A 120,491-nucleotide genomic window follows, 5' to 3' on the forward strand; every position below is an offset into this window, starting at 1 on the left:
AAGATCATACTTTTAATTGGGACTGGAGAATTGTCGCCTAGAACTACAAAAAAAAAAAAAAAAACAAAAAAAAAATATATATACAAACACCATTTAAAAATATATATCACATTATTACATAAATTTTGCTTAACACAAATTTGATTGATCATATTGTATGGTATTATAATTCATTATTTATCCATAATAATATATAAACGATATCACATAATATAACGTTATATTATAATTGAAACGATAATTCAAACAGATAAAATGATAATATAACCCTCCGCACTAATTTTAGTCGTTAGTCAGAGTGAAAATTGATATATGGCGCAAATTGTGGACACGTGTGGGGGAGGCTTTAATGGATTCACTAAGTTGGTAGACCTGACTTGTTTAATAAAGAGCTGTCACAAGCTAGCCCTTTGTATAGATTTGAAAAACAAACGAGGTTGTATATGTTACCTTGGCATTACGGAAAGAAATAAGTAAATAACGTGATGGAATCGCAGATTATATTCAATTTGGTAATTGAATGATTAAATTATTACATAAGCCGTCAATGCACCTGAATCTATAGGATCTAAGATGTTACGTCCTTTCTGTCTGATATCCTGACTAGGTCATTTATGAGACCGGAATTCCGAAATTAAAAACATATTTTAAAAGATTTTTGAGTGGTTGATGAGTATTATCTGATGAGTGGGTGGAATAAAATATATTTTGCTATGATTTGATGCTGGAACGTGAAACAAACTGCGGTACTGGTCCATAAATTTAAGATCACTCGGCGCGCTAAGAAGCGAGCTATGCGCAGTGTAATTTAAAGACACAATTTGAAATGAGATTACCAGGGGAAGAACCGAAATTACAAACATTTATTAATTATTCCTTATAGCATCGAATGTTTTTTGCCTATCCCTGATGAATTTAAAATAAATATTAAAAATTTACATAAAACCTAAGCAACGAAATATATATTTATTTTATCCTTTAAAGTTACAATTCTCAAAAAAAGATTAACTACTTCAAATGTATTCCTTTGCTTTTGTAATGATTTTATCTTTAAAAAAAAAAACCTTTTAAACTCAAATCGTAATCCGAGACGGTGACGCAAAGGACTTTCTAGTACTTATCACGTGATCTGGAAACAAGAAATTGTAAATAGTTTGTAAACAACGATAACGCTCTGACACACACGCATAAAGCGCGACATTAAAATCTTGCAACAATTACTTTAGAGTTCCTTACGCAATTGAAACAAACAAAATCAAAGTTTTGATGTTATGAAAGTAAAAAACAGTATGTATTTATGGATAAAAAAAAAAGATATATAAGATGTATGTACACACCGTTGTATAAATAGAAAAAATGTACATAGCATATAATTTTCATATTTTCAGCCTATAATTTAAGTAAAAAGCATGCTGCGTTTATCTTAAATAGTACAATCACGCTTGTGTTGTTTATTTTTAAGTTTTATCGTTATGTATTATTTTAACAACTGCTGATAGACCTGTATATATAAATAAATAACTAAACACTTACATTAATATAGATCAGGCGGGTAATAAAATAACTAAGGCTGATATACAAGTATTAAGCTGTCAAGAAAAGCATATAAACAATGAATTTAGTAATAAGTAGCAAGTTAATGTGTAGCGTGTAACTAAGCAAGCAGATTATAAATGCTTCTATTTTTCGGTTAAGTTCGTGGGCGTGGATAAAACTTGATACGTTTGGATAGGAAAGATTTAGTTAAATTTAATTTAAATTTCCAAATCTAATAACTACTTTACTAAAAACGAATTTACTTAAAGTAACTCAAATTTTAGTTAATACTTGACAACTTAATACATATCACATTACACGCGTTTGGAATTATCATTTCATAATCTGAATAGAATTTAAAACTACCCCCGGTTTCAACCGTAGCTTTACAACAAACTACTGAATTTCTCTTCGTCTGTAGTAATTTTAATATATTAATTATGTCCTCCAGACCGATTTCGGCCACAGCGGCCAACAGAGATTAGCCAACTGCGCAGGGGATATTATAGTGCACAAGTGTGTGCGCAAACACAGGTGCACTCTCTATTACCTAACTTTCATAATTCGATGGGACGGCAATCCGACACGACCGGAAAGAGTTCAAGCGCAGGACCTTTACGTGCTTTCCGAGGCACTGGAGTGTACAAACTTCCAACTTCCAGACCCCGAGCAACTACTGAGAATTTTCGGACAGAAAACCCAATAACTTTTTATTGGCCCGACCTAAGAATTGACCTCTTGGTCAGCGGCCTTAGCCACTAGACCAACGAGGCAATCAAAATTATAATACAATTGTATACAGAACCATATAAATAAATAATACACTCACACTTGAAGCATTTCTCTAAGAATAGCTAACTCGATACTAAACCGTTATCAGATGACATCGGTGCGACTATGAACACTTCGGGCGCCATTATCAACAAAACATTACGCTTGCGTATACTTTTGGAGGCTTTTATAATATGGTCTGCGCGATTCGTATATATGTATACATATCATAAGGCAACAGAAGTGGCGTATTAAAAAATAATTTTACAATTTCAAATTACCATATTAAAAATTAATGGAAAAATATAATATTTACTTGTAATTAATACTTAAAATAATTTAGCGTAATTTAGCTGAACGTCGCCCTTTCTTACTGTACTCTTTAACATTTTTATTCAGAAGTAGGTTTTACCCGCGTGTGGGTGGTGACACAGACATACAGAGTTACTTACGCATTAATATATAAGTAGTAGTAATAAATAAATAGATATAGATAGATAGAATCCGTTTAACGATTGTTCACATAAACAATGATTTACCTCTTTCTCACATCATTGATTTAACATTCGAAAGAAAGAGACAGCATTGTTAAACTAAGCAACAGCTAAACTACATTTATATAAAGTCGCTACAGATTACGCAAAGCATATTATACTTGGTTTCTTTATCAAAGACAATATTGTATTTTTTTGTTAGCATTAGCAGTTCCAGAGACAATTTTTTTTTTCGAACGACATTGAAAGTAAAAGTGGTAGGATTAAGGAATTAAAGTTTCGAATGACAGTCGGTAAGTCTCGATATACGTATGTACTTTAAATACCAATTCCATTTTTTATGTATGTAAGTTTCATCCTATATATGTATAATGACGGGCCATTGGCGTGGTTGGTAGATACTTGCCTTTCACGCTGAAGGTTGTGGGTTCGATTCCCACCGAAAACAGACATTTGTGTGCATGAACATATCTGTTTGTCTTGAATCTGGGTGTAGTTATCTATATAAGTATGTATTTACAAAAGAAAAGTAGTATATGTAGTATCAGTTGTCTGGTTTCCATAGTAGTAGTAATATTCTGCTTAGTTTGGGATCAGATGGCCGTGTGTGAATAATGTCCCAGGATATTATTATTATTAAAAGGACTATAAAATAATTTTGCGAAAATTTTATTTTTACGGGGCGCTGTAAGTTCTTCCAATCGCTCATCAAAGTTATATATATAAATATATTCATATATATATATTTTGTATTCGACAAACGTTTTTACGTTTGAAACAAACTCATATGTATTTTTAAACTTTCACGATCAAAGCGTTGTAATGTTATTATTAATTTAATAAGTTAATTATATAATTTTTGTATATAAATAAATATTCGATTCGATTGCAAGTCAAAAAAGATAAAAAATCAAAACAATTTTACTGAAATTTTATATGTAGAAACGTCGCAATCAAATTCGACCCTAAATATTGATTATTGTGGTATTCAAAGAAATCTCCCTTCAATAATATGTTATGTTGAATAATAAATATATAAAATATATAGTATTATTAACGGCCTCACTTGTGTTTTGACATTTGAAAGAAGAAGACAGCATTGTGTGACTAATTATAGCTCGCTCTTAGAATAAATAGTTCGTACAGTGTCAACACAATCTTTGCCTTCGCCTATCTAAAATAAAAAATAAAAACCCCTGACGTCACAACCAATGTTAACCACGCAATAAAAATGAAATATTCCATTACAATCGCAAGAAGAGAATTAAATATTGTAATTCTAAGGAAGTTTATCGCATTACATCACAGTGGAGTGACCGTTTTTTTCATCTAAGCCCGACAAAGACGAACTCACAATGGCGTTACGTAATGTGAAGCTTTATGGCGTTTCAGACGAGATATATCTTAAGTGGAACTTCACTTATTATGATTAATTTACTGGTAATTATTGGTAGTAGGATACGGTGTAGCTCACCGGGTTACCAACCGCTCATAAATTTATCTTTTAAGGCTATGGTTGTGGCGGTAGCGTTATGTAGATCCACTGTACTGCCCCCATTGGGTAAATAAACTTTTACTAAACGTAATATAAAATCTTTTGTTTTATTATTTGTTAAAGTAAATATTATACATAAAATGCTAAATATAGCATGAAATAATTTTTTTCATTTATTCTTATTCAGTAAGAAAAAAATATAAAATAATATCAAACAACAAATATATCCGTGTTAAACGTCCTTAAAAGCTTTAAAATCTCAATGCGATTATTATAGGGATTATGCCATACGACCGACACTTACCTTCGGACAACAATACAACAGTGCTCAACAATGAGCGCTCATACGAGTAAGTACTTATAAACTCATTCAAGTGTTAATCGTGGTCACTATTGACTATAATGCAACACTCAGAATTAGCTAATATTTGTGATCACCGCTATCAATATATTTATAAAAAAAAAATCTTGAGATTTGAGCGAACGTACGATCGAGCTTATTTTACTACGCCTGTCTGAATTACCATTATATGCATACCGCCAAAAGAAAAATCTGTGTTGCAATAATTAAATATGTAGCAATGGTTTTTTTATACTTAATAGGCAATTGTTTGACCGTTGACTTGCCTGATGTTAAGCATCGACACGGTCTAAGATGTAGCACGCTTGCCTAAAACCTGTTCACTCTGGATTTAAAGACACCAACGTTGTACCTATCAGGCAAAGCATTCCACAGTTTCTTTAGTTCAGTTAGTTTTTTCCACAGTGCGAATGATGAATGTGGATTCGAAGCGCTTCGTACGTAGGCGGGAAATTTCCACTTTGTACCTATTGCGCTTTGGTCGCGTTTGCCTAGCCGTTCGATAGTAAAAAGATGTTACGGTGTGTCAGGCACTAGCATAAAGACACTAGAGCTATTCTGTTAGAACAAACTCGAAACTCATCGCAGATAACCGAGAAATTGCAGAAAGTGATATGCGATATTGACCATAATAATCATAACATTTCAAGGATACAAGCGTCAAAATAGTATATCACCAATTCGGTTGTCAATATTTCACTGGTGAGTAATGAAGTGAATTCTTACAGAATAGCGTTGTTGGGGGAAAACCTCCTCTCCTCTCATAGTGGGTTGGGCACCTGCAAGTTTCCTCACGATGTTTTCTTCATTACGATATGAATTATAGTGGCTTGAGCCAGCAATCTGATCGTTTCATCAGGCCGCTGATAAGGCAATGACAAATACCACCTATACCATACGCGGGTCATACTATATTGCAAGTGTAAGCGCAAACACAATTGCACTCTCTATACCCTCTTTATCACAATGCGAATGATTGTTGTGGCTACTTTAAAAAGCTTCACATGTTAGCTATTTTCACTAAATTGTTTTACATTTGTCATTAAAACATGTAGTAGCTACTAGTGGTCCTTAAAATAAATAAATAAAATAAAATAAAATAAACAATCCTATGGGATGTCAAATCCAACCAGAAAGAGTTCAGGCGAAGGACAACTCTCTTTTTGTGCTTTCCCTATTCACTGTAGTGTATAAGAACAGCCTGTCATTGTCTCACTGCTGAGTTAAGGCTTCTACTTTTAAGGATAAGGTTTAGAGCTAATTCCACCACAATGCCACTTCCAAAGGTCAAAAAGTCAAAGTCAAAAATATTTTTTCAATATTACAATATTGAAATTACACTTACAATAACTTACATTTACATAACATAGCGTTACAATAACTTAGCAATTGTACAACAAATTAAAATCTAGTACTGCTTGCTCGGGTTTGTACTCGATATCATCGGTTAAGATTCACGTCCTGTAACCACTATCACGGTAGTGAAAGCAATATCAACTGTCAATCCTATAGGCCCATTGACTTTTTATAGGCCCGTTCTGGGATCCTCAGAATATATATGTATATATTGATATACAAGCCACTTATATTTACGGCAGTTACGATAGAATCAGTCTGTTACAAATAACAAAAATATAGGATTATTTTGTTATGCTTCATTAAAATAAAAATCTAAATTAATAAAAAATAAAATATTTTATTATGTATAATAAAATATCTGGTGGTTCTAGAGTTTGATATGTATTTATGAGACAAAGGCATAAAAGGCCTCAATCAATTACAGGACGCGAGTAAAAAGACCCAGAAAAGGAATATGATATAAGTAGAGTAATCACGGTTATTACTGAATTGAATTTCCCTTCAACTAACACATATGTCTGGACTCAGCTTTACTTGCCATTATTACAATATTACCGACGCAATTCTAGATGCAGCATGCGTGTTAAGTTCGTTGTCAGTTAATCGTTAATAAGAATAAGGGCTCTCCCAGCCGGTTCCCGCTTCCTTCTAGTCATGAAATATCGGGACGGAAATGAAAGGTGTTCGATATTGGAATTTTAATTTAAAAATCGAACTAAAACTTTTTACGTTCTTTTTACTACCACGTCTACTCTTTAAAATATTTTATATATATACATTGCATTATTGCAGTTTTCTTTAATAATCATTGAATTTTATGGAACATTTTTTTAAATGCAATACGGGCCACGTGATAGTAAGTGGTCACCAACGCCCATAGTCATTGGCATTGTAAAAAATGTTAACCATTGCTTACATCGCTAATGCGCCACCAACCTTGGCAACTAAGATGTTATGTCTCTTGTGCCTGTAATTACACTGGCTCACTCACCCTTCAAACCGGAACGCAACAATATGTACTGCTGTTTTGCGGTAGAATATCTGATAAGTGGGTGGTACCTACCCAGACGAGCTAGCACAAAGCTGTACCACCAGTAAAAACCAAAAAGTGTCTGTTTCCAGATCAACATTGACTTTTCATATGCTCATAATTCATCTCGTGGTCAGCGGTGACTGTGACCATCGAGATAATATATCGGTTACATTTATTCTTCATGCTTATCATCCATTAAGAAACAGAACAGCGCCCTAGAACAGCGTGGTTCATAGCTCCTTAAGCCTATGCAGCAAATAAAAGTCTTTTCGACTAAATTGCCGCAGACGCCAATGACAATAGTTAACCAAGTGTGTACCAAATAAAAATGTGCACCCAATTAATTTTCCTGCCTAAAAAGATGTTTCTGAAGGGATCACTGGAAATGATTTGCAAACTATACTACCTGTTCTTTTATATAATGTTTGTAAATTGTGTGCATTAAAGTCTTAATAAATATATAAATATATACTTTTTGCTATAAATTAATACAAGCAACTAATTGGAAGTCAATTAGCGTGATAAATGAAAGCAAATGGCGGAAAATAACTTAATACTATTCTAACGTAATAAAACAGAATAGTAACATAAAGACAGGTCGACTTAGCTTTTATATATATAACCTCCAAGCGGATTTCTTAAGGTTGAGTTGCGCTGTCAGCGACGTGAGAGGTATAGCCGGGATGTATCACTGTGGTGTGGGGAGGAATGTTGGATGAGTATGGAGATGGCTTTTTTAAACTAGAATTGTGATTATGTTATATGTCCTAAGCTATGACTTTCTCATCTGTTAAAGGCTTGGATTCCACAGCATTGTTCAAATCCTGGTTTGTGGATAAACATTCGACATAAAATCGTGCTTAATGTTTTCATTACGCACACAAGAGAAATACAATTATAAATATCAGTTAGACACGAAATTTACGAATAGATTTTTTCTTAACATTTATTTTCATATAACATTTTTTTTTCATCTGCGAAGCATACAATGTAGAACAAAGAAAAAAGACAAATATAATAATTAAGTGATAGAGGTGAAGATCAACGCGTATATACTTTATTTATAACTATTAAGTAATGTAATTGTAGTGTATTGTTTTTTGAAAACATAAAATTTTAAATAAAATATATTTTTATTTTTTATCTTTAATAGCTCTTCAGCGTTCTTTTGCGAGATGTTCAAATGATAATCGTAAGCACGATTTTTGCTAATTGGTGTTACTAAACATTCGGTCAAAATCGACGCCAATACACCGAATCAATCAAATTCACTCAGAAATATAAAAAAACAATATCACATTGACAAAGGTCTCTGCTCTTTAGTAGAAAGCTTGGAGCTCACTCCGCTCTGCTTCAAAACTTGTGCAAGCATATGTGAAAAATTTACAGACACACACATTTCCTTATCTCCAGGTAATCCTGCAATCGTTTAAAATTCACACGTAACTTGACCAACAAAATAATACCATTAACTCATGTAAATGCTAACAAAAATCAACACAAATAGCACTTGACAACGTAATTGTATGTTCGAAGCACACAAACTTTGCGCCAAAAAGTAATATAATTATATTAAGAGAAGTTTAATAATATTCATCTTCTGTGAGGGGCGATGACGCGCCATTCTTTTTTAATAATTTATATAATGTCCTCCAGATTTATGTCCTCCGATTTCAGCCATGGTGACCAATCTCAAGAGAGATTAGTGTATGCGTAAACACAGGTGCCCTCTCTATTCTCTAACTCTCATAATCTGATGGGACGGCAATCCGACACGACCGGAAAGAGTTCAGGCGCAGGACCAACGGCTTCCCGTGCTTTCCGAGGCACGGGAGTGTACACGCTTCCTACTGCCAGACGCTGGGCTGCTACTGAGAATTTTCTGACAGAAAAACCCAATAACTTCTTATTGGCCCGACCTGGGAATTGAACCTAGGACCTCCGGCCTTACATCAAGCCCAACGAGGCAGTCAAAGACAATAATAATTAGATACTAAGCCTCTTCCACAGTCAGCGAGCCCCTCGTCACATCATCCCGTCCATATTTCACGCAAACAAATATAATAAAAGCCTCAGACTGAAGTATTTCATATTATATTATGTTATATGTTTTCATCTCGTCGCCTCACTGAAGGCAATTTTAAAAGAAAATATTATATAAATGATTTCAGTCGACTTTCATGTTACCTTACCGCACCTATTACCTTTATATAATAAGCTTTTAGCGCCTATTGTGAAATATACTAGGTAAGTATGATATGAATGTAAATATGAGTTCGTTTAATTATTAATTTGTTAAAGCTTTCAAGCTTTAACTAATCAAACGAACGAACGTTATGAAAATTTGCATACACATAGTAAATAAATAAACATCCTGGGACATTATTCACACACGGCCATCTGATCCCAAACTAAGCAGAGTTCGTACTATGTGAACCAGACAACTGATACTACATATACTACTTTTCTTTTGTAAATACATACTTATATAGATAATTAAACCCAGTTCATGCACACAAATGTCTGTCCTGGGTGGGAATCGAACCTACAACCTTCGGCTTGAAAAGCAAGTATATACCAACCACGCCAACCGGACGAATTATATTATATACCTATATATACTAATATACTTACTTATGTAGAAAAAATATAAATCGTTACTAAAAAGACAGTTATTTTTAATACAATATAAGTTGTGTTTTACAAAAAAAAAAATATTTTGCATAACGTTCTTATTATATAAAAGGAAACATAATCTATATATAGAGTTGTCGGCGTTTTTGTTTAAGTACATAGTAAAAAAACTATAAATTGTCACTAAGAATGACCTTTTTTTTATATATTATAAATTATATGTATTACTAACAAAAAAAAAAACAATAAAACAACTATTGTTATTGTCGCAAGCGGTTATTTTACATAACGTTTTTTTATATAAAAGGCCACATAATCTATATATAGGTTTGTCGGCGTGTTTGAATAACAACGCGTATTGTCAATGCGAATTTATAATAACTTCAATAGTTTATACTCGGCTCAATCAACCATCAAACTAGAACACAACAAAACTAAGGCCCGTATTACAGAACGGCGTAAATCTAGTTTTAAAACTAATTGTAAATATAATTACATTCATGACATTGTTTAATTTAAATTTATTTTTGATTTAATTTAATGTAATTTAATTTTATGTGATTTAATTTAGTCTGATTTAATATAATTTAATGTGATTGGTTTGTTTTGATTAGTTTGAATTTGAATTGATTTGATTTAATTAAAATTTTATTTTGATTCAATTAATTTAAATTTGATTTAAATAATTTTAATTTAATTTGGTATTATAATTTAATTCGAATTAATTTAATATGTAAAATCTGTAAAATATTATTATTTTAATTCTTGTCTTTTTACTATTTATTGCCTTGTATTTATGATCCCTGTTTGGTCGAAATAAATGATTTTATTATTATTATTAAATATCGTTTTTATTCTAGAATGAGTTTAAATCGGGATACATTAATCAGCACTCAGCTGAGTAGTTTCTAATTTTTGAACCACCCTCGATATGAGATCATGACTTGAGGAACGATTTGATCAGGGTTTACGTAAAAGCTGTCAACAGCACTCTTGAGAACAGATTACAGAAAATGACTTTTAATGTCTAACGCTAAAATGAATATTTGAGTATTATATATATGAATATATTATTATTTTGTATGAGTTTTTATCTGTAAGTAAAATTAGTTTTGGGTGATTAGTTTAAACGCGACTTGAGTCACTTTCTGTAATACGGGCCTAAGTATTGCTGTTTGGCCATAGAATATCTGATGAGTGCTTGTTACCTACCCAGATGGGCTTGCACAAAGCCCTACCACCAGGAGGTCCCTGTGTTTGCAGTTGGCACGCACACTTGCGCATTATAAAAACTACTACGCAACCAATTATCTGTTGAAATTGGTCACCGGAAAGGACATTATCAACAAATTCAATTTCTTTATTTATTATAGAAGCTTACTTATTGGTTGTCAAATTGGAAAATACCCTGACAACCGGCGATAGAATCTAAGCGGGGTTTTTTACAGATCTTGTAATAGTTTACAAATTTTAAATAAAACAAAGGAAAAAATAACCAGGAGGCGATCGTTTACCAAACTGTGCTGCCATCCATAAACTAACTTATTTTTTTTTAATTTAACAAAACAGAGGCATTTTGAACACTTTCTTGGATTGTGTAGTAAAACCGTATACAGAGAAGAAAACGAGTTACTACTACAGTCTAGAAACAGAAGTCGCAAATATATAGGACACTCAGTTTATTTATATGTGGATTTAAGCAATATAATACAATTTTCGGATATTCTCATCCTTACGAAAAACATAAAGCGTCTGCCGAAACGAATCAACGCGATCGGATTACAGATCTAAGTGCACTCGCCATAGTTAAGGTAGCTACGACTCATTGACTCTCAAGTCCTTTATAAAAACTATAATAACGAAACACAACTTTATTATAATGACATACAGTTCAATTCACAACAGCAATGATTAAGTCGGAATCAGTGTTACTAAATAATTGTTTGTTGTATTGCGCCACCCGCGGCGTTTGTTTGAATATCGACGTTTTTTTCGAACACCCCTCCACTATTGTTGTTATTTTTTGCTTTACATTATTAAATAAACTAAATACCGAATATAATGAGTGTAAAAATTGGATAATCCATTGTTGTTTTGTTAGTGTCGTGTGTTTATTTAAGCGTTACGTAATACATATGACCATGTAAGGGATTTAACTTTGTTAAGTTATATTTTGTAATGTGATGTTTTATATGTTTAATTTTTTTTTAAATATAAAATGTATATTAATTTAGTAGTAGTAACAGTCTATAAATACCCCACTGGTGGGCTAAGGCACGAACTTTTTAGGAGAAAGTTTAGAGCTCATTCCACCACGCTGGTCCAATAAACACAAATTAAGCACATGAATATTCAGTGCTGCTTGCTTTCGAACTCGGAATCATCGGTTTTATGCCACTGGGCCATCACGGCTCGGCTATTATAATTTATATATAATAAAATATAATTCTATTCGTTTGTCCGTTTATTCGCTAAATATTCGTGTTGAATTTTAATGCCGTTTTTTAATATTATTATTATTTCATCGGTTTAGGCTTATTCCAAAAGAGAGTTGTCGACTGCGCAGTTTATTAAAGTGCTCGTGAGCAAACTGCAAACACAGGTGCATCTTTTATTTTGATAGGTTGGCGATCGTGGTGAGGCTACTTGGTGGTACGTCTTTGTTGCCCGTCTGGGTATATACAACCTACTCACCAGATAATCCACCGCCATACAGCAATAGTTGGTATTGTCATGTTCGGGTTGGATGGGTGAGTGAGCCAGTGTAACCGGCACAAGGGACAACATTAGTTCTCAAGGTTAGTGGTGCATTGGCAACGTAATGAATGTTTAATATATCTAACAGCGACAGTGACTATGCGTTGCGGTGGTAACCACATCCCATCAGGTGGGCCCTTTGTCCGTCCACCTTATTAATAATAAATAATAATAATATAAAGTCGATAATGTAAGTCAAAGATGTTATATGGTTTCTGTTTTTCGCGCCATTTTCATTAAAGAGCACTAAAATTTTTTATGAATTCAATATCTTATAGATGAGCTTAGATATGACATAAGCGACATCTATTAATGAATAGCTGAACCAAATATGAGTAAAAAAAATCAACACTAGTGACATCTATGGTTAAATAGTAAAATGACGTCTCTTGAAAGCGTGTCCTTATGTGATAGATGGCGCTTATAAAAATAATACATTTAGATATACTAGTTTTGAAATTAAAATCAACTTATAAAGTTATAAAGAGTTATTTATTTGTCTTTACTAAATAAACAAACACATAAAACAAAAGAGTTTTATTTTATAAAACAAATGATCATAATTCCACTTTTACATATTTTTTCCTTTTCGTTATAGAAATATTCAGATTGTCTGGCTTCCAATTCTCCTCCACTATTCGTTCTTCTATAATTCTTTTATAAACTAGTGCTGATAATCTTGCTTTTCTTGTTTTTTCCTTAGAATCGAAGTTCACTTCATATAATCCGAAACGTTCGCTGCAAAATTGCATAAATTATATGATTTGTTATGCTAAAATACAACTAGTGACGTAGCTAGCATAAGTCAATATGTTACGGTACACCAGGACCCCTGAGGCTGAGGAGGACCCTAGGGGCAACGTATTAATAATAAGAGAATTGATAAGAATTATTTATTAATGGATTATATTGGCATAATAGCAATGACATGTACCAAACTAAGTATTGTATAATATTTTACGCTCGTAGATACAGAAAAAAGCAGAAAAGAAACAAAAACGACAACGTCACACCGGGGCCTTTATCCGCCTAGTTACACCAATAAATGAAAAGTCACTAAAAATCAGCTTACATAAGTAACTTCACGTAGATATTATTTAATTAACGAATAAGTATATGTTGTAACTAACATTATTTTGAGTTTAAATTGTAACGTGTTTATATATGTATGTGTATCTTCATGTACATATGGAATTTTAATGAACCTCTTTTAAATAGTCTTTAGTCAATTTAATTAGATGTTGATCTTACAAGTTGCAAATGTCAAGTGAGTTATACATAATGAATGTTATATAAAAAGTGTTACGTCTGATGGCAAACGTCAAGTAAATACACACATTCTACGTCTTGCTTGAGTTTTGGTACTTGGCGTTTACAGTATGTGTATTTGTTTTATGATAGATAGAAATTATGTCAAAAAATGGCACTACGAAGTTGACGAAAGAGAGCTAAATACATTTATTCCTATGTCCGCCCAATAAAAAGATATATTAAAACTCCCTAATCTTATGTATTATTTCTATTTTATTATTAATGATGACCTGTTCTCAATTTTTACAAATATATATTTGTTACGCTATCGTTCTATGACACTTAGTGTTGGGATCTTTTTTTTATAGTATATGGGGCAGCTGATGGTAAGTGTTCATTAACGCTCATAGACATTGGCATTGTAAGAAATGTTAACCATCGCTTACATCGCCAATGCGCCACGAACCTTAAGAACTAAGATGTTATGTTCCTTGTGCCTGTAATTACACTGGCTCGGTCACCCTTCAAACCGGAACACAACAATACCAAGTACTGCTGTTTTGCGGTAGAATATCTGATGAGTGGGTGGTACCTACCCAGACGAGCTTGCACAATGCCCTACGACCAGTAAATTGATGTATGGAATGTATTCCCTGCGAATGGATCAGTCGAATGAAAAAATAGCTTCTACTAAGTGGGTAGAAGCTATTTTACTTTTTTACCATATCTGCTGTACAATAAAGTGTGTCATTATTATTATTACCTGGAACCAGCCGTCCACTCGATATTGTCCATCAAACTCCATGCCGTGTAACCCTTCACATCAGTTCCGTCTTCAATGGCGAAGAGGAGGGCGTTGAAATAGTCCCTCAAGATTTTAACTCTAGAGGAATCCTTCAGACCCCTCATTGTAGACCAGCCGTGTTCCGTGATGAACACAGGCGGGTAGTCGTAGACTTTGTTGATGTGGATACTCATCTTGTAAAGCCCGTAGGGCGCGCTCTGTAAAACCATAATCATATTTATCTTGCATTAAATGTTTTTTTTTGTAAATTTTGCCAATTAAACTTGAATATGCATACAGTATTGACTTACTGATTGTTTGAACCTTGGTTGCACATAAAAATAATAAAATTAACAATATTTTGTTTATAAAGGCCCTAAAAAGGCTTTCTTAAAGTCCCCAGTAGAGATGGCCCAGTGGTAAGAGCGCGTGAATCTTAACCGATGATCGTAGGTTCAAACCCGGGCAAGAACCACTGAAATTTCATGTGATTATAATTCATCTCGTGCTTGACGGTGAAGAAAAACCTGCATGTGTCTAATTTCACTGAAATTCTGCCACATATGTATTCCATCTAACCGAATTGGAGCAGCATGGTGGAATAAGCTCCAAAACCTTCTCCTCAAAAAGGGGAAGAGGCCTTAGCCCAGCAGTGGGACATTTACAGGCTGTCACTGTCAGTCCCCAGTAAATTATCTACATAACACTATTGTCACGTATGAACTGAGTGATTCAGGCAGGTTCTAGATATATATAGGAAAATCGTAAAGCTTAAAGTAACTTTACCCTTAACCAACTCGATTGAGAAGTTTTCCATTCCGATCTTTGGCTGAGTTCAACGCCCATGTCGTCATCGATAGAGGGAGATGGAAAACGTTTCTCTGCTTTCTTCACCAATGTCGTCGTGTAATGGTTCGCTCCCAAGAAATCTGCTGAACCTGTTGTTGAGAAGTTTGAATATTTGATGAATTCTTGCAACTTAAAGAACGGCCTCTTGTTGTGTAATGAAAGTCTTACCCTTTAAAAGAATTATCTCATCTGAACTAAATTCAGGCAGCCTAGACTTACGGTAACCCTGTTCAAGACTTCTTTGTAAAACTCTCTTTTTCACTACAGCTGGAAAATCCCCTTCTTTCGACCAAATCGGATTCATGTATAAGCCGATCTGTAAAGCAATAAATTCGTTCAGTAAGCGAATAGTTCAAAATGTATCAAGTAAATTATGATTGAATGAAGTTGTTGTATTAACCATTCCTAACATTGCCAATGCGCCACCAAGCTTAGGAACGAAGATGTTATGTCCATTGTGCCTCTAGTTATACTGGCTCATTCACGGAACGCAACAATATAAGTATTGCTGTTTAGCGGTAGAATATCTGATGAGTGGGTGCTACCAGACGGGCTTGCACAAAGCCCTACCACCTAGGATGCTATCAAAGCCCTATTAAGATCTACAGACATTGTAGCTAATGCAACTCACGATGGGTCAAGGTGAGTAGGGCTGTGATTAGAAAGTCGGAGTCTCGACCATGATCTCCTTGATTTCTTAATTAATCAAAGTACAAGCAGAATTTTTGGATTGAATACAGTTGTTTTAAGTTACTTTGTAGATTTATTTATTCATTACTTATAGCACAACATATAAATAACATAACAGAAATAGGAAACAATTAAACAACAAATGGCGCGCAAAGACGGTCTTCTCGCTTATATCTCTCACAGGCAGCATTTGGTGTAAGATGAAATTTTATTGCTGATAAATGCTATTGTTATAATTGAATTGCTATTAATAGAAAACACCATTTAAAATAATATTTTGGTTTCACGTTTTACATAATAATATTAAAAACAAACATATTTTCTTATAATATTAACTTTTTCTGATGGTAGGGCTTTGTGCAAGCTCCTCTGGGTAGGTACCACCGACTCATCAGATATTCGACGGAAAAACAGCAGTACTTGGTATTGTTGTGTTCCGGTTTGAAGGGTGAGAGAGCCAGTGTAATTACGGGCACAAGGGACACAACATCTTAGTTCCCAAGGTTGGTGGCGCATTGGCGATCTAAGCAATAGTTAAGTTTTTCTTGTAATGACAATGTCTATAGGCGTTGGTGACCACTTACCATCAGGTGGCATATGTCCTACCTATGCTATAAAAATAGTAATAATATGATAATCAATACTACTCTAATAATTACACTAAAACAAAATAACTATAGATTTTTTTATTATTAAATCCGATTACATTTATCTCTGCTGATATAAAAATATCGTAAAGTATTTCAAGCGTTAATTTAATCTGTTATTATATTAAAAGATAACTCACCGTGAACTCTCTGTATAAATCAGTCGATTCAATATTTTCAGTTTTATTATCGTATGAGTCAGCCCAGTTTACCGATAGAGATATCCCCACGGAACCTAAATAAAACGTAATGACGAATTCATATTAACATAAAAATTTCATTGTTACAACTATATTTAAGACCAATATTTTTTTTATGAAATGTTATTTTTTTTTCTTTTCATATGCAGACTTGCCAACTAAAGCTATAAAGGTAAGCCTAAAGACAATTATAATAATAATAATGTCCTCCAGACCGATTTCGATCACGGCGGCCAATGTCATGAGTATGCGTAGTTGACTAATCTAGTCAACTACGCAGGAGATATTATAGTGCACAAGTGTGTAAGCAACTTTCCTTACTCTCATAATCCGATAGGACGGCAATCCGACACGAACGGAAAGAGTTCAGGCGCAGGACGAACGGCTTTACGTGCTTTCCGAGGCACGGGAGTGTACACCATTCCTACTTCCAGACTCCGGGCTGCTACTGAGAATTTTCTGACAGAAAAACCCAATAACTTCTATTTGACTTATTGAATAGTGTTTTTAATATACAAATAAATAAAATGGAAGTATATGTCTATAATTTCAAATCACTTCCTTTATTTAAGTTATTGTTTTTATTTTTCTGTCTATCGTTCTGTCTGTCTGTTTGTTCGGGGCAATTTTCAGAACGTCTAAAGATACAAATGTAAATAGGTTATTGGAGTATTAAAGGTAGTATTTATTCCCTGGGTCTACCTACCATTTAGTCCCAATTTCATAAAAAAATTATCAAAGGTAAAAGAAACTTACATTACATACCCTATTTATTTGTTAACCGCCATTGTAAGGATAATAGCACAATTATAATCATAGGAAACATTTTTACAATGTTTCGAAATACAAATTTAAAGCGGGTAAAACCGCGTGGCATACCTAGTTAATAATATAATAGTAATATTGACATACCTTTATATTTAGCTTTATATTCCTCCTCATACAGTCGATACGCTTTCGCATGCGCCAACAGAACATTCTTAATACACAAATAATCCCCAACACCACTGGATCCAACCGCGGGAGCAAATTCGATCCCACCATAACCATCCACACATATGGAGTTGGGTTGGTTAATCGTTATCCAATATTTGACCTTGGCGCCAAACTTTTCGAATACAACCCTAGCGTAATCTTCGAACCATTCGACGGAGAGAGGGTTGGCCCAACCACCCAAATCTTGGAGGGTTTGCGGCAAATCGAAGTGAAATAACGTGATCATTGGTTTTATATCGTATTTCAGGAGTTCGTCTATTAAATTGTCGTAATATTCCAAACCTTTTTCATTAATTTCGTTCGAGAAACCTAGAATATACAATAAACATAAGACACGCGTAAAAACATTCATACAAAATACAATACAAGTAACATTTACAAAACGTCAAGGTGAAGCCAACATTTGGAAATAGTTTTTCTCGGTAATGATTGCAAAGTGGCTCTTATATATTAATTTGAGTTTATACAAGTAAGTGAGTGAAGTCATCATGGCGTAGATGTACCAATGCAACCGAGACGTTTGCACAGGGCCCCCGATTCATGGGAGCCTTAGCAAGCCACATACTTTTTCGAAAAGGGCCCTCATAGATGCTTAAAAAATACTTCACATCCAACGTTTGACTTGAAATAAAAGCAATAAGAGTACATAAAGACATACATAATTAACTGATAAATTAGCAAAGCCTTATTTAAATATATAAATACATATTTACCAGTCGGCAGAATTCTGCTCCATGATATGGAAAATCTATAATGATCAACTCCCAATTCCCGCAACATCTCCACGTCCCTCTGGTACTTGTGGTAGGAGTCACAGGCAACATCACCATTCCTACCGTCCGCTACCACACCCGGGTGCTCGTGTAGGAATCTGTCCCATATATTTTCGCCTTTGTCTGTTTATACGTAAATTTTTGTTAATAATAATCATTGCTGAACACTGAATTTTGGTGTATACATAGAAATTCGAATATTTTTTTATATATATTGAGCAAATTGGATAAGTATCAAGTTTATAATTACTTGTATGTATAATTATAGTATTAGTACATACAAACGTGTTATTAGAAGTAGTTATTTAATTATTATTATATTTTAATTTCAGACTTAGAACTATATACAAATACTTGGAAAAAACAGGAGTAAAAAAAACTTTCAAAAAAACTTCACAATAGTAAGCAGCTCATGACATAGTTATATGCAGCCGGATCTTTGATAACTAAAAGGAATGATCATATGAACACAGCTAAACAATTTTTCAAAGATCTCTACGCTAAACTACAACCCCAGAATGACACGATCTCAGGTCACATGACAGGCAATGAGGACCCAGTATTGCCTTTTTTGGAATGCGAGATAGAACTATCTATTAAGAGATTAAAAACCGATAAAAGTCCAGGTCCAGATGGCATGACAAATGACTTGATTATCGCCGGTAAAGACCACTCAATACGACAACTTACTACGCTGTTCAATCTTATATTAGAAAAGAAAATTATTCCAAAACAGTGGTCGTGTTTAGAAATATTACTTATATTCAAAAAGTAGACCCTAAATTAATTACTAATTATTGCCCTGTCGCTATAAATTATTTAGTTCGACATTGCTCCGGAGAATCTCAGCGTTAATCGATGAGAACTATCTAACTCACCTTAGATGTGCAGACGATATAGTTGTGTTATCGGAAGATCCTATGCAATTACAACACATGCTACAATCACTCAGATATCAGCTATCTCGCTTTAAGGTGGGTTTCGAGATAAACCAAGAAAAAACTAAGCTTATGACCAACAGAAACAAGATCTCTATTTCGTTTGAATCAGTTCCTACAGAATATGTGGACGACTACATCTACCTATTAGTCGTATAAGTAGGAGGCCTTAGCCCAGCAGTGGGACATTAACAGGCTGTTACTGTACTGTTACTGTACATCTACCTTGGCCACTTGGTATCATTTAAAGAGTGCACCAGTAAAAAGTTAGACAGAAGAATACAAAGCACATGGAATAAATACTGGGCTATGAAGGGGATATTCAAAGGAAAGTTACCAACAAGATCAACAGTACAGTAACAGCCTGTTAATGTCCCACTGCTGGGCTAAGGCCTCCTCTCCCTTTTAAGGAGAAGGTTTGGAGCTTATTCCACCACGCTGCTCCAATGCGGGTTGGTAGAATACACATGTGGCATTATTTCAATGAAATTAGACACATGCAGGTTTCCTCACGATGTTTTCCTTCACCGTCAAGCACGAGATGAATTATAAACACAAATTAAGCACATGAAAATTCAGTGGTGCTTGCCCGGGTTTGAACCCACGATCATCGGTTAAGATTCACGCGTTCTAACCACTAGGCCATCTCGGCTTTTTCAAGATCAAATCAGATCAAAAACCAAAGCAATGAACATATACTTAATGCCTTGTCTCAAATACGCCTATCAGACATGGCCGCTAACCAGAGATATAACATGAAAAAAATTAGGATCTACCAGCGCGCCATATAACGAAGCTTTATGAACATAAAATTAAGAGATAGAATAGAGAATAAGAAAATAAGGAAAATTACCAAAGCAAGAGATGTCATAAAACAAATACTAGAACTCAAATGGAAATGGGCAGGACATTTACAAAGACTGGACTCTAACAGATGGACTCAAGTGGCGACCAACTAGACACCCAGAGATAAAAACGAAGGAGAGGTAGGCCCCTGAAAAGATGGAATGATGACATCATCAAAATAGCTGGAAATCTTTGGCCTAGGATAACAAATCAGAGTAAGAGATGGAAGGAGTTGGAAGGCTTTTACCGCAAACGGTGGTCATTACACCGACGAGGAGTAAATAACATTACTAATATAGGATATAAGTACAATAATACTAACCAACTAACAAAACTTCAATTATTGTTATTTAAATAGTCAGTGTTTGGAACAAATAAAAGCTTTTTTATTTTATTTTTATATTTTAATTTACTTATGTGGGAAAAGCGTTTTACAAAATGACCGCTTCTCAAGTATAGGCACTTACAAGTGACTGCGTATGTGTATGTAATCACAACTACACTTAGCCAATCAAAATAAAATATCTTGAATCTTTATATTTTTAATTCCATATCATTATTATCAATTATACTTTAATTTGAATTAAAAAAATAAATAAACTGATTATAGAAATGAAATAGTAGTAAATATTTCGCCAATCAAAGACAAAACGTTGTCTATATTGATAAATGTGTGTAGTTCATGAAAAATTTTTTCAAACTGTACAGTACAGTAACAGCCTGTTAATGTCCCATTGCTGAGCTAAGGCCTCCTCTTCCTTTTGAGGGGAAGGTTTGAAGCTTATTCCACCATGCTGCTCCAATGAGGGTTGGTAGAATACACATATGGCATAATTTCAATGAAATTAGACACATGCAGGTTTCCTCACGATGTTTTCCGTCACCGTCAAGCACGAGATGAATTATAAACATAAATTAATCACATGAAAATTCAGTGGTGCTTGCCCGGGTCTGAACCCACCATCATCGGTTAAGATTCACGCGCTTTTACCACTGAACCATCTCTGCTGGGGACTTTAAGAAAGGCTATCTCGGCTATGATTTTCAAAAGTCTTGCCAATTAACATTTTACAAATATTCCGCCTCACTTATAAACGTTATTTGGCAGGCTATTAGTTAAACAGTGCTGTGTCTTCTTCTTTCAAATGTCAAATCAATAATGAGAGAAAGTGCCAAATCGGTTTTAACTTGGCAATGTTTATAAGTTAGGCTAATTATTTTAAAATGATTTTTCTTTTCTATCTAAAGTTCAACATCTCACCGTCAACATCCCAGCCTCCCTCCACTTGATACGCAGACGTCGCTGCACCAAATAAGAAGTTATCTCGAAATCTCCTCACTTTCGTGTCTGTCCAGCCATTTATACCTGAAACACTGCCATGTACTGCTCAGAAAAGGTGTCTGGTATAAAAAAGGTAGATAGGTAGTATTTATCCTTCCTTAGGGTTCAAGCTTGCTTCACGCCAAATTTCACCAGAATTGGTTCAGTGGTTTAACCGTGAAAGCGTTACTGGCAGCAAAGTATAAATTTAGTTTGACTCAACAGGCTCGAGGAATATAATATAATCTCGTTCGAATGCGTGCTTTTGCGCCAAACGTTTAAGACTTATTTTTATGGCACTCGAGTGAGTTCGCTAAGGTATTTTTAGTACGTACGTATAATAATTCGTGTATTGTATTTATATGTTCTATGTTAAAATATCTTAGTTTTAACTATGTATAAGGCCACTCTGTCACTTTGAGTAACTTGTAACGATAGACATGATATTTTAATAAATAAATGAATAATAATTAAATGTTTTTCCGTCACCACCAAATTTAAGATAAGCTACTAATTTAGACCTTTATACCAATAGACCACATTAGCTTTAAGGTATGCATTATGTAATACATAATATATGGAATATTTCTATAGTACTTGAAGGGCCGTAGGAGTGGTAAACAGCTTAATTTGTGTTTAAAATTCATCTCATTTTCGGCGCGAATGAAAACATCGAGAGGATACCTGGATTTTGTTTGGTAGCGATTAACGAACTTGAATGTTATCAATAATAGGAATAGATTGTTTAATCGAAATAAAAAGGAGAAGGAATACATATGTGTTTTTTTGTTAATATATTTGCTGCAATCGTACACACTTACTCAGCATAAAGTTTAACTGGTAGAGAATTCCTAGATGACGTTAGTAACACCGTCTATACCACGGAATAGTTTGCCTACAGAAAATTATATAATATAATAAGCAAACGAACAAATTAAATTGACTACGGTACCCAAAAAATTAACATAAGTTTAATTAATTTAATTTAACTTAATTAATAGTATAATTATAAAAAGATAAAAACATGTTTCATTACAAGAAACAGGTGACGATAAAACGAATAATTAATATATATAAAAAGTACATTGAATGTAAAAAAACTCCAATAATATTCTAAGCCTTCATAAAAACAAGGAGCCGACATGGCTCAGTGGTAAGAACAAGCAAACCGAAGGTGATTCATCACGTGTTCGACGGTAAAGGAAAACATGGTGAGGAAACCTGAATGTGTCGAGTGAAAAATTTACCGCATGTGTATCCACCAATCTGCATTGGAATAGCATGATGGAATAAACTACAATCCTTCCCTAAGAACAAGAGGCCCAGCAGACGGACATTTACAGACTATCAAAACATGACCCGACAATCAATTGTTATTCATAAATTATTAAATAATATATAATAACTCACCTCATTAAAACTAAAACCGCTGTAAACATTATGTCACGTCTATAATCCAGCTGTGAATGCAGAAACAGGTGATACATGTACGTAGATAATAATTAACTGATAATGATAGCGACACAGTGTAGCTATGAAGACACGAACGTATATGACATAAAATGACTGTGGACTGTTGCTATAAGGGCCGATATCAAACTTACTTATAATAACAAGAATAGAATCAATGAAAATATATAGGTTGTTTTTATTTTACTGTTGCTATAAAACTATTGTGTTGTTTATTTAATTTTTCACTATTTTCGTGTCAATTGTCAGATTTATCCGTTATAAAAACACACGTAGTTTTGTCGGGTACTGTCAGATCTAATCAAAGATATCAGGATGACAACATAGACATTTTAGTACTTCTTAATGAATTGACATATTCCTAACAGCTTTATATAACATATTATGTTAAGCGTAATTTTAGCACTAATATTGATTTGTAAAATAGCAATATGGGGCTTACTACAATCAAAAATGGGTTTTGGGTCATTTAGCACCAGCAATGCTATTCAGTAAGAACTCACTTCATTAAGCGCCCGTGAAATGCTAACAACCGACGTATGGTGATATACTATTCTGATGCGTAGTGTTATTATTATTATGGTCAATGTCGCATATCACTTTCTGACATTTCGACCGTTTTCTGCGTTGAGTTTCGAGTTTGTTCTTACAGAATAGTACTGGACACCGATATAACATTGCTATATTTAACAGCGTTCAACGTATGATTATATTAAGTATCGAAATATTAAAAAAAAGTTGGACTTAACAAGTTTAAGATATTTGGGTAACAGTACAGTGGTACTGCCTGCACAATGAGCTGAAATTCATTCTTAAATTTACAAAGAATAATTAAGGTACAAAATTTTGTAACGTGAAAAAAAAATGAAAATAATAAAATACATAATAGATAGAAAACTCATTGAAATGAGATCACACACCGAGCGGGCGTATAAGCAGTCTAGTAGGTCATGGTTATCTGATAGTAAGTCCAATTTATAAGCGAAATCACTGAAATAAGCGTTAATACTGTTACGTTTGTAAGTAACGTTATTTACTGGTGGTAGGGCTTTGTGCAAGCTCGTCTGGGTAGGTACCGCAAAACACCGGTTTGAAGGGTGAGTGAGCCAGTGTAATTACAGGCACAAGGGACATGACATCTTAGTTCCCAAGGTTGGTGGCGCATTGGCTATAAGCGATGGTTGACATTTCTTACAATGCCAATGTCTAAGGGCGTTTGGTGACCACTTACCATCAGGTGGCCCATATGCTCGTCCACCTTCCTATTCTATAAAAAAATAAATAATAATAATGGGTGCGATTAATTCCACTGGCTCACTCACCTTTCAAACGGGGACACATCATGGAAGTGCCACATGCACCGATGGCGTACATAGCCAAGGAGCGATGTCAAAAGTAATGTTTTAGCCTTAATAATTATGATAACGGAGACCAAAAAAACCCTGCATCATATAATAGCAATCACGCCGGTTAAGGAGTGTTTAGAATGTAAATAAAAAAAACGTAATATTTGTTATATAACATATTTTTAATTTTATAACTATAAACAATTAAGCGTCAATAGAGCAATGGTTTACGTGCTGCCTAGCGATGTAAAAGTCTCAGGTTCGATCCTGATTCTTGACCCCTTGGGCTATTGTCGTCTCCACTCCTAACACAAGCTTTACGCTTAATTGAAGGGGTAAATATACATTTTAGTAATATCCTTAAATATATATATGTATTATTTAATAAATAAAAATAAATATTTCATTATTTGTAGTGATAATCAAAGGTCATCTTGAGTCACTTCATTCGCGTAATTTTATCACATAACTGACGCCGGGTTAGAGCCGTGACGGCTTAGTGACTTGATAATTTGTATGCATCATATTTGCATAATCAAGTATTTCTGTTTGAATGCAATATTTATTGACGAATGCTGACATGGAAAGACGAACGAGTCCTTGATGAGTTTTCGACGCATCCGTTATGATGAACCTTAGAGTTCCCAAAATATGTTAACGACAACGAGGTAGATACATATTTATATATAAATTATATATCTACCTCGTTGGTCTAGTGGTTAGCTTAAAATGTTGCAAGTCTCGAGGTTGCAAGCTTAAGCCCGGATCGGCAGGCCCGGATTTACAAATCCGATCCAGGGTCCCTAGGCACTTAGACATTTGAGGCCTCCTGATACCAAAGCGGATAAAGTAAAATGACCGGATAATAACTAGGCCGGAGCCTCGTAGGCCTAGGCATAAATCCGAGGCTGCTGATTGGAGTAAAACAGTTATTGTTTAATTACTCATAATCTGATGGGACGGCAATCAGACAGGACCAACGGCTTTACGTGCAACGTGCTTTCCAAGGCACGGGAGTGTACACTTCCAACTTCTAGACTCCGAGATGCTACTGAGAATCTTACATTGAAAAACCCAAAAACTTTTTATTTGCCCGACCTGGGGTTTGTTCACCATAATGTCTCCTATGCAGACTCTAGTCAGGAAGACGGCAACACAAACATATATTATTTGTACTAAGATATTCTATGGTTCTATCTTGGGAATATTTTCTTAGCGACCTAATTTATTATTTTTTATATTTAATCTGACTTATTACAAGGTAATGTTTCTAAAAAGAAAAATATTTTATACACTTATAATAATTTATTTACATGATTAATTGTTGGCATAAATATAATCAGTCTAATGTCCTTCATCGATCCACATGGTGAGGGTAGCGGGTTCATAGTTGGGGTCGATAACACGCGTCTTCAGGATTTGCTTGTAAATGAACGCTGATTTTCTTGGAGTTCGCGTCCTAGCCGGGTCTTCGAAGTTGACATGGTATAAACCAAAACGCTCTCTGGAATGTTTGATTAATTTAATGGTGAAATTTGATATTGTATCAAATACATACGCTCTTTATAATGGAAGTTTTCAAGCTTTTGTTGAAATACCATGAGATGCAAAGTAAATTAATCGACACATAAGGTATTTAGTTACTAGAGATTAAAGAGAACAACGTTGTAAAAGTTCACTATCGTTTTCTTATCTGCTTCCACGCCAATCGTTCCGTAACGAATATACTCAATTATTTTGGAAGGTCGTTGGATATCTATGTTTTTGAAATTAGATGGATTCTATTCGATACTCACTTGTATCCTTCCATCCATTCGAAGTTGTCCATCAGACTCCACGCCATGTAGCCTTTCACATCAACACCAGCCTCCATTGCATCTAACAAGGTGTTCAACGCCGTTCTATAGTACAAAACCCTATCATCGTCTATTAATCCACTATCTGGTGTTGTAGACCAACCATTCTCAGTTATATAGAACTTTACATTTCTGTATTTGTTATGGAGATGCGTCAGACTGTTGTATAAACTATTTGGTGATAGCTGAAAGTAGATAAATACAATATTTAATCAAAAATATCCATAAATAATGCTTTATTGCAGAACTACTTACATTAAAATCTTAAACATATACGAATCATCAGATATTCTACAGCAAAACAGCAGTACTTTGTATTATTGTGTTTCAGTTTAAAGGGTGAGTGAGCTAGTGTAATTACAGGCACAAGGGACATAACATCTTAGTTCTCAAGGTTGGTGGCGCATTGGTGATGTTAGCGATAGTTAACTTTTCTTACAATGCCAGTCTATTTGGTGACCACTTATGGGCGTTGGTGAGCACTTGCCATCAGGTGGCCCATATGCTCGTCCGCCTTCCTAACTATAAAAAAAAGAATGAAAATTAAAAATAGTTACTGTACAAATCGTGGCTGCCTGAATGGTGGCAAGAATGCTAGGTGAAAAATGAACCAGCCCTCCTGTCACCAGTAGAGCCAATAAGACGAGTTGTTATATTTTTATTAATTTATAATTAACGTCATTAGAATTGAAGCCGAAAATAAAACGTTCCATAACTTACTTTTAACCAAGTAGAAGCAGATGAGAGCCATTCTGGTGGTACGTAACTGCCAACATCGATGTCAGCAAGCAGTGATGGTGTTATATAATTTCCCTTATTGTCTTCAGCGGATACATAAGCACCAGTGTAATGGTTCACTCCGAAGAAGTCGGAACTTCCTCGAATGTATTTCTTCTCTTCGTCGGATAATTCTGGCATTCGTGACTTTTTGTAGCCCTGCTCAAGGCTTTTCTTTGCGACGACCTCTGATAATTCCTTGGGGAAGCTACCATCTTCAGAAAATATTGGATTTGCGTATAGTCCCCACTTTAAAAAAAAATAAAGGTTTCGTTATTGTAAATATTGTAAATTATTAATATAATATTTAAGACAAACTTACCTCAGCTTGCCTTTTTAATTCAGCTGCGTATTCATCGTCTGCACTATCAGTTAAAGGACCAAACCAGTTTACGCTAATAGTAATACCGCACTCGCCATTTTGAGTGGCCTTAAAGTCATTAACATAGGCTTTATATGCACTTGCATGGGCCAGAAGCAAATATTTGGCACAATAGTAAGTACCTATACCAGTAGCATTCAGGAGAGGAGCTTTAGTAGTCCAACCATAACCTTCGTAACAAATTTCTCTGGGCTCGTTAAACGTGATCCAGTGTTTGACTCTATCGCCAAAATTCTCGTAAGCCACGCGAGCATAATCCTCGAACCATTCAGGGAAGAGTGGATTAATAAAACCTCCCAAATCTTGCAATTTCTGTGGTAAATCCCAATGGTAGAGCGTAACTATCGGCGTGATGTTATATTTAAGCATTTCATTAATGTAATTGTTGTAGAAGGTGACTCCAGCCTCGTTGATCTTGTATGATAAGCCATTTGGCAGAATTCTTGACCAGGACAAAGAGAACCGGTACGCATCCAAGCCCAATTCCCTCATCATCTCGACATCACGTTTATAGTTATTGTAGGAATCAGCAGCGATGTCTCCATTACTATAATCCTTGATGACGTGAGGCTGAGTGTGAGTCATACGATCCCAAATATTTTCACCTTTACCTGTAATACACCATTACAATGATTAATAAACGAACATTTGTTACATAAATTCCTCAAACCCGCACTGCAGCAGTGTGGTCTAATAAGCACCAAACCTTCTCCTCAAAAAATGAGAAGAGGTTTTAGCCCAGCAGTGGGACATTCGTAGCTATTACTTACTTGTAACATCGACTATCAGCTGTTATGAATTTAAGTCCTGTGACTTCAATATCACGCTACAATAATTAATTAATACATCAACGATGTATGATAGGCCTATACATTTTTTTAAAAATACGTAATGCGCGTTAAATACTTTAAAAGTTTTTTTATATCACCGAAAATATAAAAAAACTTTTAAAGTATTTAAGATATATAAAACTGCAAAACTGCTATAACATCATATATATAATCACGTCACCACCGAGTAAGAGCATTAAACACAAGTTGAGCGAATGAAAATATGTGGTGTTTGCGCTGGTTTACACCAAATGCGTTTGCACGATTTACGCTCAATATCAACGTATCCTAGACGTGCTATTTCGGTTGATTTTATGGGCATTTCTCTGAAGTCTCCAATGTAATATTTGGGTCCTAGCACATACTTGCAATCAATGTACGGTACCATTTTTTCTTTAGTAATACTATATTATATTTAGATAAATACCGTCAGCGTTCCATCCCCCCTCAATTTGGTAAGATGCTGTGGCTGTACCAAAGATGAAATCATCCGGGAAACGCCTTTCTTGCTTCTGCTGAGCATTGCAGCCTGCTATTATTAAACTGTAAAAAATTACTATTAATACAGAAATCATAATTCACTATACCCTATACAATTGTAGAAATGATAGTCCAACTTCAAATGTTTGACCCATCTTTTACGTTTTAATGTATGTCGATAATATTACATCACATTAAGTGTACTCTAAATGTTTGGTCAGTTAAAGTCAGAAGTGGATTTACCTTATTACAAGCCAATACATAAAAAAATCTCAATAAACATCGAAAAACGAAAAAAGAAAGACGGATCTTTGGAGATTTGATCAGACAGAAGACGTAAAACGAAGGTCTTATGATTTACTATGACGGATTAAGGGCTTTATCTGGTGTAATCATAACGTTGACAATAATCATAACTTAAAAATTATAATGTCACTTTCATTACATAAGATATTTAAATTTAGAACATACTTAGTTAAGCTATATTATACATACAAAATTAAAAATATTGCGTTCTTAAGACCGCAGGAAATGGTCGCTCGGATCACACAATAAAGGTATAAAAATATATGTTTAAACTATTACGTACTGCTATTATAACATTTTTATTCAGAATGTATATGGCTGTTGGCCCTAGTGGCCTGAACAGCGTCAACGGGCGGAATGGGTGAGTTGAACTCAAGCCGGAGCTATTTAACAAAGGAAGAAAGGAAGATCATTCATAATAAAAATCTCCTGAAATTGATACTCCTTAAATTTTATTTGTTGAAGATCACTAGCTATCTCGATATATCAGACGTGTCACTGACATAAGACATTGTTTTTCAGATATAGTTATCTTGCTATAAATATAATCCATCTACATTTTTCGAAAATTATCAGTAGTTGCTCTATTGTAATTCATTATCACGATAAATATGTCATATTGGTAATAGACCCCCCATGACATGTCAAGGTGCGATTTTTTTTTAATGTTTTGTCGTGTCCACAGATGTGTTTTCCGTGCTTGTGGTGTATCCTTCTCTTGTTGTTCCTGCATGTTTAAATTTCAAGATGGCATAAATATAAAATATTTGGAAAGGTCATATTTTACACAAAAATAATTTGCAAATGACAGTTATAACCATCAATCACTATTCGTGTTCCATATGATGATCAAATATTTTAATTTCGCTTACGAGATTGGTGCCGTGTGGATTTTTTGAATTAACGATCATTCGTCATCTCAATTGATGGAGTAATAGCGAAGTGGATGAAGGGCCGGATGTATAGTGAGGATTTGTCTGGAATCTTAACCACCGGAAACCTTAGCAAATTTCGGTAATTGATAGATTACCTTTTTTATATTTTATAGTTTTAAAAATGACACAAGCGTAATAAAAGACAATTATTGTTTTAAGTATACAAATTTCAATTGAGGAAAATAATTTCAACACTTTATATGCAATTATCTTAAGGTTTTTCCTGGTACTTAACACATATGGAGTCGATATCAATGTCAGGAGGAGTAACGATTAATAAACAACATTGACCTTGAAATAATGTGACGTTATTGGTCGAGAGAAAGAGTTGAGGCGCAGGACCAACGGCTTTACGTGGTTTTCGAGGCACGGGAGTGTACACACTTCCAACTTTTTTTTTTATAATCTGGGTTGGCAAATGACTCTACTCCACCTGATGGTAAGTGGTAGTAGAGTCCAAACGCGACGACGGCTAGTACAGTTGGGAAGAATGTTCTGCACTAGCCGCCCCCGCCTTGCTGGCCCGCAAGATGCTTCTTCACGCCTCGTTTGAAGGAACCCGGGTTGCAACTTCCAGACTCCGGGCTGCTACTGAGAATTTTCTGAGAGAAAAACCCAATAACTTTTTACTGGCCCGACCTGGGAATTGAACCCCGGATCTGCGGCTTTACATCATGGCTAGACCAACGAGGCAGTCAAAATATATAATACAGCAGAACTATTAGCAAATCGCATTGAATATGTAAATCTACTTCACCAGCGATTGGAATATTATGTAGATAACTTATAAATAAGCCTATTTACATACTCATTTATATACAATGATATCATAGTATTGACGTAGTATTTATAAAAAACAAGTCATTTCAGTTTAGTCATGTACAATATTAATTACTTTTTGCCTTTTAAAATGATCAATGAAAATGATACTTTTTTTTAATATAATAAAGCTGAAGCATTTGATTGATTTCAAGACCTACCGGTCCCATTTATTTATGACTATTTATCATCACGCTACGATGCCAGTGGTGTGCGTTAAGCGTGGTTGAACATTTAATGCGGTTGAAATCAAGCGTAGAAACTAGTTTATATTATTGGTCAAGCTCAATTTAAAACATATAAGTCCGAGGCATGTATATTGGGGAAATCCGGTGTGTATTTACGCAGTGGCGGATTTAACAGCAGACTGGATAGGCTATAGGCTTATTCTGTGTGCACTGTCTCTGTCACACACTGTCTCTATGTACACAGGTGCAATCATAAGCCGTGAAAACTCAACAGACTACAGTAAATGTATACAGTAAGTACTAGTTTACATACGTCATTCTTCCATCAACTTAAAAACATGAATTGAAAATTGCTTAATATCATCATAATCATAATATTATTGTGTCATGACACCTTCCAATTATGACTTTAATTATTCGCAAAACAATAAACTAATATCCAGTGAATTGATTTTAGTATAGCTTAACGGTTTATCGACATCCTGACCAATTAATTGTTGTCAGTTCAATTCTATTCCTTGAGTCATTCATATATAACTACTTTAAGGTAAAGCTTTAAACGTTTAATAACAAAAATAGAAATATTTAAATACTTTAAAAACATAATAATTTTTAGATAACTATTATGTTAAATAAAACATATGCAACTATGCACCTACATATTTATACATCAAAAAGGTTCCCATCACATGTTACATAGAAATTTTACATTCAAATTCCATCTCAAAAACGCTCAATGTACTATTAAAAAAACTAATATATTTTTCGCCACAATATAACACATTACGCAAAACTACATACTACGTATAAAAATAAAATAAAACATTTCAATTTGATCGTTTCAATAAAATACCAACATTTAAATAAGGCAGTATAAATTTTATATTACAATTCCCTTTGTCACGATTATTTATACATATTTTATAGATTACAATAAATTAAAATATATAAGAGAATAATTGTATACTTACCCTATATACAATAAGAATCTCATCTTCGATGGAGACTGTGCTAGTGACATATACAAACTTGGCGGTCTTAGTATCAGCTTATATAGCGGCCGTCATGAACGAACCACTCCAGCGTACTAATCTTGTAATCAGATAATTTTCATGACTGACATCCTCGTATAATATACAATAGAGTGTCCATGAAACACAGTAAAGTGAGTCCAATTTCCAAATCAATACTTCAGCACTCTGCAGTTATACCTTCCATCTCTTTAATAAATAATAAAAAAAAAAACAAACGATAGTATATTTTGTCACATATAAGTTACTATACAAGTGCAAAATAATAATTTGATTATGCAAAGGGTCGATCAATGGGGGCATTGACCAATGTTGATGTAGATATCGTTAAAAATATTTTTCAGGTCTGGATAGAGATAATAAATGATTTGGGAACATATTGTTATTTATTTAAGGGCTTTAATTGCGTGCACCGAAACATTAATCAGCAAGCTAAGTCTCAATATTCGAATTTCGTACGAGAACAAACGAATTAAAAAAAAAATTTAATAGAAATAAATCTCGTGAAATAAGTCCCTCGGGGGTCTATTCATTTCACAAAAGTTTTCACCCTAACTTGAAAAATGAACGATTTGTTCTAAAAACTCAGTATGGTTGGTGATCCTAATACAGAATGACGTGAGATTAATTTTCAATTGTTTTTTTTTTGTTGTTCCTTAAACTTTAAATTCGCTCAATCTACATCTTTAACTATGTAAGGCAATTTAAAAGTAAAATGATGGCGGGAATTATACTTCTAAAACGTTTAGATTGTTTATTGACATTATTACTGCAATAAATTTTCTTTAAGTGTATTTTGTTTTTATAGTGTCGGGTTAAGATTACTTCATATAAAATTTAGTATTATTTACTTTTTGTCAGAAAGTACACGTCACAGATATATATATATATACCTACATGTTATGAAAAGACATATGTGCAAAACTTAAGCTTAAAATGTAACAATTTATAATACAAACTTTCAATTGAGGAAAATAATTCCAACACATATATATGCAATAAATAAATAAATAAATAAATAATCCTTTATTCAGACACATTTTTGCTACATTTTACATTACTGAAATTATCACTCTGGTGAAGTGATATCGACAACTTAATCTGTTAGCCACATTTGGCAAAAGCCTCCTCCATTCCTTTCCATTCTATTTTATTTAGTGCGGTCCTGGTCCATGTATTCCCTGCTGTTGCTTTAATTTCATATTCTCACCTTCGAAACGGTCTTCCGCGTTTCCTTTTAGCGTTTCTGGGATACCAGAAAACCAAAGTTTTGTTCCATTTCTCAGTACCTCTTATTATATGACCTGCACAATTCCACATTGAGTTTCCGAATTCTAGTTATTACGTCGTCTACTTTCGTGCGCGGTTCTGTTTTGTATTCTGTCGCTTTTCCTGATATTCAGCATGCTCCTCTCCATCGCTATGTGTCATGTCTTAATTTTTTCATTTTGCGCTTTGGTGAATGCCCAAGTTTGACAGCCATAAGTGAGTACTGCATAATAAGGCAGCACACAGGTATTATATAGCTTCTCCTTAACAAACATTTTAGTTTCTTTATTTTTCATAACTTCTTTTAGTCTCCAATAACTTTTCCATGCGTTACCAATTCTTGTATTTTAAACCATAGTGGTCCCATTTGACTTTGCGAATGACGTTTTCTAAAACGGCAGTAAATAATTTGGAAGATAAGGGTGTCCTTGGCGTACGCCTCTGTTAATTTTTATTTCTTTTCCCTGTTTTTCTAACTTTATTTTAGCTACTGTACTGTTTGCGTATATATTTTTCAAAATTTTTATGTATTTATGTTCAACTCCTTGGTTTTTTAGGCTTAGCCAGATGGTTTCAGTCTTTTGCATAGAATCTTGATCTTTCTTTTTGGGTATCCAGTTTGTTTTATCCTTTAACAGCTTAACTTAAGCTCTCTTGATGCCTTCAGTCTTGATGATATGTTTCTCAAAAACCATACGTCTAAGGCGTTCTCTGTCTTTCTTAATTTGTGTTTTTATTTCTTTACTCACTTTTCTTATTTCTTTCCTGATACTTTTTGTTTTGTTTGTACTATTAATCAATTTCAACCTTTTTTCCAGAAGTTCATTTGTTTTATGAGACAAGTTTTGTTGAGTGTTTAGGTATTGAATAGGTGTTTCCTGCAGAGAGTTAAGTTTTTTTGTAATCGGTGCTGATATGCAATTATCTTAAGGTTTTTGCTGGTACTTTAGACATGAGTAGTCGATATCAATGACAGGAGGAGTAACGATAAATAAACAACATTGACCTTGAAATAATGTGACGTTATTGGTCGAGATCTGAAATAAGCTGTGGTAGGTAATCATTGCGGTTATAAAAAATGGATTCGTGAAAGATTACGTTTTGAATATCGGCGAAGTTGTTATCAGAGCTTTGAAAGTAACATTATTGTAAATATAACTAGTTAAGTCATAGTATTATCGTATACATAAATATATATCTATCAACAACTGTTTAAAATATAATAATGATAATGTTCTCCAGACCGATTTCGGCCACGGCGGCCAATCTCAAGAGAGATTAGCCAACTACGCAGGAGATATTATAGTGCACAAGTGTGTGCGCAAACACAGGTGCACTCTCTATTGCCTAACTCTCATAATCCGATGGGACGGCAATCCGACACGACCGGAAAGAGTTCAGGCGCAAGACCAACGGCTTTACGTTTGATGGCGCATTGGCGATGTGGGCGAGGATAAACATTTCTTACAATGCCAATGTCTATGGGCGTTGGTGATCACTTACCTACTTACATAAGGTAATACTATAAAAAAAACTATCATTACATATTATAAAACAAAGTCTCGCCAACGTGTCTGTCAGTCTGACTGAACACGATAATCACAAAATCTACCGACGATTTTCATACGGTTTTCACCAATGGACAGAGTAATTCAAGAAGAACGAAAATTTACTGAAATATAACTACGTCTACGTAAAAGTTCCGCTGTAAGGTAGTAATTTCATCGTGGTTGCAACATCTCTCGTACTTTGAAATAGAAGACTTACTCTGTTCTCCCTAATTATAAAAATCGGATCTATTGCTTTTAAAACAACAAACACATATGTACGCACACACACACATACCGATGATATGTATACAATATTATATTCCTTACTATTATTTAATATTTCAATTATATTTATTTTTTAATATTTTGTATAATTCGATGAATGATATAATGTATAATTCGTATATTTTAATTTAGTTAATAGTAATTATAACCACTGTACCGTATCCGTGCGACTGGGAGCCTGTAAAACAGTTAAACTAGTATGGATACCAGTTTCTCACAATGCAATATGCACTTTGTTAAATGGTTTTATATTGAGTAATTAACTTACCTGTACTTTTTCCTTTTTGTTGTGAGAAATAAATATCATTCCATTTCACTTAATTTAACCGTACAAAGCTGGGACGGGTAACCAGTTATTGAAAGTAGTCACACGTCTTATAATATAACTTAACCCCGAGCATGAGTTTCTTGAAACTTTTTGGAAGCGGTTAAAAATGTGGACAGCCAGTCCATATGAACGTTTTCTCCTCACTTAAGATAATTTTTGAGCTTACTTTTCTCACATTGCTCAAATGTTGGATATGTACACATGTGACAGAATATATTCTGACACATGGGCGTTTTAACCTCGCGATGATTTCCTTCCTGCAAATTCAGCACATGAAAATTCAGTTGTGCATGCCCGGCTTAAATCCTCGTTTTCATCAACAGGTCCTATCTACTGGGTCATTGGATATTTCTAATATTTTCTACTTTTAGATATTTTTTTACTATTACAAAGTATACTTGATTGAACTATGTTGCATTGCATCACGAATGTTCTTGAAAATACTTTTCAGATAATATAAGAATTTTGTTACAGTAAGCGAAATAAGTATCTTCAAAAAAAAGTATCTTAAAATCACTTCATTACAGCCTCCTGGGACTCTCGCTAGTGCGTATGGCAGTACGAGGCCACCCGGCTGGCATCCTCCTCAAGGCCGTCTGATATAGCACTCGTGAGCCCCCCACCCCCATCACGCGTCAACAGCCAGCAAGCTCTTTGCGTATCCCAGCCCAAACTCAATCCGCACAAAGTTCGACCAACAGTTTATTTATATAATATTAAACAATTTATTTTTAATAAAATATTTGAAGAATATAAGAAAACATTTTGAGTGAAGTAAATATATAAAAACAATTGTATATCTTGTTTGTGTATATTTGTATAGACTTATGTAATATTATGCGTTTAATAAATCCATAATATGACAATGACATATTTAGATACTTTCCATCAATCTTATCACATACTTGAAATATATAATCTATTTGTTTTATAACAAAAAAAAACATAGTTTTCATTGAACATCAAATGACCACTTGACGAATGGTTTTTTTAAAAAAAACATGTTAAGAGATTACGTTAAAAAAAGAAATTAACTAAAAACTTCTTGCTTTAATAGCCCATTTATTGGGAAAAGTTGCACTGAGATCACGCTACGACCTATAATTGGTCGGAGCAATAATAACGTTTAACGGGGGAGAAGCCACGAGCAGCTTAAGTTATATTATAAAACAGACTTAGTAGAGATCATAATATATTGGTACTTGGTTTATTGTCCAATATTTCCAAATCTGGCATACTTGTAACTTTGATTTTCTAAAAACTTCTTCTCAGTGTTATTCAAGCTCCCTTAAAATAACGTATTTCGCTTTTTTGCAGTAAAACTTCAATTATTGCTTCGGTATTTTGGAAGTTTTTAGTCTCAGTGACGAAATATAAATTATATAAAAAGGGGAGCGAATAAAACATTATGATATGAATTTGATAAGCCCCAATTTTCAATCTGAAGGTACCAGGGCACGAGGGTCCACAATATTAAATCTAGAAATAAGTCTTGAGGCATCCCTACATATAAAGTAAAAAATACATTACAAGTTCGCTTGAAACTAATTAAAACTAAACAAAACTCGAAACTTATTTATTCATAATTTATTTATTTTTTAATTACTTACGTTAAGTTTAACTTTTTTATAATTATTAATAAATACGATACTAACTGATCTTCAAATATTCAAAATATTTTAAATAAAAAACAATAAAATTAACGTTTAAATCTTAATGAAAATATATAACCAATCCTCCAGACCCGCTAATTTTTATATCAATCGGCACAGATAATAAATAGCATATGAAGAAATCGTGATATTCGCGACAAATAAGGCAGAAATCTTTGTTTTGTAATATTAAGGAGATTTTACCTATGAACTATACATAATAGCAGCGTTTTACCTGAAATAAAACGCTTATTAATTTACTTACCTTATTCGAAGCTTTATTAAATGAGATAGGCACTTGGTTTCCCGCTTGTCATTTTGACTTATTTTCTTCCTTTTACCTCTCCTTCCTTTTTACGTCACTTCCACATGGCAGTATCGGCGGTCTTTGGGATATCGCCGATTATGACACTCATTGCGTTTTATTAAGCACCAGGCAGCGATTAATCGCAAGCTTCGAATAAGGTAAGTAAATTAATAAGCGTTTTATTTCAGGTAAAACGCTGCTATTAATTTGACTGTCCTTTATTCGAAGCTTTATTAAAGGAGACATGTTTATTATCGCCTGGTGGAAGTGATATACGCCAATGTGATGGTTTAAAGAATCAAACAAAAAATATATATTTGTTCTAATATTAAAATGTAAGTGTATTAATTAGATAATGCATATATTAAATTTCAGAAAAGAAATAATGTAAGAAAAAGTAATTTAATTATTATAAAAAAAATATATTAAAATCAATATCATATAATATAAAAGAGACAATTATGTTGTCGTTTAAAATTCATATTTGCGAAAATATTTATTTATACAATAAAATCAGTTTTAAATTAATGATCATTACCACGTCTGTAATCACAACAAATAATATAATCTTATGTATTAAAGAAAAATACAAAATCAAATAACAGGCTCAAAAAATTGTGTATCAGATACTTTATTATGAATCGGCTTAATTAATCTCATATAATACTTTGTAAAAGTATTTTGTGAACGCCAATTTCCTCTAGCCAGAATTTCGTCAAGCGATCGATTATTAAGCCAATTTTTAGAGGCAACAGCAGATCTAATACTACCGGGAGCAGCTAATATACCAGCATCCACCAACAAAGACTTGATCCAACCAGCCATTAATGTTCGCGATGCAGCTCTAGGCTCTCCTCTTATGTTAATGAAAAGGTTTAATGATTTAGCTAAGCTTCTTCGACCTTTAAGAAGAGACTACGTCAATTTAATCCAATGAACGGGATCTACTTTCTCCTTTTCATTATTAGCTAAAAACTTCCAACCTGACTGCCTGTAGTCAATGGAGTCAGTTTTTGAACCAAATGCTGGCCAAAATATTACAGAGTCATCTTCGAAAATGCAGCTATCGGAATCAACCTTAAGCAGGGTCAATTCATGGATTCTTCTTCCCGAACAAAGCAATAGAAGTGCAGCTGTATGCCTTTGCACTTGGAATACAATATTTCTATCTATACTATAGCTCTCCAAATGAGAGACAAAATCGTAAATATCCCAAACTGAGTCCGTTACATGCCTAATAGGATTACGTAAAGCTATTGATTTCAAAATGTGTTTTATTAGTACATGGGAGCCAAGCTGACCAGACAAATCTGGATCGCACAAGGTAGAAATCACTGATTTTTGCAACAATACAGAACTATACGATAATTTGTAAACTAAATGGAGGTCTGATAAAAACCTAAAATCGCTAGCTCTTGGTCTAGATTGATTTATTTTGTGTGATACACACCACGAAATCCATCTTTTCCATGCAATACTGTAAACTTTACGGGTTGACGGGCGCCAGGATTCTTGTAGCAGTTCTAATTGGTTAGTATTCCATCCTTTCAATGTCCTAGACCACCCCCACATTTCCAGACCTCTAGAGTCATTTCGAATACCTTTGGGGGAGGCAATCCCGTGGTCATGTCTACGAGAAATTCGTTCAGGCGATGAATTGTGAATGGGCTCGCTAGTGCACGCGCCTTGATATCCGGACGCCAAAATACTCGGTTCCATCGTGGAACTACAATAAGATAGACTCCATGAGCCCGGTTGAGATGACAAAGTACCTTGGAGATCAGAAATGGTGGTGGAAAAACCCAAGCTAGGCTGAACGTCCAAGATCGGGAGAACGCGTCGTGAAACAATGCTTGTTCGTCGTTTTGATCCAACGATACATAATTCGTCACCACATGAGCTCGACTTGAGGCGAACAGGTCTATAAATGGAATTCCCCATTTGGCAAAAATCTTGTTCGTGCAATCCCGTGTCAGGTGCCACTCGGGACTCGCTCGAAGCCTCGACATTTGGCCGGTATGACTGTTGCAGATTCCGGGAATGTGAAACACTTTCACTTGTATTTGATGAAAATCTAAAGGAAACATCTGAAAGGTAAACAGGTCATCTCCAGGAGTTCGTTGTGATAATAGAGACGCAAAAATCGTCTGTAGCTGCAAGATATGGGTATATGGAAGTAGGCCTGCGACAGGTCTATTTTGTACAGTCAATCTTTTGGCTGCAGAAAATCTGGTATACGCTGAACGTTTATCAGCTTGAAATGGTGAGCTAAGACATACCGGTTTAATGCTTTCAAACTGAATATTGGACGGTACGAGCCATCGTTTTTGGGGACCAGTAACATCGAAGAAAGGAAACTTGGAGAAGTTACTGCCCGTTTTAATACAGCCTGTTCTTTCATTTTGTTGATAATTATTGTCATATTGGTAGACTCTGCCACATGTAATTTTGTTTCGAAGACACTGGGATATATGAGAGGTGGTTTTCGGCTGAAGGGTATGTGATACCCTGTTATTATTTTTAGAATGAAAGCTGGAGCTCCTAAGCTTTTCCACTGATCCTGATACCCAAACGGCCCGCTTTGAATCGACCGTCCTTTATTCTCTCTATTTTGAGGGGACGGTGGCAAGATTCGTTTTCGTCCAGCGTTATTTTGAACGAGCTGTTTCGATTTCTGGTGAAAGGAATTTCCCTTAAAGTTACTTTAAAAATAACGATTATTCGGTGCGGCCGAATTTTATTGAGGCATATGGCCTGGATAATAACCACTTTGCGGCGGTGGGTTATATATGAGAGTAAAAAGTATGTGGGTAATTGCGGTTATACACACTTGAAAAGCCCATGTGAGGGCTTATTTCGTGGAATGAGCCCCTGCGAGGGGCCGTATGACTTTTTTATTTCTGCCTGCGAGGCAGAAGTCATATTTGCTTTCTGGGCGGGCCAAAACCATTTCTTTACACCACCAACTCGTTCTAAAATTGCAGTAAACTTTTCTTGATTAAAAAGGTTGGTGACGGTTGCACTTTGCGGAGATTAGATTGCATTTATTTCGTCATTAACTTCAAGGTCAGTAAAACCCGGCGAGAAATTGCACATTTTCTGAGCTTCCGCATATCTGACATCAGACCAGTTATTTTTATCTAAATGTTGATGGTCACTAAGCATTTGTAAAAAGGCAACCGACGCTTTAGGAATCGACGGTTCTTTTAATTTTGTTTCAAACGAAAGGGTAAAATCGTAATCACACGATTTTTCAGATTTGTCATCAAGAACCTCTTCCTATAAACGGTTACTTTCACTTGCCATAAGTGACATGACATCATCGTTATTAAAATTTGTACTTACATGACATTGTTCTTCCTGGCTTGCAACCTTTCCGCGAAGCCAACGGACTTCTTCAGCCAGTTTTTTGTTCATACGTGCCAACCGTTTGCCGCTCTTTTTCTTTTTACGATGTTTACGCCTTGGAGCACTCGATAACGAGCTACTGCTACTCGATGAACTACTACTCGAACCTGAACTCGGCGACTCTTCTCGCCGTTTATTTGGCGTGGATGAGGGACCAGGCGCTTCAGAGAGCACGATATTATCCAAACTAAACATAAAAAACTTTATCTTAAAATAATAAACCCAAAATCATTTGAACATATAGACAATCTGTGTAATTTTAATATATAAATCAATATTTTAAATATGTGGGTAGTATGATAATATTCAAAATAAAAGTATAAAAACATTTATCGAACGTAAAACGTTAATACAAATTATGTTGGTAGTTTGCAAATTATAACGTTTCTAAATGTTACGATTTAAAAACTTAGCAAAGCTACCAAATCAAATAATTATAAAGTCAAAAATATAAATATTTTAAGAAATAATGAGTACTCACATAAACAATCTTCTAGCTTAGCGTTAAGCTCGAACTTACAAATGATATAGGAGTCGGAATAGCAACTTGGACGCGTCGGAATCTAAAACGCCAGTAAGTATCGAAATCGGCGACATCCCAAAGACCGCCGATAATGCCAAGTGGAAGTGACGTAAAAAGGAAGGAGAGGTAAAAGGAAGAAAATAAGTCAAAATGACAAGCGGGAAACCAAGTACCTATCTCATATAATAAAGTTTCGAATAAGGGACAGTCAAATTAATCATATTTACTTGTACGTAAATCTGTAACGTGTTATTTACTTCAAAACAAAAATACGAATTAGATGATTATAAAGATAATATTATAAAATTTTGTTAACGTTCTATTTTATTTCATTGAATTTTTAAATTATAATAATTGTAATTGAAAAATAATTTTCACTCAAGCCAGCATTAAAAATTAGTAAATCAAACATGTATGGACTATGGAGTTTAGAAGTAAGCATTCATATAACCTATATTAACCCGAAAAAGTATCTAATAAAATGTATGATAAAAGGGTTCTATAAATTATCAGAGTGGCGCTACTGCGGCTATACGGTAGAATTAGCTGCAACATCTTCTAGCTATAACACCGACATCTAAATTTCATACATTTTCACGTTTTATACTCAAAGATATATTTTTTTCAAGCTTTCATTCATTAATAATCTTTGATTTGGTAATATTTTGTTGGATGTGTACAGACTATAGTCATATTGTGTAGTATGGCCCACTACATAATATGACTATAGTCTATACGTATAATTTCATGTCTGTATTCTGTAGAAACGTAGTGATTATCTACTCTGTGCTTTGTAGTCTATGTTCTGAATTGACGGACGACGGACGATCGGTTCAGGACGGGTTTTGTATATTACTCATCGTTGATTTATGCTGTGTTTTTAAATATCAAAAAATATAAAACGATTTGACAAAGAAAGTAAATATCAATATTTATTATTGTTGTTTATATAAAAGGCAGGATGCATCGGCGGCGAGGTCCTAATTTCACCTACGTTAGTGGCTGTGTGAAATATATGATTTTTGTTTTGAATTTTATTTTTTGGGTAAGCACCATATTCATTAATATTACTAAGTTTCCCATATGGAAGAAGAATGAAAGTCTGTTTGTTGTATTTGTAGTTTGATTCTATTGTGTGAATGTTTTAATTTTAATTTATTGTTCAGCCTCAGTGTGTGAATCACAATCATTGTTTGAAGCGATAATGTGGGAAGATTACGTTTATGAACAACATATACATATAAAAAAGTAGATGTCTGTCTAGCCGTTTCCGCTAACGAAATTACTAAATTGTTCAATTCGGTTTCAACAAGTTACGATAAAAATTAAGCCAAAAAATACAAATTAAATTGTCGTGAATATAATAATTACGTATTTATCGAATGCGCTTTGTATTTTTATTTAGATTATACATATTTTTGTTTTTATGACTTTAATGTGTTAGAGTTTTTAATTACCTTTCATAATACACATTAATATCATTGTATAAAATAAAGACTTATTGAAAATAAAAATGAATAAATGTCTATATTTTTTTTTAAATCCTGTTCGATAATAATAATTTAATACAAATTATACAGTGTTGTTTAACCTTTGGAAAAATGAAAGTAACTAAGATAATAAGCAATAATTATATTTTAGCTTATCAAAATTTTCATAGCATGTTTATATAATATATCTAATTTTATCTACAAGAGTTTATTTATGTATTTATACCCAGTAAGAATAAACTGTTAACACATTTTGCCAATGTTTGGTCATTTTTTGATGATTTTATTTTTATGGTAAGATAAGTCCTCAATATATAACAATATTTTTCAAAAATCGTATATTAAATATTTACTTTGCTCTTATTGTATTGCCTCGACTTTGTCAATATTAACAATAAATCTGAATATCTAAAATTAATTTTGAAATCAATTACAATTTTCACATATATAATTATCGTGTGTTGAGGAAATACACGAAAATTAGTCATTTTATCACTTATTATTGTCAAATATTAAAAATAGTGAAATATGGTATATCCTGGTTTTGTTCACCGCAGAGCAAATACACAAATTAAGCTCCAAAGAACCAACAATCTCCGGATAAGATTCAGCTGTTCTAACAATTGGGCCATCTCAAATGTGTTTGATGAAAATCTGGTACAAAGTGTATCCACCCATACATTCATATTTATACGCTTAAAAGCTTGCCTTAAAGTTCAAAGTTATTTGTAAAATAATGGAACATTTGCATGACTCATTTATAAAAGTAACTTACACATGGGGTGAGATGGCCCAGCGGTAAGAAAGCCTAACCGATGAATTTGTGTTCAAACCCAGGCAAGTCACTGAATTTTATGTGTATATGTTATATATATTATTATATTTCATGTTCTCAATTTGTGTTTATAATTCATCTCATGCTCGGCAGTGAAAGAAAAAAATTGATGAAAGCTACATGTGTCTAATTTCACTAAAATTCTGCCACAAATGCATCCATCAACCTGTATTGGAGCAGCATGGTGAAATGAGCTCTAAACCTTCTCCTCAAAAATATAGGAGGCATTAGCCCAGTAGTGGGAAATTTACAAGCTTTTAACTTTATTTTTTGTAACTTATTTATTGTCAAAGTAAAAACTACTTTCTTTTCAAATTCAAATTACTGCTTTAGTGTACAACCAATAAACTTGGCATAAATTACATACAATATATATGTATAAGAGTCCTCTTTAAAAAAAACTAAGCTAAACAGTTATCTTTTCCAAACAACCTTAAGATAGAGGAAAGAAACAGAAGAAAGAAAGATAGTGTAGGCATATAACATAAATAAACATAATATATAAATACATTAAATTAAGTAACAATAACTTTAAAATAAATTTATACATAGATACACACACTCATTCATATATGTATTATAATTAGATACAATTTATGTATTAAATTAAATTTATTATATTACATTAACTCGATAGCTGAGTCAGCTATTAATACAACATTAACTCTCATATTCTAATTCTTTTGGATTAAAGACTAACTCTTGCCCAGCTCAAGGTTAAGGCCATAAGTGGTTCATAAATATTCCACATACAATACTTGAAATAAATATAAAAAGTTGTTCAGAGTCTTAAATGATTCTCTTTCATAAAATAAAATTTTTGGAAGTATTTGTTTGTGAAATTCTAAACAAAAATTACGAATAAATTTTTTATATATATATATATAGACATTGATTTAATCTGATAATGACCTGTTAGGCATGAAATTTGAAATGACTTTTTATGTTCCTTTTTAATAAAGTATTGCTGTAGAACAATAATTAATAGTTTGATATGCAGGTTTCTCTCAAAGTACCTCTACGAGTCAAATTTATGAATTCTAAAATATCATGACAAGTAAATACCTCGTTGGTATTGTGTTCCTATGGTTGGACTAGAAAGAAGTTAATGGATTTTTATTTCTAGAAATAACTAGCAGATTCATAGTTGCCACTGATATCCTTTGGAAAACTCTTGAAGCAGACCTGCACAATCTTGGAGAGATCTTGCTGAAATGCCATCTAACTCAGATTGAGAGAATAAAGAGTGAACCTATGCTACCATACACTTGTGCATTATGTACCGACCAGAAATTTGACGTTGAGAGATTTGAATTTGAGTTTTAAAAATGATAATAATTTTTCAGCTGTTCGGTGGTTTACTGATTGGTGTTGGACTGTACGCATTTATCGACAAATGGCAGGCGACAGGTCTTATAAAGGTAAACAATTATGTTATACTAGATTAAAAAGCACAATTCAAAATAGTATAAATATTTCTTAATTATTACATTATTATAATATTCTATCAATTATTAATATAATATAATAGGTTTGGTAACAGTTGATGTCACTTAATTAGTGGGTCACCCCACTAATTAAGTGACATCAACTGGGGGGAGGAGGCAGTTACAAGTGCTAAGTATGAAACAAGGATAAAATCCGTTCTTAGGGTTCAACCTTGCTTCATACCAAATTTCATCGAAATCGGTTTGTGGTTTAGCCGCAAAAGCGTAAAATAGTATGAAAACAGCGTGTATTTATTTTCGATGATGTCAAGCAAGCCGTTTAGTGGTGTGCAAAACGGAAATATAAATATAATCGTTTTGAAATTCTAAATTTAAAGCTAGCTTGAGTGTAAACACGATTTTATGTTATATTAGTATTTACAAAAGCATACCTACATATACGTTATTAATTATTAGATCATTGTATGTACGTATGTATATATATATATATATATAAATTGTTTACGAGTAATGTGCAAATCTGAATTGAACGTTCAGAAAAGTAATAGGTACCCAATATTCCGAGTCAATGAAGTATTTAAGCATGAATAGCGTTATGGCTTAAGGGCCGCCCAAGCATGTAAAAAGCGCAGTCTATATCCTGACCTCGTGGGTACTATCGTCCCCACACCTTAATTGGAGGGATAAATGGAAATATTGGTTATTAAAAAAAGTCTTGTAGAGTCCAATGCAAACTTATGAAATTATTAGAAATGCGAAAGTGATTATTTTTATTTGATTGTTACGCATTCACTTCTTAACTACTTAATCGATCATCATGATTTTTTGCACAGAAGTTGTCACGGGTACAGGGAAAGACAGGGCCTAACACGCGTGTGTAATCGCGGACGGAATCTAGTAATCCTATAATTTAGTTTGTGGTGTAGCCTGGAAATTAAAAAAAAATGAGGCACAGGAAAATAATGTAATTCCAAATAATAAAAAATATACAACAAGCACGGACACGCCTGTGGAGATATGGTTAATAGAAATAAAAAGTAAATCGTGAGTTTTGTACCGATGTGGCGCAATTTATCATTTTTATATTTTTAACGTCACGAAATACACCTATTAATAATAATATCGTTTATAAACACATTTGTATGTATGTGTGAATGTGTATTCCATATTCAAATAAAATTTAACTGTACAAAGGCCTAATCGTCTTAAAGGTCTTATCGCTAAAAATCTCTTCAAAAGTAAAGCAGTAAAAGTAAAAGCAAGTTGTAAAAGCAGCGGTTTGGAAGTGTACATACTAAGAAAATATTGAATTAATTAATATAATATACTTAGTCTGATATAAAATACATATTATATCAATAAATACTACTTATGTTACCGTACCCAGTCCCAGATTTATGCTCGCTAGCCGGGGGCTTCGGGAGTAAGCGGGCATAAAAATATTTTACTCTTACCGCTTCGGAATGGCGGGTCTAAATGCCAGAGTGCTAGGAACTCTAATCACAGGGATCTCTAAGTCAGAGAATATCTCGTCTCATAATTAATTATTATTTTTACAGCTGGATACGGTGTACGATGTTATGCTTAACATAAGCCTGCTGATCGCGTTGCTCGGCGGCGTGGTGTTCATCGTGAGCTTCGCTGGCTGCATTGGGGCGTTGCGGGAGAACACGTGCCTCTTGAAATTTGTAGGTTAACATTTCGTTCTTATAAAATTAGCTTAGATAATTTCTACTGTTTAATATCACTGTAATCATTGCTGTGTTCTTAGTATATAAAGATAAATAATCAGATTCGAGAGCATCTAGACGCGGTAGCGTATCAAGCCAAGTTCAAGCTAACAGAACTGGCGAGCAGTACCGTAATATTACACGAACCATTGGGAGCCACTTTTGACCCTCTCATAACTCAAAAACTATTTCACATAAATATGTCAAATTTAGCTCATATATTGAAACTTGCGAGATACATATGAGCTCCAAATTTCATAAACTCACTTCAAACGGTTATATAGGTATTAACGTCCAAAAAACGGCATTTTTATCACTGACTGACCCATAGATCAAAACTCTAACCCAGTTCGAGATTTTTTTTTTTATATTCGCCGGGAGGGCAAATGACTCTACTCCACCTGATGGTAAGTGGTAGTAGAGTCCAAACGCGACGACGGCCAGTACAGATGGGAAAAACGTTCTGCACTAGCCGCCTTCGCCTTGCCGGCCCGCAAGATGCCTCTTCACGCCTCGTTTGAAGGAACCCGGGTTGTAAGAGGAGGGGAACACGTGAGCTGGTAAGGAATTCCATTTTTTGGAAGTGCGACAAAGAAAGGAGTTGCCAAATTTCTTTGTTCGCGATGGAATTGATGTCACAGTTAGGCGGTGACATCGAGAACCAGCTCGCGTGGACTTAAGAAGGAAGGGGGAAGCAGGAATTAGAGAGAATAATTCCTCAGAGCACTCGCCGTGATACAGTCGATAGAAAGCGCTCAGTGCTGCTATCTCACGACGCAATTGTAAAGGTTCAAGGGTGTTTGTGACCTTTACGTCGCCAATAATGCGTACGGCACGTCGCTGCAACCGGTCCAAGGCCTCAAGTAGGTACTTAGCGGAGCCATCCCAAAGGTGCGAGCAATATTCCACGCAAGACCGTACCTGTGTTTTGTACAGCAGGCACAGTTGTTGTGGCGTGAAAAAGCGCCGCACCTTGTTCAGAACTCCGAGTTTCCGTGAAGCTGTTTTTATAACAGCCTCGATGTAATCCCTTGGACTAAGGTCGCAGCGAACGTCAATCCCCAGCATGGCGATTTTGCTTTGCATCACCAGCGGAGTACCACAGAGGGAGGGAAGAGGGGAAAATGTTGACTTTTTCGCCGTGAGAGCGCATACCTGTGTTTTCTTGGCATTAAACTCAACAAGATTATCAGATCCCCATTTGGCGATGAGCTCTAACGTCCTATCGAGTTCAATGACAAGATTCTCCCGCCTCTCCTCAGTTTCCGCCCGCCCAGCCACTGCGCGTCCGTGGTATCCACCATGCACTGTACTATCATCTGCATAGCAATGTATGTTTCCAAGGGAGAGCATATCATTGATATGCAAAAGAAAGAATGTGGGAGATAGCACAGATCCCTGGGGGACTCCAGCATTCACTACATAGAATTGTGAAGCGCAACCATCTACTAAAACACGAAGGCTACGCTTGTGTAGGAAGCTGGCAATCCAGGTGCATAGCTGAGCAGGCAGACCATATGCCGGTAGCTTGGAGAGAAGACTTCTGTGCCAGACCCTGTCGAAAGCCTTGGAGATATCGAGGCTGACAGCCAACGATTCTCCATGCTTGTCGATAGCTTCACCCCAGAGGTGTGTTACGTACGCTAGAAGATCACCTGTGGACCGTTTTGGTCGAAACCCGTACTGACGATCATTAATCAGACAGTGATCTTCTAGGTAATGGATCAGTTGGTTGTTTAAAATCCGTTCCATCACCTTACAAAGTACTGAGGTGATAGCTATTGGCCGATAATTTGCCGGGTCAGACCGATCCCCTTTTTTGGGAACCGTTTGCACATTAGCTCTTCTCCAAGCCTCCGGCACACTTCCCGAAGAGAGAGAAAGTTGGAACAGGCGCGTTAACACAGGAGACAGCTCCGCTGCGCACTTCTTCAGCACTATGGCTGGTATTCCATCGGGACCGCTAGCTTTCCGTACATCAAGTGATTGCAGCTCCGCACGCACATCACGTTGCCTGATTTTAATGTCAGGCATCGTATGACCACGTGTAGGTGGCAGTGCACTACAATCATCGATGACGGAATTGTCGGCAAAGAGTTTAGCCAGGAGATCAGCTTGCTCTTGCGGACTGTGAGCTAGCGATCCGTCCGGATTTCTGAGCGGTGGCAGCGAAGGTTGGCAGAAATTGTTTTGCACAGACTTGGTCAGACGCCAGAAGCTACGGGAGCCCCTAGGATGCGAAACAAGGTCATGACCAATCTGTACAATGCGCTGTGCATCCGCTCTCGTGTATGCCTTTCTACAGGACTTGGAATTTTTATTATAGTTTGCTTTCAGTGAGTCAATGTTAGATGCCCCGCTAACGCAGCCGTTGATCCACTTGCGATATGCCGCCTGCTTAGCTGATACAGCATCGGCACATTCACGAGTGAACCAACGGTTACGCGTACTCCTACTGACGAGATCTGAGCTAGGAATGTAGTATTCCATTCCCAGCATGATCTCGCCAGCAACAGCAGCGGCACTAGCTGTCGGGTCATTCCCACTGAAGCAACGTTCCTTCCAAGGGACCGACGCATAGTAATCGCGCATACCGTCCCAATCCGCCGACTTATAGTGCCAAACGCCACGTTTGCATACCGCTAGTGGCGGCAGCTTGGCCTGTGGCACTCTGGTAGAAATAAGGCTGTGATCCGAAGAGCCAAGAGGAGCCTGGACCACAACCTGATATTCCACCGGGTGAGAAGTCAGCAGAAGGTCCAGTAGAGAAGGTGCTTGCCCATCAATGTCTGGGATCCTGGTGGGCTGATCAACCAGTTGGGTCAAGTCATGTGTGAGAGCAAAAGCATGAGCAGTCCTTCCAGCATGGTCAGTTTTGAGGGATTTCAACCAGGATTCGTGGTGAGCATTAAAATCCCCCAAAAACACCAATTCCGCGTTAGGAAATTACTCTTGCGCAGCATCTGCCACCCGACTAAGATGGTCAAATAATCGGCTTGTCTCCAAGTCACCATTGTGGGATCTGTAGAGGCACACGTAGACTCGGCTCTGACGAACCAGGTCCACACGTACCACCAACATGGAGAAGGAGAGGTCCTCCAAGCAGCGCAGTCGGTGACAGCAAACATCCGTCCTGACGAACAAGCATACTCCGGCTTTCGCTTTGAAGGATTCTTCAAGCGTGTAGCCGGGATAATTAAGGTAGCTGGTATCGGCAGGACGGAGTATTTGTGTCTCCGTGAGAAACAACATTGCTGGCCGTGCTGTCTCGAGATGGTGGTGGACAGCGTTGAGGTTAGTGTGGAGTCCTCGTATGTTAGAGAACTCGACCTCAAACAGCGAGGGTATGGTGGGGGTGTGCACCGCTGTACGACCGTTATTTCTTTTTTGTTGCGCCATTTGGGAAAAAAAATGACCTAGAAAGTTCAAATTTTGTATCCAGATAGGTGGTTGGATGAATACAAAGGAATAAATCAGAAACTAGTAATTTTTTATCATTTTATTATTATTTTTCAATTATTTGATTCTACTACATACCATAACTACATTTGTTCATATAAACGGGAGTGGAGGCCTGGTGTCTTGTAGAACAGTTTATCTATTGCAAGTACCAGTCTTCACATTAATTAGCTGTTATGTAAATGTTACATTTTACTTTGTAAGCTTTTTGTGAAGAAAATAAATAAATATATTATTATTATTATTACTAGGAAAACTTACTTAGTGCCTGTAATGTAAGAATCAGCAATCGAAATTGATGACAGCCAGTATTTATGTGAATTTTAAGGTGCCACCCTTAATTTTTTTTTATCCAAACATCAGTTTTAGTACTTATAACTAAGAGTATAGTCAACTTTCGTATTTATCACGTTATTAACTGAGATTTAGTATTAATTATTATTTCAATATTTAGCGCACATCAATATTGTAAGATGATTACTTATAAATAATTATTGATTTATAAATAAAAATACTAGATAATTTCTTTACAAAAAGTAATGATATCCCATCAAAAATATAAATACGAAATGAGAGCCAAGCTCAATGTTATGATATATGCCTTGGTTGTCGACTTCAACGACAAAAGAAGTCAGATCTAAATGGGTGCCAAGTTCAATGGTCAGTCCTGAAATTTATTTATAAATACATAAAATATTTTATAACAACTAAAAAATATTATTTCTTCTTATGACTTAGGCATAATATATTGAAGCCTAAGGTCTGACTGGTCTGTTTTTGATGGGATTTATGTGTAATGTAACAAATAATAAAATATGGTTGATGTACTTTTTTATTTGTACAAATTATGCAAAGACACAAAAGCAAAATAATTCTCCTAAATTTAACAGAGAGTGTATGATGAAAATAATACGAAATAAATAACAATAACGAGTAAATACGAAAAAAATATACATAATATATCCTGTATATATTAAGTATACTTACTTATTATATATATAACTGGTGGTAGAGCTTTGTGCATGCTCGTCTGGGTAGGTACCATCCACTCATCAGATATTCTACCGCAAAACAGCAGTACTTGGTATTTTTCTGTTCCGGTTTGAAGGGTGAGTGAGCATATATAAGGACATAACATTTTAGTTCCCAAGGTTGGTGGTGCACTAGTGATGTAAGCGATGGTTAACATTTCTTACAATACCAATGCAATGGCGTTGGTACCATCAGGTGGCCCATATGCTCTTCCGCCTTCCTATTCTATAAAAAAGTAGAATTATTATAAAGTTATATATGTAGTTAAATGGTATAATGTTCTATCATAAATAAAGGTAATATATTAATCAAGAACTGTTTGTAGTGTATAATATAGCAGGAATATTAGCAAATCGCATGCAATATGTAAATTAACCAAACCAAATAGACAAACCTTAGGTTTGTTTATCTTTACTCCTTCGATTGAAATAATCTAAATTTGTATTGTTCACACACTGTTCCTGATATATGAATGAGCTCGTTAACCAACCTTGCCAAACCTCACACTTAACAATTCATAGGCAACCAAGTCAATTGTCATGGATGGTCGAGAAAGCGATTACATACTTTATTTATACTACCTACAGGGGTCGATGGAATATTCAATCGAAAAAAATTCTTCAGAAACCCATCTAATTTTCCTAAGTAATAAAATTTTTTGATAACGTCAATAAGGAAATGCAGACATATTGCTCTCGTTTTATCTCTGTCGCGGTGATTGCCATAAAAACTTACTAAAATGCTAAAACATAAGAATGCTTACATATAACTATTTACGGCCTAAATATTTACTTAATTTTATGATGAATGAAACGCTATCTCAAAATAATTTTATTAGTTTTCATTGAAACACAAAAATTGATGTAACTATGTAAATGGAGGTTAAAACCTGGATACATTTATCTGGTGGTAGTAGGGCTTTGTGCAGGCCCATCTGGGTACCACCCACTCATCAGATATTCTGCCGCTAAGCAGCAATACTTAATATTGATGCGTTCCGGTTTGAAGGGTGAGCGAAAGTCTTACTACAGGCACAAGGGAAATTCCCAGGATCAATAACATAAAAAAATACATCCTATACGTTTAATTAATTATATGCGTCTTCATACTTTTCAGTACTAGACGAACAAAAATTGACATTAGGTCTACCAAACTTGGTTAGTTGCAGAAGCAAAATTTCGGAGACACTATGGATGTTTATACCAAACGATAGCGCGATTTAAAGTACGACTAGCGCCATCTACATATTGACTGTTGAAATAATTTGCGTATGTCCTTAAATTATATTTCTTTCGTTTTGGTTGAGATCTTAGTAAAATAATTCAAATGAATGATTTAATTTTAGTAAAAAAATATTATTGCGTTAAGTAATAAAGAAATTAAACATGGCGACAAAGATTTCGATTTTCTGTGAGTTTGTGTTCGACTGTAAATTTTTGTATTGTTTTTTTTTGGTTATGAGAATTTATATGTTCAACATCAGAAAGATTACAGACGGGGGGAGGGGAGTACTGCGGGTGACTAAGGGGACAAAGGAGGCGAGGAATTATTAAAGAGTTCATACTATAGTAAATAAATTATCATATAATATCTAATTAGTAAATTAATTATTGTTGTGTTTCGGGTTGAAGGGCGGGTGAGCCAGTGTAATGATAGGCAAAAGGGACTCAATAAAATTTAAAATCCCAAGGTTCGTGGCATATTTGCGATGTAAGGGATGATTAATATGTTTTACAGTGTATATGGGCGGTGAACCATCAGGTGGACTATTTGCCAGTCATGTTTAGTGGTGAATGGAAACATTGGCAGGAAACCTGACACACGTGTATCCACCATGGCATTGGAACAGCGAAGCGAACATAAAATATGAATTATTTATATTAATAAAATAAATATATTTATTAATTTTCCAGTATTCCCTCTGTCTGCTCATACTATTCCTGGTGGAAATGGGTGGGGCGGTCTGCGGTTTTGTCTTCCCCCGTTCGTTACATGGTCTCCTCGAGCTCAGCTTCACTGAACGCGTAGTCCATGCGTATAGAGATGACCCGGACTTGCAGAACTTCATAGATTTCGCCCAGAGTGATGTAAGTATATATATATATATAAAACTCTAGGATATATAATCCTCCTCCTCCTCGCGCATGTTGCGTGGCAGTTCCCCAGATAAACTGCGCAAACAAGGGTGCGGAGCATAGGGCAGCCCTCCGCCACGCTGCAGTCCTGTGTAGAAACGGACCCCTGAAGTCGAGATGGCCCAGTGGTAAGAACGCGTGAATCTTAACCGATGAACGTGGGTTCAAACCCGGGCAAGCACCTCTGAATTTTCATGTGCTTAATATCTGTTATAATTCATCTCGTGCTTTTCGGTGAAGGAAAACATCGTGAGGAAACCTGCATGTGTCTAATTTCATCGAAATTCTGCCACATGTGTATTCCACCAACCCGCATTGGAGCAGCGCGGTGGAATAAGCTCCAAACCTTCTCCTCAAAAAAGGGAGAGGAGGCCTTAGCCCAGCAGTGGGACATTAACAGGCTGTTACTGTACTGTATATATATATAATGTCCTCCAGACCGATTTCGGCCACGGCGTCAAGAGAGATTAGCCAACTACGCAGAAGATATTATAGGGCACAATGGTGTGCGCAAACACAGGTGCCCTCTCTATTTCCTAACTCTCATAATCCGATGGGACGGCAATCCGACATAATCGGAACGGGTTCAGGTGCAGGACCAACAACTTTACGTGCTTTCCGAGGTACGGGAGTGTACACATCCAACTTCCAGACTCCCGGCTGCCACTGAGAATTTTCGACAGAAACACCCAATAACTTTTAATTGGCCCGACCTGGGAATTGAACCCAGGACCTCCGGGTCTGCGGCCTTACATCGAGCCACTAAAGTTATGTACCGTTTGAATGATTATTATGAAAATTGTCATATATAAATAAATACATGGAGTAAGTAAATAGACAACTTTGACATTGAATTGCAGCGATGTCATTGGTCGAGATCTTGAATTGTCTATTATTTTCATTAAGGAGTCGCGATATAATAGCGTTTTGAATGGCAGCGAAATTGTTATCGAAACTTTGGAAGTAAAATTAAAGTGTAATCAACTAGTTAAGTTGAATAGTGTTGTAATATTAATGAATTTCTCGACGAGCCGGTTGGGGTGGTTGGTAGATACTTTCCTTTCACTGGGTTCGATTTCCACCCAGAACAGATATTTGTGTGCACGAACATGTCCGTTTGTCTTGAGTGGAGGTGTAATTATCTATATAAGTGTGTATTTACAAAAGAAAAATAGTATATGCAGTATATCAGTTGACTGGTTTCCATAGTACAAGCTTTGTACAAGCTTAATTTGAGATCAGATGGCTGTGTGAAAAATGTCGAAATGTCAGGAATTTATATGAATCAAGAACTGTTTTTAGTTCATTATACGGCAGAACTATTAGTAAATCACATGCAATATTATGTAGATCTAAGGTTTGGAATAAGCTATATACTAATATTATAAATGCGAAAGTTACTCTGTCTGTGTGTCACGTTTTAACGGCTGAGCCTCTGAACCGATTCTAATGAAATTTGGTTTGAAGCAAGCTTGAACCCTAAGGAAGGACGTCAGGTACTTATTTATACCAGAATACCTCCCACGCCCTCCTAACACGCTGGCGCATCCGCGACCGAAAATTAGTGTGTAATATGTATATTGTCATTGCGTTCTTATACTTTTAACTTTCTTGTTACTCGCTGGCGTTACTGCACATCAACTTATACACTGTGCCTGTCGCCTAAACTATTTTTAATCTCTCAGTTGTCAGCGACCATAATAATAGTTATTGGAAATTCGAGAAAAACTTAAATGTAGAAGAAATTGCAGTAAATTGTTTTTTCTTTGGCTTTTTTTTATATAAGTATCAATCAATCAATGTAAGTCTGTAATAATTAAAATCTTTTTTTAACAAAAACGAAGAAAAAAAAACACCTATTGTACAATCAAGACTGCAAGGCATGGTTGGAAGAATGTAAGCAGCGCATCCCGTAATTAATTCATACATGTATTATCTTTCAGTTTCACTGCTGTGGCCTCACGTCAGACGGTTACATGGACTGGTCCAAGAACGAGTACTTCAACTGCTCATCACCGTCCGTGGAGCGTTGCGGAGTGCCATTCTCCTGTTGCATCAACGCCACAGATATTAGTTCGGGTCTCGTGAATATAATGTGTGGTTACGGCGTACAAAACTTTCCCGTGAGTTGAAAAAGGATAGCTATATGTTTAATGTGTTCTACTCAATTAATGAATCCGGTGTAAGAGGACTGGTCCTGATCGTTTTTGAATGTCTAATCCAAGCACGTAACGATACTATTTGTCATGTTTCATGTATCAAAAGTCTAAAGACAAGTATTAAAGTGATGTTTAAGTAAATTAAACACGTCACAGAAGTGAAACGTTTTTGTATCGTCATCAAGAGCCGAGATGGCCCAGTGGTAAAAATGCGTAAATCTTAACCGATGATCGTGGGTTCAAACCTGGGCAAGCACCACTGTATTTACATGTGCTTAATTTGTGATTATAGTTCTACCCGTTCTATACGGTGAAGGAAAACATCGTGAGAAAACCTGCGTGTGTCTAATTTCACTAAAATTCTGCCACATGTGTATTCCACCAACCCGCATTGGAGCAGCGTGGTGGAATAAGCTCCAAGCCTTCTCCTCAAAAGGGAGAGGAGGCCTTAGCCCAGCAGTGGGACATTAACAGGCTGTTACTGTACTGTATCGTCATCGTCATCTTTAAATTCAATCAAATTGCGCCCGAAGAAGTTTCACTTCGATAGAACAAAATGTAAATGTCAAAAATGACCTACTGACCAAAAAACACATAATTAAATTTATAATATTAAGTGCATAAATGTATAGTGGTAATAGTAGTAAATAGATTTTTAATTAATCATAAATAATTAAGTTACTTGTTTGACAGTTTAAAAAATTTTAACAATGAATGTTTGATAATTTCAGGTCGCCGAAGCGAGTAAACGCGTTTGGACGAGTGGGTGTATAGAAATCGTCCGATCATGGGCGGAAAGGAACCTGTATACCATCGCTTCTGCAGCACTAGGAGTCGCTCTCTCGCAGCTCTTCGTCATTTACCTCGCTAAGACTCTAGAGGGACAGATTGAATTGCAGAAAGCCAGGTACGAAAACGTAGCTAAGTGCACCCCGCAGCATCATCGACATAGATAATTAATTCTAAGTATTAACTTAACTGTCATTTTTAAATTTATCTGTAAAGACCTTGTAAAATTTTATACTAAAATTTTTCCTGTACTTTGCTTACTTTGATTGTTAACCAAAGCTATTAATTATTCGGAAATGATTATTATTAAGAAGAAACAACATGACAATCATATATTAACTTGCTATTTTTTTAATATATGCATTAAATAAATAAAAAAATAGCATTTTAGCAGCTTTCTCACGAACAGTTTTCTTTCTTACGTCTGTATAACTATATAATATAATTAATTAAATATTAATTTAATGTATAAAATCCGGCTCGAAGGACCATTTATCGTAAATATCTTTGTGCAATATTTAAAAATAAAAGAAAATTGGAAATTTGCGTAAAAAATACATATCGCTAAATGATATATTTTGTATAAAAAATTTGAAAGTATAAGTAAAATGTATTGCTAAGACTGAATAGCCAAAACTTTCTAAGATCTATGCATATAAAATATATCGAAATTCGTATATAATAAATTAAATCACCCAGTTCATGAACGATAAGTAAATGATTCCTAAAAAATAATATTAGTTCATTGAATTTTGTCAATCGTCTTCATTTCTTATATTTTAATTATAATATATACATATATAACTTCACTGGGCAAATTTTCTTGTTTGCCTTACAAAAATAAATTAAAAAAAAAATTTTGTATATTAACTCTGTGCGAATCGTTCTTGAATCAAAACAAAAAAATGTTGCTTTAAATATTCGTTTATGAACACAGATGTGATCTGTTCTAAATATTTTAAAGACATTGTCTGACCGCTGATGGAATGCGTTCCCGACGGCAGCCAGCTGCTCAACAACACCCTACAAAAATAAACAGTTGATATAACCTTGTAACAGCGTAGTATTCATAATTACAGCATTTATAGTAAATTTCCATCAAGGATAGGATAGGAACGCTTTCCTTCAGAGATCATATATCCTGTAACGCTATTGTCGGTGGCTGTTCCCCCCACAGGTGAGGGGATTTATTCTAGTATATAATTGTAATATTACATTATAATTTAGTAAATAATTAAGTCTTATGTGTAATCAAAAATCATTGTATATTGTAACCAACGTCTGCAATCTACATAGTAATGCTTATATACAAGTATATAGTTGATTTCAAAAGATTTGTAATAATTTATAGCTAAACTGTTCAAATTTTTCTTTATAAACAGAAAATGAAAACTGGCAGTGTACTCCCATGCCTCAGTGAGCACGTAGACTCTCATGCCTTTTTGGGTTGCATTGATTGTATCATTGGATTATGAGATTTTTTTTATATATATAGAATAGGAAGGCGGACGATATGGGCCACTTGATGGTAAAACAGCAGTACTTGTTATTGTTGTGTTCCGGTTTGAATGGTGAGTGAGCCAGTGTAATTATAGGCACAAGGGACATAACATCTAAGTTCCCAAGGTTGGTGGCGCATTGGCTATGTAAGCGATGGTTTACATTTCTTACAATACCAATGTCTATGGGCGTTAGTGACCACTTAACATCAGGTTGCCCATATGCTCGTCCGCCTTCCTATCAAAAAAAATTATATATATAAATATCGATACAATGACTGATTTACTTAGTATAAAAAGCGTAGAAAATATAAATTGCATATGTCATTGGAACATTTTATTATGTATTACGATGATAATTATGTAATTACAATGTATATAATGGAAATAGTTTTAAGCTAATTTTAACGCGGCTATAATGATTTTATAGAGATGAAATATTGATAAGTTATTTTTAGGAGTGGTTATGGGTAGATTATTATTTTTTACTGACATGATTACGTTTCCATTCGTTCGGTAAGTTCCATTCGTTCAATGAACAAATGGAAGTCATTTCAGTAAAGATACCAAAAAAAGAAATTCCTAATTACAATTAAAAAAAAAAAAAAACGAAATAGGTAATTTTTTTTTCTAGGTGGCAAACATGAAATAGGGGTGCAGCGGGCGCTTATAGAGACGAGTGTCGGCGCGCGCTGCTGTAGCCGGGACTCGAACCCGCACCGCCCCGCACTGTGCCCGCTGTGTCGGTACACATATAGACTTGTTAGACGGGCGGACGAGCAGTGCCATTATAAAACTATCCGGTGATTTTAAAACTAATCAGTGTTGAATAAACCAGTGTGGTGTTATCGAGCGTTACACGAGTAAAATTTGTATATTAAAAACTTCTACGGCTTAAAAAATGTCGCTAGCGAAGCTAAACAATGCTATCTCTTTCTATCGTATGTCAAATCGTTGATGATAGAAAGAGATGGATTTTTATAAAAAGGTGACTTTGTCTAAAGTAAAAGTGTTTTATAAGTGTTATTATTATTTAAATTTAATTATAAATAATCGCTTGATAAACACTATTTATAAGGTTGGTGCGCTGTCCAGATATAATACTCGATGGCTCAATATTAACGTTGCATTATAAACCTTACACGGTCGAAATAAGGCTTAAAATAGTTTGTATTTTAGCGGCATTGATCGTGTGCCATTGTATTTAAGACTGAAGCGATTATAGATTAGATTATACCTTTATTGGATATAGTTCCAAAAAATCATCAGTTATTATAATTTATAATAATAAGTTCAAATTAAGAACTTTGTCGCATTTATACGATCTGAATGTTTTATTAATTTTAATTCGTCGTATTTTTCATTATTGAAATTACATAAATTTTAAATGTAATAACAAACATATATATAGGATAGATAATAACGTTTATTCATTGGTTAGTTCAAATTGATTTCTGTAAATCGACTCTCCCATTGGTCGTTTACAATGACGTGATAAAAAAAAATTAAATTAATTAATGCCTCAAAAAATATTAGTGACTTCCACACTCTTACTTCCTCTATTAAATAATTTATATTGCATTTCTTTCAATTACAAAGTATAATACATAAGTATTCTACACAAATTTAATTATGTTATCTAAATATATATATATATATATATATATAATAATAATAATAATAATCACTCAAATAGTTGCTCTAAAGATCAGTTAATAAACGATTCGTTTTGCTTACGCATAGTAAGTTTGTCTATTTGACGTTTAATTTTTTTTTTTTTATAAACATTAATATTGGTTATGTTTATATATTTACTATTTGTATAAGTAATGGTTCGCCTCTGATCAGCCTCGTAGCCAATTCCATTATACGTAGGCGAAAAGTAACTTGGCTAAATTCAACCCTGAAATTTTACCATCTTATCCCAAACATTAAAAACACAATCGAAGAAGGAATTAATCTACGAAATTAATAGAAATACATAAAAAAATCAGTATAAATATATAAATAATTTATCATATTATATAATACTCGATGACCACTGCCATATAACTTTTAAAATGTTAACTTTTCTATATAAAAAAAAAAATTGAAGTACACGTGACAGAAAATTTCCCGCCTTTTTGCGTTCAAGATAAGAATTAAAATTCGATGTTTTTTTTTTTGTAAAATGTTATATCTGATAGTTGAGGTTTTTAAGTTTACCAACCATTCCATTATTATATTTAATGTCTCGTTCTCGCCCATTTAGTTATCCTCGATTGTCGATACAAAACAATAAATAGCTGAACTGATTATATTTGATCCTTTATGTTCATAACCATTACCAAGACCACTGCCATTTAGTATTAAAATATTATTCACGAAAAATGTCGTAAGTGTGATGTAATGTTTGTTCTGATCTCAGAAATACATTCAAAAGTTACGTTTAGCGTTATAGAATTTATAGTTCAAGAATTATACAAATATAAGTTTCTCAACAACAAATAAAAGAGATTTGTTCGATAAAAAAAAAGTAACAGTATTTTTTTTTTTTTAATATTAATTTATCTGGATGCAGTCCTTTAGATCTTTCATAAAGTATTTTGTAACATTCCTTTAACAACTTGCCAGTGATAAAATTATATTAAAAAAACCTATCTTAGATTTATTAGTCTTATATAGTATTTATTGTATAACTATATATATGATGTGTTAAATATGAATGGAAACCATCGTGGAACCATCGAGGTCCTTGAAAATTATTTGAAATATTATTTCAAATGATATCAGAAGAAGCAGTTGTCTTATTTCTTAAGAAGTAACTCTCTTGAATCGTTCTTCTTTCTTACTGCTAAAACTCAAGCGTTTCTCACTTTATATAACGTGAGTGCAGCCCTAGCACTATCTATAGTGCTGTAGTCCGTATGGAAACCTAGCTTTAGAAAAATGCTCAAAACGCTAACCAAATAATTTTTTATCATAATTAAAACATAAAATAAATATAAAATTGTGTGCAAATTTGCAACAGATTCGAACATTTTATTGTAAAATAATGTTATGATTCTATTTTTAAATTAAAAAAAAAAATATTGGAATGCGAATTATTTAATTTAAAATATCAATATTTATTTTATAAAAAAGAACAAGTGCAATATTGTGATGATATATAATTTTCAAACGAAATTCGATGAATTTGAATCGTATTCCAATAAAACAAGGTGCATTTTCGATGCATTTATTTTCAACATTTAAAATATTAAAACATTTAGTCTTACCTATAAATGCTGTTTAGCGGAGTGATTGGTTACACAATGCTGTCTTCTTCTTTTGTATTTCAAATCAATGATGACAGAAAGAGATAAATCAGTGTTTAACAAAACAGCCGCTAAACAACGCTCATAAGTAAGGCCATCCAGGTATTGTATTCAATATTAAATATTTAGTATTAATTAGTATAGTTTTATTTGATATTATTATGTATATTAACGCCGCAATATGTAATTAAATTACATAAAAGTGTTCGTATGTTTGTGTTTATATTATATATAATGTAATTACTGGTTACTCGATCGCAACCAAATTATTTGTATATAGATTTAAGTATTTTTTACATAATAAGATAAACCATTTCTGCTTTTATTATTCAAATTAGGAATTCGAATTATATTTTATAATATAAGAATAATTGCTACATTCTCTTTTTTTTTACAATTTATCGGGCCTCATCCGTTTGCATATAATTTTATAATGAAATATCTGAAAATGAAGTTGTCTGCGATTGGATGTAAGGCAATATAAATATTATAACAATACGATATACAACTATGAAGAAGTTTTTGTTTTTGTTTCGAATGATTATTCAATTTTATTTATAAAAAGTATATTAGTAACGACAGCATAGAACTGAATTTTTTGGTTGATTATAATGTTTGTGGTTATATTAATTCTGAATTATATATAACATAATAACATTATTGATTTGTTCAAAGAATGATTTAAGTAATTATTAAAAAAATTACCTTTCTTTATTTAGGGATAAAGCTATTTTAAAGCTACCTGTCTTCCTTATATATATATATATATATATATATATATATATATATATATATATATATATATATATATATATGTCCATTCAATTCTTTATGTCGATGAGAATTAAAAAAAAAAATCTAATTTCCCCCTAAACCTGGGCAAAAGCTTCCTCTCTTTTTTGAGGTTTGGCGGTTTTCATCGCGCTGCACGATGATTCAGCGGTGCGTGCCTGGGTTTGAACACGTAGTTATCAGTTAAGATTCACGTGTCCAAACCTCTTGAAAATCTCGGGTCTTTTGGAAATATAAATTATCAATTATATATATTATTTTCAATATAAGTTGCCCAAAATGTATTTCATAGTTTTAATATATTGTAAATAAATCTCTTATAAGCGTGAGGATAGTCGCCATTATTAATCTCATGGCATAATAGTAATTTATAAGTATTAATGTAATTTAATTTAGGTTCAATATCTCGTCATAATATTTAAGATTATTAATCAGAATTCAATTTTAAACCAAACGCGATATCATAGTTTTGTCTCGCTTTATCATTGGATAAAAAACCTTTGTATGTTTTTTCGTTTCATTCGTTTTGTTTTTATTACTTAATGTTCATTATTGTAAAATTAACACAAAAAAAAATATTATTTTGCTGACCGTATTTCTTTTTGAATACTTTTCAATCATATTATATCATTTTTTTTTAATTGTATACTCGCGTACAAAGTGTTTTAAATTAAATTTTATTTAATGTGATAAATGAATATTCCAATATCTTTATGATTATTAGAAGTAGGTTTTAATTATCCGATAGTATAAGTTTGTAGCGTCAGAAGAAAAAGTGTAACGCTGTTGATTCTGATTTGTACACGTTCGGCACAATTCCATTATCTGGTATAAACGAAGATGTTATTCTTATACATTGTATATGGTGTCGTTGAAAAGATAGTCAATAAAACAATTTATAATCATGTTTTTATTTTATTTTAATTCCTATATAATGTTTATGTAATTAATTAAACAGCCAATACTGTTTTAAATAACGTACTTGTTCGAATTTCGAAGCGATTCGAATTTCAAATACGAACAATCAAATTATTATTTATGTTTATATACGTAATTAAATGTACGACAAATTAAAAAAAATATTTTAGCCTATCAGTTAATATGTACCTACTGAACGCCCAGTACGAAATTTACTCTGTCGTTTAATATTATTGGTTCATTTTTTCCCCTTTCCCTTCCCTTTTCCTTTCACCTCTGGTTCTGGTTCCGGTTGTGGCTCCGGCGGTGGCGGTGGCCAGTATTTGTCGAAGAATTCCTCGTCCGCCGCGAAGGCTAGTGGTAGGATGTGAGAGCGGCGATTCCAGTCTTCACGGTCTTTGTCTTCCAATTCTTCGAGTTCGCGTTCGTCTTTAGCTTTAAGCTTAGTAAGAAAAATAATCATAAAAAAATATTAACAACTATTATGACAATATTATATTATTTATACGGCTGTCTAGTGGCTAGATATAAGGCCGCAGACCTCGAGTTCCTGGGTTCAGATCCCGGTCCAATAAAAAGTTAGTGGGTTTGTCTGTCGAAAATTCTCAGTAGCAGCCCGGAGTCTGGAAGTGTGTACACTCCCGTGCCTCGGAAAGCACGTAAAGCCGTTGGTCCTGCGCCTGAACTCTTTCCGGTCGTGTAGGATTGTCGTCCGTCATTACGAGAGTTAGGGAATAGAGAGTGCACCCGTGTTTGAGCACACACTTGTGCACATATGTCCTGCGTGGTTGGCTAATCTCTCTTGAGATTTGTTGCCGGTGCTGTTATGATGATCATTTATTTAAATATAATCCAATATTAACATAGCAGAGCGAATTTAATTCGCGTATTTTTAGGGGTAGAGGAATAAGTGCAAGCACGTTTGGGTAGCTACCACTCATTAGTTTATTTACCGTCACACAGCAATACTTTGTATTGTTATCGCTGTTTTATTCGAACGAATCAGCAAATTTACAACGCACAAGGAAAGTTATATCTTGGGTCCAATATTCGGCGTCTGCATGATTCATGTAAGTAATGGCTTATATAAAATATTTAAATCATAGTAGACAGACAACTAAATAAAAATGACGTTGAATTGACGTGATATCTTTGGTTCTTAAAATTATTTATGATTTTTATTATGGATGCGTGATAAAATGGCGTTACGAATGTTGGCGAAGTTGTTATCGGAACATTGATAGTAAAATAAATAAATAGTTAAGGCTATTTATCTTGCGTTATATTATAAATAATGATATATTATTCAAGAACTGCTTGTAGCTCATTATATAGCCGAGCTACTAGCAAATCAAACAATATGTAAATCTAAGGGTTGTTTATCTGTACTCTCTCTTCTCTGTACTGTATCTCTGTGAGTGAGCCAGTGTAATTAAAGGTACAAGGGACATAGCATCTTAGTTCTCAAGGTTGGTCGCGCATTGGCGGTATAAGCGATGGTTAACATTTCTTACATTGCCAATGTCTACGGGCGTTGGTAACCACTTACCATCAGGTGGTATACTCGTTCGCCTACCTATATTATATAAAAAAACTCCTTTGCTCGGAATAGACTAAATAGGTATATAAATATATAATGACTAGGTAGGGGTGAACATATGCTATTCCGGTTAAGAATTAAAACAAAAAACCGATGTTTAACTGAAGTGGATTATTCGGTTGTCTGTACCCACATCACGTAAAACAAATTGAATGAATATCAATGAGACATCGGATCGTGAATACGTAGTAGTAGAAGATTGTCCAGAAATGTTCAGAAACGATATTTCGTTATAATATAAGACTTAGATAACTACATATACATCTTTACTAATATTATAAAAAGATAAAATTTGATTTTTTATATGATTGCTTGTAATGGACAAACTAACTTCTAAAAACTATTTAAAAAAATCTTTCATTTATAGACAACTTCATTATCAGCGAGAATATGCTGTATTTTTTTTTAAATAATTAGAGATCCCTACGACAATTGCAATAATGTAACCCAAGGTATCAAAATTTATCCTATAAAATATCTATTACGATAGATAATAATTGTTCAAACCGGACGAACCGGGGTGGCCCGCTAGTATATCAATATAGCCAAATCCAGGCAGGCACGAATTAATTTTCAAGTGCTTAACATGTTTCTGTTGGTTTTAATATTCATCTCGTACTAGGCAGAGTCGGGAGAGGCCACGGATACGTGCCGAGGACGGCCATCGCAGTGGCATCGCATGGGAGCTGGGTACCTTTCTGAAAGTATCTACTGCGTGTGACATCGTGAGGAAAGCCGCATGTTTTAGATGAAAATCTGCCACGTGCGTATCCACCAGCCTGTATCAGAAGCATCTTTAAGGAACAAGCTTAACTTCTACCTAACAAGCTAAACCTACTCGTGGAAACGCAAAACAAGCGAGAAGTTGTTTACAACAAAGTCGTGCTCACTCACCTCCATAAGAGCCAAATATTCCTCCGTGTCAATATCCTTCTTCTTTCCTTTCGGCGGCGGCTTCTCCTTCTTCGGAGACTTTTCTTTCTTCGCCCTGGGCTTTAGTGGTGCGAACAGTTTCTTAGGATTTTGCATTTGAAACGGTGCATCAAGTATATTATATTCTGGTGTGAACGTGAAGACGGAACGGACGAGATCGTATTGGTAATCCGTACTGAATCTGTACCACGTGATATATTTTTCATTGTTATTATGGGTAGGAAGACTGATAGTGTAATATCCCAGATATTTAAGTTCCATTGTAATTTGTAACCATATGAAACAGTGTTCTACCCTCACAAAGGGCTGATAATTGAGCTTAATTAGCTGTAATTAATTGAACCAGTTGGCGTGGTTGATGGATGCTTGCCTTTCACGCCGAAGGTTGTGGGTTCGATTCCTAACCAGGACAGATATTTGTGTGCATGAACATGTCTGTTTGTCCTGAGTCTGGGTGTAATTATCTTTATAAGTATGTATTTACAAAAGAAAAATAGTATATGTAGTATATCAGTTGTCTGGTTTCCATAGTACAAGCTCTGCACCAGCTTAATTTGGGATCAGACGGCCGTATGTGAAAAATGTCCCAGGATATTATTATTATTATAATAAACTTTGATTGTTAATTATTTGTACTTACAAGTCAAATATATAATGTATTATGTTGGTTAGATCTCTCAAAGAGCATTCGTATGCAGCTCCCTGGAATGTGACCGAGTGGGTTGCCTCCGGCGCTGCTGGTTCAGTAGTTTTCTCATTTGCGTCTGCTTTATAGAACACCCCAGCCTCCTGTGGTGTTGGGAGACGTTCTGCTTGTGCTACAAATCGTGCTGCTGACAGCATGTTCTCCTGAATTTATAAAGAACAGTAGAACAAAGGGAACAGTAGAACCCACCCAGATGATAAAAAGCTCTACATTTACATGTACTTATAAAGAATTTATTGCATTGATTATTTACAGAGCTAAATAATTATTATAATTTTTAAATTCTTATCTCTTTTATAACAAATAACATACAAAGTTGTAAGTAATTAAATTGGGCATAATATATGATATCCTGAATCACTAAATAACTAGGATAAAAAAATAACGGCAATAGGATAGAAAATTTAAAATAAATTTAGATATGTAAAATTAACTAAATATAAATAATATGTAAACCAATTTACCCGAAACCGTCTCAATGTTCGTTGACGATCAGCCGCGTCGAAGTTTTGTATCTCTTTCATCCACTCGCAAAACCAAAGTATTAATACTACTTGTGACGCTACAAACGGCAAAAACATTTAATAAGACCAAAGCATATGTACTGGATAAACTCCAAAGTTTTTTTCCTGAGAAAAATAAAATTGAGAACGAAAGAAAGATTTGCTTTTCCCCAAGAGGAGATGAGGCCATAACGCTTAAATTAGAGTAACTATGTATAAATCATTAACTAAATATAATGTATTATATCACTCTACAAACATCTGTCCATTTCGTCTTCCTGCGCTCGTCTCAGTAAGTTGGCTAATGTATCCAAAAACCAAAATTCAGCTAAACTATTTTTATACTGCGTACAGCCTGTAATCGTTCCCAAAATATCGATACATTTTTGCTGCGGTGTCATGTCTATTCTAGGTATAGCTGCTGGATCGATGTCAGTTTTGAACTCATTTGGTAGAACATGAATTCTATTATATCCCTCTATTTCTCGTACCCTTTCGGGTAGGATTTTCCTCAGCGATGGTGTTGGGAATATTGCTGCTTGCTCTTCTCGGACTTCTTCAGCCCACGATACTGGTGCTTCTTCTTCAATTAATTCTTCTTTTACTTCTTCTTCCTCTTCTATTAAAGGAGCTGTAACAAATGCTTGGATTACTATTTTCATCGGATACAAGATTAATTATTTGGCACTGTTCATGTTGCCAGAATTGCCAGAAAAAATGGACTATTTAATTACACAGTTGGTTAACTGTGTACTCTTTGTGTGTGTGACCTGCCTGTTCGTTCTATTAAGAAATCTTTCGGTACTTATTTATTTTAAGCCTCTACTGCTTAAACTAAACATATTAAAAAAAGACAAGTTTTATATATTTTCATCTATATGCATACAACACATGGGATGCATGCATGCAATGCATCTAACGTATGATATTTCCGAGTTTAGTGATCAGCATGTTCTGTGGCCTCTTACCTTCTTCCAGGTGTTTCCATTATTAATATCTCTTAAATAAATAATGTATATTATAACCTTCTTCATCCTCTCCAGATTCTGAAGACGACACCAATGTTTCTGGTGCTGATCTCACGCACTCTAACCCCGAGTCTGAGAGTAGCTTATCCAGAAGTAACTTGTGTTTATCTTCTGTTTTACGAGATGACATTTTAGATAGACCCTATAACTGGTTATTTTTCTTATATAATGGAGAATACAAGAGGATATCTAAATTAACATAAGTAATACAATAATATTAAATAAATTAATGTTTTAACCATAACATACATAAGTAATATATATTTATACTAATATTATAAAAGCGAAAAAACGAGCGACTCTTTATTAAAGCTGTTTGTTTTACCTACAAATAGAAGTCTAAAATATTGCCTTCTAAATATTTTACAAGAGACACATCAGACCCTTGTTAAATGTCAAACCGGTTTGATGGCTTATCAAAAAAGGTTTTATATGTTATCACAAAAAGGTTTTAATGGTAAAAGATTCATCCTTATAATATTTTTGTGACGAAGGTTGCAAAAATTAATTTTCTACGTAATTCCCAAATAGCAATGTTTTAATTAAAATAATATACAAAAACCCCCACAAAATCAAATTAATTCTTGCATTAATAGTTTCGCTAATGCCACTTTACACAAAGGCGTTACACTATCTTGAATTATAAATTGATATTTACCATAACGGTAACATATTCGTCCTTATTACAGTTCACATAAAGTTCAAAATACTATACAAAAGTAAAAAAAAAATTCAAATATAAACAAGTACATCAAACAAAACTGAGATTTCATTAATTTGACTTGACAATTAGTGAACACTAATTGGAAAACCAAAAATGGGGCCCTATGAAGGGTTTGGTACCGAAATATAGTTAAAAACAGACATAGTTTATGTATTTCAATGTCATGGATCGATGAATGCAATAGTTTTGGGGGAGACGGTGGAGACTAGTTTAATGGAAACATGCTATCGGTGTATTGTACTTTATAGCGAAGACCTTTGCCAGTTTGCTTGTAAAAAAAATATTTAAATTTGAATGTGGAATTTTAAACTTAAAAAACGACTGACGTAAAATAAATATTAATTAGACAAACATAATTGAAAAACTGATTAGAAAAAGGTACATAATTGTTTTATTTAAATTGCCTATTTATTTACATAGAGATTGACTTCAGGAGACTCCATGTCGAAGTCAAAAATCTTTATTCAATATATTCAATAGTGTAACGCTACACTTGCATATTGATTCAACTCTTCAGAATGAACCTGGATTTGAAAAAACCCACAACGCCTGGTCATCGTTACTTACATTTCTTTTTGATTTAATTCAGTTATAACTATAATAGAATTGAGGGTAATTCTTATAATTTAATGTTTTAATTTAATTTTGGGATTGTTGGTTAAGATTTATTAATATTTCTTATTTTATTTAATATTATTTTATTTATTTTATTTTAGGTAAGTAATCAACAAATTCATCATCAGGTATTACAAATAATTTATATTAATAAATAGTTTTAAATATTGTTTTATAAAAGTATTCGTACAACTTAATTGTGTAGTTACAATAGTAATAGCAGACTGACAATCGCGCCACAGATGGTAAGTGGTCACCACTGCCCATATATATTGACATTAAGAAATATTAACCATCCCTTACGTTTTCAAAGCCTTAGGAACAGAGATGTTATATACATTATGCCTGTAGTTTCACCGGCTCACTCACCCTTGAAACCGGAAAACAATACTGAGTATTACTGTTTGTTTGTTGAACATGTCATAAGTGAGGTGATACCTACCCAAACGTGCTTGCACGAAGCCCTACCACCAAGTAAAATATTATATACATATATAAATGTACACAAATACAACCAAAATATTTATTCAAGTAAGTAGCATATACCGGCACTTTTGAATCTTTATTTTACAAGATTCTGTTACATTTGGGAATGTTGATCCTGAACCGGTTACCACTATCACTTATATACTTATATATACAGATATGCCTCGTTGGTCTAGTGGCTTGATATAAGGCCGCAGACCCGGAGGCAAACAAGGACAGGTTCAATTCCCAGGTCGGGCCAATAAAATTTATTTCTCTTTCTGTCAGAAAATTCTCAGTAGCAGTCCGGATTCTGGAAGTTGGAAGTGTGCCTCACTCACTCCCGTGCCTCGGAAAGTACGTAAAGCCGTTGGTCTTGCGCCTTTCCGGTCGTGTCGGATTGCCGTCCCATCGGATTATGAGAGTTAGGGAATAGAGAGTGCACCTGTGTTTGCGCACACACTTGCGCACTATAATATCTATTATTCTTGTATTGAATCATTAGCTCGGTAAAAAAGAGACAAAAATAGCGGCAAAAAAAAACTAGCCGGAATTCACAGACAGAAAGTGAGGTGAAATTTGGTAGTAAGTCTTGGTTATATTTCGCAGTTTATTTCTGAACAGCTGTCCTACAAGAACAAGCCAGGTTATCAATTAATCACCACACACCTGTATATATGTATCTATAAACATAATTGGATATAGACGTGCATATTATTACGCTTGGCAAGTATCTTGGCTTGGTTGGTAGATACTTGCCTTTCACGTCGAAGGTTGTGGGTTCGATTCACACCCAGGACAGAGATTTGTATGCATGAACATGTCTGTTTGTCCTGAGTCTTCAACATTTACATTTAATTTTTTTTATTCAGATACATCCAAGAAATTTATAAGTTAAAGATAAAATTATGTATTGTTGTGTTCCGGTTTAAGGGTGAGTGAGCCAGTGTAACTACCGGCACAAGGGACATAACATCTTAGTTCCTAAGGTAGGCGCATTGGCGATGTAAGCGATGGGTAACATTTCTTACAATGCCTATGTCTATGGGCGTTGGTGACCACTTACCATCAAGTGGGCCACTTGATGGTAAGTGCTATATGCTCGCCCGCCTACCTATACTATAAAAAAAAACCTATACATAAATAAAAGTATATAATTAAGGAACACAAGTTCGTAATCTATCCTATAAAAGGCACGTAGGTATGATGTGGAAGATAGATACGGGTAAGTATAACTGTTATTTTTGTTCTTCAAAATCATAAGCAAAGATCTTAAATATACTTCCCACGAAAAAAAAACAAACTATTAAAAATGTATAATTAAAAAAAAAACGAATGTAAACATAATTCATTAATAAAGCAATGAAATTCAAACAATACACACTTGAAAGTTTAATTACGCTATTTTTTCGACAGAACCGCCGCCAAGAACTAGCTAATGCGTAGTTAAATATATGCAGTAGTTTTGGACCCTTCCGAAATATAATGAAGGGAGTCCCCTAGTTTATTCCACTCTAGTTTTAGGCTAGATCTGAACAGGGCTACCAGTTTTAACTTTCGTAATTTAAATATTTTTTAATTGCTGTGCTCTGTTTTTGGTTCAGATGTTATTCATTTGGCTCATTATAATAATAAATATAAAAAAAATCGAGATAAAATAAGACCGATGTGCTAATGGGCTGTAAGTAACTTATAGTTTTTAAGGCAAACCCAAATTGATTAATTGAAAACTTGCTTGCAAGATTAACTAATTATTTATTGTTAATCCGACAGCGACATGACAGTAAATTAAATACTACGAAATATAAATATATATCGTCGCTGTATATATATCATATGTATGTGTCTAGTAACAGCCTGTTAATGTCCCACTGCTAGGCTAAGGCCTCCTCTCCCTTTTGAGGAGAAGGTTAGGAGCTTATTCCACCACGCTGCTCCAATGCGGGTTGGTAGAATACACATGTGACATAATTTCAATGAAATTAGACACATGCAGGTTTCCTCACGATGTTTTCCTTCACCGTCAAGCACGAGATGAATTATAATCACAAATTAAGCACATGAAAATTCAGTGGTGCTTGCCCGGGTTTGAACCCACGATCGTCGGTTAAGATTTACGTGTTCTAACCACTAGGCCATCTAGGCCATATCGGCTAGGTATGTATATATCATATAAATATATACGATACTAAGATTAAGAAGCGATTTAACTATTATTTATAGAATTACAGCTTAACAGAAACATTTATCAATTTGAAATCCAAATCACGCTTTTTTTTTTATATATGTCCGGGATGGCAAATGACTCTACTCCACCTGATGGTAAGTGGTAGTAGAGTCCAAACGCGACGACGGCCAGTACAGTCGGGAAGAATGTTCTGTACTAACCGTCACCGCCTTGCCGGCCCGCAAGATGCCTCTTCACGCCTCGTTTGAAGGACCCCGGGTTGTAAGAGGAGGGGAACACGTGAGCTGGTAAGGAATTCCATTTTTTGGTAGTGCGACAAAGAAAGGAGTTGCCAAATTTCTTTGTGCGCGATGGAATTGATGTCACAGTTAGGCGGTGACATCGAGAACCAGCTCGCGTGGACTTAAGAAGGAAGGGGGAAGCAGGAATTAGAGAGAATAATTCCTCAGAGCACTCGCCGTGATACAGTCGATAGAAAGCGCTCAGTGCTGCTATCTCGCGACGCAATTGTAAAGGTTCAAGCGTGTTTGTGACCTTTACGTCGCCAATAATGCGTACTGCACGTCGCTGCAACCGGTCCAAGGCCTCCATTAGGTACTTAGCGGAGCCATCCCAAAGGTGCGAGCAATATTCAACGCAAGACCGTACCTGTGTTTTGTATAACAGGCACAGTTTTTGCTGCGTGAAAAAACGCCGCACCTCGTTCAGAACTCCGAGTTTTCGTGAAGCTGTTATTATAATAGCCTCGATGTAATCCCTTGGACTAAGGTCGCAGCGAACGTCCATCCCCAGCATGGCGATTTTGCTTTGTATCATCAGCGGTATGCCACAGAGGGAGGGATGAGGGTAAAATGGTGACTTTTTCGCTGTGAGAGCGCATACCTGTGTTTTCTTGGCATTAAACTCAACAAGATTATCAGAACCCCATTTGGCAATGAGCTCTAACGTCCTATCGAGTTCAATGACTAGATTCTCCCGCCTCTCCTCAGTTTCGGCCCGCCCAGCCACTGCGCGTCCGTGGTATCCACCATGCACTGTACTATCATCTGCATAGCAATGTATGTTCCCAAGGGAGAGCATATCATTGATATGCAAAAGAAAGAGTGTGGGAGATAGCACAGATCCCTGGGGGACCCCAGCATTCACTACATAGAATTGTGAAGCGCAACCATCTACTAAAACACGAAGGCTACGCTTGTGTAGGAAGCTGGCAATCCAGGTGCATAGCTGAGCAGGCAGACCATATGCCGGTAGCTTGGAGAGAAGACTTCTGTGCCAGACCCTGTTGAAAGCCTTGGAGATATCGAGGCTGACAGCCAACGATTCTCCATGCTTGTCGATAGCTTCACCCCAGAGGTGTGTTACGTACGCTAGAAGATCACCTGTGCACCGATTTGGTCGAAACCCGTACTGACGATCATTAATCAGACAGTGATCTTCTAGGTAATGGATCAGTTGGTTGTTTAGAATCCGTTCCATCACCTTACAAAGTACTGAGGTGATAGCTATTGGTCGATAATTTGCCGGGTCAGACCGATCCCCTTTTTTGGGAACCGCTTGCACATTAGCTCTTCTCCAAGCCTCCGGCACACATCCCGAAGAGAGAGAAAGTTGGAACAGGCGCGTTAACACAGGAGACAGCTCCGTCGCGCACTTCTACAGCACAATAGCTGGTATTCCATCAGGACCGCTAGCTTTCCGTATATCAAGTGATTGCAGCTCCGCACGCACATCACTTTGCCTGTTTTTGATGTCAGGCATCGTGTGGCCACATGAAGGTATTGTTGGTGGCTGCGCACTACAATCATCGATCACAGAGTTGTCGGCAAAGAGTTTAGCCAGGAGGTCGGCTTTCTCCTGCGGACTGTGAGCTAGCGATCCGTCCGGATTTCTGAGCGGTGGCAGCGAAGGTTGGCAGAAATTGTTTTGCACAGACTTGGTCAGACGCCAGAAGCTACGGGAGCCCCTAGGATGCGAAATAAGGTCATGACCAATCTGTACAATGCGCTGTGCATCCGCTCTCGTGTATGCCTTCCTACAGGACTTGGAATTTTCATTGTAGTTTGCTTTCAGTGAGTCAATGTTAGATGCCCCGCTAATGCAGCCGTTGATCCACGCGCGATATGCCGCCTGCTTAGATGATACAGCGTTGGCACATTCACGAGTGAACCAACGGTTACGCGTACCCCTATTGATGAGATCTGAGCTAGGAATGTAGTATTCCATTCCTAACATGATCTCATCAGCAACAGCAGCGGCACTAGCTGTCGGGTCATTCCCACTGAAGCAACGTTCCTTCCAGACAAGGACTGACGCATAGTAATCGCGCATACCGTCCCAATCTGCCGACTTATAGTGCCAAACGCGACATTTGCATACCGCTGATGGCGGCAGCTTGGCCTGTGGCACTTTGATAGATATAAGGCCGTGATCCGAAGAACCAAGTGGAGCTTGAACCACAACCTGATATTCCACCGGGTGAGAAGTCAGCAGAAGATCCAGTAGAGAAGTCGCTTGCCCATCAATGTCTGGGATCCTGGTTGGCTGATCAACCAGTTGGGTCAAGTCGTGTGTGAGAGCAAAAGCATGAGCAGTTCTTCCAGCATGGTCAGTTTTGAGGGATTTCAACCATGACTCATGGTGAGCATTAAAATCCCCAAAAACACCAATTCCGCGTTAGGAAACTGCTCTTGCGCAGCATTTGCCACCCGACTAAGATGGTCAAATAATCGGCTTGTCTCCAAGTCACCATTGTGGGATCTGTAGAGGCACACGTAGACTCGACTCTGACGAACTAGGTCCACACGTACCACCAATATGGAGAAGGAGGGGTCCTCCAAGAAGTGCAATCGGTGACAACAAACATCAACAACAACGTTCGTCTATAGGTAGATATTTGAGTTCAAGAGGGCGCCATAACTAAAAAAATATATAATGGAGAAGACTATTAAGTTTGTTGATTTTTGAGTCAGTTCTTCTGGGTGGCATTTTTTATATATTCGCTGGGAAGGCAAATGAATACTCAACCCGACGGTAAGTGGTAATAGAGTTCAAACGCGACGACGGCCAGTACAGCCGAGAAGAATGTTCTGCACTAGCCGCCCCCGCCTTGCCGGCCCGCAAGATGCCTCTTAACGCATCGTTTACGAACAGATTTGAAATGACGATTCAAAAGCTTATGTGTAAACTTCATTATGATTTCATTCGACACATGCAGGTTACCTCACGATGTTTTCCACCACTCAAAGCCACCCAAAACCTACTCAAAAAACATTAATAACACCATATTACAAATCAGATCCGAACCCATGATCTACGATTAAAACTCTTTCTATAAAATGAGCTAAAAAAAAATCTAGTTTTTAAAATACATAATAATTGTCAGCCCTGTATAGTTTCCTCAGTCGTATTGAACCCGCGCCCCCACCGCTTGAGGGCCCACCTCGCGAGCTACGGGGCCTGATGTTTACTAAGGCTTGCTACTATTGCAATTCGGATAGCAAAAAAATAATTAATCTCTATGCGTTAATTGTTGATAAAAACACATACGTTATGTTTGAAGAGGGATGGGGGTTAAGTTTGTTCAAAACAATAACAAATAATGAAAGAAATTTTCTAAAAACTCTTGTTAACGTATAATGTACATCTAACATACATTATATTATAAAGATATTTGTCACAATAACATACACTATATATATATACAATTCATTAATAATAATATAAATAATATATTTAATTGTGGTTATTAACATACCTATGTAAATAAGTGAAAAAACTGATTTTCATGTCGGTTCTTTTCGGCAGAATCTAAGTACATTCCGAACCGGAAGTAACTTGCTTTTCATTTAATTTATTAAGTAAGTCATCATGAAGGCATGTTGGTATCAATCTGTTTTATAGAATTCCATTAAATTAAATACAGAACAGACTATATCAAAGTGTATTAGGAACGTAAGGATTTTTCTATATAAGAATTTGAATCAAAATCCCTTTTCTATTTAGTGTCGATAAAATTCGTTTATAAAGACACATTATTTTACTCATTGTAAGTAATTTTCATTTCGAATATAAAAAATATCATAATAAATTAATGTAATTTATTTTATAATAATTATTTTATTATACTTATAAATATATCGAATAATTGTTCGAAAATCGAACGAATAAATATAACGAATTTTTAATCTACTCAATAATTGTATTTTTGGTATAAATAAAAAATAATTATAATAAAGTTTTATAAAAACTTATAGACATTTCAGCAGTTCTATTACTAACAATCGCGCCAAAAATATAAAATCAAATTTCGAAAATCAAAAACATCTTAGAATTAAAAAAATATGATTTTATTTCTAGACGCAAGGAACACGAAATATCGTTTATCGCACGCATTATTATGTTATGTGCATACCGTTGTTAGTGTGTGTATACGCACACGAGACGGTGCGTGCGTGGCAAAAATGCTTCGCGACTTTGGTAACTATCGGACGCGTTGGAAATGTGCAGAGTCGCCGTTGCAATAAACATATTTATTTAATGTTATAAATTAATTCCCTTAATATTGCCACGCTATTATATGCTAAATTTATTTGTTCTTGAAATCAGTACTGCATGCTTTTTGAGAGTTTTCGACGTGTTTTTTTTGAACGAATTCGTTAAATACTTTTGTGAAATGAAATCGATTCACGCATTGGTTTTATGTAATTATTATTTGTTATAAATATTAATAATATGATTTGCATTTTATTATGTCGATCTAATATAAATAAAGTAACAGAAGTGGCAATAAATTAAAAAAATCATAATGACCACTCCATTCCATGAATTGCTCCCAACTTCCCCAACTGCCGAGGTGAACGAACTCACGAAATGCACGCACACACACGCACATACGCACACAACACAGACAAGCCGTCAAACATTAACGTAGGTTAGTGCGGGACGTATAATGTATAATTTTTGTATAATTTTCACGACACCATACAATATTCATACATTTGTATAACGTGAACTCACACATATATATACAACTTTATTTTGACGATTCGCAATACGCGGGTTGAACGACCCCTTTTTTTTCGTTAGTTTTAGGGTGGATAAGTTAAGGGGTGGACGCTTTTTTTCGTGTACTTAAGCGATGGATTTTTCGCGTTGATTAATACGCCTCGGATCTTGATAGCATCGTACATAAAGCTTGTGTTTAATCTGTGAAATTTAAGAGATTGTGTCTCGTGATATTTGGAATTTTATTAATTTTTTGGGTTAATTCAAGACTACTGTCATTGATTACAGCAGAGGCACAGATTATAAATTGTCGAAATATACAAATCTTCAACTACATCCAATTAATTATATTGTCATTACTTTCACTAATAAGACAAATATTTATGGTACAGAATAAATCACGCTGCATATGCGCTCATCGTTTTTAACCTTCAAAACGAGAGGATTTTTGATTGGTACCTCAGAACTCCGTAATTTTTGACCCGATTTGGAAAAATATTGTTTTGTTTGTTTGTTTGATAGTATACTTCCAGTTAGCTTATCTCGGAGGTACCACCCACTCATCGCCAATGTAAATATCTGATGAGTGAGATAAATGGGCGGCGGTGATCAGGCAGCTCATTTGCCCGTCCGCCTAATTATAATATAAAAAAAGTAAAAATAAATTACACAATTAATTATTTATACAAAAAAAATATGATAAATTGCTTTTTTTCAGGAGACAAGAAGACACCAGGCTAAACAGACACTTAGCCCAGCAGTGGGAAGTCTACAGGCACTACTAATATTTGGATTCTGTAATATTCAGTATTCATTGAAGTTTTGTTATTTATTTAATAAATATATACTAAACATAACAATCATTGTAATACAAACAGCATCACGACCTCTCACCCCGCACCCACCCCGAGACCATTCTAAACATATATATCACACACCCTATCTCCTTTTTTCATATTCGCCCTTCAACATTTTGATATCTCCGAAATGTTTTGTTAAAAGCTTGAAATAATTATACTAACCCCCACAAGTGGGCAAAAGGCTCTTCATCTTAAGTATAAGTTTAGGTGCAGGCTTTGCTAATGATATTTGGTTCTGAAGACACAAAACTCTCGTTGTAAATCTATCATATTGAATATTAAATAATGTTACAATATTTTTAAATGTAAAAAATATTAACAAATTATTGTTTTGTAAGAAATTGTATTGTATTTTCAAACCACACAATTTTTTTAACCAAATTGGTCTAGCCATTTAGGAGGAATTAAGTGACAAACACATGTACAGAAGAAATATACATATATATTATTATGAAATTGTCCGTTAATTTATTATATACCAAATTTAAAAATATAAATATTCGTTTTATGAATAAAAATACGCATTACGTTTAACGATAGGAGCACGAGATGAATTATGAAGTACGAAAAATGTTTTTCTTACGCGGATTTGAATGGGCTATCTTATAGTAACATCTGGTCTATCCACTGTGCTCTGTGTGTGACTCTTAACATTATTTACCAACAACAATATTAAATTTAATATGAACAAGTCAGTTTTGTTTTTGGTATATTTCGCATTAAGGGCTTCTGTATGTACAAATTAAAAATGGCTACTTTATAAGTCATGATCGCGTGGAAAAGTGGAAGGAACGGATTTTTTGAATTCCCTCTTGAATCCCAATTCCGTTTCCGAAAAATTAATCAGTCGTCCCCTCTTTTGTAGAGGCAATAAAAGGTGTCATATTTTTGATAAAGGTTGCAGTATCCAAGGGATTTTGCATCATTACATTATATATAATAATGACAATAATAATAATAATATCTAGGGACATTTTTCACACACGGGCCTGATCCCAAGCTAAGCTTGTACAAAGCTTGTGCTATGGAAACCAGATATATTACACTGGATATGGAACTGATATATTACATATACTATTTTTCTTTTGTAAATACATACTTATATAGATAATTACACCCATTATATACATGTTTATTTTGCAGTAAATAACATATTTTTTTTGGCGATTACGATGATGTCTGCAGAATTCTTAACTAAAGTTTTATCACAATTCATGAATAGCTTAGGACCGCATAGAGGACAAATATACAAACATTTTTACTTTGTGATTTGTATATTATACCGCCAAACACCAATAGTACTATTGTGTTCCGGTTTAGAGGGTGAGTGAGCCAGTGTAACTACGGGCACAAGGGACGTAACATCTTGACTTACAATATCTGATGAGTGGGTGGTATCTAACCAGACGAGCTTGCAAAAAGCCCATCAGTAAATATTGAACCCTAAGAAATGCCATCAGTTACTTTTGTGATAGGCAAAGCCGCAGGCGAAAAATAGTTTTCAATTATTATTCTTGTTTATAATGAATATAATTTATTTTAAGAAGTTTGAGGATAATCTTATTATTCAAACTATAAAAATGCGTTAAAATATTTATAGATAACGTAAGATTTTTTTCATTTTATTATTTTTTATTATTTCTATTTTGTTACAAGCTTTTATATAGGTCCACCTGTTAGTAGAAAGGTACATGTGTGTGAGTCTGGCAACTGAACTTTAAACCAGTTCCACTCAACCGATTGAGCTGAAATTTTTCACACATTTTTAGTTTTTGTCACAATACAATTTGGCGTAAGTATTACGGTTTGTTTTTTTAACGCTGTCATGTTAAATGACTTCAACTGCCAGAAAAAAAATTGTGCAAGGTGAGGTATTAGCTTGTATACAGAATTATGAGAAAATAGTTTCATGTTCGATTTTGAGAGCAACGTTTCTGTGTGTAACGTTTGTTTGATGGCTTTAACTACCAGAAAAATATTTGTGTACTCCACGCCCTCAGGAGTTAGTTTATGAGTCCGTACTATTATGAGATTAAAGTTTCGTTTTCGACTTCGAGGACAACATTGCTGTATTTAACGTCAAACGTTACACTCAGAAACGTTTCTGGCGTATTATAATAAATGAACCAATTTAATTACATTCTTAGGTCAAAATATCTTTCATAAAATATGAGAAAGTCAATTTTAAAGATATAAATCTCTTTCCTAAATCATTTTATTATTAGTACAGATTAAAAAAGTCTTTTGAATGTTAAAAAGCATTCAATGTCCGTCCGATTCTTTCATTTCCACCCCAATATTTGAAATTGAAACTGCGTTTTATGTTACGTTTTTCGTTTAAACCTTTTGATGAATTTTAGAAGGAAATTATTCGAATATTTGGAACTATTTATAGAGAACATTCTTAATATTACATTTTAAAATATTTTAGTTATGAGTACCTACCTATATATTGACTTGATTTTTAAGTACAGATTCTGAAGTTCTAAATTTCAATCCCAGATAGAACATTTGTTCTATCTGGGATTGAAATTCTGGGATTCAATGGGAACATAAGATATTTATTTATATAAGTATATTATTACATTTTATAATTATTAGTCGGATGGTAAACTTATATGCTTTAGATCTCGAAGTCCTTCGGCTTCGGCTTCGGCTTTGATATCAGGGTAGATCAAATAAAACTGGGTTTGCTGTCAAGAAAAGTCTGCAGGAAGCTGGTCGTGTTACATTGCCTCAGAAAGCCGTTGCTCTGCGAGATAAGAGTGAGAAGAGTGCATGCGCTTGCGCACCTGTGCAGTGTTTCGTAGTTGCAATTTTAATTAAATTATTATTCACTGTATTTTAATAAATTCGATTTATATATATATATCTCTTGGTATGTACCTACTAACTTACTGGCTCGTCATACATACAATTTCAGCATTTTTTTTTAATTTAAGAAAATATATATATTAGTGCGTTTATGTGTGGGTCCAATGTGTTGGTTTATGAGTGGTCAGTTGCAATAACTGAATGGTAAGTTATTCCTATAAAGTTTAGGTGAAACGCTGTGTGCGTTTAGTGCAGATAATATAGTGATGATTTTGGCGGCAATTCGGTACCATTCACATGCCCATGGTAGCTTTACTTTCAAAAAACTGTAAAATTACGAATAAACGTTCCTAAGAACCTGCTTCAATATCGTCTTATTTTTTCATTTTCTTTATAGGAATTTCAATCGTATTGTCTAGGTTTAGAGTCAATTGTCTATTAAATAAAATATAGCTATTTTTTTAATTTTATTTTATCAATTTTAAATTATGTGTTACGCTTAGAAACATAATGTAAATAAATATGAAAATAACGATGAAACGTTTTTATTGTATAAGGTAATGGTTAATCTTTATAATTTTATTTAAAAAAAAAACTTAAAACATACATTTAAATATGGAATCCGTTCCAGCGTCAATATTTAAAAATCTGAAGGCGTTCACACATCCGCTTATTGTAATTTTTTCTATGTATCGGCCAAGTTGAATGACCGAGCGGAGGCAATTCATCAAACTGCAATAATGTGGGCAAACTGCTGGGATGGGCCTAGATGCGAACAGGGGAGCCACGCACCCCTCCAGCCTACAGCGCTGCATAGATCACTGCAGCTAGCTATTTGCTTAAATACATAGCATTTTAGTATTTTACTTTTTATTTAGTCATTTTATACAAAGATTAATTTATTTTTTATTATGTTTTTTTTTTCTAAATTGTTAATATTATTATTTGTAAGCATAATACTATAATTGATGTAAGCATTAGGTGTAAATACTTAAATTAAAAAGAGATAAATACAGCCGATTAGTTTATGTAATTAATATCAAAAAAAAAAAAAATTTAATGCTAATAAATACAATATAATCATTTACTTGTTTTATACAATATCAACAATTATATAACAATTCACTTCTTTACACAAAATATATTATATCTAAAATTTTAGAAAAAAATATGTCAGGGAGCCACGCACCCTTATAGCTGATGCTGAATAGTCAGTAAATTACTGCAAAGATGTTTTAGTGAACTATTCACACACTTCAATAAACTACATGACGGAAATTGGTTTTTATTTGTTGTTTTTTCGAACCGCCTCGAGATCGCGACCTGCGCTCCCCGGATTTTAACATAGACTGTCCCACTTCATTGGTGGTATGTTACTATATAAATACTTTATAGAATGGTAGTCTTTAATTTGATACATTAAATTTCATAAATTATATAGTATTTTATAAGATTATAAGATATAATCAGTATTGCCATCCTTTAACAACATCTTTATGTTTAATTTGATTTAGTAATTTTAGAATGCATCAATTCCCTTTCATTTGATTGGTTTTGATTTATGTATTCATTCATTCCAGTTTTAACCTCGAACATGCTATCCGAGTTAACTTCTTGTTGTTCTAACTTTAAATATGTAAAGTTTTATTTCCATTATATATTTACAAAATTTTGGAAACCATCAGCTTTGGTGTTTATAATATCCATAGCATGCAACGACAATTATATATAATAACTATAATTCCCATTTATATTAGACTAATCAGCTAATCAACACTGCTCGCTGTCTTGCTGAATGAAAGAACGAACCAAACGGATACAATTATGATATTCGCAATAATATTGGAGTATTTTGGTTAATATACTGAAGACATCTAATTATTATATTATTTAAAAATCCCTAATTATCTTGGTTTTCTGACTTCAAGAGAATGTTTAAAACACGACCCGTCTTATTACACTCAACTATTTCATATAGGTAACATTATATTGAATTAATATGTTTTATAATCTGTGAGTGATAAGGGCTTTTCTTCTTTTTACTTTACCCTTCACACTTATTCCTTCTTCCCTAAAGAGAAAAGTTAGGTGGTAAACTTTTCTCTTTAGGGAAGAAGGAATTAGGGAGATTTGCATTCTTTTATATAAAGTTAAATACTTTATGTTATTTTATAACATTAATGGTAAAATTGAGTCAATTAAGCAAATTTACTTAGCAAAGTACTTGGGTTGTGTCTTATATATTTTGTATTTTACTGTCACCCATTAGTATACTAAGTATTACTTTAACTCCTCAAGGAGACTTGCACCCTTTTATATCAACATGATCCTTTGATTTAATTTAAGATATAATTAATGTTTATGAATTCAATATGCTCGCAAGGTTTTTTTGATATGTCTGTGATCATCTTTTTTTTTTTTAATTTATTTTTAATTTTAATTACCTAAGTACATGATTTTCATCCGTTAATATTTAAGAAATAAATCTAAATATAGAAAAATTAAAATATGTCGCATCGTTTGACTGAGACACAATCAACATTTACATTCACATACATGATAATAATATTATTTGTAAAATTCAAGCGCTTCACCTTATCTATGAAGCGCTACACGCTTTATTTACAAAACATCCCCTATCTATAACTACGGTGGCGATTGGCGGAACGCGGTGGCTCAGTGAAAACCTACCCTTTTGTGGTACAACAAAACATTTTTGCGTTAATCCATGGGATACTAGGGTTAATGGCCGGTGAATGGGTTAGACGCAGGTGGAAATAATTAGCTAGATGAGAGGAGAAGTAGACTCTTTTTTTTAATTATGAAATGTGTTTTTGATGTTTGTTTAATCATTTGTACATCAGAGTAATTAGTTAACGTAACCCGTTTTTTTTCGGGAGGTCATTTGGACCCGAGTCATAAAAAATCTTTTTACTAACAATGTTGTAATAATTATTCGTAAATAGATGATTATGCTCATTATAAAAAGAAATGGACTCATATTAAACTTCAATATAGTCTCTTACAGCCCGGGATTTATGGCGGGAATAATATAATTTTATTCTAATCGCTCCCGAATGGGGGGGGGCTCAAATGTCAAATGTGCCTTGGACCTTTAAGTCCCTGTTCTTTTACCTATTTTTTGATATCTAATACAATTAAAATTCAGTATTCCATTATACATTACACTGCAATCCTTAGAAGCCTTTCAAAATCAAAATCCTTAATCAATATAGGTACCATTCACTCGATCGTCTACCACCGGTTCGGATAGAAAGAGAAGAAGTTCGGATAGAAAATAGAAAGAAAAAGAAATATCTCACACCTGAGAAGAATCTTGTTTACATAATTCATATTTCTCACTAAAAATTAAAATAACAGAATGTATATAAATATCTATTTTTTTAATGATTCGAATTCCATTTTCAAAAACAACAGTGAAAGCAATTCGGCACTAGTAACTCGTATCCACAGTACCCGTGTCTCCCCACCCGTAAATGTACAGTTAGGTTTAAAAATATAAAAATCTGGGGTGTTTGACCGTCAGTCGGGCTGGCGGCGACCACCTGCCGTACAAAAACCTAACCGACCAGCTTCTGAGCTGATTTAATGACAGTTTTCATTTTGTACTACGATTTTGTACCAAGCCGAAGGCTTGTATTAGAATAACATTTAAACTACACTATTATAAAACAAAATGTTTCTGAATGAAAAATAATTCTATTTTCAAATTAATCTTTTCGAAAATCCTTATGAAATAACATTTTAAAACACAAATAAATTTCAGTTCTGATAAGTTATACAAACATAACACCACCTTAAATCTTTCGAACTCTTATATAAAATATATAACTCAAAAATAAATTAAAAAAAACTAATATGTAAAGACCTAAAAAGCGGAACTAATCGATACATAAAGAACCCATCTAAAATCGATTGACCAATACAGGCGCTGGAGCGGACGAAAAAAAAACAAAGCCAGTTTGAATTTAGAATCCCGAAACCCGAACACGTAATACGCACACACATAAAATATCCGACCTACCTCAACCGTTCGAAAAAACGTTACATTAACTCACGTTCTATTTTTAAATGGCATGAAAAATGCAATTCGGTTGCGTATGTATGAGTGTTTGTTTTACAGATAAAATAATTCGAATGTTTTGTGTTTTATGACAATTATCAACAAAATGAATGAGTCTTAGTTCTTACGTAAGGGTGTCATTCTTGGAAAGTTTGTTGCAGTTTATAATTGTAAATTCAAATACAAAAAGTGCACATATAAAAAGCATAAGACTCGCCTTACGTGGAAAACTATGGAGTCACTTATAATTTAATTTATTATAATATAATGGGTAATGTTGCGGGTCACAACTAAGCATGTCATAAAAATTCTAAGTGCGATTTTTGTAACGAGCAACCGATTCGCATTCAACTCGAAAGGCGAAAGATAATTTTTGTTTCACACATACAAAAGCACGCACACGCCGAATTCCAAAATGAAGTGCATGAGATAATCGTCATGCAAAAAAGTATAAGTTAGAAAGGGATAAGTATAGTTTTCGATGTTTCGTTCGGCCAAAATGCAGCCGATAAAGAATGACGTTTCTAAGGACATTGACCTTGGGCGAGCGTAGTTTGGACTTTGTTTTTTTGTTCAGTTAAATTCATGCAGTTTTTTATTTATTTAAGAAAATGAATACACATTCTTAAGCTAATATTTGTTATCGAAATGTCAAAGTAATACTAATTCAATGATTAGTATTAAAATGAAATTAGTTTTCTTACAGTAAAATATTCTTTTTTACATTTATGATCAAGAATTTAACCAATACAATATTGTTAAAATAAAATTTAAAAACAATGTGACGGTGTATTTTTAATCTGTCATGCTCGCTCTTGACACATTCCCCCTCCAACTGGCGGCCATTCGTCTTATTTCGCGAATAAACGCAAGTCGTCGACCGACGTCAAGGCCGCGACGAATTCGCCCGACATGACCAACGTCGACGAGCAAACACGAATAACTCGAATAAAAAATATTTATTAAATAAAAAAAACATCACACGACACAGATTTCCTTACACTTCGACAATTACGATGATATGTATTTTTTTAATTCACGAAAAATGCTTTACAAAGTTTTGGAGCGATTTAAAATTTAAGGCACATTTCATATATAGCCATAGCTGGTACAGGTTCACATAATAGTTCTTAATTCGCTAGGGACACTTACAAAACGATCACTAAACAAAAACATAAAAAAAAATTTAAAAAGCTTCGGATTTTAAATGTTAGCAAAATTTTAATACAACTGTGTTTTATTACAGAATAATATCCGATTAATTTAAGGTTATTCCTCGAATTTTTTTTGTGCGTTTTATATATTAAATTTTATGTAGCATATTAAACTAGGTAAGCAAGGTTGAGACATTACACCTCGAGTATGGACAAGTTATCGTAGTGTGGATATTTATTATTTATGCAAATGCAGGTTTCCTCACGATGGCTTAACATGAGATAATAAACAATTATTATTGTATATTATAATATACAATTATATCATGAAAAGAAAAGTCAATGTAAATATGTACATTGTTATACAAATATTAATATTATTGTATTTCGGTTTGAAAGTTTCGGATTGTAACTACAGGCACAAGGGACATAACATCTTAGCTGCCAAGGTTTGTGGTGCATTTGTTAGGTTTGGTTGACATTCCTTACAGTGACAATGTCTATGGGCGGTGATCACTCATTTGCCAAGCTGCCTACATATTTTAATAGAAAAAGTAAATACTTAGCGGATTTCAAGTCTTGTACATAGTCCACGTGTACTGTTTTCTGGCATAGCTCAAATCTCAAGTCTGCGCAGTAATGCTCGGTTATCAAAGTATATTCGTAAACATTTTATTCCTCACAATAGAAATGATGGTATAACTGGCCGAATACCATGCAGTAATGACAATATTTAATATTATATCTGTTTCAATTACAAAACCATAAATGATACTTACGTCACTTTACATTTCATAAAATATTAATTAATTTTCTATTACGCACTAAAAACAGTTATTTATACAGTAACAGTAACAGCCTATAAAATAGTAGTAAATATTTCCAATTGCAAACTCAGAATTTGATATCGTTCGCTAATCAAAGACAAAACGCTGTCTATATTGATAGTGTATAGTTCATGAAAATAATTTTCAAACAGTACAGTACAGTACAGTAACAACCTGTTAATGACCCACTGCTGGGCTAAGGCCTCCTCTCCTTTTTGAGGTGAAGGTTTGGAGCTTATTCCACCACGCTGCTCCCGGTTTTGTGGAATACACATGTGACAGAATTTCAGTGAAATTAAACACATGCAGGTTTCCTCACGATGTTTTCCTTCACCGAAAAGCACGAGATGAATCATAAACAGATATTAAGCACATTAAAATTCAGAGGTGCATCTCGGCTTTTTTTATTAGTTATTTATATACATATATACTGTATATCTTTATTTATTTAAAGAAAGATGTTCCATTTAACTATTATATCAACTTGAATTTCACTTCCAAAGTTCCGATAACAATTTCGCTATTTATCTCGAATGTATAATGAATATCATAGATTATAAGATCTCGACCAATGAGATCGCGTTAATTCGATGTCGAGGTTGTTTATTTGTCTTTACTCCTCTTGTTATAGGTATTATTTTAGGTTATAGGTCTTGTTACAGCTTGTTATAGGATTAAGCTATAGGTAAGGCCTTAAAATTAGTTAATGACTTTTAAAGAAATTATATTATTAAATCGACTATTTTAATTTATTTGCAATTATTATGAAAATTTAAATAAAAACGTCAAAAATTTTCTGATATTAAATGAAACTATTATAAATGTAATATTAGAATTTTGTATTTACATGGTTTTGACACTTTGCCACTGATCTGCATGCGCGGGCGCAGCGCAGAGAATTCGTTGCATGCATTTTGTGACGCGTTGATTATCTGAACCGCTTGGTCGCCTCTGATAATGAGAGTATTGAGCTTAAATTTTGCATAAAGTATTAAATTTTCTAATGTTATTTGAATAAATTAATAATTGATTCGAAAATATTTAATATGCAATGTTATTTATAAATTCTCCTCTTTTATCAACGTATAGTGGAGTGACAGTCGAATTTTTTTTAACAGACAACAAAGGCTGTCAGTTTTCATATACATGAACCGATTTTGATGTGATTTTGTTTCGAAATACGAAAATTAATGACATGTGCTCTATACTAATATTAAAACGTTTATATATTGCTATAAATGCGAAAGACATTGTCTCTTTGTCAGTCTGTGTGTTACGGTTTCACTGAACCGATTTTGGTGAAATTTTCCATCGTTTTATTTTTATATTTATAAAAAAAGTATACACCTGACACTTGTACAACACTTGGTTGAAATGATTTTTCACGTGGTTATTTTTTGTTTATAATTAATCTTTCATCTTCATTCGAGCACTGTTCTGGAATTAGCAACAGACCTACTCCTAAATGAGAGGTCTTATCCCAGCGTTGGGAAATTAGCAGGCCATTACTTTACTTCTTAAGATGATAGTACAACTTTAGAAAGTAAATCATCACAAAATATATGTATGTTTGTATGTATGTATATATGTTTAGGATAATATAAATTTATTGTAACTTATTTAAAAAGTTTGTGTCTATGCTTTTGACTGTTATGTTCCTTCGTCTAGAGCCAAACCTGGCTGTAGAATCAAGCTCATCATAGAAATGCATTCTCATTGGTACAGAACAAACATTTAAAATATCATCTTGATAAGATAAGGTAAGGTTCTAATTCAGCAAGATGTGACCTTAACAAACTAATAAACAATGGAAATTAAATAAAAACTGGTAAATACATTACAGTACAGTAACAGCCTGTGAATGTCCCACTACTGGGCTAAAGCCTCCTCTCCCTTATTTGAGGAGAAGGTATGGAACTCATTCCACCACGCTGCTCCAATGCGTGTTGGTGGAAAATACATATGAAAGAATTTCAGTGAAATTAGGCACATCACAATGTTTACCTTCACCGTATAGCACGAGATTAATTATAATCACAAATTAAGCACATGAAAATTCAGTGGTGCTTGCCCGGGTTTGAACCCACGATCATCGTTTAAGATTCGCGCGTTCTTACCACTGGGCCATCTCGGCCAAAAAACACTGTCACACAATAATTAAACACATAATGTCTATTACTTACTACACACACACATATATATATATATATATAACAAAAGCAAGTTTTGGTTAATATAGTATAACCTGAAACAACTTACTACCGATGCGTAAAATTACCTAAAAATTTAGTCGTTCGAATAGTGACGTATGTCCGTCGATACGTTCGCGTGTAGAATGTAAACGATTCAGTATATTTGCATTGACTTAATGTTAATCGCTTGCCCAGAATCTGTACGCGGTTTGAAAATAAAAATGCCAGCCGATATCGTTTCGTATATATTTCTCTTTTAAATTTCAAAACGTTGAAAGTTAAAAGATGTTCTCAAAGGCCAATTGTGCAAAGCACATTAAATTGCACATCACAGCCATCGCTTGCCCAAACAGACGCACTCTATTCCCTCACACTCTGAATCTGATGGGTCAGCAATCCGACACCACGGCTACGATACGTTTCCGATTGTTCCAATCCAACGTCTACCGACGCGACTGGATCTTTCTAGTAGAACGGGAAAACGGTTAAACGGCAACGATTTTGTTTTGATACGATATAAGTAACAATTAGTGGAATTAGTAAGTTAATTAATTATTATTAGTTTTGGACTGTTAAGGATTTATTGACAGAAAACCTATTTATGTTATATATTAATTAAATTTCAAATAATGACACATTGATTTATGAGAGTAATTAAGGAATAATTAATAAGTCATATGTATACTTCTTACTGAATTATAAACCACGCCTTACCTCCCAAACGGTACACCGGCCGCTACGTCATCTAGCGTGTGGTAGATGATTGAATATAAAGCATAGAGAAATATATTATTAGCTTATATTAAAAACAGAGTTTATGTACAATATTTTCATTTCTGAAAAGTAAACTATCTTCTACAGGTGGAAAGGCTTTGTGCAATCCCCTCTGGGTTTTACAACCCAGTTATCTGATTCTACCGTTAAACAGCAATATTGAGTAATATTGTGTTATAGTTTTAATGGTGAGTGAAAGTGTGACTACAGGCACAAGGGACATATTCGTTGCCAAGGTTGGTGGCGCTTTGGCAATGTTAGGAATTGTAAACATTTCTTACATCTCAGTGGGCCATTTGCTGTCTAATATAAGAAATCTTTATATTTATTATACCGGCAACTTCTTCGTCGTCTATATTTGAACAATATTTAAAACAGGATATGTACGTTTATTGTATATACTATTATGAATTATACGAGTAATGTTTTCGATAGGTGGATCAGCCAGTGGAACTACAGGTACTAGGGACATAACATCTCAGTCCCTAAGGTTGTTGGTGCATTGGCACAATGGGCTTATATGCCAGTCCCTGTTTATTTTTAATTTAAAAAAAAAAAAAAAAAAACAAATAACCAGCACACGTCAATTACATTTATTAATAAATCAATGCAATTGTTATTATATAAAGGCTTTTTCGAAATAAGCTTTGTTGTTACTGTTAATTTTATCTTTATTGTTACGTCGAGATCAATTAACTAGGAAGTAATTTAGGAACACAATTGTCGTGATGAAATACTTCTTAACTTAGCCTTGCGATATTTCAATAATAATATTAAATCGAGCAATATCTATAAGTAGGAATAACAAGGCAAGGTATCGGTGTATCGGTGTATTGGTGTATTATTTTATCACTACGCATAAGTCAATACAATGGTAATTTTTAATCTTTAATAATATTATAAGTGTGATAGTAACTCTGTTTGTTTGTTACGCTCTTACGGTTAGAACACTGAACCGATTTTGATAAAATTTAGTATGAAGCAAGCTTTTTTCAAAACAACGCCCCTTACCTAACATGCGAACGAAGCCGCGAGCGAACACTAGTTTTAAATAAACATGCAAAATCATTTAAGCAACAAAGTGTTATTACAATAAAACCTTTTAAGAGAATAATTTCTTAAACGCAGCACAAATGATATTTTATCTTCGTTGTATTTTAAATGGCGGCGAACAAGCGAATTTATTGCGGAAATGAGTCGCGCGGCCTTGATGGGACGTACCATACACCCGAAACTGCAATTCGGCGCATGCGCACCGCTGCACACGATACGAATTATCTTAGCATAAAAACATTTCATTGTATACACATGATACTTGCAAGCTCTTAGACAAATATCAAACGAACTGACATTATTTATCCTGAGTGAACATCGCACCTCTAACCGTTCCTACACTAAGGGCTGATTTCATAATGAAAGGTTCCCGCCCTCCTACTTGTTGAGCTTAGTTTAATTTTTTAAAAATCCAATGGAGTCCAAATTCTAATGATTTTTTTAGGCTGCAATAATACATTATGTTTTCAGAAATAAAAGCTTTCGTGTGCATTTAGTTAATATAAATTTATAGTAAATACGCAATACTGTGATATTCAGCTGACGCTCATCTCTCACTAACCAACGATTATCACGTACACACTGAAACGATTATAATCAAATTTAACATAGAAGTATTTCTATTAACTACAAGAGAAGGATTTTTTTATAGAATAGGTAGGCTAACGTGCAAATGGGCCGCCTGATGGTAAGTGATCACCACCGCCATAGATATTGGCATTGTAAGAAATATTAACCATTAACCTCCCTTAGATAGCCAATGCGCCAACAACCTCGGGAACTGAAATGATATGTCCCATGTGCTTGCAGTTACACTGGCTCACTCACCCTTCAATCCGGATCACAAAAATACTGCTGCTCTTTTGCAGGAATATCTGATAAGTGTGTACTTATCCAAAGAAGCTTGTACAAAACCCAAACACCATCAATGGATGCTATATCGCTAGACTGAAATACATCTCTCGGCCTCGAAATAGGTTTTAATATTTAGAGAAATAATAAGTTGTAGGTCAATATAATACATATATATTAATAATTCATATTATAAATACACGTAACGTTCATTGGGTATTTTTTGTTTATTTAAAGACTGCATTGAAAAATCGAAGCTTCCAGTTACAGTTTTCTCTTAAAATAATTTATTCATATTTAAATGTTAAGATTATGGTGGAAGTATTAACAAATGTATTAAGATTAAAAAATGCGTCTTCAATGGCTCAATGATACATCCTAGCAAGCTAAAAACGGTATGTTCGATTCAAGTCTCTTGGGCATATGTCACCCCCACTCTTAATATATTCAAATAGTAAAACAACTTAATGCTCCAATTTAAGTATACGCTTTATAAAAACCTTTTTACTAAAATAAATTCTATAAATACAATTGAAAATCATAAGAAATTCGATCCGTAATGATTTCCAGCGATCCGTCATATTTGATCTACATCTTAAGATTCAATACCGTGTGTAATCGAATGCGCCCGCGCAATGATGTTCGCTCAAATCCCGTTTTACATCGTTCATGTGTGCGTCTGTCGCGTTCGTTGACACCGTTTTTTTACACAATGCACTTCTGAGATAGGTCATGGACGCAATTTTTAATGCTTGACGCATTCACACACTTTTATCGAGTTTGTATACGTGCAACCTCTTTGGTTTAACGAAAATGCCAATATTTCGATATTCTTTTATCTACTTTTGTATTATAACAATTTAGTAATGCATTTCTGTACTTATTTTGTGCTTGGATTTAATTATTTTCTTTAATTATTTACTGCCGCTGCTATTAATAACTATATGCAGATAAATAAATATTACGTTGAGAGTATAAAGAAAGTAACTCAAAACAGTTGTTACGGTTTTTTTTAATTTATTTATATAATTATGGGATGAATGAATTTATTGATTACTGATATAAGAACGACTCTGTAGCCTCCAATCCGGGTCGAAGATGACCATCGCAAACGCTTTAGTGAGTAAGAATCTCATAAGCACACTCGCCAAAGGCTCAGTCCTTATATATATATATACCTTGTCAAGATTTCCTGCAAAAAGAAAAATCTACTATTGTAGCAGACTTGGAAGAAGCCCATTTTTGGCAGCCTGGAACATGGGTCACCTGATGGTATGTGATCAGCACCCATAGATATTGGCACTAAGAAATTTTAACCACTAATATTGCGAATATATCGCACTCACTCACCCTTCAAACCGTGACACAACAATACTCAGTATTGCTGTATGGCGGTAGAATATGAATACTGGTACCCAGAGGGGTTTTTTTTCGCTGGAAAAACGCATTACGCGTTTCTCCCACGGGAACAGTGGGGGGTATGTGGGGCTCGCCGATGTCCGAGGCGCCGAGTGCGCCCCGAACAACGGAATACCCACTAAAAAACCAGCGGTACCCTTTCACGGGATCGCTTGCGCATGCTACCACGACGCTCTGACAGGCGGCCTTCCTATGCAGGCCTCCATTCTCTAGGGGGATTACCAGGGGGATTACTACTGAGAACTCTCCTAGTCCTGCCGACAAGGTGCGCATAGCGCCTCATTCTTCTCCCCGGTCTTCTTCGGTGGAGTAGGTTTGCAGCGGCGTCCTCTTCCCGCTCCCGCTCCGCGGCCTCCTTCTGCGACATCACATTTTCACAGAAGGAGACCATTTCCGACCAGCATTCCTTGCTTCTGAGCATCGCGTTGATGATGCTCGGCAAGGAGAGGTCTCCACCGACAACTGCCGCCAGGGAATGCCTCTGGGGCCCCCACGCGGGCTTGCTAGCGGGCTAGAGCCCTGATCTGCCCGACATCCGCTGACCCTGGACGGTCACCGCGGTCTCTCACCTCGGCCCGGAAGCGGTACACCCCTGCGAGCACCTCCGCCTGGAGTTCCCAGGGTGGATCGCCCGCGAGGAGCGTCGCCGCTGTCCAAGACAGCGTACGATACCCTCTTATCGCTCATACCGCTATGACCCTCTGCGGCTTCCGCAGGAGGGTCCGGTTGTGAGCAGTGAGTGCATTGACCCATATCAGGGCACCGTACGGTGCCATCGACTTCACTACGCCGGCATAGAGGCACCGACATAGCGATCCCGGTCCTCCCACGTTGGGTAGGAGGTGACCCAAGGCAGCAGCTGTGTTGACGAGCTTCGGGCCGAGTTGCACGAAGTGCTGCCTGAAGCTCCATGGCCCGTCCAGGATCAGGCCCAGATCTGGGCTTCATCTGGGCCTGCACCTTGATCACCATCCTCTGGACGGTGATACTCGCCCCCCGAGGGGGGACCCAGATGGGCTTGCTCAAAGCACTATCACCAAGTATTATTTTGTCATCACAAATTCAACACCTGAAAATTCAATTGTTCTTGCTCGGATTTGAATCGACAACCAATAACATTCTTAAAACTGGGTTATTTCCACAATTGTATTATATATGTAGATATAGGCGGTAGACTGTGCAGCCAAACCGCCGTTATTCTGTTGTTTGTTAAGTATAAATTAAATTTTTGTTTATAACATCGCCCGAAGCTGTTTTTATGTATTTCGTGCACAATAGTGTACTTGTTGTAAAACCGACATAATTTATAAGCTTATGTATAAATACGTTACAAAAACTGACATACAAAATGAAATGTATCGCACAGTTTATTAGTTGTTATTTAATGATTGGTTTTCCTTACACGAATAATTGTCCAAGTATTATTTCCTCAATCACACCGTTTGTGTATTTATATCGTTACAACATTACATATGTTTTAACTAAAATCGATTAGTTTTGTCTTCGAACACTAAGATTATAAATTAAAAAAAAAGCGATCGTTTTTCATATGACTTCAAAAAAGGAACAGGATCTATATTCATCTATATTAATACACATATAAGATTTGTTTGTTTTTAATCGATAAAACCTAAAACTATATTTAAACCTCAAAGAAATGCACAAATATGTTTGAAAGTAGTGAATTAATTAGTGCTAGGTAAAGTTGTTGGATAATATCCACCATCAATCTACCATTGGTACCTGATGGTAAATTCACTTATAGCTGCCGACTATTAAGAGTTCAAACCCGATCAAGCAAAACCGAATTTTCATGTTCTTTACTTATGTTTTTAATTCATCGCATGTATAGGAAGACATCATAAACAAACCTGGGCATAAAAAAATTGTCCGTACATATCCCGCTGTTGGGCCAAAGAGGCTCCTTTTAAGGATAATGGTTAAACGGTATAGAAGAGCGTGGTGGATTAATCTCCAAATCACCTCAAAACAACCGTGGGACATTTACACGTACAAAGTAAAAGAATTGTTTAAACTCGATGTTACATTACATTTCGGTGTAGAACTTCTAATACGTCCAGGCCGTTAGGTTAGGTTATAAGCTAAGCCACCTGGTGCAGGTGGCGCAGATGCACTAGACACCGGCGACGCCAAACATGGAGCTAACACTAGCCCGCTAACATTACGATTGAAGCGGGACGTTTGAAAACATGTTTTTCTTTTAATCTATTTATTTGTTATTTATTCATGCATTATATATTATATTATTCAATTCTGTTACCAAGATACATTTTTATTATTTCTTATACATGTATTTTCACAGACGCGTTGCCCGTGTCATGATGTGTTTTATTCTTAATCAGCTAAACGAGCTTCGCGCGGGTAGATAAGAACAAAAATGTATTTTGGATAGGATTTGCGTAAAATCCGTTCTTCGCGAGCGTCTACGTTGGGGAAGTCACTGTGACAAATTTCAAGTCAATCGAACGCATAGTTTAAGGGATCTCGTGATGAGTGGTATTTCGCTTATAGATATACAGATTTCTTGTTGAGTTTCTTTCGCCGGTTCTTCGCTGGACTGGGTGTTTCTTCCGAACCGGTGGTACTTTCTGGTCTGACTATCAATAAGCAAGTGTAATGCTTTAATGTTAAATAAATCATTTTGGTTTGATTTGATTTGTAATGTTATTTTAATGTTCCTGCATGTTTTTTAAGCCGCATAACTATCTACGTTTGGGGATTTAAAAATGTCCGAGATGTGGTATTCATTTGCAATATTATGGTTTGCGTTTGACGTTTAGAGTCCAAATTACTTCTTCTTTAACTCGGAATGTGTGCCAGATCTCTTCCTCGAGGTTGCTGCTTGTTAGTTGTCTTCATGGAACTGTATTCTAATGGTCTGGTATGGTATTCGACCAGTCTTAACATAATCTGGTCATCTCTATAAAGGATCGTCATTTTTTAGGTTATAATCCAGTCTCGTTAGTAATCGCCAATTGTGCCCTCAGCAGAGTTCCCAACCATTCCCATACTTTTAGAAGTTTTTCAATTTTTTATCGAGCATCTTGGACTTTTCTAGAAAGATGATTTTTTTTTTAGGTTTTTCTTCGGTTTACGGTTAGTTTAGGTAAAGACACAACGTTACTTACATGGAAAAAATAAGTTAAAGTAAAGCTGAACGATCGTAAGCTATATACAAGTTACTTATCCATTTTACGTACTTACTTCTAAAGTGGGTAGTTTTGAATATGTTCCTATACTTTAGTGTTAAATACATTAAATGGTTTTCTTTAATCTTCTTACAGCTAAAAATATCGTAAGTAGATAAAAGAATATTGAGTTTATTACTTATTTAGTAAGTAATCAGCTGCTGATCATCATTTCACCCAAACAGCATCTTGACCTCCTCACCTACAACCTACAATTTTTTTTAATAATTATATTATATAGGTAGGCGAACGAGCATATACTTGATGATGGTTAGTGGTCACCAATGCCCATAGACTCAATTCCCACAATCGAAGAAGTAGACAAATTTACATAGCTTCTACATTATTGATTAATACATATTTATTTATGATACAAAACTATTCCATTTAACTACTTATATCCACTTTAATTTCACTTCAAAAGTTCCGATATAAATTCCTTTGTCATTCAAAATGTAATTTCTTCGCGAATCAATAAGGAATATCATTGATTATTCATACACCAATAATATCACGTCAATACAATGTCAAATTTGTTTATACATTCCTGTTATTGGAATAAATTATAAAATATATAAACTAATAATAATATAATATAAAAAAATATATTTTATGTATACACCTGCTAACTTAAGTCGTAAGTCATATTTTTTTTATCTATATTAATATTATAAAAAAATAAACCACTGATGATGATTTTGATAAAATAGGATACTTTATTATATCTGTCACTTGCCTTTCCCCCCTAGTGAAGAATATATCATGGATTGTGGAGATCTGAAATTATTAATTAATTACTATTATTATTATACAAATATAAATCCGAAAGATATTTTGTTTCTATGACGTAATCACGAATATATCATATAAGTAATGGTTATGTAATGTGATATTGGTGTAAATATTTATAGGAAATAAAGTATTAAAAAGATAATAAAATAATGTTAACATTACTTATTTATATATATATAAGTATATATTAATTAACTTGTGGTAGGGCTTCGTGCAAGCTCGTCTGGGTAGGTACTACCCACTCATCGGATATTCTACCGCAAAACAGCAGTACTTGATATTGTTGTGTTCCGGTTTGAAGGCACAAGGGACATAACATCTTAGTTCTCTAAGATTGGTAACGCATTGGCGATGTAAGCGATGGTTATCATTTCTTACAATGCCAATGTCTTTGGGCGTCGGTGACCACTTACCATCAGGTGGCCCATATGCTCGCCCGCTTCCTATTCTATAAAATAAATAAATGATGTTCTCTTTTTTAAACAACTAAGACTAGACTACTAAAAGGCGCAAATCATTTAATAACTATAAAAATAATGTTTAGACATTATATACAAACATATTATATAGTAACAGCCTGTTAATGTCCCACTGCTGGGCTAAGGCCTCCTCTCCCTTTTGAGGAGAAGGTTTGGAGCTTATTCTACCACGCTGCTCCAATGCGGGTTGGTAGAATACACATGTGGCATAATTTCAATGAAAATAGACACATGCAGGTTTCCTCACGATGTTTTCCTTCACCGTCAAGCACGAGATGAATTATAAACACAAATTAAGCACATGATAATTCAGTGGTGCTTGCCCGGGTTTGAACCCACGATCATCGGTTAAGATGCACGGGTTCTAACCACTAGGCCATCTCGGCTTTTATATATATAACATATTATATATGCAGGTATTATATAGGACACACATATACGAATATAATATCCTGGGACATATTTTAAACATGGCCATCTGATCCCAAATTAAGCTTGTACAAAGCTTGTGCTATGGAAACCAGACAACTGATATACTACATATATTACTTTTCTTTTGTAAATACATACTTATATTATTACACCCAGACTCAGGACAAACAGATACGTTCATGCACACAAATGTCTGTCCTGGGTGGGAATCGAACCCGCAACCTTCGGCGTGAAAGGCAAGTATCTACCAACCACGCTAACCGGCTCGTCAAATTAATGCGTAATATGTTTTTTCTATTATGTCTTAAGTTTCTTATAAATTTATTTAAATGCGAAAATTACGCCCGTAACTATGTTTCGCTATATTTCAAAAACAATATCTCAATTACAATATCACAAGGCGCTCATCACGGGGTACTTAAAAAAATACAATTATTAATTGAAAACGACCCAATCAAAAAACTATAAATATAAAGCTTCATAATTAATATCATTAATTATTTGTGGAATGATAACGTCCTCATGAAAGTATAAATACTTGAATAAAATATTTGACATCTACTGATATTATTCATTTAAATAAGATATAATAGTATGTTATATAAAAATCTGTAAATGTCCCACAGCTGGGCTAGCATTATTATTCCACTACACTTTTCCACTCCGGGTTGGCACTTTCCTCGTGATTCCTTAACTGCCTAGCACGAGATCATTATAAACACAAAGTAGGTTCGAACCTGCAATTCAGATTCACGTCTAAACAATGGACCACAGGCTCCATTAGATATATAAACTGAATACAGTTTTATACTAAGTGCCAATTACTCAGTAGGCAGCGACGTAGGCAGTGAGAACGCATAGGCAGTGTTCGACGGCACGGAAGGTTGATTGGGCAATTACACCGCACGGTGATCACAGGGCGTGCGGTGGTGCGCGCGTGTTTTTTATCACTTCAAACAGATACTGAGCAGTCTGAAGTGTGCTTTATATAACAAACGTGGATTTATTAGGGCACACATTTATGTTAAATAAAAAAAAAAACCTTGGATATGATTTGTTTAAGTATATTGGTTTTTAGTTGTAATTTGTTGTTATTTTGTGTTTTTAAAACGCAAATTATTGATATTAATGTTTTGTTGACTGTCTCTTTGATATAATGGCTAGATATAAGGCCCATCACGAGAATTTTAACTTTGAATAAAAAAAAAGTTATTGAGATTTTCTATCGAAAATTCTCAGTAGCCAGCAGTCTGGAAGTCGGAAATGTGTACTCATGTCTCGGAAAGCACGTTAAGCCGTTAGTCCTGCCTGAACTCTTTCCGGTCATGTCAGATTTGCCGTCCCATAGGCTTATGTCAGTGAGTTAATAGAGTGCTTACGCACACACTTGTGCACTATATTATGTCCTACGCAGTTGGTTAATCTCTTAAGATTGGCGGCCGTGATTGAAATTGATCAGGAGGACGGTATCATGTCATGTAGGTATAACGAGAACATGAACTTCACACTCGTGACGTCATCAGTGTAAATTTAAAGGCGAAAACAGTCGTCATGACGTCATGATTTATTTATATTTAAAACACGACCTTTGAGTAGCTCCTTTGCTCCTATGCGGGTTGGTAGAATACACATGTGGAATATTTCAATGAAGTTGGCCACATGCAGGTTTCCTCGCGATGTTTTCCTTCACCGTCAAGCACGAGATGAATTATGAACACAAATGACGCACATGAAAATTCAATGGTGCTTGCCCGGGTTTGAACCCACGATCATCGGTTAAGATTCACGCGTTCTAACCACTGGGCCATCTCGGCACTTACATGTATCGTACATAAATATTATCAAACACTGTTGTAATTCTGTCTGTCGCTTTCCTCACCTTCACGCATACAGAAGGTTTTTAACAAAGCACCAAGAAAATAAAGGCACATTGCAACACAAGGGCTTGCACAAGTACATTACTATTGAATTATAATACCGCCGTATGTGTATAATGTTTGTCACATTATATAGAGCTTATTGAAAGTATTCTTCTAAAGTCGCTAAAAGCATTTTAATTACACTCAAGTTGTTTTAATTGCCGCTATAAAAGAAAATCTCCACATTATTGTGATTTCAGGATCATTACTTTGAAATAACGATAGTACATACCTAATCATTTATATGTTAGATATATATGTTTTTATGTTTAAAACAGCCATTATTATTTTATGACTTTAAAAAAAATTCCAGCTATTTTCTTATGCGATCAAATGATTTCAAAGTTCCAGGTTCGATTCTGACCACGGGAGCGGAGCAGTTTCAGTTACAGAAAGACAAAAGGACAGCCGCGGTGTTTTTTTTTAACTGATTTGTTGCTGTTGGCCCAAATGGCCTCGACAACGTCACCGGGCAGGTGGAGGGTGGGTAGGACTTTGTGTACAAATGTTATTACAATTATGTGTGTTCCAAAAGTTTCTGGACGTCAGGTTTGAGTGAGAAAGTTGGATTGAAAAACAAACCGCTTTTACAGTTATATAAATAAGCATTTACTTATACGTATTAGAAATCTTTATAGTTATATATATGTGGAAATAAAGGTGAATGTTACAATAATCCAGGATCTAGCTGATTCAGCAGCAGTTAATTAATTGCGAACTAATCTAGACTATAAAGATGGAGTAAGCTCTGAGTGCTTAGGCTATGTCTTAATCTAAGCCTAAATGTCTGATATCTAAATGTCTAAGTGCGTTTCTGAGCATTAATTTTGGTTAAGTGAATAGACCGACATGTCACAGTGGTTAGAACGTGTGAATCTTAATTGATGATTGCTGGTTCAAACCCAGAAAAATGAATTTTCACGTGCTTGTTTTGTGTTTTTAATTTACACCGTGTCCGGCGGTGATGGAAAATATCATGAGGAAACCGGCATATGACTAATCCGTATTGGAGTTTGAGAGCAGAGCTTGGTGGAATAAGCTTCAAGCCTTCTCCTCAAACGGAGAGGCCTCTCTCCCTCTTCTCAGCACAGCAGTGAGAATTACAACATTTACAAGCTGTAACTTTAATGTACTTTGATTTGTTTTCTAATTCATAAAGTTTGCCTGACTGTTCCACTATTGGGAAAGATTAAGGATTTTGCCCACTATGCTGGGTAGTAGTAGGGTTGATAAATGGGTGTAATGTGCTTAGAAAAAATGTAAGTACAATATAACATTTTACTGGATTTCATTTCATCAAACTACTGCGCATTGCAGACTACTTGCTGTGTTGTTTTCCGACCCCCCAGGGATTAGGGGGAAAGTTATGAACAATCAAGATATGCCATATCCTTACCCTTAATTGATTGTTTAAAAAAAGTTGAAATAAGTGTGTTTAGGTAACTTTAAGTAAGTTTAATTATCATAAGAATAAGTAAAGTAGTTTTATACAAATAAGTTATCAAACAAAAGTACCGAAGTTTGCGTCCTTGGAATTTTCAAGTGAAACTGCAAATATGGATTAAAATAATACATCCAGACATATTTCAAATATTAATTTATTTGTTTTTATTTAAAATTTTATGTAATGAAATTCTATAGCATTCCAACACACGAATGACTTTTTTTTCAAAATTCTTTCGTTTTGGGGAGATCAAGTGACGATTTGCCATCTAGAGCGACTTACAAAAAATATATACCATTTTAAGTACTATCGTTTGGGAGTGACTTTGATCAGGTAGCCTTTTTAGGGTTTGAAGTGAGTGTTATATCAACACTATATACAATAATATTGAATATTTTAATTGATTGATTGAGAAACATTGAATATATATATAAAAGATCCGGCAAGAAATTTATCGAAATGTAAATTAAGTACTTAGATACCTATATAAGTACTTAGATATATATATATATATATATATATATATATCTTTTCGTTAGAATCTAAATAACTTTACATTTAAACTTGTAAAATAACAATTTAAAAGTGCTTGTAAGAGTTTTTGGAACGAAGTTCTTTTACGCGGCTTACTTACAGTGAAATGGCAGCGACCGAAAGTCATGTAGCATAACGAAATAGAGATTATACTTAACCAAATGCTACTAAATGAGATGCGTTGGGCGTTCGAATTCAATACTGCGTGAACGCTTCTGGAGATAGGATCAATTCCGAATTTTTTTTTATTAAGTTGGTGTATTGTCCAATTGACTATTTGATGGTAAATGATCAGCACCGCTCATAAGCATTGGCGTTGTTTGTAAGTAATAAGTATTAACCATTCCTTACATCGCCAATGCGCCACCAACCTTGGGAACAAAGATATGTCCCTTATGCCTGAAGTACACTGGCACAGGCGACACTGGCTCACTCACCCTCCAAACGTTAAAACAGCAATTGTAATTATTGCTATTCCGCGGTAGAATATGTGAAGAGTTGTTGGTACCTATCAATACGGGCTTGCACAAAGACGTATTAAGTAAAAATGTACTTTAAAGTAAATATGATAATATTGTTATTTGAATAACTGTAATAATTCTAAAGGCTAAATATCATCAACAATTACGCGTTAACAATTATTCTATTAGCTATTTATTTGCATAAATGAAAGGTTACTTGTTTTACTCGATTACACAGATAAAGATAGTGTGCTGGTTGTATAATCTTAATGAACAAACAAATAAACCTAAAATGACAGTTACTTGCTATATTTGTTCGTTATATCCATATCATTTATTAAACTTTGTAAATGTAAATAAAATATGCAAAAATATATCGTGATGGTCCAGTGATCAGAACATGTGAGTCTTAAGAGGTCGCGTGTTCAACCCCGGGTAGGCACCACGGAATTATCTTGTGATACTGTAGTGCTGTAATGGAAAACATCGTGAGGAAACCTGCATCTTGGTTGGAAATCTGCTTCATTTGTATCCACTTCGTTGACTCGATTAAAATAATAATGTCATAATAAAAGGTGAAGTTTCTTTTTTTTCAAGGCTTGCTTTTAGTTAACTACAACATACGTTGCATACTGTACATAATAACAGATCAAATCCTCACTAATATTATAAAGGCGAAAGTGAGTTTGTTTTTTACGCTTTTACGGCTTAGCTACTCAACCGATCAATTTAATATTTTGCATACACGTTGTCAGTGATACAAGAAAGGACATATAGTTACCAACACTACCACTCCCAAATCCATTACTCGCAGGCGAAACCGCGGGCGGAAAATAGTAGACATGACCTCCAAAGATTTTATTACAAGTTTGTGCTGCATTCTAGTATATCGATTGTCAATCAATCGGCTACTTCTGTATTACCTTTCAATCGTTGATTAACAAAACAATTACACTAATAGCTTCAAAAGAACAGGCCCAATAATAAATACATAAATACAAACAATAATTACATAATAAACACATGGATACAAATCAATCGCTTACATTTGGCTTCGGTCATTGAAATCTAAATTAATGGACCGAAATCCATGGATTTACACTGTTACCAGGTCATCGTGAGTTATGTATCGGGGGGTCTTAGGTGCGAGTGAACGTACCACGTTTATGGTGCCATAAATACGGAGTGCACGTTATGACTTCCATTACAAGAGTACTAGCCGTTTTCGAAACAAGTAAATAGAAGAACCATCATCGTATATCATTGTCAGGCGAAAAAGATAACTGACTCCTAAAAATTTTCCTAATGGATGATCAAATAAAAACTTAACAATCTAATATCAAGCTTATCTGGGTAGGTACCCACTATTCAGGTACAGATATTCTACGGCAAAACAGCTGTGTTTGGTATTGTTGTGTTCCGGTTTGAAGGGTGAGTGAGCCAGTGTCTACAGGCACAAGGGACATAACATCTTAGTTCCCAAGGTCAGTAGCGCATTGGCGATGTAAGCGATGGTTAACATTTCTTGAAATGCCAATGTCTTTGGTGACCACTTACCATCAGGTGGCCCATATGCTCGTACCAGTAACCAGCTATGATGATCCCTCCTGATCAATTACGGCCACGGCCAATATTGGAGGCTGATAGAGTAATCCTGGAAAGAAAATCCATGAGATATCCAGGGCTCTCAATTGACATTGCAGTGCTTCCGGGGTGGCAAAAGCGACTCTTAATGTCAATGGCACTATTATCACTATTAATAATGACAGCCACATGGCATCCCATAGAAACGTAGCTCATCAGCTCACTAGCCTTCGTGTGTTAGATCAACGGACGCTTGATAAGTATCGACACGTATAAAATCGAAATTCGACTACAACCGATAATCAAAATATGAGGAAAATACACAATATGTCCGTCACATATTTACATTTTTCTATAAAAAAAATTCAACTCTTATTTTCAAAATTGTTTTGCCTTACCAAAGATTATTAGTTTACGTAATTTTTTTTATTAAAATTTGTTTGTAATTGTTTATATTAGAAATCTCATATATGTTGTGACGTACATTTAACATGCCTTAAACGCCTCGCCTGGAAACTATATCATAAATACCTGATGATATTTTTCAATACGTAACAAACGCACATCGCCATCAAAAGTAATACTCGTTTATTAGCCACCCCCCATCCCCCTGTACGGAAACACACGAAGTTGTTCGACGACGTCCGAGTTCCGACACGCCGATAATGTCCAGTGAAATACTAGCGAAACTAAAGTTTTCAAACGATATGCCCACACGGATGTAAAACATAAAAAAGTGACATTGCTTTACCGGATATGGCGTAGTTTTTAAATCACGTGAATATTAACTGAAGATTGCGGATTCAAACCCGTGAAACCCATTAGTTTTGCTGTGCTTAATTTTTATAATTAACTAGTTTCTGCTCGCGTCTCCGCTCGCTATCTATTTAAATCATCAATCAATCTTATAGTAAATGAAATATATTCGAGTTGGAATATTTATCTCATTGTATACATATGTATTTATTTATTAAGGAAACATACAGTGTGATGACACTTGGAGCGTAATAATATTAAATAATACATAAGTACATATAAGTTTCTACCGATAACAATATAGTATATAATAGATGGTACATATTACATAGTATTTAATCGAGGTTTTCTAAGCAGTGGTTTATCAATCAAATTTAATTTTTGGGGTGTTAAATAAGGACACATTGAATTCGAAATTCAAAAACATAAATTAAAATAAAATAATTCACAGAACCCTTGGCAAATTTGGTTATATACTATGTATATACTACCTATGATTATGAATTATACAAATTGATGTACAAAACTGAACCGAAATGTCAAAATCTTTATACCTAAATTAAATACATTCACTTGGTGGTAGGGTTTTGTGTAAGCCCACATCACATACCTACCCCAGGTAGGTACCGCCCACATCACATATTATACCGCCAAATAGTAATACTTACTATTGTTGTGTTCCAGTTGAGTGTGCCAGTGAAACTTCAGGCACAAGCGACAAAGCATCTTAGTTCCCAAGATTGATAGCGCTTTCGTGTAAGGAATGGTCGATATTTCTTACGGCGCCAATGATTGGCGGTGGTGACCACTTACCATCAGGTGGCCTAGTTACGCCAAGTATATTATAAAAAAAGTAACATAAATATAATCGTAAAGTCAATAAAACATTAAGTTTTATAAAAAATAATTAATAATAAAATAACAACGCAGAACAATAAAATTAAATTTGAAAGTTATAAACTCTACTGTCTGCTTAGCCAACATCGTATAAGGAAGTTCAATTAATTCGGCGAACCGGTTGAATGACCTTCAGTATATAATATCAACAACAAACTTTTATTATACATTATCTTAAAGGTACGCGTCTCACAAAAACTGTCATTTTAAATATATACCTGTTTCGTTACCAATATATTTCGTATTCAAAAGTTAAAAACATCAATTTAATAAAGTCGTAAGTCGTTACTGAAGATGTCATTACAATATATATATTTTTAATTTCATTATTAAGTCCAGGGTTCATTTCGATTTTATTAATTTCTTAAATATATAGTTAAAGACAAACATATATCTAGTATGATGATATGTGCCGATGATCGTGGGTTCAAACCCGGGCAAGCACCACTGAATTTTCATGTGCTTAATTTGTGATTATAAGTCATCTCGTGGTTTACGGTGAAGGCAAACATCGTGAGGAAACCTGCATATGTCTAATTTCACTGAAATTCTGCCACACGTGTATTCCACCAACCCACATTGGAGCGTGGTGGAATAAGCTCCAAACCTTCTCCTCAAAAAGAGGAGAGGAGGCCTTTAGCCCAGCAGTGGGACATTCACAGGCTGTTACGGTCATATATGTCGTAAGTTTCTGCATCAAAAATCAATACATTGTATACAAAATATTGCTGTTTTTTTCGGTTTAAATGGTGAGTGAGCTAATGTACTGGCACAAAACAAATTCTACTCCGTATTGTGACCACTTACCAAATGGTCCATTTTTCCGTCTGTCTTCCTTCTTCTATTACTGAAAGAAAAACACAAAAATTTTATTGGTCAGATGATTGAACCTTAGATCTCGGGGCTGGTAGCCTTATAAGCTATATAACGAGCTACTTGACCAACGAAGTCTAATATCTGGTATTAAACACCACACGTAATCCCATTGCTCATCCAGCGCTATAACTCACTGGTTTCCCATCGCTCGGTGTGCTACATTTAAATGAATATAAGCTTCATGCGCGTCCCATTTCCTCCCACTTATTTACTTTTTAATATTGATAATATGCACAGAGTATATCCGTCGTATCCGACCGTAACAGCCTGTGAATGTCCCACTGCTGGGCTAATCCCCTCGCCCTTTTTTTGAGAAGGTTTGGAGCTTATTCCACCACGCTGCTCCAATTCGGGTTGGTGGAATACACATGTGGCAGAATTTCAGTGAAATTAGACACATGCAGGTTTCCTCACGATGTTTTCCTTGACCGTCAAGCACGAGATGAATTATAATCACAAATTAAGCACATGAAAATTCAGTGGTACTTGCCCGGGTTTGAACCCACGATCGTCGGTTAAGATTCACGCGTTCTTACCACTGGGCCATCTCGGCTACATATACACAGAGTATATAGTTATATTATTTAGTCATTTACATAAGGGCTAATAATAGCTGACTAACTAACTTTGCCAAATGTTTAAGTAACGATATGCATTCATTTTGTTAGGTCGAGGAACTCGTTGCTTGTTCATGGCATTCCTCGATAATCGATAGGAACTTACTCCAGAATTTCATCTATTACAGCCTTCTATCCCTTACATCATTGTTAGGGGTTGTGTTATTAATAATAATTTTAGTAGTGGTAGGACTTTGTGCAAGCTCGTCTGTGTTGATACCACCCACTCATCAGATATTCTACCGCAAAATAGCATCACTTGGTATTGTTGTGTTCCGGTTTGAAAGATGAGTGAGCCAGTGTAATTAAAGGCACAGAGGACATAACATCTTAGTTGCCAAGGTGGGTGGCACATTCGCGATGTAAGCGATGGTTAACATTTCTTACAATGCATCTATTGGCATGTCTAATGGGCGTTTAGTGACCACTGCCCATCAGGTGGCTCATATGCTCGTCCGCCTACATATACATTTAAAAAAACAAACAAAATGAAAATTAAAGTGTTATGACCTGGTCTGGCTGCGGTCAATTTACATGGAGAGCCGGTAACTGAACAGAGGAATTTTATTGCACAGATGCAATATCTATTTCCAACATATTTTAGTCCAATGAGATCACAATTCAAGGACGAATTCTATTCGTCCACGAAGCCACGAGGATGCGCATGCATTGTTTACGTGTTTGCACACATATGCACATACTTTTTCACTGTTATAATTGGGTGGGATTGCATTCTGTTACGACTGTTGTCCGCACTACTCGATAATCATAACCAAACGGTCAAACGTAATTTCAGCCACGGCAGCCATCCAAGGACTGCAGTCTGTGGTCATCTGCGCAGCAGTTTTAGCGGGCAATTTCACACTTTATACCCACTAAGAATATTCGATTGGATATAGAGAGATCTGGTGTTTCACTTGGTGGTAGGATCTTGTGCATACCCGGCAGAGTAGGCACCACACACTTATGAGATATTCTACCGCGAAACAGCAAGTAAGTAAGTATTGTTGTGTTCAAGTTTGAAGGGTTCGATAGGTTGGTGGCGTATTGGTTAAAGTAAAAATTGGTTAATATTTCTTACGTCGCCAATGTTTATTGGTTTTAGTGACTCTCTACTGCCAGTTGGCCCATTTGTCCAGCGTTACTGTATTATAAAAGGTGTAAGTAATGGGAACTTTGTAAATTACAATTATATTATATTGTATGATTGTAATAAAATAAAGAACTCGATGCAAAACTTTTTATTACTCAGTCAAAAATTAACTGTTAAAAACAGAATTTCAAATAGTCCTTTCTAAAAACAATATACTTGTAAATAAAGACCCCGCTACAAACACTGGCATGATATATGGTATACGGTCTGCCTAGCGTCAAGTCTAAAGTTCAATCCTGTCCCCTGGGGCTATCATCACCCACTCCTGACGCAAGCTTTACGCTCAATTGGAGAGATATAATATACGTAATTAAAAAAAGTGGGCATTGATATTGCTTGTATTTGAGTGGGAAGTAAATAATTATTCTTTGACGGGCCGGTTGGCGTGGTTGGTAGATATTTGCCTTTCACGCCGAAGGCAATGGGTTCGATTTCTACCCAGGACAGACATTTGTGTGCAAGACCATGTCTGTTTGTCCTGAGTCTGGGTGTAATTATCTATATAAGTATGTATTTACAAAAGAAAAATAATATATGTAGTATATCAGTTGTCTGGTTTCCATAGTACAAGCTCTGCTTAGTTTGGGATCAGATGGCCTTGTGTGAATAATGTCCCAGAATGTTTATGTTAATTAATTATGTAATAATAGACAGCAAAGTGCTTTGTGTATATTAGTTTCAGTTCCTAAAATTACTGCGCTGGATAATTTATATTTAAAACAGGAATACGTCAATTCAACATATACCGAGGAAGTCCTACCAGTGTTGAAATTTTAAAATTTCTGACGTTTATCGTTATAAAGATTTAACAAACACATAAATCAAGTACGCATAATTGAACGTTAACTTCATTTTTCATCATAAAACATAAAAAGATATATATATATTTAAAAAAATTATGCAATAATAAAAGTTGTTATTTTTAAATCAACGTATTCGTTTTTCTTATAGAAAAATATATTTCACGAAAATTATATTTTCATTTGTTTAAAGTTTTAATGAAAATAGGTCCGAGTTTTCTTACGACCATTTTGACTATTCCTTGTAATTCACTTCAAGAAAACAATTAATAAATAAGTTATATATACAGAAAGACACAGAGTTATAAACAAATGCACATTCAGAGTCATGAAATAGTCAGTAGTAGTACAGTAACAGCCTGTTAATGTCCCACTGCTGGGCTAAGGCCTCTTCTCCCTTTTTGAGTAGAAGGTTTGGAGCTTATTCCACCATGCTGCTCCAATGCGGGTTGGTAGAATACACATGTGGCAGAATTTTAATGAAATTAGACACATGCAGGTTTCCACACGATGTTTTCCTTCACCGTCAAGCACGAGATGAATTATAAACACAAATTAAGCACATGAAAATTCAGTGATTGCCCGCGATTGCCCCACGATCATCGGTTAAAATTCACGCGTTCTAACTAGGCCATCTCGACTCATATGTGATGAAATAGTAATCTAAACTAAATGATCAAAAGTATTTAATCCTGAAATATAGATAAAATAACATTTATACAAATTAAAGATAAGTTACAACAAATGCACGCATACAAATATAAGAAAAACATAGTTATAAAACTATAAAAAAATTAATTCAAATTCATTAATCATGTAAAATAAGCATTCAATTAAAGCATTTAATATCTTGCGTGCTACTTGCAGGGCTACTTTATATTACTATTACATAAGATGAAGCTACCTAAATGTTCGAAAGCTCGCGAAATAAATTAACTTAACGTGCTCGAAGCCGTAGTACGGACGCTAATGCAGCGGGTTTCTATATATTTACAAGTGCAAGTGTTCGCCTGTTTAGTACTCTACTTATATATTATATATTTCTATTTGGTTGTGATATTTATATAAAATATATGCTAGTTTAACAAAGTATGATAGATGCGCCTCGCACACAACGGACAAAGCGGCTTCGAAGAGGACATGACGTCACAAGAGAGTGTCATGCCGTTTGCCGTTACGGCTTACGAATCTCACCGCACGGCGTCAATACATGTTTCTCATCAAAACTTTCCATACGAAGACACAGCTGGTTATCAGTCCTTCTTAAACCATCAGTCACACAACCAAGAGTCGAAATTGACAATAAAACTCAGACAAGTCTAGGTAACCTAGACCTACGTAGGCGGTAGACGCATTCCAACGAAATTGCACTAAATCTACTAACAGTATGATCGACTTAATTTAGGTGTCTGTCTTACTTAAGCCTAGATAGTACATCTAATTTTGTATTATTAGGACGAATCATACAACCACTTGGAAATCACGTAAATATATGTCGGAGACGGTCATTGAGAGTCGCAAAATGAAGCGCGAAGCGGAAGTACTGGCAGTATCGCACTGTCATCAAGTTCGAAAAAGGAACAAAAAAATGATATACTTTCATCAACGCTAAGAACGTTCATACTATATTCAATTGGAGTAATAGTGCTTGTTTTGTTAAGATAGCGATAATAATAATATTTGGTGATGATGAAAAACAGTAATGTGAAACCCATGGTAACAATGTGAATTCGTTTCAATTCTATCGAACCGCTATGTCTGAGTCCCATGATTACGCTCATATGTCGGTCTCGGCTACCCTAAACGCGCCATACATATATATTACTTTACAAACCATCTATGAATGCAAAGACAAAACTATTATGTCTAAATACGTAATCATCCGGTAAGACAGGATTTTTCGCGCTCCAGAAGAAGATATTTTATCTTTAAGGGGGGAATGGGTGGATGAAACTGATGAATTTAAACCGTACGAAGTTGAGTAGCTACTTATATCCCGCGTAAGTTGTTGTTAATGTTGTTTGTTAATAAGTCGCGTGATACGATTTGCATATGATGGTGTTATGCCGGAAACCCAAACGCGAAGAATACCACTACCAACTGTATAACTGACTTACTCGACTTCTAAGCTGAAACACAACACTGAGTATTGCTGTTTGGTCGTTGGTGGTTGTGAATGAGTGGTTCCTACCAAGACGTGCTTGCAAAAAGACAACATGATGATTTAGTTGTGCCTATAAAATAATAATGTCCTCCAGACCGATTTCAGCCACGGCTGCCAAACTCAAGAGAAATTATCCTACTACGCAAGACTAACGGCTTTACGTGCTTTCCGAGGCACGGGAGTGTACACACTTCCAAATTCCAAAACCCAATAACTTTTTATTGTTCCGACCTGGGAATTGAACCCAGGACCTCCGGGTCTGCGGCCTTACATCAAGCCACTAAACCATCGAGCTAGTCACAAGTTGTGCCTATAAGAACCTATTATATATAATACGAGTATTATTAATTTAGTTATAAATACAATTAGTATTGGAACGCGTGAAAATTTGCGGAATTAGGTACTCGAAACTGCTTAATAAGCTTAAAAGCATTTACGTGACGCAAGTAAAAAGCAACCAGCGAATGAAGGTACCACAACGGCGATTTAGATATTATGAAGACAAAATTATTTATTATTTTAGAAAGATAAGTATATAAATAAAAAAAATTGAGCTATAGCCGTATGTAATACAAGAGCCGAAATGGGTGACCCAGGCCACTGAATTATCATGAGCTCATTTTGTGTTTATAATTCATTTACTGGTGCTAGAGCTTTGTGCAAGCTCGTCTGGGTAGGTACCACCCACTCATCAGATATTCTACCGTAAAATAGCAGTAATTGGTATTTTTGTGTTCCGGTTTAAAGGGTGAGTGAGCCAGTGTAGTGACAGGCACAAGGGACATAACATCTTAGTTCCCAAGGTTGGTCGCGCATTGGCGATGTAAGCGATGGTTAACATTTCTTATAATGCCAATGTCTATGGACGTTGGTGACTTACCATCAGGTGGCCCATATGCACGTCCTACCTATACTATAAAAAATATATCTGATGCAGATAGACACTGCGGAGAAACCTGCAAGAATCCAAGGCACTGAAATTCTGCCATACGTGTATCCACCAATCTGCATTGGAATAAGTTTCATATTTTTCAGAATCATAGGCTGTTTATGTTCTGTTCATTGGCTTACTTTTATAACTGTAAAATATTTAATTATATTATATAAAAATGGCATCAACGTATATACTTGTATATGTATTATTATATTATATATAGCAGTGTATCGATGCTGGTTTGCTTGTAAATAAATAATAATAAACGTGAATAGGAATTATTTTTGCTTTTGAATTGCACCATTTTTTTATTCGCCGCTCGAAGTACCGGATGATAGCGCGGCAAGAAACGTCAAATGTGAGGGTTATTGCATTAAAGTTTCATTGGTTACTTGGTTTCTCATTCTATGATGAAAATTTCAGATATAAAAATACCATAGCCTCTTCCAACAAGAGCAAAGTCAAATAAAGGTTGAACCCTGAATTAACGGTTGTCATTGGTCAATATGCCCCGCCAGCTTTGATAAGTTTTATCGACGCGAAGACACCTGGTGTACTTCTCCACAAGTTCGAGGTCTATCAGCGTGAGACTTACTCGGATCTTCAATAAATCAGAAATGTGGTTGGCCGAAGAATAATTGTAACTGACATAGCTTGCAAAATTAGTATATTGAGGTGACTATATGATTTGAACAGAGGAGTCACGAGACCTGTAATGGACACCACAAGTCAGGTCAGATGAATTGGGGTGCATGTCAGTCACCTTCACGTGGTGCACCCTGGGCAACGGGGTCGGCCAGCGATCCGATGTTTTTTCCGGATTGCTTGTCGATCGCGGCTGAGACTGAAGCCGCTCCTGGTACTTCTCTGTTGCGCAGAGTGGACCAGCTAGCGGCTTCGTGGCAAATAGGAGGACTCGGGGGTCCTTATGGGCCGCCGGAGAGAGAGAGGAGGAGTTGATCTCCGGGGTCCTTTCGGGCTGCCGGAGACAGGAGGAGATGTAGAGGGAGGAAGGAGAGGCGGGTTCGCCCAGTTTCGGTGTCGATGCTGGGTGGACAGACTTCGGTTACCGCCTTCTCAAACTCGTTACCCCATCCAGGCGGGACCGAGGGCCTGTGGTGGGACCGAGGGCCTTGCCTTCACCGGCCGGCCCTAGAGGAGAAAACCTCAATAAAAAACAACCGGTGGGTCGCTGACCCAAAGCGACGGCCGCAGGCGGGGTCGCGGTGGTGTGCTAACGCGTTCCCGTAACCCATGCGGTGAGACGGAAACGAGGAGGTTTTAGTGGGTAGGACGGTGGCCTTCTGCCCCGTGAGTCCCGTCCCGGTCGTGTCCGGGCGGGAGGCGTAAATGCCTTTCCTCCTCGAAAAAAAAAAGGTTGTCAGATGAAGGTAGCCGGAAAGTTGGTATTTTCAGTGTACCTTAGATGAGGCCTTATAATTGACTAAACAATGCTGATGGTACTCACATAAATACATGGTTTTGATATTGATAAACATGTAGTCAAATCTGCTTGGAGACATTGCGTTTGTAGTAGTGAACGGTCAGCAGATAAATATACCAATACACGAATACATTTTTAATAATTAAATACTTAATATGTATTTTTTAATCATTAATTTCTTCAACTCCAAACATTTCATAATCATCTTCATCCATAATTTCATTCGAATAATAATTTATCTTAATGATAATTAATTCTGATAATGTATCTAAGTCCTCATCTCTAATCAAACATTTCTACCGTAATCCGTAACAGCCTGTGAATGTCCCACTGCTGGGCTAAAGGCCTCCTCTCCTCTTTTTGAGGAGAAGGTTTCTACAATTCTTCTATTATTATTATGCTATTCATTGTGTCCTCAGCTAATGTCATTTCATTCATATACACAGTGATTATTTTTTGCGACACAAGTTTTCACGACCTTTTTAATATCAAATAACAGCAATGAATGAACTGAAACAAACAATCAACTAAAATGTAACAAAAGAATAATCAACAATGCAAAGGCGTGACACTTCTAACGCTACTTGTGCGAGAGTTTACACACTACATACGCAAAAACTTCTCGTAGCTGATCATTGTATTTCAAGCCTATGTGGGCTGTGCCATACGTCTGATAAAACATAAATAGCAATTATTTTTTTCAAATAACAAAGCATTTCTTGTCAACAAGTTACAAACATCACAACAGCAGCCAGTAAAGTGTAATTTAAAAAGTATTTTCAGAAGTAGCGTTGCTTAAAAAGTTAAAAGTACAGTCGACTAATGCGCGTTGTCGCTACAAGACACTGACGGACGGTGATAATTAGTATTAAAAATTGCGAGCCACTGTACACACCGCGGGCCAATAATACGTGTACACATTTAAGTAAATGTTGAAGACATATTAAAGGACGTTACAAATATAAACGTTGCGATTAAATTCAAAATCTTGAAATTATGCTATCGTCCAAAACGATTCAATTCAAACTAATCACATAATTTAATAACAATAATAATAATAAAATAATTTATTTCGACCAAACAGGGATCATAAATACAAGACAATAAATAGTAAAAAGACAAAAATTACGATAATAATATTTTACAGATTTTACATATTATAAATAATATTAAATTATAATACCAAATTAAATTAAAATAATTTAAATCAAATGTAAATTAATTAAATCAAAATAAAATTTTAATTAAATAAAATCAATTCAAATTCAAACTAATCAAAACAAATCAATCACATTAAATTATATTAAATCAGACTAAATAAAATAAAGAACGCCAACCATCCCGATCTTGGGCAGTCCGCATCCATCCCGAACCTGCCACCTTTTTTAAATCATCGGTCCATCTTGTCACAGGGCGTCCTACACTACGTTTGCCTAAGCGTGGTCAGAAGTTTATTGGAAACATACAATTTTTCTAATGAAATTACTTTTTACTGCCGAAATGTAGTAATGCACACAAATTAAGCTCATGAAAATTAGATGCATGCCTAGTTTGACCATGTAGGTAGGTTACGTCACGTACCTACAACCCTTACCTACCTACCCAATGAGCTTTGGGCTCTCGAGGTAGACCAAGAAATTGTCCCATGGTGTACTTCTACGGTATTCTTCCTACATTACCTTTAATAAATATAAATTAAATGTAGCCATTGCATTTTTTTTAATTTGATTTATTTCTTTATACCTACAAATTACGTAACTACAAATCTCGTAAATACCTTCCTACCTACTTAAAGCTTTGTACTATAACGTGGATATGATTTCAAGGTTTAAACACCAGGTCTGACAAGTAATTTTTTTTCTGTTATTAAATTTTTAGTAGCAGCGCGGAGTGTGGTATCAGTGTTTATATCGTGTCTCGGATAGCACGTAAAGCCGTTGTTCCTACACCTCAACCGTTTGTCAGGTCGGCTGCCATGGCCGAAGTTATCAGCCTATATAATGAATAATAAATAAATGAATAATAAGAAAAATACCTGTACCTCAGAAAACGTACCTTTTCTAAGTTCTGAATGATAAGTATGTACTCCAAGTGCTGCCATCTAGTTCATTGAAGGGGAAATATAGAGTTATAAAAATGTTTAATTAGTAACAGCCTGTTAATGTCCCACTGCTGGGCTAAGGCCTCCTCTCCTTAATTTGAGGAGAAGGTTTTTGGAGCTGATTCCACCACCAATGCGGTTTGGTGGAATACACGTGAAATTAGACACATGCAGGTTTTCTCACGGTGTTTTTCTTCACCGTCAAGCACGAGATGAATTATAACACAAATTAAACACACGAAAATTCAGTGGTGCTTGCCCGGGATCGAACCCACGATCATCGGTTAAGATTCACGCGTTCTCACCACCGGGCCATCTCGGCTATAAAGAAATAAATGTTTGATAGTAAATTATGATTATATTATGTGAGTAAATTTAAAATATTCAAGAACCGTCTTTAAATAATATAAATTTAAACGGGAAACTAGTGTACATCTAGAACTAAGTTTAGTCGTAAAGTCAAGAATGTATTCGAGTACCCCTAAGTTTTTATCTTAACTTTCTCTCTCGCTTTTCTTTTGTAAGTTGAGAAATTATTTTACAGATTAAAAAAAAATGATATTGAGATTACTTAATCGAACTTATAATAGGTATACCTTACTAAGTAGATACAAAGTAGTTTAGTTAACTTACCTACTTATTAAGGTATTGTTTTTTTAAGGAGGGCTGCAAATGGGCCTTCTTATGGTAAATGGCCAGCATCGCCCGTAGATATTGGCGCTGTAAGAAATATTAACCATCTCTTACATCGTAAATGGGCCACCAACCTTCGGCACCAAGTGTCATGTCCCATGTGCCTGTAGTTACCTATAATTAAATAAAATACGATATTACCGTTAAGCTTTAAAATCTCCTCTTATAATGGTAAATAAAAAACACTTTTAATTTAAATAAATACGTATTTCCTTAAAACATATAACATGATATATCTATCTCTTTCTAATCACCGAATTTCAAGCAAATAAATCATTCCATATTCAAATGCTAATAGCCTAACACATGTATGCATCTGTATACTGTACGAAAAATTATAAATGTGTGCGTCTAACACAATTTCGGCCACTCAGACGCAACCGCGAATTTCGGAAGCGTCTCATTGGTCGATTTTTTTGTTAGAAAAAATTAGGAGGTAGATTAGATGTACCGACTGAGCGGAACCGGTTTTTTTTGTATATATTTATAGATATCGGTATATATAGATACCTTAGGTTTATTTAATATCTAAATTATATATATAAATTTATATTAGCATTAATTATATTATTTTTATTACAAAATAGGTTTCAGTTCAATATTGAAGTATTTTATGTGTGTCTAATTTCGACCACTCACGCGCACCGTAATATTTGGGAGTCAGCGATTGGCTCATTTTCGGTTAGAAAAAATAGAGGTGTCTGTATTAATGGCTAAACTTGTGTTCTGTTTTTAAATATCTTTATGTTTATTGGTGAAGATTTTAATTTTTTTCACAAAATTAGATTATTAAATATTTAAACTTTGTATGTATAAAATAATATATAATATTATTATTTCTTAAATATTCTTGTCATTTAATTCAAATGTATATTTATTGATTTCAGTATATAGCGGAAAGGTTACATGATATAGTTCAATTTAAAACCAGCTAGGTATATGTATATAAATCTTATTGCAGTTTTCAATAATAGCTTATTATTGTTTTTTTTTTTTTATTTCTTGGATCTATGTGTATTATTGTTATCAGATCAATTGCGTGCCTATATTTATTTATATAAATTTTTACTATTTGTTAAATACACTTATTTTAGTGTACCTTACCATCTTTGGTATTTTGAAAAAATAAATAAAGTAACAACAAACTCAATTTGGAGACCTTAATATTGATTAACTTTACTACAATATTATTTACATTAAAAAAAAGTATACCAACATTAAGATTTGACATCTTACTTAGTTAAAAATAACTTCATAATGAAACGTACACACGAAAGAGACGGCATTACAAAAAAAACTTTTATTACAAAAATGTTATTGTTAAAAGAACCCCAAGGATTTTAAAATTCGAATTCTTTATTTAAATATTTCTCTGTGTGCGTCTAACGCCCCCCGCTCACGCGCAACCGAAATTTGAACTGCGTTAGACGATTGGTCGATGCTACATAGGTTTTTTATAATAGTCGGATAACCGGTCGAGTGGGCCTTTTTACTGCATTTTATTCTTTGTTTTTATTTTATTATAGACGAGCATGGCGTCTTCATGACGAGGTAAGTCGGAATGGTTATTTAGCTTCCATGGGTAGCAACTTTAACATAAAACATATAATGGTAATTTAGTGTTTAGAAAATGTATTTTTTTTTGTTTTTAAGCCAACTAATGCTTCTAATTCTTGTAATAAAATAACAAGTTTCTTAATTGAACACAAAAATATTATCCGTCACGGAGCAAGAGCAAAAATATAGCAATTAAGCGTTTATAAACACCGAAGGGTCCCATTGTTCGTTGCATTAAAAAAACCCAAATTGCACTCACACAACAAACAAGTGAAGCTCATCGTACGCACACAAGCGTATACCCCAATTCGAATTCCGAACGCGCACAGCACAGTTTCCGTAATGGCGGCGCGGTCGTCGACCCCCGTTTTGGAGGGCGCGGTGACGTCACGGCGCTGACCTGCCGCAACGACCTTGAACGCGAATTCGGGAGGGGACCAGTGTACACACACACGCGCACGCATTGTTTGTTGTGGTAGGTCGTGTACGTACGCCGAAAATTGTTGCTTCGAGTCACGTGACTCGCGATTGATTTCATTTGCGATTATTGTAATTGAATTCGTGTGGTTACTGCGCCGTAATGTAAAATATATTAACATTTTTGAATATCGAATTATTTTTTTAGGAAGTCGTGGTGACGTTTTTGGACGTTAAAAAACCTATTTTATGTTAAATGTTTATGAATGCGTTTTATGTGCAGAGTATTTATTTCTTTTTTTTTTCTTTATAATTTCTGATGTAAGTATATTTTTCTGGTGGCTTAAAGCCGTTGGTGCTGCGCCTGAGTATACTATCGTGAGACAGTTACCGCCATGGTCGAATATAATTAGTTTTTTATTAATGGTATATTAGTTTCCGCCCGCGGCTGCCCATGTGTTGGGGGATACCTTAGCACTTCATAACCCTGTATAATGTCCTTTTCTGTACACCTAACAACGTGTATAACAACACCTAACAAGTTCACGATGATCGGTTGAGTTAAGACTTAAAAGTGTAACAAACAAACAAACTTTCAGATTTATAATATTAGTGAGGATATATTAAAACCAGCTGAAAACAACCGCGTTCACTGACATCTAAAAATGTAAAAAATGTATTAAATAATACACAATATTGTAGGTACATACATACGTACATACATACTAAAATTGTCTTTTAAGAAAATTTCTAAATCAATTATAGATTAATTACGTAATTCGAGGAACACGATCGCAGGTTCGAATACATACAGCTTTTTGTTATTATTTTTTGAATAATGATTGATATTAATACATGTAGGTATTCAAAAAAGGTATATATAGGTATATATAGGTGTTATATGTATCCACGTCGTGTTGGAACTTCAAGTCACAGCTCTGACAATAGGTTTGTTCGCACTTAAAACCCAGATTTTATTTTTATTGTATAGGATAAGTCACCAACGCCCATAGACATTGGCATTGTAAGAAATGTTAAACATCGCTTACATCGCCAATGCGCCACGAACGTTGGGAACTAAGATGTTATGTCCCTTGTGCCTGTAATTACAATACCAAATCCTGCTGTTTTGCGGTAGAACATCTGATGAGTGGGTGGTACCTACCCAGACGAGCTTGCACAAAGCCCTACCACCAGTAGCTCAGCTGTGAAAACTAAAACGATAGCTGCACCTAGGTATATATATGTCGAAAGAAATTTTGAAACACAACCCCCAACCCGTATTAAGACGGGGGTTCACCGTATACATTTTAGGGTACGTTTAATGTACACGTAGACATTTTTCATTTGAATAAATTTTAAGTTTTGCTTTTTTATTATTATTTGTCCAATTCAAAAAGAATATATATTAGGTATCTACTTAGATGTTAGGTATAGTATTTAATGAAAAGAGTAGTGTTTTCTGTTTATATTTTCTTTTTAAGCAGCACCTTGTTTTATATTATAAATATTTAATTAATATTTCGGTTTTTTTTATCTATGCTGTGTAGTTATTTACATTTGATCATAATCAGGTAATTTTAAAAAGTCCAATGTGGCTGTATTTTTATGCTAATATCGTCCTAATATCCAATGTATTAAAACTCTCTTTGCGTTATCAACTGTGAAAACATAACGTCTTTAATTTGTAATGTTATAAAATGAACACGTTACATCTTGATATTTAAAATTTTAAATTTAGAACGTTGATATTTTTGATATTTTTATATTTATTTCTGATGGCTTTAAAGTGACGTTTTTAAATTATATACATATTTTTTTTAAATTTAGTTGTATTGCATCTTATATTTATTTCATTCATTTAATTATGGAATTTTACAGTTAATAATAAAAAAGATTTTCTTGTGACGTAATCATATGTGACTTAATAAAAACATTTTTAAAAGCATTTGTTTGCTTAGAAACTTAGGTCTCTTTAAGGATGTAAGCAACTTATACTGAAGTAAGGGAATGAAATGTCACCTATACTTATGTTATGGTGAATAGTACCCAAAATTGCGTGACAGAGACGACTGTAATCAAGATAAGATAAGACAGAAAGAGATAGAGTCACACAAACAAATGATGAACAGACATGATTCAGACGGGTGCAATGACCCCACATTTTGATGAGACATCGCGTATTACATATCCATGTAGGGAGGACATTTTATAATATTTTAAACTTTAAACTATTGTGATAAGAGCTAAAATTGATCGATGTACCGTCGAAAGAATCTTTGATTTGCTATTTGAAAAAAGAATTTTAATTCTAGCTTGAAAAGGCTCTGTTATGACCTTTGGAATATTTCAATATGTAAAACCTTCATGG

General features: G+C 34.8%; 4 protein-coding genes across 6 annotated transcripts; 1 reads left to right on the forward strand and 3 right to left on the reverse strand.

Moving 5' to 3' along the window:
• Positions 1 to 12,962: 12,962 nt before the first annotated feature.
• Positions 12,963 to 23,358, reverse strand: LOC126778155 (myrosinase 1-like). 2 transcript variants are annotated; one of them, XM_050501592.1, is made up of 10 exons: positions 23,340 to 23,358; positions 23,146 to 23,195; positions 21,676 to 21,788; positions 18,571 to 18,753; positions 17,774 to 18,166; positions 16,802 to 16,896; positions 15,493 to 15,640; positions 15,262 to 15,413; positions 14,455 to 14,693; positions 12,963 to 13,178 (listed from the first exon to the last, which is right to left on the reverse strand). In XM_050501592.1, the coding sequence occupies exons 2-10, from the start codon at positions 23,172 to 23,174 to the stop codon at positions 12,998 to 13,000; spliced, it is 1,533 nt and encodes a 510-aa protein (XP_050357549.1). In that variant the 5' UTR covers positions 23,175 to 23,195; positions 23,340 to 23,358; the 3' UTR covers positions 12,963 to 12,997. The 2 variants fall into 2 exon arrangements, with proteins under 2 accessions (XP_050357549.1, XP_050357548.1); XM_050501591.1 differs by lacking the exon at positions 23,340 to 23,358 and having other exon boundaries at positions 23,146 to 23,313.
• Positions 23,359 to 25,842: 2,484 nt separating this feature from the next.
• LOC126778160 (myrosinase 1-like) lies at positions 25,843 to 32,235 on the reverse strand. The gene is made up of 6 exons (XM_050501600.1): positions 32,096 to 32,235; positions 28,824 to 28,939; positions 27,507 to 28,177; positions 27,128 to 27,433; positions 26,348 to 26,592; positions 25,843 to 26,055 (listed from the first exon to the last, which is right to left on the reverse strand). The coding sequence occupies exons 1-6, from the start codon at positions 32,143 to 32,145 to the stop codon at positions 25,896 to 25,898; spliced, it is 1,548 nt and encodes a 515-aa protein (XP_050357557.1). The 5' UTR covers positions 32,146 to 32,235; the 3' UTR covers positions 25,843 to 25,895.
• A 10,052-nt stretch (positions 32,236 to 42,287) lies between these two features.
• LOC126778254 (tetraspanin-33-like) lies at positions 42,288 to 59,665 on the forward strand. 2 transcript variants are annotated; one of them, XM_050501744.1, is made up of 7 exons: positions 42,288 to 42,522; positions 45,149 to 45,223; positions 46,810 to 46,938; positions 53,385 to 53,558; positions 55,550 to 55,729; positions 56,497 to 56,672; positions 58,688 to 59,665. In XM_050501744.1, exons 1-7 carry the CDS (start codon positions 42,439 to 42,441, stop codon positions 58,698 to 58,700), a joined length of 831 nt encoding a protein of 276 aa, XP_050357701.1. In that variant the 5' UTR covers positions 42,288 to 42,438; the 3' UTR covers positions 58,701 to 59,665. The 2 variants fall into 2 exon arrangements, with proteins under 2 accessions (XP_050357701.1, XP_050357700.1); XM_050501743.1 differs by lacking the exon at positions 58,688 to 59,665 and having other exon boundaries at positions 56,497 to 56,885.
• A 3,632-nt stretch (positions 59,666 to 63,297) lies between these two features.
• On the reverse strand, positions 63,298 to 67,959 carry LOC126778209 (uncharacterized). The gene is made up of 6 exons (XM_050501685.1): positions 67,827 to 67,959; positions 67,061 to 67,432; positions 66,763 to 66,860; positions 66,233 to 66,441; positions 65,554 to 65,773; positions 63,298 to 63,501 (listed from the first exon to the last, which is right to left on the reverse strand). Exons 1-6 carry the CDS (start codon positions 67,957 to 67,959, stop codon positions 63,298 to 63,300), a joined length of 1,236 nt encoding a protein of 411 aa, XP_050357642.1.
• Between the last annotated feature and the right edge of the window lie 52,532 nt (positions 67,960 to 120,491).

Source organism: Nymphalis io, chromosome 25, assembly GCF_905147045.1.
Source record: "Nymphalis io chromosome 25, ilAglIoxx1.1, whole genome shotgun sequence".
Lineage (NCBI taxonomy): Eukaryota > Metazoa > Arthropoda > Insecta > Lepidoptera > Nymphalidae > Nymphalis > Nymphalis io.

Bases quoted from the DNA above. Each gene is read 5' to 3' on its own strand.
- LOC126778160 (XM_050501600.1), bottom strand. From the start codon at position 32,145: ATGTCACTAGCACAGTCTCCATCGAAGATGAGATTCTTATTGTATATA. The intron at 28,178-28,823 runs GTATTTATCTAA...GGTGTATTACAG, and splicing joins GGGGGGATGGAACGCTGACG to GTAAAGGTGAAAATATTTGG. The intron at 26,593-27,127 runs GTAAGTTATGGA...ATCTACTTTCAG, and splicing joins CTGCTTCTACTTGGTTAAAA to CTATCACCAAATAGTTTATA.
- LOC126778209 (XM_050501685.1), bottom strand. From the start codon at position 67,959: ATGTCATCTCGTAAAACAGAAGATAAACACAAGTTACTTCTGGATAAG. The intron at 66,861-67,060 runs GTTTGTAGAGTG...TGCCGTTTGTAG, and splicing joins GGAAGACGAAATGGACAGAT to CGTCACAAGTAGTATTAATA. The intron at 66,442-66,762 runs GTAAATTGGTTT...TTATAAATTCAG, and splicing joins GAACATTGAGACGGTTTCGG to GAGAACATGCTGTCAGCAGC.
- LOC126778254 (XM_050501743.1), top strand. From the start codon at position 42,439: ATGCATCGGCGGCGAGGTCCTAATTTCACCTACGTTAGTGGCTGTGTG. The intron at 46,939-53,384 runs GTAGGTTAACAT...TTAATTTTCCAG, and splicing joins ACACGTGCCTCTTGAAATTT to TATTCCCTCTGTCTGCTCAT. The intron at 53,559-55,549 runs GTAAGTATATAT...ATTATCTTTCAG, and splicing joins TAGATTTCGCCCAGAGTGAT to TTTCACTGCTGTGGCCTCAC.
- LOC126778155 (XM_050501591.1), bottom strand. From the start codon at position 23,222: ATGTATCACCTGTTTCTGCATTCACAGCTGGATTATAGACGTGACATA. The intron at 18,167-18,570 runs GTAAATATGTAT...TGTATATTCTAG, and splicing joins GAGCAGAATTCTGCCGACTG to GTTTCTCGAACGAAATTAAT. The intron at 16,897-17,773 runs GTATGTCAATAT...CGTTTTATTTAG, and splicing joins ATATAAAGCTAAATATAAAG to GTTCCGTGGGGATATCTCTA.